Source organism: Symphodus melops (genome assembly GCF_947650265.1).
Source record: "Symphodus melops genome assembly, chromosome: 18".
In the NCBI taxonomy this organism is placed as follows: domain Eukaryota; kingdom Metazoa; phylum Chordata; class Actinopteri; order Labriformes; family Labridae; genus Symphodus; species Symphodus melops.
Window position 1 is genome coordinate 6,456,470 of NC_136708.1, and position 144,179 is coordinate 6,600,648.

The window sequence follows — 144,179 nt, forward strand, 5'->3', positions numbered from 1 at the left end:
GTTTCATGCTGGGGACCAAGGGCGACATCTACTGGATCAAAAAAGTTGCACACGTTTACTTTAAGCATAAATGTACCTACATTTTATTCTGGCTGCTGTTAGTGTAGTGGGTAGTGTGAAACCTCCATGTACAAAGGCTCTAGTTCTGCAAGTGTGTTGCAAGGGTTCAAATCTGTTTGAATGTCGTCACCCACACTCTCTCTCCCCAAATTTCTGACTCTATCCACGTTGATAAGTCTTAAAGGGATACTTCACCCATTTGCATGAAGCTGTGTATCATTAGAAACATGGTAGTGATGTTGAATGGTTGTGAGTCCAGCCCTCATTTTGCCCTGAGACGAGAAAAAGTGTTTTTCTTTGCTTGAAAGTTTTCTTCATGTGATGCAATATGACGCTTTTTGCATCTTTTTGCAAAAATACTATACTATATCAACATGACGGAGCCCCACCTTTGACATGTGAATTAATTATACACCATTAATTAATTATACACCATGAATTCACTCCCTTTGCTCTGGTAATTATAGCAGTTACAGTATCAGTTTCCTCATAATTTAACTGTAACAAACAAACTTCCCTCTCACAAACAAGTGTGAGTGACTCAGGATCATTGTGCATTAGTTCAATTTGCAGTTTACATAATTTTGAATATATAGAAGTTTGTTTCAAAAAGATTTATGTTGGTGAATGTTGGTTAGACACATCATGCCTCTGTTTAATTTTGAGAACCTGCCCTTCTTAAGGTCTCTGCACAGCAGTTGCTGAAGTTACATTTTCAAAACTGGAAAAGGTTCAAGGTAAACTTTCCTTAATAAACAAACAAGGTTTGGACCAAAGGGCTTCACAGAAACTAAGAGCATGTACCAGTTGAAAGATCATCACATGGCAAGAATATTAAGCATCAGTACAGGTACACAGACCCATAGAAGCCGTAGAAGAGTAGTCAAGAAGATTTTGTGACCAACAGAAATTTTTGTTGGTAAAAAAGCCTCATATTAAATGAAATATTGTTGCATCCAATTGCTTTTAATACAGACAATTATTTATTCTTTAATCTTTTGAGATGAGGCATCTGAAATACTTGAGGCAGACGGCATTCACTGCAGAGAAAAGATAAGAAAAGCTGTAAAATACATCTCTTATTCTGTGTCAACGTTGAAAATGAATGAAGATCTTAGGCTTTACAAACACAACACTTTACACACAACACTTGTCCAATATCTTGCCGCTTAACATTAATTTAAATTTTGCAAAGAAAGTGTGAATTGAAATTAGCATTTAATCCATTTCGATAACCATTTTACTAAATTAAAGGCATAATACATAAATATTTATTATATTTTGTTAACAGTGGAAAAAAAACAAAAAACATACCATCATCTCATAATGCAAGTTTCATTTTGCTGTTCTGCCATACTTTTAGACTGTTGCTCTCTATTTTCAGTCAATAATTCAATCAACCCTAAATTCACAGGATGAAGCGTATGACATCTTTATGATATAATATGGCAACTCTCAGGGTCTTTACGATTACATGTAGTTATCCATGCAAATATAACAGAAAATAGACTTTCTGTGGATAAGGAAAAGGGTCTACAGGGAACACCAGTATTTCTTTATTCAACTGAAGAAAACAAAATTGCTTCAAGCTGAAGTTGCCCCATGCACTGTAAAGGGGAAGAAGCTACACTTGTTGCTTATTTTAGCAGTGCAGTTTTGTTATTTAAACTCTGTATCGAAATCTCGTAATTTTAATGTCAGAAGGTAGTGCAGAAAAGCCCCTGTGCTCAGGGATGATTCTCCTTTAGAGAAGTGAGTGGGATACATGAGATGGAGTCAATCAACACCTCCCTCAACTGTGAAAAAAAATATATGTACCATCTGGTGTTATCTGCTGAAGTGTCTCCATGTAACTTAGACTAATTGGGCTTAAGTGCATTTTACTCTCCGCTGTGGGTTTGAGAGAGCAATAAATTTCTGTTCTTAATAGGAATCGTTTCAATAAAAGTACATCATAGTCTCTAATGGTACATGGCTGAGTTGCTTGCCCTCAAACGATGTAAAGCACTCTGATTGTCGAAAGTTCCCCAATGGTCCTCTGTTATATAACTGCTATAATCACTAATCTACAAGATAATGTTTCCTCTAATGGCCTTAATGTGCACATGACATATTACTGTAATCTATATTTGTGTGTGTAGTAAGAAATAATCCATCTTTGTGAGGACCTAGTATAACTATAGGTGATGAATCACAGAAGGCCAGGTGAGTGCGGGAAGATTAATCTGGATTACTTAACATGGTGGAGTCTCAGAAATTCTCAAAGAATTCTCTAACGATGTTGAAAGTCTACTGCAATAGAGTTTATTGAGTTCTTCAGCATGTTTATACATACGTATATATTATATTCTGGCACGCCAAGGTGAAACTGTGTGTGTTCCCTAAGCTGTTTTCATGAAAGCTATTAAAGGATCTGGTTTAAATAGATATTTGTACACTTCCCTACTCTCTAAATTCCTGATGTCTTTCCTCTTTGTAGGGTCTTAAAGTTGCAGCAGATCATGAACATATTGGATTGACAGACCCTCATAGTGGGCTCAGGTGCAGCTCCATTGTGGAAGCCAGAGTGTTCAATGGAAGCATCCATGTGAGCAGAGACTGTCAGGAAAAGGAATAGAAGTGGTTGGCAGATATCAAGCTAACCTGAGGTGTATTACATAGTGAAACCTACTTGCATGCCCAGGTGAAGTTCTGTTGTAAAAACCAGAATATTTTATGGAAGAAACAGAGCTACTGAGACTCTGTTCCTTACATTGTTTTCGGTCACAAATCCATCTGTAAGGCTGTGTTTCTTTAGTCTACTCACCCCCATGGCTGGTAGGTTAAACAATCTCACGTGACACTGCACAGAACACCTGTATTTGGGGGTTGGCTAATGTTTTTTTTTATTTCAACCCTTGTCAGCATCAATCATGTCCTGTCTATGCATCTATGCATCAATCAACACATATGCATTGATTAAAATATTAATTTTGACAGCAATATTACTGTAGATAGAGTCTTAGGTAGGTAGGCTTTATTGTCAAATATACTCCATGTTAAACATACAGCACAGATAAAATTGCAATCCCCTGAACCCACAGTGCAAACCGGCAGTGCATTAAAAAAAGCACTAAAGAGTAACAATAAACATGACAATTAAATAAAAAATAGCAATAAAAAATAGCAATACTATAAAAAAACAAATTCTGAGCATGAAAACTTAACTGAAGACATTTGAGACAAACAAATAACGAACGACATACAATCAACAGACAAGGGCACTTGTGATTATTGCACCAGGATAAATTAAAGATGAACAGTATAAACAGAATACCGATTACGTTCAGTCTTGCACCTATGCATACAATATCTGCTGACAGAGTCTAGGTGAACTGCCAGCTCAAAGGGTTTGTAAATGTTATACATTTGCATGCAGTTTGTTTGGGATGGAGCACTTGTGGGTTTTGCATTGCTCGACAGCGATACTTTTTCCTCAAATGTAATACAGAGTCCTTTTTCAAAGAGAATATAGTTAAATATATAACTCAGAAATACTGTAAGATGTTATTTTTAAAAAAGGAGAGGTTTGAACATAACTTTACACAAAAAAATGGAAATTATGGATTATTATAGAGGCCTTATGATGGTCATGTGATGTCGAGCACTGTGCTGCATTTTTCAAACATTAAGCTGTCAACTGTCACATCAACAGTCATCAGACCGACCACTAGTTTGCCATGTTTATTCATTTACATACATACACACACAACTTGGAGTAGAACACACTCCATCACTGCCATACTGCGTTTTTTTCTCCCTGAGAGCCACCTGCCAAAAACCACTATCTCATTTGCTGTATCACAGTTAAATCCAATCATGACTGAATGACTGTCACACGCATATCAACAGACACTACAGGCAGAAGCTTGGTTTAGCTGTGCACACCAAACACACAGTTGATCCCTACCTTATTGAGCTCAATATGGTTTGTTGAAATTTATATTGGGATAGGCCCCTTGAGGTGTATCACCTCGTTTTCAAGGGGGCCCATAGAGCACATTTACAAAGAAATAAGTACAACATAGTAATATAAGGACAAAACATAACACACTACAGACAGAACAAGCAAAATAAGACATGCAACAGAGGACAAACACAACATTAAAACTATAACAACAACAGTCACAGCTCTAGACTTAACACCTTAGTTGAGAGAGGATCAGTCAATACACACACAAATTAACAGTGTTGATATTACTTAAAACATATAAAACCATTTTGAAGATGAGAAAACAAAGTTACAAAGTTTTTAAATGAGTGCATTGATGACAAAGAACGAAGATTTAAAGGTAACTTATTCCAATCAGAAGGAGCACAAAACATTTTTTTTTTTTACCAACTTCATTTGAAACAGAGGGAACTGTGAAGAGAGACTGATCAGAGCTTCTGAGAGAATGACTTGGTGTGTAAATGACAAAACATTGTTTAAGACAGTAAGGATAATTAAAATGAATACATTTCAAAATAAATTAAAATTGGTTGAGGGAGAATGTCTTTGTAGAGCTGTAAATGATCTGCTGGTGTGAACTGGTGTTTAGATTACCACGGACACTGCATTGTTTTACACTGAATTTCCATACTTTTCCATTCTTTTGAACTGTATGGTTGTAAAAACTAGAAAATGAAAAGTTAGTCATGATAATGAATTAGCGTTCATTATGTACTTTTCAAGCTGGCTTTATATTTGTCTGTTGTTAACTCTGTTCTTTTTTGTTTTTACAACAGATAATGCAGCACCTTTTGTAGAAATTCTAAAATGTGTAATAATTAAGAAACCTGGTTTCCCATCTTGGGGTTGTGTGTTTAGTTTAGGGTTGTACACAAGCTGAATCCCTGATTTTTTTATCCACTTGCAAGGACCAGATATATTTTAGATATTTAATGCTGGCTCATATGAATGACGAGACAGATGAATGTATAAGATAATGATCATGATGGAAGAGAAAGTTGTTTGTTAGCTGGTCTGGAAGGATAAACTGACTGCAGGGTAAAGGGAGCCTCAGGATGGGGGTTCCACCTCAACGTTGTTCTGCCCAAGCTGATCTCAGTGTATACTGTGCCTAGAATTAGAAACAACAAGATGATGGTCTGAGGAAGGAGGGTTAGTGGATGAGCAGAAGGGAAGGAGGATGGGTTGTCAAAGAGCTGAGATGAACAGGGTAGAATGGGATGACTCAGTGTGATTAGACTAGTCAGGTGATTGAAGGTAAGACTCCATGAATTGCCATGGTAGAGTCAGCCTGTCCTCCAACCTATACGACTCCACTGGTCGTTTGTGCAATTGTTAAATTACGACCCATATTTACGTTTTAGAGTCAAGCGACCTCTAGCGGACGAATAAATAACCTTGATCCGGTGAATGTGTGCTCATCATCGAATGACGTTTGACCCCTAAGCCAAGTCCAAGCTAGCTAACTTTTTTCCCAAAAGAATAGTTAATTACCACTTACCTTGGTCAGCGCATCAAGCAGTGTGACAGTGCAGGGTGACGATTTACTGGCATTTCTCCATTTGCCGGTAGGGGCGCTAATTTAGGAAACACTCCTATGGGTTGAATTACGTGACAGACAGCTGTATAGGTTGGAGGACTTGTTGGATAGAGTCATGATAGAATTTGGTCAAAAAGGATGGTCTGGACCAGGAACCAGTCAAAGACCCCTTTGAAGTGACATGAAGCTACCTCAGCAAAAGAAAGCACCTATTGGCTTAGGCAGGAAGTGTAGCACTGTTGACCAAAAATAACCCTTTGATTAACTCCTTAACTTTACTACTTAAGCATTCTCTGATAAGGAGTAGAAGTGTGAAGATCCAGGAAAAGTTATACCTTGGAGGAGTGTCGAGGCAACAAGTATAAATAGGATTTGCCCTGAGATCATGGAGGCTTTTGACCTTAGTGGGCTGTCTGAGCTGACAATGGACGTGCGAGTTCTCCTAGAATCGCAGACGAGTGTGGCTCCATATTCTTAAAAGGAGTACGGGAAGGGTATCATAGGAGTATTACCTCACTAAGCCTTGTAGCTGAGTTCACATAATAGTGCATACTGTCGGTAGAACTTGAAACCTCTCCTGCACTACCTTCTTGGGTCACACATCACCTAAATTGGATGATACATAGACTTTGCAGGAGGGGGGAGTGCGAGGCGGTGAAGTTTTCTTGGTTCCAGAAAAAAATAGTTGTTAAATTGTTAAGAAACCATAGGTGACATCTGGGTGATTACGCCCATTATTTGAGCAGTAAATGGTTAAACACAGAGAAGGGGGATTTGTGGCCTTTGAGACACCGTGCCTTTAATTGTTACTGATCGTAAGTCACGATAATCATGAAAAAACTATTCAGCTTTCTTCACTTGAAGTTCAAGTTACGAACTTTTGGTTTGTGCTAATTATGGTGACCCCTTTGGATAGAGCCATATCTATTAGTACTTTGCTGATTTTTCCTGTACGTGTTAGTGGTCAAACAGTTCACTTATTGAGAATATTTGCCATGAGAGTTAAAAAAGAACTTTGTTTCTGCAACATGTTGTTAATCACTTTCACACCAAGGCCACAGCTGCAGTTTCAGGTGTTAAACATATCAATACAAATAATAAAATCAATCTTGTCGCAGCCAATAATGGTTGACTGTTTTTGTGTTGGCCACACAAAAGTCTTGATATTAACTTTACAGTATAGCTTTAAATGTGCCTGAGCAGTAAATGCAAGGGGGAAAAAGAGACACTGTGAGTCAAATAGAATTCAGCATTAGTTCAAGTCATATTTATCTGCATGAGCTTTGAGTGTTGAATACATTCAGGAGGGGGAAGAGTGTATATGTCGTATTGTGTCCTGCCTCTCTGTGTTTCCCTGAGTCTTGATTACCCTGATTGTCCTCACCTGTCTCATAAGTCTCACCTGTTTCTGATTACCCCATGTCTATTTAGTCTCTGTACTCCTTCCCTCGTGCTATTTTTTGGGTTCCTGTCTGATGTTGGATGTCTACGGTTCACATTGACTTCTTTTTGTGCCTCCCTGTGTTTTTTGATGTTCTGGATTTAGTTTTTGAATAGTATGTTTTTGTTTGGGTTTTTTGCCTTTTTAGTGAAAATAAATAATTTTTGTTTCTGCACTTGGGTCCTCCTCCCTGTTTTTCTGCCTGCAACCGTAACAGTATGTTTGTGTTTGGCCTGGATCTATAATCTAGCCTATCCTGCTGTCCAGTCTACCTTGGTGGTTGAACACATATCAAAGTCTACCTTGATAATCACTAGAATGCACTTTCGGTCCATGTGCACATCGATCAGTGCAGTGTTCAATATGTGGTCAAGTGCCCTGTTCCATCAAGAGCCTGCAATTGAGGAGGTGAGCTGCTGAACAATGTCTCACGTAAGAAAATATATGAAATGGAGAGGAAGACAGCGACAGGTCATGTTTAAAATAAAAATGTTTGACTTTCTTTTTTTATCAGTTTACTAAAAAAGTGCCATTAAAAAAAGTTTGTCCATAATAATTTGAAGTTTAAAAACAAAAACAAATTAATGCTGTGCTTACAAGTGTTCTCTAGCACTCACAAACTCAACACTTTTTTCTACAACTTTTTTTTCTTTCTGTGAAGAAAATGACCAGAAATTGGGCTGCATTTCAAGATCCAGTATTATAGTGCATAAACATGTTTAAGATTTGTCTTGATGTGCATTTTTATTTTATCTGCATGATTTAATTCTTCATGTTTTTACTTTGTCACTTGTGCAGGGTTTTGTATGTCCAAATCAAGTCGCTTTATAGATGTTTCTGATTAATTGGGACATGCATAAAAGAAATCTGTCAGAACACTTTATTGATAAGACATCACTTTATGTTTTTGTTTTTCCTTGCTTTTGCTTTGCTGTTTACGGTTTATCAACATTATCAATGTGCATCATTAACTTTAAAAACAATAAATGGTAATATTATACTTCAAAATACTACTATACTTCTAAAATATTTTATATAATATTTCATATTGATACTTTTCAATTTATTAACTTTTACATCAGAATACAACAACAAAGTGAACTGAAATGCATGTTTACTTTAAACGTCTATCAAATGTAAAATTATCTTCGAGACTTCTGCAGGGCAGGACATTTTCAGAAGAACCGAATGTTCTTCAGTGTAAGCGTTACTCATCATTTTTCTTTATTTATTCCATCCACATTTGTGCTGAAGTAATGTTTAAATTTAGGGCGCTATACGGCTTATTTCCAAGTCAGTCTAGCTGCCATGTGTCACAGGAAAAACAATACAGCTCATTGTTTAATTGCACGTACGGAAATATTAGTGGTCTTCAGACATTCCATTCAAGGTGCATCTGTCACAAGATGAGAAACTTCACCAGTCCCCCTGAACTCCCTCGAGGTAAATTCTCTGGAAAAAATATGACGTAATTTGGAAGAAAATATATTAGGGGGCTGCTAGGAAAAACTCTGGGAAAAGTCTGACAAAAACATGTCAACTGTTTGCACTCATACAAACAGCTCTTATTGAACATATCAGGACTTTTTTAATAGTTTCCTGCAAGTAGGAAAGCCCTTAAAGATGCATGTTTGCTGTTGTATTGCATGTGTTTGGGGTTTAAATACATGTCATTCTGTGTGAATTAAAAGCAGTGTTGTCTGCATTTATGCAAAAAAGCTATCATGCACCTGCTGCTAAGCCAATGATGCCAGCATGGCCGTCATCATCCATTCTCCAGGCAGTCTGGCCCTTCCCCAGTGCAACAGCATTTCTATATTTAGAAAAAGGACTCAGAATACAGTAGCCAAGTAATCACCCCCATCGTGAGTGAGTGATGAACCCTCCCAGCCTCCCTTGCAGGCACTACAGGGGGCAGAGGAGATTCATCCAAGCAACACCACTGTCTGCATCGGCTGGCATGTTAAGAGTAAGACAGAGCATCCTTTTTTGTTTAAAATCAAATGCTTACATATAAACCAAGATGCTCATATGCTACAAAGACTAACCAACTATATTTAAAAAAAAGGCTTTTGGATATTGTGTGATCAATTCAAAAGTCAGCATGAATCTGAATATGATGGTGAGTAAATCAAAAGATGTTTGTTTCAAACTAAAGTGAATGTGGACCGTGGCTGCTGTATAATCCTCTTTCCCTTTAAGATGACTCAATATCTTAATCTAACCAAACTTGGTTCCCTTGGTAACAGTCTCCTCCTCTTTCTCTTTCTTTCACTCCATCTCCAATCTATTTTAATTAAAGTGTGAGATGCCAAAGGCCAGTCAGCCAGTTGTTGGCTGCCTGACTCCATCTTCTCATGTTTGCTGTGACTCACATACTTACTTTTCATTATCCCCTCCGATAACTATACAGTTGTGTGCAAGTCAGGGCACCCCTTTCAAAACAACATATTTTGTATATGAAAATAATAATATTCATATTTATAGTAATTTTATTTTAAAAATTTAACAAAATTACTAAAATAAAAAACTTCATTTTGTGCAAAAGTCAGGGCACCCTACAGTGTCAGTAGCTTCAGTACTTAGTAACACCCTCTCTGGCTTGTAAATACTTTTCATAGCCAACTACAAGTCTCTGGATTCCATCATTTAGGATTAGCTTTTTGAGGTATACACACACACACACTCTATCTATCTATCTATCTATCTATCTATCTATCTATCCTTAGATATTTTGGTGAAAAAACAAACTAGGACATTTTTGAAGAAAAAACACTCTTTTGATGTTGAAGCGTTATGCAGAGATAGTAACCACTATGTTTTCCTTCTAAGTTTTGATTCCGCTCCCCAATCTGTATTTATTTTTTTTGAGTAGAAGAGTAGAACCCCCAAATGACTGTTTTGGCCCTCTGTTTGCCAGGCAAACGTTAAACTAACAGTTGAAGCGGGGATGGAAGCTGGCAACTGGTTCACAACTGAGTCTACCCAACCTAAAAAGTCTTTGCATGTTTCTAATAAGCTCTATGACCAGAACTGGGTAAAACTGGGATAAATATTGGAGGTCTTTTTGAAAACAACTCAAATGAGGTTATATAGACAATGAGGTTAGATCACATAAAGGTTTCTAGACCGATGTAGAGCTAAACACTGAAGCTTCAGTGTCTGCACATCAACTCTTGGGATTAGGGCGTGGGAAGAGTCCGCTCTCTTAAATGTTTTTGTATTTGGACTGCAGTACCTATTTTAAACACTGTGGTGTCAGTGTTACATCATGCTCCTTTAAGTGAGCACTTAGCAACATTTAGAAAAGCAGCCTTTTAACAGGCAGAGACCTCGAGCAGCTCCACACTTGTGTTGAACAGCCAACTATGAGCAGTAAACACATCATTTTACCTTAATAATGTATTATGAAAAAAATATTTTCAAAATAGTTTTTGACTAGTTCTCTGTCTCTTCAGCTATCCCATTATTAACTTATGAGAGTTAGCACTAGGTTATTTGTGTAGTTGTGTGACTATAGCCATCTTCTAAAGACGTTGCTACTCATTGACTCTTTTTCATCTGTCCCACTTCCCCCATCAACATACACACTCTCCAACCACAAAACATTTTTTCATTGATGAAAATAGAGTACATCTCAAGTGAGATCAAATTTAAATGTCATTTTAAACAATTGAAAAAAAGTTGAATGTGATCATAATGATCTCGTGTTTAAAACAAACAGTATTTTGCTTTCTAACAACATCCCCTCCCCCACCTCCCTGGAGGAAAGATCAGAGAAATTAGATATCAGACCGCTCATGTGTCACATCACATTCTTCATGCAAACCAACTCCAGCTAATTAAATGTGCAGAGAGAACAAATCGGAAACATTTGACCTCCTCCAGCTTAAAAATAAGTCCCAACAATCCTTTGGGTTGTCAGAACTGCGTTATGGGATGTCCTGATTTCCAGCACATAAATGTGTGTGAGCATATGATAATTACTACAGTTCAGAGGCTAATTGGGCCAATGCATATTAATTCATTAAATGTCTCCCTGCTGGTATCCACATTAAAAACTGGGCCTCATCTGTTGAAATGGTATGTGTCCTCACAGGTTCCTGAGAGAAATACAAAGGAATTATTTTCAGGTAATATCCAGAGATATCAAGATGTAGCTAAGCATAGATATTCACAACTACTCCTTCTGTACAACTTCCTTTTTTTCCTTTTTTCAAGTGTGCTTGAAATAGAATTTCTCTGAGCACGTCCTGTTATCAAAAAGAACATCACATCTTGATGACAGGAGCTATTCTAGTCTTTTCTGCTTGCAATTAAGTCTTCTTTGAAAAATGGATCTACTCTGGGTTGCCATTATTAGAGTATGTATTGATATGTGTGTACATGTGTGTGTGAGAGTAACACAACTAAATGTTACAAAGGTCCAAAGGGACAGTTTCTGGGGCTAAGATTGAGAGCAGTTGCCATAGCAAACTACTTATTATTGACTTCTTGCAAAGACTGAGATCCTTAGTTTTTTGTCTGATCACTATCTTTTGTTGTTTTGTGTCTGTATGTGTGTGTGTGTGTGTGTAGGTGTGTGTGTGCGTGTGTGTGTAAATTGTTCATTTGAGAAAGCCATAACATGTAAAATTAACCAAATGTGAAGATAACAATCAGCTAAAGGGCAAAAGGAGCTTCAACACAGGCTGTGACCTTAAGCCATGCATATTGTTGTGTGTGTGTGTGTGTGTGTGTGTGTGTGTGTGTGTGTGTGTGTGTGTGTGTGTGTGTGTGTGTGTGTGTGTGTGTGTGTGTGTGTGTGTGTGTGTGTGTGTGTGTGTGTGTGTGTGTGTGTGTGTGTGTGTGTTCAGCTTACCTGAGACCATATTGTGTATAGACTATTCACTGTATAGTTACAAAATATAGACATAAATGAACCCTTCATAGATTTTCCAGACTGTCAAATCTGTACTGCTTGAGTCACAAGCCTGGTCAATTATTTCTTTATACATTTTTTTGTTATTTTAAGTATACAGAATTGAAGCCGAGGGTCGAAAAGACTATTTACCAGAATGCTGAGTAAGTGAGTAAAACATCTATTTATTTCTTTATTTTTATTTCATTTTATTTATTTTTAATAAATAAATTTCATTTTTTAATTAAATTTAATAATTATGGGGGGAGAGAAATCAATGGCCTCATATGAAAATGGACTTAAAAAAACAGGGGGAACTGTAGATAAATGGTTATGAGCAAACATTGGCATTCATGACATTAGGTGAAGAGTATTGAGACAAACTAAATTAAAAAGAGGGATGGAAGGGGGGCTGGAGGTTTTGGCAGGGCAATAGAAGGAGCACAAGATGATAAGCTAAACAGACAAAACACTGCCTCTTCCCTGATGACATTATCCACAAAATGGGAACAGCGGAGGAAAAGGACCAATAATAAAACAACATTGTGATGGCACAGAACATAAAGGTTTGCTAAAATAGTTCTGGGTAAGGTTGTCAAAATTGTAGATACTTAGATGCTTTTTAACACCACATTTTAAAATCATTGTTGTTTGATGATTAATTGTATTGATTGATTGTAAAGAACTAAAGCAAAGTAAATTAAGATATTCTGTAATATTTTCCCTTTTTTGCAAGTCAAAGAGAGAGAGAGAGCGCTAGAAATTGCACAGATAAGTTGGCAATGTTTCAGCACCTTAATGCGCAATTGAGACATTGTGCAGGAGTGTGGCTGTCATTTTTTGATTGTAATGATCAAAGACAATACCCAAGAAAATTGGGTGCCTAATGATTCTATCTTTGTTGCCATAGTTTCAAAACAAGTATCCATATTGTTTGATTTTACTAGTACTATATGGAAGTTGAAACACTGGACCTCTTTTTACATTGGCCTCATTTTTCAACAGGAAGCTGTTCCCACAAAATCCCACATTAGGACACCAATGCTACAAAATTGCAGATTCAATGTGCAAGTTAATGGGTGGTGTGGTTGCAGACTTGCATTGCATCTAAGGCAATGCAATAGACACAAGGTTGGGGTCCGTAGGACAATTTTTTTTCCTATTCACATAAGTATACAAAAGTTCTTGACAAGGGTGTCCTGATGTTTTTGTCACACCCCATGTATGAATGTAATTGCCCTCCAAGCAAACAGCACTGCTGGTCCATCCATTCATTTTCTTCCACTCCTCGAGGGCCGGGTCGTAGTAAAAGCAAGATAAGCAAGTTTCCCTAGACGTCTCTCTCCCCAGCAACATTTTATAGCTCCTCCTGGGGTATCCCAGGGCGTTCCCAGGCCAGAAGGGATATATGATCTCTCCAGTGTATGCGAGGAAATTTCCTCCTAGAGGTTTTAATCATTACATAACTTTCACTTAAGATAACTTGCTCTGACATTTTCTCCAACTATCTGTAATCAGTGCAGTATTTCTATATACTCTATGATTTGGATTTGTTCACTTGTCAACAATAAATTATCTGATTCCTGGCTCTGCCAGAGGTTTCTTTATGTGCACATCGACATTTTTCTGCTGAGTTATTTCGAGGTACAGCCATGATAAAAAACTGGAGCCATCATACTCACAATAAAGCTCCTTAAATATGATTGTTTAAAGACTGAAACACTTATGAAAGGTCTGAAGATTTTCAGGAAATGCAACAGCATTTAATTTATGTTTCAGTAAGCATAGCATATGTGCATCTTTAATGGTCCCACTTGGGAATGCACTCAGGCAAAGTGTGCATCACAGCCTATCTATAATTGATGTGTCAGGTCTACCACACAGAGCTGTGGCATGGAAGGACATGTAAAGGGATACGCCATACTTTCCAGACACATCAAACAAAGGCATGCATGTGATCACTTGTCACTTTTAATTCCTGAGCCCACCTGTAACTCTTTCTGAACCCCAAAACACTAAAAACCATAAACTGATTGTGCTGATAATGTCGCATTTATATACAATTTACTTCACATTTAGTTTTGATTATTTCTATCAAAATGTATAATTAAATATCCAGTCAGACAGTGTGACCAGCATTGTCAAATATGTCAAATGAGCTAAGAGAAGATGGGATGACATTAAAGTGTACAAACAAGAAAACAATAAGGACAGCAATCCAGAATTTAATTTTTTGGAGCAAACGCTCTTCTTCAGTCCTTAGCAAGTACTTGGCAACAATTAGAAAAGGAGACGTCGCAAATGTACTTTCAAATGGAATGGATGGTTTTTGCTCCCGAGTGAAATATGAGAAATTATTAGTAGTAGTTATCGTCCAAGTGTACGGTCAAGAATAAAATAGCGTAAGATGTTAATTTATCAATGATACAGTGGGTACGGAAAGTATTCAGACCCCGTTATGTTTTTCCCTTTTTGTTTCATTGCAGCCATTTGCTAAAATCAAAAACGTTTATTTAATTTCCCATTAATGTACACTCAGCACCCCATCTTGACAGAAAAAAAAAAAAAACAGGGTTAGACGTAGACATTTTTGCAAATTTATTTAAAAAAAGAACAACAACGCCATAGCATTATGCGGTCACCACCATATTTCACTGTTGGGAATGTGTTGGGCAGGTGATGAGCAGTGCCTGGTTTTCTCCAAACATACCGCTCAGAATTAACGCCAAAAAGTTCAATCTTGATCTCATCAGACCAGAGAATCTTTGTCAGAAGTACTCTGTGCAGGTTTTCATATGTCTTGCACTGTGGAAAGGCTTCCGTCAGGTCACTCTGTGATAAAGCCCTGACTGGTGGAGGGCTGCAGTGATAGTTGAACTTTCTCCCCACTGCATCTCTGGAGCTCAGCGACAGTGATCTTTGGGTTATTCTTTACCTCTCTCACCAAGGCTCTTCTCCCACGATGGCTCAATTTGGCTGGAAGGCCAGGTCTAGGAAGAGGAAAACTTCTTCCATTTAAGGATTATGGAGGCCACTGTGCTCTTAGGAACATTGAGTGCTGCAGAAACTCTTTCGTAACCTTGGCCAGATCTGCGACTTGCCACAGTTCTGTCTCTGAGCTCCTTGAGCAGTTCCTTCAACCTCATGATTCTCGTTTGCTCTGACATGCACTGTGAGCTGTAAGGTCTTATATAGACAGGTGTGTGCCTTTCCTAATCAAGTCCAATCAGTTTAATTAAACACAGCTGGACTCCAATGCAGGTACACAACCATCTCAAGGAGGATCAGAAGAAATGTGAGTTAAATACGAGTGTCACAGCAAAGGGCCTGAATACTTATGACCATTGTGATATTTCAATTTGGTTTTTGCTTTTTCAATAAATTTCCAAAAAATGTATACATTTCTGTTTTTTTTTTCTTTCAAGATGGGGTGCTGAGTGTACATTAATGAGAAATAAAATGAACTTTTTTTGATTTTAGCAAATGGCAGCTATGAAACAAAGAGTGAAAAATTTAAAGTGTTCTGAATACTTTCCGTACCCACTGTATGTAGAGATTTTCACCAAATCTCTGAACTCAGTAGAAACACTTTACATCTGTAATTATTTAATGTACAATACTGTTCTGGCTGTTATGGATAGTCTTGATCTGGACCCAGGTGCGAACAGGAGGGGTAGTGCGAAGTCCCAGGATCCAATGTCGCCGGTAAGTAGCGATAGTGCAGCATCCGTGAATCCCATTAAAGTCTAACGCGGTGCACAAGACTGTGAGCAGCAGGTAATCTGAGGCAGACAGAGAACACAGGAATTAGCTTCACAAGCTTACATAAACAGGGCAATAATGAGGAGCCAACGTTGAAACAATACACACAAGTAGAAGGAACAATCAGAGGGCAGAGAGGAGTCTTTATTGAGAGAGTTGAGATACACCTGGTGAGAAGCCACGCCCACCACACTCGCAGACAGGGTAGAGAAACATGAGGATTGGAAAAACAGGGAAAGACAAGCAACACAATTGGAGAAGGAAGGGCTGCCATGATGAGAAGCATGACACTGGCAGTGATGGAGAAACACTTGTCTTTAAGGTTCTTTGATTTCTTAAAGTTTTTCCAAAGATTTTGTCTCAGTTTTGAAGCATTTGTTAGCACCAATTCATAACAAGAGACGCTTTACAAAAGAGCATACTGTGTGGGATAATATCCAGGCATGATGTCTCCTTCGTAGTCCTAACGTTCCTGTTGTCCACTCTTCCTCACCCAAATAATGAGGAACACGGCCACCAGTGGTGGTAGCTGAGCACCGGGTATTGGTTGGGACAGCAGTCGATATTACAGGCTAGGCGTTGGGCTGTGGTTTAGGGAGGATACGATTGGCTGGTGGTGGGTGGGTGTCAGGTACCTCGCTTGGTAGAAGGATCAGATTACCTTGCCGAAGGTTTGGGGAGCTTCATCCACAGCCTGGATTCACAGGCCAGAGGACTGATACTTACTCTGATGCACACCTGTAACTCACCCAATCAACTCATCTGCCTTTTTGATTGATTAGTTCAGGTTCAACCTAAGATGGTTTATATTAAAATACATGTTTAAGACCAAACACAAATTACATTTGTTTTAAAAAAATGCATCCGCCCAACAACTCACATTGTAGATGAAGAAAAACTCATCAGGGGAAGAATGATTGACTTGCACACAAACAAGCAAACATAGGCACAATAACATGAAGTTATCCTTCAGTCCAAACACATTAATCCACACCTGAGATTACACTGGAGTTATATGTGTGATGAACAGTACACAACAGTGTTGATTGCTTGTTATTGTAGGAAGTGGAACAAACCCATTTCTGGCTCTGCGTGACACCGCTACAGGAAGATTGTGCTCTTGGAAGCACTCTAAACAATAGAGGAGTGAAATATAGCTTCCATTAAAGGAAGCACTTGTTACAAATAGAAATGTCTTACTGTTATGTATTGCCTACGACTTTATTTTTTTTATTATTTTATTTCTTATACTATGATACAATTGTGGTTGATGCATTTGTTAATATGTGTTGTTGAAAGGGAAAACAGTTACAGAGAGATAATGTGTCAAAAACAACTTTTCTAAGAGACCTACCTGATTATGTCAAAGAGAGTTACTAATGTTCTCTTAGACGTAAAGAGAGGTGAAAATGTATTTATATGTTTGCAGGCAAAAGCTTAAACTAATCTACCCCTGCAATCATTGTAGGCTAGAAAGGTGAGAAGTAATAATTTCTTTCTCTATTCTGCTTCTTAAACACCCTAAAATCCTGTATCTTTGTACTTAATCAAGGTACCATAACAAATGTCGCCTTCTATTTATTGAAGACAAGCTGCCTTGGCCTGGGGACCTGATGAGGACCGCTGACAGGTCCACAAGATCAATAAAGATACCAACAGATAACCAACAGCACAACACTAATATACAGTGTCCCTTTCTAAAGGGAAAAAAATGCTGACATGTAACTAGTTTTTTTTCAGGAAAAACTTTGCACTGTATTTGTGCTATAATACATCATCTCTGCAGTAGATTCTATTGGGAAATTTCAAGATGTCCATGAAACATACAGAATATTTGATACAAAAATTACAATCTAGTTTTTGCATCTGCAGTGCGGAAAATTAGTTAACCAGATGTCTTGATAAAAATAGAAAATGGCAGGGCTGCAAAAGAGACAAACTTGTAAATAATAACAGATGATTACTGGAGACTGAAACTGAAGAGATAATACATTAATTACTAGAAGTAGGTAAATAGCAAAAATGAATTGTTTTTCTACTGCAATATTTGGACGTTTTGGTGCATGCGTTTTTTATTTGAATGTGTTTCATTGAGAGATGATTGAGAAAACAAACCATAGGTGTTTGAAAGTATTGAATATGGAGACATACATTCAGATTTAACTATTGTGAGTGCACTGAGGGAGTATGTTTCACTCTGGGACTCCGTGACTGGTGCAAAACTGTGACATTTACAGGACTTAAAGTTACATCTACTGTAATACATTTAAAAGAGCTGCTTAACTTGAACAAAGTAAAAAAAACAAAAAAACAACCACATGCAGGAGGAGATAGAGAAGGAGGAGAGTCAGAGAGAGACAGGGAGGACAAGGAAGAACACACTAAATGTGGCTTGCAACCAGCTGCTTTTAATTTATTAACAAAGCACAGCCATTCGACCTATGTGATTCATAACTAAATTATTTTAAAGACAGTTTAGCTGTGACTTCAAGAAGGAGCTACAGCTTTGCAAGCTACTCCATTTACTGAAAGAAATGTACTGAAAAAAGCAATGTGTGGAGGAGTTGGTGGTGGGTCCTGAGGCTGGAGCAGTTGAGCACCACTGATCTAGAGTATGGTGATGATAAAACTGTATGGAGTATTGACCTGCACACTCTGCAAACCAACGTGAAAATGTTAAATTTTCAATTGTGAAAATAATATAAATTGTGCTCAATTTTGACTCAATCTTAGTTTCTCCTTTACTTACAACCAGTCTGAAAATAAATTAGCAATAAATAGACAGAGAAAGTAATTATGAAGAACTTCTCAGTTGTGGAGTTTTTTTCCTTTGTGCCTTTATACTTAATCAATGAGGAATGAATCACCAGACACGAGAATAAGATCAATCAAAACATGGGGGGGGGGAATTCTGCACATAAACGTTTTGCTCTAAATTGCAAGGTAGAGAGAGGACAGGATGTAGCTCAGTAACAAATTATTCTGAGTATCCATTTAGATAGTTGATGAGGCAGCTATCTACGTCATATCAGAGGATAGGCATCAGCGTGTACCTTCTGGTCAGAGTTGGGACCAAACCATGACACTGTAAATGACAACAAGGCTACAACCCCGCCATTAATCATTTTCAACTGCGTGTGTATGGGCTGTATTTGGAGCCGTGTGTGGTAATGGACTGTTTAGGCTTGGACACTTTAATAAGAGGTCCCAGTAGCAGATTTTCAGCATGACTCACAAGGCAAACTCATTACCATGACACAGTGTACCATTTCAGTAATATAGTAGGTTACTCCATTTTTCGGTTCTCAATGAAAAAGAACACAGAGTGAACTGTGTGAGTAGTCATAATTTATGGAGATAAGACATTGATTCTTTTGTTCTCAAGGCTGTTAGTGTGACTACAAAAAAAAATAAAACAACGTAATGATTAAGCAGCCATCTGTATCCTCATTAAATATCCTAATACCTGCAGAAGATTAACTTTTGCCAAAAGGTTTCACCTTGCATCTGCAAATCTGTCTGTTCTTCTGGGTGGAAGAGAAATCGACACAATTTTGCTCCTTTTGTCTATTATTTACACATCCTGCATGAGGGATATTTGTTATAAACTTGTATAGTAGAACGTTCTTGTGTGTCAAGTGTGAGACTCAAAAAGAATCTAAAATAAAAACTCTCGTAACAGTAGTTCAGTAGGAAGAGAGACACCCACACCAGCAATACCAATACCTTTAGAACGTGGGTAGAACTTCTTGAAAAAAAACCTTCCCTTTTCTAAAGAAACAGATTATGAGTTCTGGGCTGCTCAAATGTATCTTATTTAGTCCATGCCTTAAAACAGGACTTGACCCATAGGCTTGTGGGTAAATCATTATGTAATCTTATGATTAATTGTAATATGGAAAGCCTCCAGTGATTGCTTCTTTTCTGTTAAATCTCAGAACAAAAAACTCAGCGTTGAATTAATATATTTGTATTTATTTATTTAACCTTTCTTTAACCAGGAAGATAGAAACTCATTGAGATTAAAAATCTCCTTTTCAAGAGTGTCCTGGTCAAAACAAGCAACAATACAAGTAACAGAGTTTCAGATAGACAACAAGCCCACTATACAAGCACAAAAATACATCCTTGAGCAATTAAAAGACACAAATAAGATAAAACATAATACACACAACATAAGACACAATATGAACAGGCGAAACAAACCTGACAAAGACAATATGTGTAATATGTGAAAAATTGAAGGTAATGTAACCAATTGACTACAAAATATATAAAACATGAGTTTAGTGAATTTGAAATTTAGGTTAAATATTTGAATGTAAATATTAGCATGCAATGCTACATACTGTACCATTAATTGCTATTTTACTGTTAACAAAATGTTGATAATGCTTGCTCATTATTTGTAATGCTATAACATAACTTACATTATGCAAAGACTTTATTGTTGCACACATTATAAACTTTTATACACTTATAAAGTGTCTGTTTGACAAAAGTGGTTGAAAAACAAAGAGGAGGACCCAATTGCAAGAACAAAAAATATTTATTAAACGGAAAATCAAAAGTCCAAATTACTAATAATCATTCAGACGGGGAAACATGGAAGGCACTGGAAACACTGACTGACAACATGGAACTGGAATATGCAACAACCACTGACAAATTACAATGAACCGACACAGAAGGGAAGAAACAGAGACTAAATACACACAGGAGGAATCAACACAAGTGAGACTAACAATAGACAGGTGAGGACAATTAGGACAGGAGGGAAACACAGAGAGACAGGACCCCAAGACAACGCTGAGGATAACTACAAACTAAATCATGAAACACTGAAGACTTATTGAACTTAAGAATGTAACTAGAACACAGGGACATAAGGAATGTAGAAACACACGAGGATAACTAATTATTGAATAAGACCGGAAACAATGAAGACCTAACAAGGGAACATTAACACACAGGGAAACAACACAAGGGAAAATGAGAACTAAAATAAGATCGAAAACTTGAAATACAAAACTAAACAAGACAAAACCATGACACTGTTAATGATTACTAAATCATTTCTCAACTTTTAAGAGATCGTTTAAAAAACATCTAAACATGACATAAGATAGATGGACCTGATATTATTTAAGACTTTATTAATGGTTAATAAATATTTAGTAAACCGTCTTTTAAAATTATTTGGATAGCTATTATAAAGTTTTATAAAAATCAGTTGCAACTTTACAATAAACCTCCAGATAATGATTGTAGATGGTTTACAAAGCATTGTTTAACCATTTATGAAGTATTAATTATCTGTTTATAGATGCTTTATAAAGTATAAATAGGGTATTATATTCTTTAGTTCTAACTTTATAAAAGCCATCCAAATGTTAGTTGACGCATTACAAACTGATGATTGACATCAACAAATATCTGCTCCATGTATCTCTGTCTCTCGTATAAATGATCTCTTAAAAGTTTACGAATCATTAGCAGTCATTAACAGACACTTTATAAAGTGTAAAAAAAAAAACGTTATAGCATTACAAGCAATTAGCAAACATTATGAACCATCATTTCATTTATCAAACAGTTCTGTTTACAGTAAAATAACTATTAACCATTAACCAAAGGTTAATTTACTACAGATGTTAGTACAGATATTCATGATGGGTATTATAAAGTGATACAAACATTGGTAGACACATTAATTAACAAATCAACAATGTGTTAATTTGCAGGATTATGCACAAAAGTTAAGTTTCATCTGAAGTCCTCAGGCAGGCACTTACAAATACTTGAGACTCATTTTGCAATTACAGAACAGTTCCAAGGTTAGTCAAAAAGACTATGCAGAAAAATTCACAAACAGTTTCATATTTAAAATGGAAATGTTTTTTATATAACAAATAACATACGGACATACATAGACTCCTGCTGACTAGAACAATTTACCTGTTGAGATCAGACCTATCATGTCTTTTCGTTTGATTAACAATGCTTTGTCTTCTTTCTCAGTTGCGGAGTGTTCTTGATATCGTTAACAGTGTCTTCATTGTCATTTGTTTAGTTTGGATCCCACCATATGCTGTCCTCTGCTACTCAAGACCATGTTGGTCACCACTTGGTTGTAGTGTTTTTCATTCACTAATCTGTTAAATGAATTTCTTCTGTTCGTCAATTCTTCATTCTTCATAACTTTTCTGTCATATTGTAATTTGCCTCATATTAGGACCCCCTCGAAAACGAGATGGTACATACAAGGCTTATCCTTTACAAATAATAATAATAATAAAAAATCACAAGAAATGCAGGATGTGCCAGAAGTCCCCAGGTATGGTTGTTGGAACCAATGTTTGGTGTGCTCACACGCTATGTCTCTATTGCTCCTTTCAGCGCAGCCGTAGTTCACTGTTATGGATGCCATTTTTAAGTACAACTCAACATTACGGCTCTGTTGTGGAAACACAGGCTGCAGCTTGTGTTACTCTCAACTAAACCTAGCCCACACAACATCACATTCCTGAAAATACTCTCCAACATCTACTCACTGACTTTGACATCATGTGGGTCTTTATTAATGTTGAATGTTGTGAGGACAGACATCTTATTTAAAGGCTGCCAACACAATGAGTGCCCGTTAAAAGAAGGGTTCAATGTTCAGGACGACAGATGAGCGCTGGTAGCACAGATGTTAGCACGTTTGCTTTTAAGTATAGTATCATGAGAGCTTATGATTCTTGTAATTTATTACTTGCAATTAATTCAAATATTATTTTAACCTTAATTTGTATCGGTGAAGATTATTCCTCCTAAATAGGAATGATACTTTTGTTGTGCCAAAGGCATTCCAAAACTGCTTTTTTTTCTTTGCAAGATTTTGGATTCAGTATTGAAAAATAAAGTCTTGACTTTTACTCTGGGTTATATGCTCTTCTTCATCACCAGCTTCAGATGAGTCATCCCTGCTGCACTCAGCTCATCAATATTACAAAACCCTCCATCTTCATGCCAGTGGGTCCAAGCCACATTACTAATTTAACTTTTATTTTTCTGTTTTCCCTGCTTGCTGAGATAAGAAGAGAAGGTTGGAGAGATAGTGACGGAGTGATGGTCCCTGTGAGCTTGCGGTAGAGCCATCGATTGAGTGTAGGCTGCCTATCAAAGCTTCCAGCTGTTGTAAACAATCCAGGTTTATCATCTATAAGGGATGTTTTAAAACGGGAGCAGAACAAGTCTACAGAAAATCTGCACTTCAATTAAGCGACCTAACACTTACACATCTCTGTGCAGTTGCATGTATGTGCTTTCTGGTCTCTATTGGAAATGTGTGTCACCAAGTGATTGTGGAATTAATTACTCACACAACCACAAAGGTCACAAAGCCTCAACTTATTGGTCTCCTATGGTTTTGACAGTTAGCGTTATTGGTTATCGATCCAGCTTTATGCATCCTTGTCTTGTCAAGAGGTCAAGCATTGGACTGGGCTTGCGTTTCAAGGCTCATCCTTGAGAAGATGAAAATTATCCACAGGTATAGGGTAGAGGTGATCAATTTTGATCACTTCTGGCTCATATGTATTGATCATTTGGACACTGGACATTTTCTCCAAAGAAGTCTTTCAGGAGTTTGTGAGTCATGCTTTTTTTTTTTTTTTTTTCGTGTGTGTGTTTGTTTTTAAAAACATATTTGATAGCACATTAGCCACAGATGTCGCCTTTGCTGCTGCTTTAGTAAGGAGTAATAAGCCCATTACTTTATAAAACAGCAAACAACAAGTGTGCGAGGTTACATTATAACATCAGCACTGTACCATCCAGGGAGAACAAATTTTGCCTCTGCAAACAAACACTGGCAGGCGATTATTCAGCCCTGAGCTTTATGTCTTGGAAATACCAACCATTTTTCCCTGCTTGAGTTAAACAACAATAATATTGCAGTGAGTTGGAACCTATGTGCAGGAAGGAAAACTTCTCTCACAAGAAAAAGCGACAAAATACTTCAACTAACCTGTTAGAGAGCTGGTATTTGTTAGTTACTCCATAAACCTCAGAAAACTTCAAGGCATAGTTCTGTATATTTGAAGTGGGATTGTATAAGGTACTCTTCCCCTTCCAGCTTAGCTTAGTTGGTGAACTTAGCCTCAAATGAGAAAACGGCAATGGCAGCTAAGCTATCAACATATCAGGCGATATCGTGAGGAGGATAATATACATTTAAATCATCATCTGAGCGGTCCAGGACGATTTTCAGGAGTCAATCGAAGCATTCAAAGAAGCAACATTCTTCATCACTGTGACTACAAGTGGAAACCTTGGGAGATTTATCCACAGTGCAACTAACAGGACTGTGTGTGTGTGTGTGTGTGTGTGTGTGTGTGTGTGTGTGTGTGTGTGTAGGTGTGTGTGTGTGTGTGTGTGTGTGTGTGTGTGTGTGTCTTCATTGAAATTCATTTATTTACATGTTATTATTCCACTCCATCTTTTTCCTTTAACTATTTTCTCCAGTTTCTTATGAGTTCCTCTTCTCTCTTTCTCAGCCTGTAGGTAATTCTTTTCATATCTTTAATAGTCAACTTACATGCATTAGTAGATGGAGATTTAAAAATAGCTATTAAATGTGATTAAAAAAAACGTAATTCATAATTTCAGACTTCATAAGGTGATTAACCAGCTAACACTTACTAACACTTATAGTAACACTTACTATTACCTTTCTGCACAGCTTGTTTCCATTATTTGAAAGATGGCACTCTTCCTCTTTGCACCAAAGATTCTGCTTTTCTGCTTCATTAGCTAAGAGGAAAAGCCATAAGTATTTCACCTTGGTATAGAGGACCTTGAATCATCTGCCAATCTCATGATTAGGTTTTGAAGAACAGACTGTTGTGGGGACTCAAAACACCTTTGTGGCGTTTTGACGTAACGTATGGGAATGTAACTCCTTAGGGAAGAAAAAAGGGATTGAAAAATGCTGAAAATAAAAATGTATATTTACTTATTAAAAGTGACAATGCTATTAAATATTTTTTTCAACTGAGGGAATTTTATTCAATTCAAGATTCTCAAAAAGGTTATCAGATGTGCAACTCTCTTAACCATTCTGTTTATGACTACAAATGTGATATCCTTGTTGCCAGGGAGCTTATTAGGGGCGGCCATTTATCATCATCAGTTCAGTCACAGCTCCCTGCCCTCTCTCACCGAGTCATTAAGTCCTCCTGTGTTGATCTCACAGGTGAGAACATCCTCTCCACACAGCCAAAGTAGATTAAATGAATGCATTACAGTGTGCAGGTAAAGCTTTAGTGAGAGATGCTAAGTCTGCCTGGTTGTAAGTGTTTAATTTGTTTAGTCGGTGAAACAAAGAAGGATTACACTGCACTAAAGCAAACGATACTATATCCAAATTAGATATAGACCAATTCAACCTTCACCTTTTAACTGGCTATACAATTTTAACCAGGATCTCCTTGGTGTGTTTTCCCCACAGTCACGACTGCAAGGGCCTGTGTCCACTAACGCACCTGTTTTTTGTCGCTTTGCTCACAGCACCCTTAAGAACTGTTTAAATTTTAGAACAGTGCCATGCTCGTCGATGTAACTTCTCCTTCCTCACAGGCTAAATAAGGGGTGGGACTTCTGATATCTTTGAAGAAGAAATTATCTGACTCGTCTTTTCAAGGGTTCAATTTTTAAGTTATAGAGCTGCTGCTAAGGCCACCACATGATATCTTTACACTGTTTTCATGCTTTCTTTGTTATATGTCAGAGGTTAATTTATATAACCAAGCAACTATATACGCAGTTGTAAAACTGTAACAACTGCAGCAACAACATTAGTGGACACAGGCCTTAAATTTATACAAGTTGTACACACAAAAAACCTTCAAGGAAGGATTTTCTCTTACTCTGAGAATAAACTCTACTATAATCCCTCTCTGTGAGCACAGGTGATACCAGCAGCTGGATTATCTGTTACACATTGGAGAGTTGTTGAGGGTTGTTCCCCCTGACTGATCATATGGTGAATCAAATTTCAAATCAGATTTTCATTTCCAGAATACCCATTAAAATTTTACCATGTCAGCGAAAAATTAAAAATAATTTAGCTGTATAGTGCAAAATATTCCACACGACTTCAAATACATACTTTCATAATTCAAATAATAGTATTGTAGAATATTGTCGTTTGTACCTGTGTGAGAAAAACGTTTAAAAATTGTTTTTTATATATTCCTGTCTTGATACCATCCTTAGGCAAAACTGAAAACAATCATTCTATTTAATCATCCAAAAAGGTGGAGGGAAGTTTAGCGATAATCATGAATTATATTCAGGCCTCAGAGACATCTGTACTGTCAATAAAATGAAAAAAAAATCCTATGTGGTTCTGTTTTGTGTAAAGGGGTTATGTTGTGTTATTTTAGGGTTTTGCGAAAACAAAAGACATACAGTTCCCGATTTCCACTGGGTTTGACATGCAAGCCTTCCACAAAATGTTCAAACAGGGTTGCACCATGAAAGCAAAGCATAGTTCATTTTACACAGTACCAACATGTGCTGTTGCACCAGCTGAGATGCTTCCAACATAAGTAAAAGTTTATATTGTAACATAAATTATTTTTAGCCTTTGGTCTGTTCATACACAAGAGAAACCACTGTAACAAACACTGCAAAAAAACAAAACAAAATAAGCATTTTACTGATTGGTCCCATGATTTGTCCTCTCTATCTTTTGCCTGTTTTACTTTTCAGAAAATGTGTTCTAAAACAGGCTCTTTGGAGATTTTCCCTTTGTGATGTCGCAAAGGGCAGTAACACTTCCCCCAGATGGGTGACACTCCCACAGCGAGGTGCTTTATTATTAATTACTTATAATTATTTGTAAAGGGATTATTTACAACATCAAACATAAATGTTGCCATTTGATGTATAGTACCAGTTACATCTGCAGTCCATCTGAGTCTGCCTTCTCACCATAAACAATCTTGCAAAGGGCAAGAAAGCCCAAGCCAACCAAACCCTTCCAGAGATGGGCTTGGTCAGACACAGCTCACTTGTATTCAAAACTACAGACGTAGCCTGTTTTAAGCAAGGCTGATATAGATGGTTTTACAGGTAAAATATAATGTCATAGTAGATTTTTGACGAGACACTTCACAGAAATGGGAGGTCTGAGACTTATTGAAACTTGTCGAAAAGGAGTGTTATATATGACCTTTATAATGTAATTTCTGTAACAATAATTTTGGGTAGTTCAAACTTTACACTAAATAGACCTTATGTCTTTATAGGGCAACCAAACACTAAGACAACTAACGCTAAAACTAAACTATCAAGTTTCAATGCGTAGTTAAGTGTGGACTTCTCACCCAAACATAAGACAGAACTTAATTATAGCTGATTCAACAGAACCACAAGTCAGTTAAGAGGATTAGCATGCAGTAAGGCTATTTAAGAACACCCATCTAGATCTTGAAATGATATATGTTCTCTATTAAACACTCAATACAGAGCTCCCCTGCAGAGCTGATAGTTGTGCTGGAGATGTAGGCGTATGTAAGTTCAGAGCATCTCTAATGCCATTGTATTTCTTGAAAAGACAAATATCGAGTTACATGTCTATTCATGGATTTTCCACATGTCATTGAGCTTGGGTAAAATAATGCTGTGGAAAATGCTGTGGCAGGTACCATACATGATTTTTTTCAGAGCCAGTTCAGTTAGCTAAGTAATTGCTGTCATAAATAAAAAAAAATCTTGATTCATTTTTCTTTTCTCAGTATTGGAAGCTAGCAGGAATAAACTTGAAAACCCGAGTTGTTTCCAAGCAACACATTACAGCAAAGCCAACGAGATCAACTTCAGCTCGACATGCAGTCGAAAACAGATCTTGAGCACTCTGTAATGAAAGTTTCTCTGAAAGAGATGCATATTAAAACTAAATCCCAGACAGGGATCCACAGGAGACATACTGTATTTTGTTTTAGTGATGTGCAGACCTCCTCCTCACAAACACAAACCTGCTGGTAATTGCTCTGTGGAAATAATATCGAGAGTTTCAGAGAGCAGAATTCGGCATGTTTGTAAAGTTGTCTACTATAGTGAGCATCAATACAACAACTGATTGTTTTATAGATATTTGTATAACTCTCTGTTCTTTCTTTTTTGTTGTATGTTTCTACTTTTGGTGGTGATGTAACATCCTTTCAAGGGACCGAATGGTACTTTACTTCAGAATACACAAACAAAACAACACAATTAACTAAGTCCATTAGCTGAGTTAAACCTGTGGTTTTCAAAAGCTTTGCAGATATCTGCAGGAAGAGAGTTCCAGAGGCTTGTTTCTGCCACACTGAAGGCTCTGCAGGTTGGTTTCAGCATCAGAGGTTCAAGTTGGAGTGTAATGATGAAAGATGTCAGAAATGTACTAGAGGGGAAGGTTGTGCTGAGATTTGGAGTTGAGGAGGTTTTGGTGAGTTGAGATGATTTACAAGACTCCCCAATACCAGAAAATAGAACTGGAGGTTTGGATGGAGTTCCCAGTCAATCCAAAAAGAACATGTGCCAATATATTGTTTATATTTTTTGATAGCTCTTACAGATGACGCGCTTGCCATCCTGTGAGTTCCTGTATTTAAACCTGAATTGCCAATAACGCCTGAAAACAGCAGAAAACAGACTCCCGTTGCATTTATTAATGAAATAGACTCATTGAGGCTTTTAAAAGTCTGTTTCTTTTTCAGCACAGGTTGGACAGGTCTAATGAAGGTCTCCTCAGGGGAGCCAAGCTCCACACATGGTGAGGGAAGTCTTTCCAGAATCTTGAAATGAAGATCAGTTTTCTGGGCCGCTGTTTCCCACAGTGGCCATCCCGCCTGGGGAAAAGGAGATGAAGGATGCAACGCAACACGACCACAGCACTGTTACACAAGACCAGAGAAAGTGCAACAACAGCATTGAACCCTGGCTCAGAGGACGGAAAGTGCCAACAGTACACAAAACACAAAGGAGAGAGGGAGGGGAACGAGAGGAAAGTAGAGGAGGAGGGGGTAATTCAATCACATCAGCGTCCTCATTCACAGGACAGGGAGCCAGAGTTATGAACAACTAATGAAATAAGCAAAAGCTGAGTCAGATATTTTTGCCTGTCTCACCCTTAGTGAAACAACAGACAGAGGAGATGAAACAAGGAGAGAGAAGATGATGCAGGAAAAGATAATAACAGCAGCAAAGCTGGGCAGACAAACAGAGTTAAGTTTTTTTTTTTTTTTTGGCTTAAGAAAATCCTCCATTTTTTCAGGTTCAAGGGTGTGGAAACTAGAGAAGAACTCGACCATGCAACTTCCCATCATCCCCAGTCCCTGCAAGCAGAGTAGATCACGCATGATCGAACACACTGTCAGGCCTTAAACACACAACGCAAAGAGCCTCTACCTCAAGGCTGTGCCGCCTATCTGCCACACTTCCATGATTATTCCTTCAATGTTTCAGTAAGATCTCCAGAGTGAGGCTGTTGATACAGCTACAAAGATTGTCAAGAACAGACCCTGACACTCCAGATAAACCCTTTCTTAAGAAAAGATTGTTAATCGCTCCCCTTTAATAAAATGTCTTTTGCGAGTGGGGCAATGCTTAATGCGATGCAGCTAAACCACAAAAGGGTGCATTTGGGGAAAGCTTGTTATTTAGGTTTAAACAGTACTTTCACTTTCCGACTTCCAAACCTGTAACAATCGATCCAATATGACGACAATAGGACAATATGAATCCTGGCTCGTGGTACAGATTGCTTTCACACACAAGATCCAAATACAATGTGAGCCAAATCAGGCAGACGTGATGAAGCTGTGCTCAGACAGATCATGTCTCTTTCACATCATGTCTTCCCCCTCATTTTTACATTTTTACAACATTCTGATTACATTTCAATAGTGTGTTGTGTACAACACAACATGCTTAAATCATCATGCTAACATGTTAATACTTGTGTTGTGTTTTTCAGGAGGGGGTTTACCACTGGAATAAGCACTTATAAGACTCAGTACAAATGAGGCTCTTAGGATATTCATTGGTTTTGCTGGTATTTCATAATTAACCACAGTATTGGACAAATCAGAATTAGGCTCTGTTGGAGTCACGATGCCTGTCAGGGAGCACACTACTTTCTACATCAACAAGGGACAAATTGTAAAATTTTATTCATAATTCTAGATATAAATGTCACTCCCAGTGTTTCTTTGTTGCTTTATGAATGTGTAAATCAGTAACAGCTGGTGACTCGTAAAATTACACAGTAGAGATGAAAAATCAACCAACAGCTTCATATTATTTTACACAAGTTGGCTACTTATCTCTTCTTTAGCATGTTGAGTCCAAAATGAAGCAATTTATGATTTAAAACAACAACAACAACAACAACACATTTTAATCTTGAAGCAATCAGATTAACTATACATGATAAAAGAAATATCACAATGTGAAACTGTAAGAAAGAGAAGGTAACATATGCTTACACGTACTTATGGGGGTAAACAATCATCAGTTCAATTTATGTTAAACATTTTGAAACACAAGGGTTAGAATCCTTAAACACTATGTGTGGTAAAGTGAGAACAATTAAGAGAGCAATATGTAATCCTTTACAAAAAGAGTGCAATCGAGTTTGCCATATGTTGCTATAGTAATTTAAATCCTGTGGTCTAAAAGTTCTTGAACATTCATTTCACTCTCACTTAAAGCCTCAAGGATTATTATGGATTCAAAAAGATGTTCATAAATAAAGGTTATCCAACAGAAAATGAAAATGTAGGCCTGTGGATTGCAGCAGTGTTTTCAGTTTGGATCACACTCCACTTGATACTTTTTTTTACTCCTGACAATATACTTTCACTGGACACGACTGGAGCCAAAACATCAGCAACCAAACATCTGGTGTGCGACTTTGAATGCAGTCACTACACCTCCCCTTTGTGCATTCAATTAAACTCAAGCTGTGCATAGAAATTGTAATTCTTCTCTTCTCCTTCAGTTGCATCTCACTTTGCATTTGATCCATCCCACCCTGCTAGGAATTCTTATCTTCTCCTTCATTTGTTGGCAGTGTATGATATCGTGGCATAACATTCAGCTATAAATAATTCCTTTTAATCAGACTTTGAACGTTGGTATTTGCAGGAGCCTTAACCTTGTGTTTACAGTCTGACTCTTTCGTTATACAGTCTTTTCCCTGTGAAGCTGGAAAATTGACTCTGATGTTCCGATCAAGAGTAGCCTTGACTGAAATCCATCTTGAGCTTTACTTAAGAACGAGTCATTGTAATCGAAGAAAATAGAGCACACATGGCTACTTCTACACAATATCTAATTGATGAAAACCTAATGAGACTTGATTATCGCATGCTACAGTGGCTGACTAAACTTCACCATGGCAAGGACTGTCTCAGGAAATTGTTGCAGCTTCGAGTGCTTATAAAGTCCCTTTTGGAATTTATCGTTTTTGATTTTCCGGTTGGGGAAGCACCAGTTATGCAGGCCAGCTGTCCCTTCAATGAGCAACCAATTTTCGTCCAGAGAGACCACCAACTGTGAGTCATCTTACAACTTAAGTGCAAATAAATAAATAAAAATATTCCCAGAGCTATCTAATGTTCTGTGAGGTGTGACAAAGTACGGCTGATGTCTGGCTCAGATGGCTAACCTTAAAGTCTGAGTTGGTAGATGTGTGCAAGTGTGTGTGTGCATGTGCATTTGTGTATGGTCCTGCTGGTACTATGTATGTCCCATCAAAGCTAACAAAAACAGACGGTCCAATGTCTGACTAAGAACTGAAGCAGCTCTCTCTGATCTGACACTGTTTTTTTGTGCCTTATGTAAGAGCGAGAGGTTGCCTTACAATGATAACAATCTAAACGTATATTTTCACCCGCTTTGTCGAGTAACATGACAGAACATGTTCTTCTCAGCAATGGGCTCTTCACAGCTACTTAAGTGATAAACATGGGCATGCTTTAGACTAACACTGTTCATCAGCTAGAATAATAGACAATGATAGATTTGCAATTGATTAGAGAAAAGGCCTTTTTTGGGGGGGGGGGGGGGGGGGTGGCTGACAAAACAGTGCCACACAAAAAAAACAGAAAGACAGTGGACATGTCACAACTGTCACAAAGTGAATAGATGCTATGAAATACTTTAATGAAAATAAATACACAAACAAATCTTGTTAAACCTTAAAATAAAAGCTCGTCCACAATATTGGCCCAGTCTCTGTTACTGGCTCAGTGTTGTTGCACATTTTCAATAAAAACAGGTCTCAATGCAGATCAAAAACTGAGCAAGGCCAAAAAATAAAGATGACCTTTAACTGTGCTGCTTGTGTCGGCTTTAGAGATGGAAACAAATGTTTTGTCCAGCTCTCATGCCAAAAATGTAACAAGTTTTATGCATTAAATAATGCATACATAATGGTACGTATACACAGCTTTAAAGGCAAGCACATCTCTCTCCACCACAAGCAGGTTGGCTGCATAGATGTCCTATTTTTACAGGAAGATCAGTCAGGTGATTTGTACTTTATTTTGTTCTATAAATGTCCTCCTGATTTTGTACACTGTTAAATATGTTTGCTGGTGAAACGTTACAGTTTTCACGTCTTTTTATTGGCAGTGCAGTTTTTTCTTTGTTTTTTCTTTTGAATAGGCTTATTATTAGCCTTTTGTGTAGGGGTAATTTCATAAAACAAAGTAAATAAAAGCCTGGTCTATTCAGCTAGCTAGCTCTATGGTAAATAATGAAAACTTTTAGTGTTTAAAAAATAGTTTTTAATGCATGCAACAACATACACATAAGGTATTTTGGTCATAATGTATTTATTCAATATAAAATAAGCCTATGTTAACATGAACCTTGAAACCTCAAAGTGTTATTTATTGACCTATAACCTATTGTAGTAGCCTGTTTGACTCCTGGCTGTGCGATTATTTAATTTTAGAGAACCAAAACGTGGTTTTGTCAGTAAATTATAAACATTAAAAACAGTATATGGTGCGCCATCATTCGGTGTTGTGACACACATAGCCTATCCATCCCTGACTGGGAGAGAGAAGGGGGAAGGGGTGGGAGGAAAGTTGGAGGAGGGCTGTGCGCAAGGTCGGTACCAATAGGCGCTGCGCTGTCTAATTAAACCCCCACAACGTAATCCCAACGAAACCATCCCCCCGTTTAAATCCACTCCAGCGGCGCACTACACTTAAACACACCGTTCTCCTCCACTATCCCGTCCCAGCCTGGCCTCAGAAGAAGAAGAAACGCCAGCATCAGCAGCAGCTCCGCACCGCAGCACCATCACTGCTGCTTCACGTCTGCACGGTAACATGGTATAGGGCTCGGCTGCTGTAGCCAAGGGCCACTTAATCAGTCACTCTGCTAGTTCGGTGTTTCTGTTTGGATGTGTGTGCAGTAAGAAGCAGACGCAGAAGCAGCAGCAGCAGCAGCAGCAGCAGATCAGTTAGCGGACGGAGATTGGTCCTACACCGCTGTTCATCACGAGCACGGGGGGAAGACGTCTGGAGCAAGCCGAGCATCCTGCATCTACCCGGCTGTCCTGACCAACAGCCCCGTTGAACTGGAACTGGGATACTCATCCACACCACGGACAAAGTCGCGGATTATTTGGGTAAGGAAGTGGTTTGAAATTCGTTTGTAGAGCAGATGTTAAAGCTGCCTCATATTTTCATTACATTACCTTTATGCGGTCGCTGGTTATAAAAAAGAAAGCGGCTTCTGGATAGGCTTTTGTTTCCCGCAAGAACGCTGCATATCTCGGCTGTGTGGTGACAATAAACCGCCGAGTAACAGCAACATTATGTGACCTGAAACATTCCCTTACTGCCCCTGCGTGCAAGTTTGTGTTGGCTTATTGACTCAAGACAAATGTGTCTTCGTTTGTAGACTACATTTGACTATGGTGGAAAACGGAGTGCCTACTCCTCAATTAAGACACGGAAGACAACTCTGAGGTTGCTAGCGGTGTCATCCTGCCATTTTTTATGAATGATTTTAACACGGGACAAGGCAGAAGAGAGAGGATGCGCATGGTGGTGCTCTGGATCTTCCTCCTCCTCTGTCTTACAGACATGAGGTGTTACTCTCATCTGTAGGCTACTGTATGACGCTGATTGTAATGACAAAAAGAGGAGATGCAATTTATAATCTTAAGTGCAACCTTATTGAAACTTGTTTTGACTGTAATAACTTATACTGCCAGGACTTTATGCACATACAGTCTCTGAGCAAAAAAAAAAGACACTAATTAATTACTTTCATTCTCTGAGCTGTTGAGCTGTGTAGCTTATTTCTCCTACCTCTCTGTAGTTTTAAACCTTTAATATAGGCTAGCTTTTTTGATTTCTTTGCATTTTCATCTTTTAAATAACTGAACATTTGCATACTACAACACCAACTGATCTGAGGCATGTAAATATTTATCTACATTTTCAGGGAATCTCATCAAAATCTTTGCAAACAGTTAATAGCAGCCTCACTAAAACAGCTGGAATGTTTTTGTGTACTTAATTGTCCAATGGGATCTTTAAGCTGCTGCATCTTTTGTTTCATGACACATTTGATTTATTATTATATCTGCAAATTGACAAAAGTGCTATGTACTCAGTAATTCCAATCAGAACATGCCACTTGTTGTCATCACTTGCCACTTAAAGGTGTAAAGACCTCTTCTCATTAAAATAACAAGCCTGTTACTGCCTTATTCAGACTTCTTTCAAATTTAACTAGTGTATGTCAGACATGCCATTGGATTAGGCAAATAGGCCGTTCTAGAGTCACACAACAGTTATAGGGTTAAAAGCCACCATGTAATTGAGCAGTTTTCATTTATGACAGCTACTAGTGAAAGGAATAATGACATTTTTGTAATGTGGCTGCCACTGAGTCTGTACCCGAGGTTAATGGGAGTGTAAGCAGCCTTGATTGATACATTTGGGGTTGTATCCTGAAGAAACCTGCTCAAATACATTTGTTTGGCCTGAGAAATGGATAGAACTACACAGCTGATGTTTAGTTGAGTAGAGGCAGCATTTAGCCTGCATGTGCTAATGCTAGTCTATAGTTGTTACATAATAAGATAAATGTGTGCTGGAGCAGTACTAGCTCAGTCTCTCAGGCTCATATGCACACTCCCCTGAACACACACTCACAAGTTGTATAAAGGTTGTAACCCTGAGGCATAAAGCACGTGAAATGATCGACGTGGTAATTAAGGTGTGTTTGAAGAGGCAGGTGATTTGTAGTGCTGAGAGAAAAGGAAGTGGTTTCATTATCACCACTTACTCTGTGTGAAAGCTCTTTCATTCATGCACATCTCTGCTATGCAGTCTATACTGCAGCCTTTCACAGGGAAAGTCAAGTGTTGCTTCATATAGTTGACCTTGCTCTTATGTGACACTAGAAATTCCCAACAAGATGCCCCTGGCTTCATGTATGCATGGAACACGTAAGTACAGTATATGGTCTGAGAGTCACTTTGAATCGAGGTTTCTGTTTTCGTCACGTGAGCACAGGTCAGCACTGGATCATGGGATAGATAAGCGAAGCCGCTTGAAGCTCTGTCTTTGTTTAAGAGAGACAAGGGAAGCCTTTCTGAAGTGAGGAGACCTTGGTGGAGCTGGAGAGTGTCTCGGTCCTCAACTTGGGGTTAACTTCTAGCCCTGCAGGACTGGTGTTTGTACATCTTAAGGCAGCATTATGAATGTGGAAGGGCAAGTGAAAATGTCTTGAAGGACAACTCTAAGATTTTGTGGAAAAACAACAATCATAAAGAGAACACCAAAGACAGAGATGCAAAAGCTCAGTGTATTGAGGCTGTGTGGACTGGTTGTATGTGACAGGTTTGGGAAAACAGGTTCTGTTTTAAAAGTTACCACTCATACATTATAACATCTATGTTTTATGGTATAACAGCCATTTTTGTTGAAGTAGCATAAAGGTTGCAATTTCTATTATCTTCACAGTTACCTCAAGGCAGAGCTTGTCTCATATCACTTTACAATAACACCTTTCAAAAGATCCTTTATATAGGTGTTTTGAGCTTTCTGTTGTTGCAAAGTTTGTCCATGCCTTGATTAAAGCTCTGTTTCCGCTTTAGATTGTGGCCTGTTTAGAGAAACTCATAAATTCTTCTGACTGTTGTTCACTCCACTGTGTTAGAACCTCTAGCCTCCAGCTGCAATGTTTAGGACTATGAAGATTTGACTGGTTATATAGCATCGCACAAGACCCTTCTTGGGATCGAAACTTTTGAGAATCTGAGAAGTCTTAAAATAACTTCTTCTGATTACAGGAATCATATTTTTCATTCTATATCCCATATAAGTCATGTGTCAGTGTTTGCAGTTGTAAGGGATGTAGATTTGGAATGGGAGGGGTCGTAACCCTTTCACCATAGACATCCATTTGAAAACAAGAAGGCTAAAAGAGCAACTGCCTAGCTAAGGGTCGACCATTTGGAGAAAAATACAAGGACTGATGTAACTACCATTCCATATGTGATGCGAGATGTAGCAGAAAGCACCAACAGGAATAGGTTTGGTCCTTTTTATGACATGTATGCTTTCACATAGGAGCAATGTCGGAGCCCATTGTCTTTCATCGTCTAAGAAAGTGTTTCTCCACTCCTCTAGCCTCAGGACCCACCACAAACTCCTTTGAGAAAAAATCGCTACACAAATTTCTGATGTTTTTCAACCGCCTCTGGGTTCCCATCCACCTGTTGAGAAGCATTGATCTAAAAGATGGGATATGACTCTCGGAACTGATGCCAATTCTTCAGTGACTCCTATTAAAACTAATCGTTAGCTTGAAACAACTTCTAGCCAGGACTTGAATTTCCATTTCAGATCCACACAGAGGCGCTACTTGTCAACAGGCAAGGCAGGCAACTGTTTGTGGCCCCAGGCCAGTAGGAGGCCCCCCAACGGCTGACAAACTTTAAACCACAGCATTGCCTCAAAATGTGCAGATATTGCAATGACAGTAAGCTCCCTAATGGGACCCTACCTGAAATCAATGACTACCATTGCCCTGCAATGGTACCCCCAATGAATGTTTGCCTAGGGCCCCAATAGACCATAGAAGCGCCCCTGGATCCACAGCATATCAGCATGCACCCTGGGATTTCTTAGTCCAATACATCCCGCGGAGTAGCACCCGTTCATCTGTTTTCATGAGTCAACAGTATGTTACCACTGGGCTTCACTCTGGCTTATTTCAGCAATTTGAGCCTGAAAAAGTAACAGATTTCTGCATTGATAGCAGATTGATAGCTTTGATTACTGCAATTGTATGCAGATATTTGTTTATAGAGACAAATAAATCAAAGTCTGATTAACGCCGATGGCAGCTGATATATGATTAGCCCGGATGGCATTCTGCCGGCTTTAAGTTTTCTTACCGTTTATCCTGCACACACCATAGTCTGCTAATATGTAATATGTTCAATTCAGCTTGGGCTACACAAGACACAAAAAAACAACACAGCTTCCAATGCTGATGATCCAGACCCCTGAGTACAGTATTCTACATAAAAATGTAGAATCTTTAAATAGAGATTAACCAACAAGTGAATAATTTTGATCTGGTCTCAAATAGTTTTTATAACCACATGATATTGTTTTCTTGCTATAACTATTTGATCTATTTGAACAATGATTTTTTTTTACATTTTTCAAGGTATATTCCTAAGCAAAACACATTGAATCGTAAAAGCTGAACTAGTGAGGGATTTTTCTGTTTGTCTTCCAATATAAGAAACTAATTAAGTAGAGGCAGTAGAGAACAGCAGTGTTAAAAAAAATAATAAAAAAAGCTTATAAGAAAGGAGAAAAGAAAAAAACAGAGAGCAAGTAAGACATAAAAACTTTTAAGTGGAGATTTTTTAGAAATGCACAGTAATTCTGCTTGTTCAGCTCCTGTCCTCTCCTCTGCTCTGCTCTCGCCATTAGTAGGCTGAAAGGGCAGCCAATTACTCCTCGAGCTCAGTATGTGGTTTGGCTAATGAAGTCACAGGGGAGAAAAGTGTGTAAAGGGGTGTCCATGTGTGTGTTCTTTAGCATGAAAGAGAAAACAGCTCAGAGACACCACGCTCGCTGCTCATTCTGCTGTTATAACCTCTTCAGAGAGCATATCTCGCAGTGGACTCTTCCTTGCTGCTTTTATCTTTGCTCGTCTTCTGTTATCACTTCTCTCTTCGATTGCAAGAACATTTCCCTCCTCCTTGTGATTCTTGACTGCAACCCTGCCACTTGATCATTAACACTCTTCGTGTCTATTGGTCAATTAGCTGCTTTCATTTTCGCTCTACATGTTGAAGCACCGAGGTTTGAAGGTAGTTCAAAAAATCTGTGTACTAAAAAGATTATCGAGAATGAAAGAAAAATGAAGTATGCAAGATAGTTTTGAGTTCATCCTGCCTCTCTCTTTATACTGGCCCTTCAAAAGTCCCTTTAAGACGTTTCACTTTCATTTGGAACTAAAAGTTGAATTAATCCTTTAGTCTGAAGAGCTTTACAGAAGCCATAACAAGGATTATGCCTGCTTTTATAGCTCTACCCTGAATCTTGAAATCTCAAGGGTTCGTCCTTGATTTAGATGCAACCTGCCGTGGCTCCTTTTGTTTGATCTCTGCTTTGTTTTCCTAAGTCCATTGGTTCAATACTCCTTGTCTGTAGAAGGAGGCCAATGCTCATCCCTCTGTTGCCTAAGTTATAGTCATCCTTTAGTGATGAAGGTCTAGAGATTTTTTTCTGGGGATATAAATCTTTTTAAAGCCATGTTTGGCCGGCATTAGTTCAGCCTTTCGGAATCAAGAGAATAATCAAATCATCATTAGTTCCTTATCATTAACTTTCCACATTTGGAACAAGACACTGTTATATGGATTTAGAAAATCTAAATCAGATAGTTTTATTTTACTTTCTTCCAAGAAAAATACTTGGACTGGATAACTGATACATCACAGTTTAGATGAAAAAAAAACCTAATTTCTTCAATACAGACATGGTGACTTCTCCCCAAAATTGTTTTTGAATAATACAGTATAAAAATAATAAAAACAGGCTGTCAGGTGTATTTGAATGTTTTTCAACAACTTTGAAGCACCCCCTTGCACTCTTTGCACAACATGCCACAAAAACATTAATTCTGAACCCCATCATTTGGCAGTGAAAACGAATGAATGCAGTGCCCCTTTATTCAGTTAAAAAACTGCCAAAAACAGCCAGTGTGTACAGCTTCAACTGGACAAGATCGGTCTTTTCAATTGAAAGTGTCTTCATTGAGCAAAGAATCCGTATAAAAACTGATCTTCAGAAGCATAAGTGCTTCTCCTGTCATCCTTCCTGCAAACTCCTCAACTATTTCTTTGAAATCCAAGCTTTATGGACTAAAGGAGCAAGAGAACTGATTGCAGTTTGCTTTTGACAAAGTAATATCAGCTTCCGCTATACTTCAAATACCTGGCCGACTGCGCAGAAATCCCTTGTTGCCTCAACATTACAATTACTTATTTGACAAAACACAGTTTAATTAGTTTCAATGTAGTGTACTTACCATTGGTATAAACAGGAGGACCACTGTTGTTTTCTGATTATTGAAGGGACTAGCACTCATTTCTGATCATGCACGTCAATTTACATGTTTTGTGTTACAAAAGCAAGCTTTGTCTCTGTAAGTATTTCCGATATTAAATGGTCTAGAATTTAATGGTTTGAGTGGTTTTGCAGTGGTCTATAATTTTCACTATTGGCGAGGTAGCTTGCATCTTATGATTTAACTCATTTTTTTATTTAATCGATTGAGAATGTGCTCCAAGTCTTTCTTTTCTGCCGATATTGGTCACAGTTGTTTGTGTCCTTGTGACGCAGAACATGTCCTCTGATGAACCCAACCTTATTTGAAGGATTGTAATATATCAATAAGTCCCATAAGCCCTGTTCACAGTGGACCAGTAATAACTTGGGACCAGTAATACCTTGAGACCTCTAGTAATTTGTGATAATAGGGGCCTTCTGTGAACCAAACTTCATGCCAATTGGCCATAATTCATAATATGTCAAGTTTAAATTCCACCAAATATTTCTTTCTATATTTTATCCAAAAACGTTATGTCAGCTTAGTTGATGATGTAAGCCCTGTTATGTGGATGCTGTGTGATTTTTTTTACTCAATCTTTGATTTCCTCTTGACTTTTTCAGCACAAGCAAGCTCTAATCATTGGAAGAGAGCATCTCAAAAGATGATGAAATGGATGACGGCAGCATATGATATAAAAAAACGTTTTTCTCTTTTATATTAGTCAATATACAGAACAGAACAGTTACGTTGTGGTTGTATATTAACAGTGATGTTAAGCAACATGTGTTATGCAGACTCTTGACTTCACATCCAGAGGATGTTACTATTACATTTAAGAGAATCACAGATGTTGAGATATCTTCAGCATGAAATTAGTGGTAGAAGTAGAACAAATGATTCTTCACGTCAGTCCTTTGACTGCCTGTCCGTTTATGTTGAGGGGCTGGGCTTTTATTCATGGCCCCGTCTGTGGGTGCTTAGTTCAGACTACATCAGTATTAAGATCACACGCATAAGGAGAATCTAAATAGACGTTTGTCTCTTTAATCTTAAGCATGCATTTGTGATATTAAAATAATGGCCGTTCGCCTAGTGAAGAATTTCATGAAGAATATTGTTCCCCGTCCTCATGTGACCTCACATAAACAATCAAGCTGGCAGTTAAATTTGTGATTATAATGCTTCTTGAAGAGAGGGAAAAAACATTTAAAAAAAAGTTTAGATGAAGAAATGGCCGTGGAGACACAAACAAAATGTATATGCATTCCAGTTGTCCAGCTCACCTGTGCCCGTTGTGCCATGCTGCCGGTCACCACTTTTGTCCACTTCCTACTGTCCTCCCTTGACTCTTGCGGTTATTAAAGACACACGACTTCCACCAGACCCTTACATTACATAACCGTCAAGATTTTTAATCCTTAATATCAAACATGTTTAATATGAATCGGGGCGTCCCCAACAGTCACCCAGAAGATCAGGGTCATTAAGATTGGATCTTTATATGTCTCACACTACAAGATAATCTGGGAAGATAATCGGTTTCAAGCAGCCGAAAGACGGGAATACCCCTGTGATTGTTGGGAACGGGGAATTGGACTTCAATTCAGCCCAGTTTGAGCCAGACTTTACTTTAGCAAACGTCTTTAGCCACTTTTGATCATGCTTCTGTTCACGAAGTTCTGCCCACAAGTTGTCTCTAGGGAAAAAATAATCAAAGATGTCAAGGTGTGTTCTGAGGGGACAATTTCTGAGGAAGAATTTAAAGAAGAGGTTCTAGCACCTGTGACAGCATTACTGAGGTATACTTTGTAAAGAATCCCTTTTGGTTTCAGTGGCCTACGCCTCCCTTGAAATTGGGAGAACAAAATGCCAAAAAACAACCCTGTTAATTCCTTCTTTGATGCTCATGGAAGATCATGCAGGGTACACATCGTAAGAAAATCAATCCGATTTTGTAACCGATTTCCCATTTTGGACTAAGGGAGCAAAAGTGGGAGGTGTATTAAGAGTGATCCAAACTGCTGAAAGAACGTCCTGGAATCTGGAAACACATGCAGAATTTAAAAAAAAGGTTGTTTGAGAGGAACCCAGAAGACAGCAAGTCAAGCAAGCCAAGTGGCTGGCTGACCGAAGAGGAAAATACAAAAGCACAACAAATCAATTTTAAATCACCTCTTGCTAGCATCACATCTTTTCTTTTTACTAAACTTAATGTTACGATTGCACAAAGGTGAGTAATATTTGGACCCAGGCGCAAGACTCAGAGACAGGTTTCCCGAAACAAACAGTGTTCTTTAATGTTCAGTACAGAACAGTGAGTAACAGTGGAGGTGAATATCTTGTGGTCAAAAATAAGAAAAAGACACACGTGAAGGGAGTGTGGGTTTGTAGAAGAGCAGGCAGGCAGGCAGCAGGTGGTTCCAGTTGTCACACTGATGACGCAGGGGGAAGAAAAAACACAAGGGGCTACGAACAGGAACCATCAAAAAATAAGTTTAGTCTGACAACGTATGGGAGCCAAGATACTAGTTACCACTTGAGTAGACAATAATCCGGCAGGGAGTGGTTGACGAGGCCAGGTATATATACACAGGAGGTTGATGAGAAGATGATGTTCAGCTGGCTGCCAAACCCCCGCTGATTGCAAACAGACACACAAGGGGTGAGAAACAGGAGGAGCAAGACAGACAGGGAAAACAGACAACACACAAGTGGGAGGGCACTATACAGAACAGAATCCTAACACTTAAGTTAAAAAAGTCCAAACACTAGGATTACCAATTCTTCCTGCGCTCATCCACCATGCTTCTTTACTTCAAAATTGTATTTGACTGAGAGATTTTTTTGAGATTACCGGTTTTGAGATTCTGGACTCTGGTTGTTTGTTTATGAAATCTGTTATTGTATGGTGTTATAGTTTGGTCATATCGATGCTCTGCACACTATAGGATCAAGACACTTCCATCTCTCATATTTTCAACAAGTTTTAAGACTTTAGCGGAGGCCAGGCTTTAGCAGATGAACTGTTCTCAACCCCACAGCCTTTTACATGTAGAGTTGTCTTGTTTAACATATTTTTGAACAGATTTTACAACTCCATGCATCCTTGTTTGACACAGTGCAAACTTCCTTCTGGTCTCCTTAGGTCTGACACACCTTCAGCTCTTTAAATTTCGATCGATCGATCGATCGATCGATCGATCGATAGATAGATAGATAGATAGATAGATAGATAGATAGATAGATAGATAGATAGATAGATAGATAGATAGATAGATAGATAGATAGATAGATAGATAGATAGATAGATAGATAGATAGATAGATAGATAGATAGATAGATAGATAGATACTTTATTGATCCTGAGGGAAATTCAATGCATTCAGTAGCAGTATACAGACAGGCAGGACACAAGACATTAGTTACAGTCCACACCCACTGTCCCCCCTCCCCTCTGTTTACAATAATCCCAAGATTTAGGAGCCACCTATGTGAATAAGAGTAAACATAATTACAGGTTAATTATTAATTATTTATTGATCCCGAGGGAAATTCAAGAAAATTTACACAGACAACTGTCAGACTTGTAAAGATAGATAAGACCTATACTAAGCTATGACAACTTGAAAAGACTCCTCCCTCAGCACGAGGAGCAGACCTGTAGTTTACGGTCTTTGAATAATAATAAATATTTATTGTAAATGATTTGGTGTCTAACTTTGGCATCAACCAATATGAACTACACATCATTCACCTGTGTAGTTGTGTTAATATGTGTATTTATTGATTATGTGCACCTCTTTGCACTTCGTCATTGTTGGATTTCTTTGTATTTACTATTATTGAGTGCAGTCTGTAAACTAAGTTACACCCCAGGGACATTCGAGATTTACTCTACCTGATGCTCGAGTAAATAGTGAGGAATTTTTCAGGAGAATAACCACCAGCTGTCTCTTGACAGAGTAGTGCACTTGGTCCCTGTTTTAGTTGAGTAGTATTCTGAAAGTGAGAGGAGCAGATGAAATGTTCGAGGTGAGACATTATAACCTGTTTCGTACCTTGACAGCATCAATTAAGCTCAGCACCCCCCACCCCCACATCGCCAGTCTTGCAGGCGAAATAGAAAAATCGATCTGGCGCCAGCTTGCTTGGATGCATTTACAAGCAGCCGTAATGACTGCAGGCTCATTTCTTTAGCTGCTGGTGCAATCACATAGCAACCTTTATTTCTGTGGTGCTGTGAGCAAAAGAGCAGTGTTAGTCAGCTCAATTAAATGTGCTGTCTGCCTCTCAGTGCAACACATGATACTCTTGTGTGTGTGCTGCTGAATGCTTTTTTTATTTGAAACAGACAGGAGGTTGTTTGTGTAGCCACGTTTTACCTTATCTGATCAGGGATTGACTTGCACTCACATATTCTCCAAATAAGCCTTTCTTGTGTTTGGAGATTAGTGTCAGGTTTGCTACTTATTAGCTGCTGAGAAACTAATCATAAATGACCCCAAGTGTAAGGTGAACAACATTCAGTTGGGGACAGACGGGTCATTTGGAACATATCAAATATTAAAGATATTGTTTGCTATCATGGGGAGACCCTGTTTGTATGTGATTGACATGTTGATGTTTTGTTGATGCTAAAGTAGCCATGTAGCCACCTTTCAAGAGAGAATAAATTACTGTGAACAAATAATTAGATTTTGATGTCAAACATGTTGTCACATTTTGACTTTTGTAAGTCCCTAACCCTAACATTAGGATTGGTGTTACACTTATCAAATTCCTTGGGTATTTGTGAAAATTTTACAGTATATTCTTGAATGCTTTTCCTGCTAATCTTCGAAGTTTGTGCTTTTAATACATTATTCTACCTCTTATTTGTTGACTATTGTTTTCCCTTAAGATTGCTGGTACACTTCTATATTTCTTTTAGTATGGCCACCTATGGCCAGAGGATAAGTAGGACTGTCTATCACCAAGAATCTACTGGAACTATGATTTAGCATTTATTTCTTTCATGACACTGCCTGTTACTTCGGAGTCTTGGTCTTTGTTTTATTATGTGTTCTATTCGATCTTGGAAGTCGAACATTTCGAGTTGCTTGTCTGATTCGTCCTGAGGGGCACCTCCTTAAAGTGGGAAGGTCAACTTTGGTTAAAAATCAGTACAATATTTCTTTAAACTGATTAAAGCATCACAAAAATAATATTGTGTTAGCAAAGTGCATCAATAGTTTTAGAGATGCAATGATCCATTCCAGTTTCTGATTCTTTCATAGTCTGACCCTCCAATCTGGATTTTTTTTTTGTTAGTTTTCTTTATTTGCATTTCAACGTGAAGTTAATTACCTTCTGTTAAATGCTGTTTGCTATAGGAAAGACAAATCAAGTCTCTCATTCTCAACTGTTAAGTAAAACCTGCTTCACTCTCCAATGTAGTGAAGCTTCACACCTCCAACGTTTGTAAGAGACAGCTGTGTGATACAAATTCGAAATAAAGAGAAAATGATTCCTGTAGCTGGTTGATGTGTGAAATTCACAACCCCTACTGCAGGAGATAAGTGTGCAGGATGACGAGGAGGAGCACAGAAGGAAGATAACTTTCAATGTAAACATACATGCTGGTAAACCAAAAATCACTGCATTGTGGGATGTCTCCTTCACACAGGCCTCTGCCGGAGCAATGAGATAGCTTGTAAAGGCACAATTCATGCTGAGTGCACTGTTTGTTGAGATCTATTTTTAGACGTTTCGTTTTTCTTTTTTTATGAACAAGGCAGGAAATATGAAAGTGAGACAGTTGTAATGTGGCAAGATGATATGGCATTGGTTTTCTGTGACGTCACCCAATGCTTTCTGAAGCAGAGATTCAAGGGCGGTCACGATATTGGAAATAATGACTCAAACAACATGCAAAGAAGTAGACATACAGCAGACCTTTTGCTCGAACTAGTAAACAGCTACAGTACAATACACCCATCTGTCATTTAGCAAAACTTTTAGTCTTATTCAAAAAATATAAGTTGTAAAAAAAAATCTTGTACAGCGTGTAGCCATAAAGACACAAGCTATTCAGACCAAAACCTTTTTTCAAGACCAGGCTGTAAACAACTGTCAAAATGGACATTTTAACATGGGTGTTAATGGTCTTAACAACCAGCCTATAGTCGACACTGGAAGAACTGCAAGTTTTTTCTTTTGCAATGCTTTATTTTTCACCACTGCAGGTTGCTGGAGCTTGACTAAATGTATTGTATTCATTTTTTCCCCAACCTTACTTCATAGTGTGTTCTGCAGGTGTCTGCTTTATAGTGCAACTGTATTGAAACGCCATCAAAGGATCTATTTTTTTTCTTGTCTCTTTGATCTAAATTTTGGACATCGAGAGAAGTGGCACAGTACAAGCAAAGCTGTGAGAGTTTTGTCGTGAGAAAGCGGAGTGGAGGCTTAATCCTCTTTATATAAGTATATTAAAGAGCAAAGCCTTATATTGCTGTGATAACTTTTTGCCAAAATGTACCAAACTTCCTATACTGCCCCACAGTGATACGCATCAGAGCTCTAGTAAAGCCCTCGTAAACAAACAACAATAACGGGATTTATGGTTTTCCGTGGAACAAATTTGTATAATGTAAATATAATATATAGCCAAAGTAACACAAGCAACATCAGTATTGTTGGGACAGCTGTGGATCAGTTTCTAGAGTTTGTCGTCACTCAACCGGAAGGTCAGTGATCATTCCCCAACTCCTGCCACAACATGGCCGATGTGTCCTTGAGCAAGACATTTAACCCCAAGTTGCTCCCGCTGCTTTGTCAGTGGGGTATAAATATGTTTGAATGGGAATAGTTAATTCTTCTCAGCAGCCTCTGCCGTCACAGTGTGAATGTGTTGGTGTGACCTGTGGTGTAAAAAAAGAAAAAAAAGGAGATAAGAATAGCACTATTTAAGCTCAGGACCTTTTACCATTTAAAAATGTTCTTAACTGGAAAAAGTAAAACGTCTAAAATTTGTGTGTGACGATTAGGAAATACAGTTATAGAACAGGTCTTATACACATGTAAAATCTGTTATCACAAGTTGACACAACTTTTGTAATAATTGTGTGATCATTATATGGGAGATGGAGAGTAACATTTCAGGGTTTAAAGAGGGGATAGGACTGACATTGGACTTGTTCCTGCCTGAAATTTGAAAAAAATAAGGAAAAAATGCAAAAGCTTTCCACAGAATGACATAGGGAGTGATGTTAAGATAATGATGTGGAAAGATGGAGAAGGTAAAGGTACAAAAAAAACTGCAAGCGAGATGGGTCATAACCTTGTTGTCAGTATGTGAGTGCCAGCAAGCAGCTGGAAAAGACTGCTGCTTCTGCCTCTCCCATCTGCTTTTCAAACCCACCGTATTCAAACTCTGACTTCTGTTTTTCAAACTATCACTACCATCTTCCTGTCTACAGCCCCCTTTGTTTGAATTTTATCCATCTTCCTGGCTGCCTCATGGCAGTTGTCCTGATTGTACACATTAACTAGTGGCAGTGTATCTGCATTTAATATCAATAACTGATACATTGAAAAAATCCTTTAAGAAAAGGTGCTAATGAATGAATGAGCTATGTCTGTTAAATGAAATATTTACAGGTTTAGGATTAGGTCATACAAGTCAGTTTTGTATACTGTGCTGAATCACTACAAAGGTTTTCTCCGGACACTTTCCATTTAGCGAAGGTCAACCCTGAAGCAGGATTTGCTGTATATAATAACTTTGCATTATCAGCGGGTTTATCTACACAGGCTATTTATGCTACCCACCTTCACACCTAGGTTGTGGTCAGAATTAAAAATCATCAGATGTTACAGCGCAGCCTGTCACTGCACTGCACTGACTGTGAGAGACGAGCAGGGCATGGTGCAATTTTAAAACGTATCTTCTGTCACCTTTGTATATTTGAATGTTGACTCCTTCACTTAGAAAACAAACCAAGATAGCCATTGTAACAACTGGTCACTTTAAAAGGTCTAGTCTATGTGGTGATTTTCAAACTTACAAGAAAACGAGTTTCAATCTTATGGACAGCAAGTATTGCATCAAATATGCAAATAATCTTCAGCCAAATCAAGTAAGTGGTAAATCTGGCCAACCCCCACGGATCTTATGTAGCTTACTTACCTGTGTTGGTCTGAATAAGACATGAATTGCTCCAAGCATGAAAGAATGGACATTGATGCTGGGTGAATGAATACAAATTTCATTCTGAAATGTTTAGCCCTTGATTTTGTGACAAATGAGTGTGAAATTGATGCCCATGGCTCGGAAGTATGCCTCTGGTGTTCTTGGTCCTGTGCTGGTGTGCTGCTCGAGGACATGTGCAGCAAAGCCCTTCAAACTGATTTCCCCCCTTTTTAGAGCACTTGGAAAGGTTGAAAAACAGCGCAGTAACCCTTTAGGCACTCAGTGCACATGGAACAATTCACCTAGCAGGCAACACGATACTGTTGCCAGGTTGAAAGGAGAGAGGTTTGATTCAGTGTCCTATTTAACTTGTCCTTACACTATAATTTACACTGGAGCCTCACTAAACCTAACCACAAGCTTTTAAAAGCTGCTGAGTGGACATTCAAAGACACACACTTCTTTCCTATAATGCATGTACTGTAAGTTTGTACTTGTTTCCCTTATTTGAATTATTATGTTGTAATTAAAAGCATGCACACGAGAACCTCATTAAACATTAGTGACATGTTAGATGTCAGATGCACAAAGGCTGGACTGCTTCTGTTATCCCACTAAATTCTGTTCAGGCAATTGTCATTGTTTATGACAAATGATCAGCACCCACCACAACACCAGGCCTGTGAACCCACTTTTGGGTAGTTTAATAACAAGTCAAAAGACCACTAGGCCTGGTTGTAACAGTCCTGTTGCCAGTTTGTGTTGGCAGGAGCAGAACTGGGAGATCTAGAGCAGCGATACCAGGGGAGCTCAGACAGCAGCAAGCTAGGCCCAAGGCATTTAGCAAAGATCAACGGCTGTTAAAAAAACAACAAACTGACATTGGAGACAGATTGGAGGGGAAAGGAGAAGGATGGAGCTGGGCGAAAATAAAAGGAGAGGCGAAATAAGAAGGAAAGGGAGACTGGTGTTGTTTGTCAGCAGATCGATTGCAGCTAAGGATAGAATTATATCAGGACTTTCCTTCACCTTAGTGGAAGGAATAACTATAGTTGTGACTCCAGAGGGAAATCATGGATAACAAACATGATTCAAGGAGTCACTTATATCATCAATTATGCCTTCTATTTTGATCTCAGCATGTTTTATAATGATATTAATATGTTATATCTCATAGCATTACATATCCCCACTGAGGCAAAAACAATCTTTTAGTCATCTTATCAGTGGGGCTGAATGCTCATTGTTATTATGCATATATTAATCTATGCCTTTGAATATTCATCTACAGGACATTTGCACAAAAAGTTTTTTTTTTTTTTTCTTCATTTGGAATCTTGAATATGTCTGTTGTTTGTTTAAATAACATTACAATGTTCTGAAAGAAAAGAAGCAGTGTTTAGGGATGAAACATGGTTTGGGTTTTTACATGTCTGTAACTGTAGCGTATTGCTCCTCTCCTGCTGGCCATTTAAAATGTTAAAGTGTTAAGCTTTGATATGCAGCATGGTACTTTATGCCTAAATACCTAGCGAAAATGTTATGCTAAAGGCTAACGGTACTTAGACAGGCCAAGAAAATAGCTACAGACCCCTATCATGTCTTAAATTCCGAGTACGAACTGCTACCTTCAAGCAGCCGTTACAGAGTTCCAGTTAAAAATAAGAAAAGATATTTGAACAGGTAACAAATTTTCATTTATTCCATTATCCGTTACTCTGTTGAACTCAGGCCGTAAGCAGACGTTTCTGTAAAGGAATGCCATGTATGTATGTATGTATGTAGGTATGCACTTTATTGCACTGTCAGCACTTGTGTGCTATGCACTGTCTTACTCTATTTTCTATTCTGTCGTGTTATGTGTTATGCAGCAACCTGTACGTCCAAGACAAATTTCCTTGGGGACTAAATAAAGTAATCTTGAATCTTGAGCTCTGGAGAATAGAAGGGACTGTCTGCAGGCTGCAAGAGGGGAGTGAAACTCATACCAGGCTAGGGGGCAGAAGTCATACCTGTTCAAATCTCACAGGATTACATGAGATGTAAAAAAATAGCATTTATGAGTTTGACATCAAGGCCATTCTGTTCAGTGGTTTTGACAAGCCACTGAAATCTTTGCTTAAAACATTTTTATTGACCTAATATTTGCAAGAGCACTAAAGAACATGACTAGAGGCAGTAAGGAGGATTAGTGAGAGAGTTCCTGGCGTGATGATGTTTAATGTCCCTGACAACCACTGTCGTCTTATTAAGCCATGTGTTAGCAACCGCCGTATAAAGTATGCATAAAAAACTTTAAAATTCACAAGTGGGGTTTTAGCTAACATACAGTAGTTTAACTCGTCGATTGAAACTTCAACATCTCTTAAGCTTGTGTTGACCACAGATCTCATTTCAGGCGTTGAACCACAAACCCTTCAAAATCCCCATTGACATTTAGATAGAGAACATCTGTGTGCGGGCAGATTTCGTACCAACGACGTATATGTAGGCAGATCTAGTACAATAATGTATGACGTCTTGCATACTGCAATAAGATACTTTTGTAACTCTGTGCAATTGTGGTTGCTAAGTTACAAGTCTTATCAAGAAGTTCTCACTTGAGACTAGTATATCACTATACTAACTATCATACAATACAAAACAATTAAAACAGTGGCACAAAGACTGGTAATGGAAACAATAAAGGCGAGTTATTAAGGTTTCATGTCAAACCTATTCAAATCACAGAACTCAAGATTTTCCATTTTAACAATGTGTACAGTATGTTCTGGTGTGTGCCATATCATTGGTGAAAACTGCTCCAATAATCTGTCTATAATCCTTAGTTCATCCACAGGATTACACTTTTAGCTGCCTGACTGCATCACTTTAGCATGTTAGCATGAAACTCAAAGGCTTCATATCTTGATTTGGGATGAAATAAGAGAGCAACTGTTTAACTGCTTATAACTAAAATCAAATAGCCTAATTGTAAAGGTTCCTTTTTTCAAAAAAGCCATGTGAATGATGTTTTATCAGTACAATCATTGCTTTGGAGGCATGGGCAAATTTGGAGTTGGATCTTATATTTTTATGAACAGAAATATATTTTGACCTCAGTAACTTATGTTTGCTTCGACAATAGTGTCAGGACATTATTAGTTTAATTTATTAAAAGTTTGTTTAACCAAGAAAAACTTAATTGATATTTTATAATGTCTTTCCATAGAGTGTCCAGGAAGTTTCAAAGAAACATATGCAGCGGAGGGTCATTTGATTAAACATCTACAACCTGGTGAAAAACACAGGTCAAATTGTTTTTGGATGCATCTGACTACATTTTGCTCGTTAAGCGGTGCACAATCTGGGCGCTAACTGAGGCGCAGAGAGCAAACAGGCTGAGAAGTTGCTTGATTATATTCAATGTGTGTTTTGCGAATGACAGTAATTAAACCAATCTTTTTGTCAGCTAGCATTCCCTTTAAGAGTCTGGTGCGTTGTTATTTACAAAGGAAATTTGCTGAAGGAATCAGTCATAATTTGTCTACAATCTCAATTTGTATAATAAATTGTGAGTGAATCATATCGTGAACCCATTCGTAACATAATCCTTACATAATGGAGAGATAAAGAAAAACACTCAACTATCCTCCCTGTTTTTGTGATGAAGTGATGTGTAACACAATTTTATTCTACCTTGTTACCTAAATTGAAAGCTGCATTAAATCATCAAAGACAAGCTGCATTATGAACAACATTTATCGATATTCATTAAGCCTGTCATGATGCTAATTGTTTTAGCCTGTTAACTACAATTTCTATTAGGCTACATGTTAGCATGAAGCTTACAAAGTAAAATGTAAATCAATCTACGTCCAACTGAGCAAAATTAGAGTTTCAGTTGTATCGCCTTCCATACAGGCCACAGCATTAAAATCCAAGAACCAAACTAACTTGTGACCAACAGGGTCTTCACAACAAGCAAGACTAGGCTACTGCAATATCATTGGAAATATGTGATCAGCTGACTTATTTATACAACAGGGAATACTTTGCTGCTGTGTGAATACATGCACAGCTCTGCACACTCTGTCTTTATGTTCATGAAATATTAATCTGCGGGCTGCTGACTTTTCATTATAATGAATGTGATGTTTATTTAGACTTGCAGCTTGGGTGTGTTCTGGTTCATTATTTTGGTGTTTTATCATTATTTTAATAATAATGATATTATATTTATAATGTTTTTAATGTTCATATGTATATATGAACACTATAACATTACATAGGCATGTGTATTGTTGTTTGTGTTTGTCAAGCATTTAGGTGTACTGTATGGAATACGATTTATTGAGGGTATGATGAAGCTTCTAAACACTTTTACATTTGAAATATTGTGTTTTTATCTGTGTGTTTCAAAAATCTGTATTTGTCTACCTGCCTCAACGTAGTTTTTGTATATTTTTTGGGCAGAAAACTATTCTGATATCTTATCTTTGTGTCTAAAAATATGTGTCTGGGGAACCACATCCTGACTTTTGAACTGTGACCAGCTCAGCTGCTGTGTTCTGAGATCATGACACACACACACACACACACACACACACACACACACACACACACACACACACACACACACACACACACACACACACACTGGGGCAGAGGATGCTGCTGATATAATAAGCTGTCAGGGTGGAGGAGGAATACGATTCAACCTGTCAGCAGTCAAGCCTCCTGTTTTCCATTTCCTCAACGTGCGGCAGACGCTATGGATTTTCATATATTGGTATTGCCTGGAACATTGCTAGAATTACACACTCAGTAAAGGTCATAGCTCTGCACGGAGCAGATACTGAAATTAAAACAGACAGAGGGAGGAAGTAAAGTGAAAGTGGCATTAATTATCCATTAATGTTCCTCTTGTTTTGTGAAAGCTTTTTTTTTATCTGCTCTTTTTCCCCCTTCTCTTCATTTCCCTTTTCTCAGTACTCAAGAATTATAAAGTGCTGTGAAAGTTATTAAACATTTCCCATCAATGTTTCACAGAGTCACATATTGCACAATGTTATAACGCAAACAATATAGCTTGACAAACTTTGCAGCATTTGACTCATTGGCTGCTCAAACCTGGCCCTTCCCACACAAACACATGGTGTGCTACAGTTGGTGGCCATTGATAACCCCCTTCCCTGCTGTGATTTTACAGACAGATGCATTACTGACCTGAGCCATATGCTGGTGAACACAGCTCACCCTGAAAGCAACAGCTTTGAGTGTTAACAACACTAGACCAAATGCTGTTTTTTTTCTGGCTGCATTAAACGTGTTTTTGAGTTGTGAAGCCGCTGTGTCTTAGCCATTAATGGAAAACAAGAAACAATCAGAGAGAAGACTGAAATAGCTTCCCACGCTTTTCTACATGTGAGTTCTCACCTCACTCTTCAACTGTGCACTTTTTTTAATCATATGCATGCTTGAAATCGTCAATTTAAACAGGAAAGTGCATTAAATGATGCTCTTACTGTGTGTCATCCTTTTGGCTCATCACTACTGATTTGCTGTCTTACAGCCGGAGAGTTAGTTATTGTTGTTTCAAAATCATGAATAAAGAGAATGAAATAGACTTTTGGTATTGCTATAATAAGTATTAAAATGCAATTAAGTACATTAGATGTAGAGAGAGGAAGCACTAGAGCAAACAGAACTGATTAATAAAAACATGCTGGTGTTACTTAATGTGAGCCTCAGACCTTAAATATTTTATGCACAATAGCAGCAAGCAGGCTTTCCTCCAGTCCTGTGAATATAATTATTAAATATTAAATCAATGGATAGCTTCCATTGGCTTAGATGTTTTCCTTGTAAGAAAAAATGTGAAAAACATATGCATGCATTCTTGAATACTGCCATGTTTGTGCATGTGCATGTTGGATTTTCTTTTCCTTCTGATTAAAAATTAAACCGCGTGAGAGGATTCTGATGTTGAAGACATCATAAAAGGATGACGTTTAATTCTACACTCTTGATGATAGTTAGTGAGTTATATGGTGCTTATTTCTCTATGTTCACAAGAAACAGGACGGGTAAGACTAAAACATGGCTTATTGAACAGGAAAAGCAATGAGGGAGTCAGTGTTTCTGCAAAATGAAACCAGTGTCATAGCCAAAAGGGATTTTTATTACACATTTCTTTATTTCTCCATGGAGTTTGAGATTATGCAACCTGTGAGGAAGCATTCAAATAGGCCCAGATTTCAGAGCCATTTGATCTGTATGTGCTTAGTACTCTTTAAGTTTTCAGTCACGTAAAAGTGATTGTTAGTTCTAGATGGAGGACATTATTTCTTGTCTTTGTGTGACCCAGATGGAAATAGCTTTGCCCTCCAATGGACGTGTTATAAATGAGGTCAGCCTCATCCCAGATGGAGGTCTGAGTTCCTGAAAAGAAGCCTGAGGAAAGGAAAGAGGAAGTGTTGAAAATGTTGTGTGTGAGAGGAACACTGGCATACACTCAGTGTTTCAAAAGGTTGTTTTATATATTATTGATAATGTTAATAATCACTTGACTCCTATTTAAATGGTACTTGGTTTAAGTGGAATTTTGTGAGCCTGCTGTTAGGTGACGCAGTGGCTTATCCAGTTTCACAGTTTAAAGTGTCATGATTGATCAATCCTAAAGGCAAACGATACACCATGGGTTTCAGTTGTCATTCACAAAAAGGGGGCCGGAACATGGTTTACAGTGCAACCTGAACGGAACAAAAATAGACTAACTCCAGCTATTGTGCACCAGTGCTCGTAACTTTCAAGCTATGCTATTACCTTTCGCAAAGAGACACTCGCAGTAAAGATTTGTGTCAACAAAGCCAAAGAAACAAGTGAATTTTGCTTTGTGGAAGCATTTCAGGTTCACCAAGAATGACCTGGAAGTCATTGAGGATGATGGAGCCCAGTCTTTAAAACCTGCAGGGAAAAAGTGTCTGTTCAAGTGACAGACAAACAAACAAACCTTTATGCAGCATCTGTGAGGTCCACACCCAACACTTCACGCCACAGTAATGTTAATACAAAATAACTGAGTGATAATATATTAGTGGAAGTTAACTTAAAAAAAATATAAACATGTCACTTACAATCAAGGGTGTAGCGGTGATAGTTTGACTTCAGTGCCATGTAAACGACCAGCGGTAATTCCTCAAGGCGTCAATTTGGAACTGCTTGAGCAATGTTTATTCCCCCCATATGTGCAGCGTTGACACACACTGATATTGAAAACCAAAGAGACACAGACTTTGTGTGTTTTCCTTTTTTTTCTTTTATTTCCATGGTTTTATAATATTGTTTATGCTGCATAATACAGCAAATGTTTAAGTAAAAAAGCCCAATATATATATTTTTTTTTTTCAATGATGCTTTCAATGAAAAAGAGACCTTTTATTTACCTCTAGTGTGTTGTACTGGATTATTTAATTACTGTGTTATTTTTGTTTTACATAAAGCAGCAGTAAATAACATACTTAAATATCTAAAGACTGCATATGTCATTTTAAACAGTTAATTTACAGTTTAGTTTTGAGAATGTTGTGAAATGAATGCATATTACATCCCTACACCAGACATAATTGGGCCCTATTTTCTTAAGAGAGAGAGTTGAATAATTTACATGCAGGGGAGACGCTGAGTCTGGGGGTTATGCCAATTAGCTATTCTGTATGGAAGATCAAATTTGGAATATTTGTATCCAGTGTCCTCAGAAAAGTTGGGATCAACCATTCCTCGCTTTGAAGTCAACTCTTCTTTCTACCTGTTTTTCTTTTCACTCTCTTGAAGTCTTTAAAATCTCTGCCCTTTGTTTTTGTACATGAGTGAAAGAGGCATGATCAAAGAACATGATAAAATGAGAGACGTGTAAATACATGTGTATGTGTACATTCCCTCTTTGACAGAGTGATATAATCCGGATTTGGGCATGCTCTGAAAACTGTGAGTGCAGCAGGAGAGGGAGCTCCACACTGAGGACCAGTCCTCATTCTTATTTTTAACCATTCCACTAATGTCTTGTCCTTCTAAAACTCTCTTGTCTTCATCAGTCCTTCCTCTCTTTCCTTTTTTCACTTCCCCTAAAAAGGAAACACGTGTAAGTTGTATCTATCAGCAGCCTCTTGCAAACTGTGTAAATGTGAAAGCTAGTCTTTGTAGTCAAGAGCACACTCACCGAGACCAAGACACGCCCCAGACAAGAGTGCTGCGAGACTGAGGCAAGACAAAGATATCAAAGGGTCGAGAACGGGTCAAGATCAAGGCAGGACGAGAACGGGACCAAGACCAAGACCATAAATATCACTGAAAAATATAGTACCAAAAAATGGAGCAAGTAAAATTAACTGTGGTTATTAAAGTTAGAGGTTGAATTAACAACTCAAAACTCATCGGTGTTATTCTTTTTGACGGACCATTGCAGTCGTCTCTTTTTTTCCTTTGCTGGTAGCCTTTTATTTGTATTTTAAAAATGTTTCCCAATTAATGGTTTTTGAAAAGCACCATCATACATTCATGTTTTCTTCACTATGTTGTTTGCTAGTTCTGACAACTCGTCACGCTAAAATCTATTAATAAACAGCTTGATTCTGAATGGCTGTAAACAATTGCAATTGTCTGATATCCCTGAATAGCAGACCGTTCTTAAAAGAACACACTGTTACCATGAAAGGCAGGCATTTTCTAAGGATGAGGCGCTAATAATGGACTCTGAAGGAGTCCAAACAATTTGTGGAAAGACATTCATTTAATTTGATGTTGTGGGGTAAGCAGAGATGGGGTAAACATAATTTAGAAAGGGGATGATAACAACAGAGAAAGGAGATTAAAAGAAGCTAAAACTGAAGGCTATGACAAATGCATCTTGAAAATTGAAGATTGGTCCATTAAGATAAAAGATAATGGAATGCAGTATTGGGGAACAATTGGTGAACAGGAAGAAAAACATGTAAACTGTTTGTTAGATTGTCAGCATCTTCATGTTGCATTTTTGAACCTGCACAAAACTCCTGACAAACTCTTGATATTTGTAGGAGGGGCTGAATGTGAATGCAAAACAGCAACATTTGCACTCTGTCTTCATCCGGAGTTTCTCCTGCCAGCCCCCTAGTATTTTTTCTGTAGAAAGTTCAAGTGAACTGATGCAAGAATACAGCAAGTTATAATGAGGAGATTTCACCTCAAGGGAGTAGGAGGGGGTGGTGATGTTTATATCGGGTGCATGACCATAGATTATATGCTTACGACTGCTATAATCTTAGTGCATGTATTAGACCATTACATTTTGATTTCTACAGTTTCTACATTTCTTCTCACAGTTGAAACTGTGATTCTGTCAAACTTCAAGTAGGAGATACATGTAAAGACAACTATTGTCATTTTAGTGTCATAAAGGTTGACTCTGACATCGGCCATTGCTACTTTGCGTCAGTCTCAGCATTCAAGCATTTTTCAGGTCACGGTTGTGTTTTATTCAGCGTTGCTTTTAGGATTATGAAGAAAAGCTGTCACAAACCTACTGTGATCTACCAAATACTTGATCTTCATCATGAGCATGGGCATAGCTATTATCATAAATGACCTAAAGGACAAAAAAATCGGACTACAAATCAGCAATGAGAGCAATCTGAGGCAAAGAATATAAAGCTTTTTCTACAGTCAAAAATGAGTCGTGACACTCAATTGCAAGTTCCAGAAAGAAAGAAGCAGATTTATTGGCAATTGGCATGGAGATGAAAACATGAAGAGCTGTATGGAAAGAAACAAAAGAAAAGAAATGTGGATGATCGTTATGAGCTGCCCGGCGTCGCAGGTGGCCACTCAGATTGCTGTGCTTTGAGACGAGGCAACGGGAGCCCGAAAACACTTGAGTGAACAAAGAAAAATCAATAGTGCTTGTCGGATTTTTTTGATCTGACGCTTTTCTCACGCGGTTCCAGCTCTTTCTATTTTATTCTAGTGCTGCATACCACTTCAATAACCCCTGCCCCTCATTTTCAAACCCTTCCTCGCAAATCTTTCTTTTCCTCTCTCCCTCTTTACATCTCTCTTCCTCCCTAACGATTGGGCTGTTGGCAGGCGATATGATGGCACATTTTTATGTCTTTTAAGCCCATTAAAGAGTTTAGAAAAAGACTGGATGTCTGAAATGTTAAATTGGGCTTCTTTCAATCTCTCTGACTTTCTCTTTATAAAGTTTTCATCTCAATCTGATCTTCAGTGCTTTATTTCTCCTTCTATTTGTTCCAACTCAAACTGGACTGAGGTACTGCAGACATTTTATTAAAAAAAAACGGATATCAGCCAGCTTGTTTCACTGGTGTCATCTATCTCTGTGATGATGATGTTACCTCTCTGACCACAGCGAGTCAATATGCTGTTATTTAATACCAAGGGAAATTATTCCAGCCTGGTGTGGGAGGATTTTACGTCACAGTCAGTAAAACCTTGAGTGAATACCGTTCCAATCCTCCTTAAGGAGCAGCTCACCCAAAGAATTAAATTTGCTTGAGTGTCCACTGATGTCCAATAAGGAGCTTCTGAGAGGTTTCTGGACAATAAAATGGCCTTATAAGAAAACACTGTTGTAATCTTGGCACCAAATAAAAACCACTGGTAGCTTAAATTAAAAAAAAAACAGACAATCATTGCGAATCAGCCTTCAGAAGTTTAATTTAAAACTTTTATCCGAGTATATTCTTTTTAGATAATGTGTGTGAGGAAATGTAATGATACTTTCTTGCAATTCAGTCACAAAAAAAGGACTTTTTTTCTGTGTATATATATATATATGTAATATATGGTAATATATATTATTATATATATTACTCTTTTGGGGTAAAATGAGACATCTTCTGCTAAATGATGAAAATGTTTCTGGATTCTGAGTACCTTACAAATGTTGCACAGAGACAACAGAGATCAAAGCCCAGTTTGTGTGTAATAATAGTAGAGGACTGTAACAGTTGTGTAATTGCACAAAAAGGCATAAGGAATGACACAAAGTTAAAGACCCAGAAATATATAATAAACCAATGATGATATTATTCTGACAAAATGGTTGCGGTGTATACACAGTATATTTACATTTATATAGGTCAGGGGTTTGGTCTCCAGCTTCTTCAGACACGTCGAAGACTTGTCGGGTTTTTCAGGACATTTCCAAATGTTTTCTGCAACAGTTTTTAAATGTTTTGCTGTATCTCACAACAGGAGACTGTCTTTGTCAGATGGGATCTTATACATATATTTTATTTGATTCAATTAAAGAGATGCAGGAGGCGGTGTAGGAGCATCAGGAGGAGTCTGCTGTGATGGTGATTGTTTCTGGGTTAACATGGGAAAACGTTTAAAACACTTTTTTAATCTTCATGTACATGTGGCAAGCGTTGTTAAATGACCTGTGTTTTAAAGAGTGTCAGTTATTTTTATGACATACTCTGTTGTAAAACATAGATTCATCTAAGTATCTCCCTCTGTGGTCTGATAACTTGCTTTGTCTCTGGAAGTAATTCTCCTCGGACGTGATCTGCTTCCATCTGAGCTCCTTTTCCTCCCCTGATTCTATCTTTGTGGTGACATCACTTGCCTGCATATCTTTGTCTCTATGCCTCATCTGTCTTTCCCTCCTTTTGCTTTGTGCAATAATTATCAACCCAGAGGTTCGTGACCTGCTTAGTGACACTGGAACAGATGTTCAAGGGTCTGTGTCTCTGTATGTGGAGCAATTTATGAGGGGCTCAACAACAACAACAAATAACAAGCTAGGGCACTTGGACTGGATGGATGGATTAGTGGTTCAGGCTTGAGGATGCAGGGATGAATGAAGGGATTTAAAGTAAGGTCTGGGTGTCTTCAAATTTAGAATAACTTTAGCCCAGGAGGACAGAAACATTTGCTTTCTATTCTGTGCTTCTCAGACCAGCAGTAAGGCCTGCAGTGAGCTTTCACAGGTCACATCTGGGTTAAGAAAAAAAAAGCACGGGGGAGTTAAGGGGACGTGGCAAGCGCAGGGAAAAGGTCAGGGTCTTATAATAGTATTTGTTTATTGAGAATAATGGCGGCATGCCTGACAGTTAACACTAGCCTTCTGTGATTTGGTCTCCCATTGCTTTGTCAAATCTGTAGGGAGCTGTCTGATAATCTCAACAACTCCTTTGACAGCCATGTTGGAGGGCTACATAGCCATCTTTCTTTCCTGATAGGAATTTTTATCCTGTAATGTAAACCAGTGCATCAAAAGACAGAGAAAGAACGAGTAGATGGAAGAAAGTTCCAGTTGGCAGTTCATAAATGGTCATTTGAAACTGCCTAGTTAATTTATAGAAATTCCTCATATTCCCAGAGTTTCCTATTTTATTTGAGTTTTTATATAACTGTCTGGCAATAACTTTTTTTTTTTTTTTTTTTGGGGGGGGGGGGGTGATTTGCCATGTACATAGGCTACAGTTCTTGAGAGCAGGCAGCCCATGTTCAAAACACTTTATTTTCAGTTTGAAATTAAGTGTAAAATGTAATTAATCTCAATGAGCCTCATACACTGACAAATCTGTGCATACTATAGTTTGAAGCACAAATCTGTGACTCATCAATATATTCTTACTTGAATTTGTTCTTCTCTGCGAACACAATTTAGAACCTCCTAAGGCCATACACACGATTGATTGATCGATCAACTTTCTCAGAGATAACATGATAAAATGATAACATACACTCTTAACTCTTTTAAATGCATGTCATATTAAAAATACATTCTGTCAAAAATATGTGATGCAAAAAGCATCATATTGCATCACATGAAGAAAACTTCCAGGCAAAGAAAAACATATTTTTCTCGTCTCAGGGCAAAATGAGGGTTGGATTCACGACCATTCAACACTAATACCATGTTTCTAATGATACAAAGCTTCATGCAAATGGGTGAAGTATCCCTTTAACTAATGCATTGAGTAAATGTATGAAGTAATGATGAAATGTTTGCCTTTTCATCCTTTAATCTGAAGCTTTAAATCTAATTGTCGACCACTCCCACTAATACTTGAAATGAGAATATGAAATATCACATCTGTTACCAAAACCAGCTGATTGATTGGAGCCTATTTAAGAGGATAAAGGGAACATATACTGTACGTGATTGTGATTTACGTCTCAGAAAGTGTAAAGATCCAGCCTTGCTGAAAGATATTGCAACCAGTGCCTCCAAAAGAGAGCGCATCAGATCGTCACAACATGTTTGAAGAGTGTGATGAGCTGATTCCGACTGCCAATGCAATTGCTGCTACTGTGTAATTCCCTGTAACGGCATCTTAGCCCCCGGACACACTGCTCTCCTATTAACTTCTACTGTCTCCACCTCATCTCGTCCTGATACACCAATTAGTTGTCCCTAAATAGAGAGATATGGGTGTGGTATACTGTATGCTGATTGTAGGTTGCGGGCACACGCCTGATCATAGAGAATGGTTCTGATTCACTAAAATACAAAGTGGTGAGAACAAAATTGCCTGCTACGCACGTGTCATGAATCTGACAGGGACTTTGCATTATTTTATGAGTAACATTTTCATGAACATTTGAGTGAATGAGGCCCATTGTGTGCAGCCAGCGACATTTGTTCTTAAAATAGAATCAGTACAGTTTTGCTGCCACCACCAATTAGCAGTTTCATGTCTTATTCAAAATGTTTTCACTTCATTGTTTTTTGGCATGAATGTCTTTTTCTTGTGTCTAGCTGTGTTTTACACCGACAAATTTAATTACGTGGCATGCCCAATTTGCCAATCCCAACACTTCAGCATTTAGCACAGGCCCTTTGTTCAAAATATGCTCCTGTGGCTACAATTATTCAGAATATGTCATTAGTCCAATGTTGTGTACATTGTTTGGGGATTCTTGCTGTTCTTGTTTACTTTTTCTGCAAGCCAATTAAGGTGATGGTTGGCTCTGTTTGTCATCTCGCAGCATTAGTTCCTTTAATTAGAGAATCTTTGTCTCTTCAATTAAATTACATCCTGTCTTTGAAGCTTTTATTCAAACACATCCCCAAACATGCCCACTCACATGTCCACACACACACACACACACACACACACACACACACACACTCACACAAAGAGGTGCAGACTTTGTGCTTTGTTTGTAAGTGTTCCAGCAGACAATTTGCGTGCGTGGGCGCCTTAATAATTTCACTCGTACTATAAAGCGTCTGCGTCACTCCATGTGTGATGGGTGTTTGTTTTCTAAACACTTATCTGAGGTACAACGGTGCACTTAATTCTATCTCCACCTTCTCAACCAACATAAATTACTGGTTTATAGTGAGACCAGCCATATGCAAGTAGGCAGATACACTTTATTTAGTGTCTGCCTATTTGCATATAGCTCTATATTTTCATATAGTTCTTTTTTATTTACTGCACTATGTTCTGTTTACAATTGTTCATGACTGCATGTATGCATATATTTCTGTTTACATCTTTAGTCCGATCACTGTCCACTTATCCTTTCTTTTGCACAATAGTTCTGTTAACATCTGTTTACATATAGGTCATTTGCTGTTCTATGTGCCCTTGAAATTTTTACTCTTAATCCTTTTAGTGATGTGGAAGTTTGCAGACTATGCACAAACTACACAGTATGACGAAATACAAAACATATTTGAAGAGAAAACATGGGAGCACTTTGTCAGGACGACAGAAAATCATATTGTATGAATAGTTACAACAAGTAATGTGAAATAATAATAGATTAGTCGATAAATGAAAAAAATAATTGATAGATTTATCGTTTTAAAAAATAATCGTTCGGGGAAAGCTCTATCCTGCTGCTTTGTCGGCTGGGTATGTATGTGTACACTATGAATGGGATTAGTTACCTCTGCCATCAGTGTGTGAATGTGTAGGTGTGACCTGCAATGTAAAAGCAATTTGAGTCGTCAGAAAAGCTTAAGTCCATTTACCATTTGTATTTGTGCTCAGTGCTTGTGTATGTGTGTGTGTGTGTGTGTGTGTGTGTGTGTGTGTGTGTGTGTGTGTGTGTGTGTGTGCAAGTTTGCTGTGGTGTTTTGAAAAAGAGTAAAACAGACAAAGTTGACCTGCATTCTACATTAATAGTGATATTCAAATTCACATATTGACTCTAAAAGGGAAGTTAGAAAATGTATTTTTAAGTTTAGTGTCTTTGGGATAGGGACTTAATTTGAGTCTAATTATATTAGCGGAGATGATCAGACACGCGGGTTTTGTTTCTGTGTGTTTGAAGAAGTAGTTTGTGTGATTACCCAGCATGACTAAGGAAAGACTGGGGGTCAGTGAGGTGAGCCAAGTTTCATCTGAGATGTTTCAGCCACAGCCTGTTATTTAAATCACCCTTCACACAAACATATACACTAAGAAGTATAAATGCTTTGAAGGTTCAAAGCCAGCTATTAACTCTCCACTTAAAAGGTATCAAAGTTAACATGCACAAGGAATTTGCCTTTTGTATTGAACACTGTAACACTCTATAACAGTGTTGTTGATTTAGATCATAGGTATTTATTAAATGGATTGAAATGTTATGAATCCTCTATCATATATTGTATTAGGGGTAGGTAAGGGTTAGTCCTTAATTCAAGCCTAAAAAAAAACACCAACACCTTATTACCTGATTACATTAAGATGTTAGAGATTTTCATCGGACAAAGCTTGTGTGACATCACCCATTGGTTACTTATGACTTTAGTGGTCCCCATGCTGGAAATGATTTGTCACGTAACTTAAAGTCAACCTAACAACAGGCAGAAGATGAAACAGGTTTTAAGCTTATTGAAAACAATTGAGGTTGCCACTTGGTTTTAATGGAGCTTCTCCGTCTTTTGGAGAACGCCTCAAGTGACACTTGAAGAATTGTAATTTCTCATGGATGGCTCAAGAGCAGAGGTTGTCGCACAATTACGAACAATAGCCTATGGTTGCTAACATTATCTGTTACGAGACCATATGTGTGATAACTTCATATTTCCTAAACACTGCTGATTTCTTGAAGTGTTCCAACTTTTTATCACAGTACCTGCAGCCGTGCTACTGCTAAACACTACTGTATATCTAATCTACTCCAGATTTTTCCAAGGAAGGAATGAAGGAATTGTTTTCAATTATTTACTTTGTGCCTATGGTTTAATTATTCCACAAATCAATTAAAATATGTTAATACCTCATAGTAACACCATGTAATTATATTTAAAACGGCCACATTGTTAATGTCAGTAATGCGTAAATAAATAGTATTTTAAGGGGAAAAATTAGGGATTTGGTTACATAGTGACAGACTGCATTACGTAGTTGCACCACTGAAATCATGTTTTGTAGGGCACATTGAGCTGAGATGAAGATTAGGAGATCTGGACACACAGACACACACACACACACACACACACACACACACACACACACACACCGCACAGCTGATTTGACACACAAACACACAGCTGGCCAGATAAACCCAGAAATGTGATCAGTTGGCTAGTGCTTGACGTCACTGGGGTACGTTTGGGATTATTTAATGTTTTGCGAATGTGATGCAGCAGTTTAAAGACTTGTGTTGTTGTGTAACATTCGTGTCAAGGGGATTGGGTTATAACACGGTAACACTCTGGTTTCATAAAAAAATCCAAATGTCTTTGTGGGAGTGGACAAAGTCATGTCATTTTCAATGTCTTATCGCTAACTTGCTTGTGTTATTTTTAAAAAAATTTGTTTTCATGATTTCATTTGCACTAAGTTGTTTTTTTTGTTTTGAAATTCAGAAAGTAATAGATGACTAATGCTTTCTAGCTTTATTGGTGTTGGTTGCTTTTAACCATAGTTTCCCCACATGTATTCTCATTTAAGGAATCCCACTTTTAAACGTATCATATTTTTTTATCTGTTGCCAAGTGACAACAGTGATTGCTGAACAATTGTTTTTCACTTCTCATTTGTCACTAAAGGTTATCCTCCTGTCTACTTAATTGTTGCTGACCTCTTGTTTCTTTTTCTTTGACTGACAGGTGTGGGGGGAAAAAACGGTCTGGCTAGTGCTATAGTCACTATTGTTGTCAAGGAAACCAAGAGTCCTGTCCTGTTGCCATGGGGAAACAGAACAGCAAACTGCGGCCAGAGATGCTGCAGGACCTCCGAGAGAATACAGAGTTCTCTGACCATGAGCTGCAGGAGTGGTACAAGGTACACAGACACACACTGAAAACAGTCAGCACACTTTAAGGTGGTACCAATAGCAGTTTTAAATGTACTGCAAATTTAAGAGTGGCAAGAAACAAACTGCAAATTAAAGCCAATACCTGTACCTGTAAATTAGCTCCCATTAAATGGCACTTATCCTTTCAAAGCACTAAAGAATAGGAATATTAAAACATGTTGAAAGTGCAATAGTTAATTGTAACCTTAGTTTAAATAATGCTTTAACACAAAACAATATATAATAACTAATCTATAAAACTGAAAACACTGATGTTGTTTTTAACACCAGCAACACTATAACAGTACATTTACTCAATTTTTAGCCCTCAAACACACACAATAACAGGCATCTTCCACATTTCTGGTGACTCTCTTAGCGTAACAACCCATGGGGAGCTGTGGCTCAGTGTAGCTAAGCAGGATACTTGTATAGAAAGCTCTACAATCAGTGAATGTGACATGTTGTGTTAAAGCGCTTTGAGCAGTCAGAAAAAAAAAATGTTTAAATAGATGTGATTCACCATTCTTAGAAAAATCAGTACCTACAAGGACTTTATAAAATTTAGCATGAAAACCCATAAACTACCAATCTCAAGTAACATGTTTTTAATATGTTCTATTTTATATACTTTATTAATCCCTGAGGGGGAAATTCTGGTTTGCACTCTGTTATTTTAGAGACATGCTTCTCACACATAGGCCTGAATCACAAACATGCACAAGCAGGAGCTGGTGGGGGTTTGATGCCTTGCTCAAGGGCACCTCAGCAATGCTTGGGAAGTAAACGTAAATAGGCTTGTAGTTTAGTAACACCATACAAATTCAGAAATAAAAGATGAAAGCTGTCTTTACAATGTGTCCATTGGTCCACTTTCTATGGCAAACTTGAGCCTACTGTAACACTGCTTACTTTTGTTTATTGAGGGTGGCTGTATAAAATCTTACTTCGCTGTTTTTGACTTTATTTGAACCAAGAGCTACCTGTAAGGTCCTTTCAAAGAAACAATAATCATACCACATTTCTCACAGTAAGAAAGGGAGCCTGGGAAGGATCCTTTATTTGTTATTTAAAACCACAAGATAAAGTTTCCCCATCGAAAACCCCATAAGAAGCTATTACATCTAAGTTATTGCTATTGCTCTTTTATTCTGATAAACTCTCTAGCACTTTGATGTTCTCGAATGTAAAGTGTTTCACAATTAAAATGTATTACTATTATTATAGATTGCAGAAGTGCTTAGGTAGTTATACAGTATATAACCATGACAGTAAAAGATAAAGATCAAACAGATCAAAGTTCAGCAGTGATTGGAGACACTGTGATGTTCACGTAACGCATGATTTTGGTGTGAAGTGTGAATAAATTTTTTTAAAGTCTTTGTTTCACTTTAAATACAATTGTGGTTCTACACAAGTCAGAGAGATCAGAAATGTTTAGCAATTGAAACTGTTAGAAAGTACAAAAGAAAATATTTATTCCAAGCAGTATTGTATCACAACGTACATTTAGATTTCAATGAGGAGACAAAGCCACCATGATGTCACTCATTTGGTTTTACAGTATTTTAAAGCTAAAGTTGACGTGAGTGATCTGGCAGTACTTTGAATAAGATTAATACTGCGTTCATTTACAACATGAAACACCTCATGGATTGATAAATACTTGAATTGGGATGAGAGAAGGAAAATGTTAAAACAATTGAAAATAATAATGGAAATTATTATTTTCCTTGGAAAATAGTTGATTCTATTTAATAACCAGAAATTCACATAAAGCAGCTCATAGACTATTTAGTGTTTTTAAAGGGACCAAACACTTATACGATGAGCGAGTTCTTGGCAGTATTGGCTAGGGAAGTCATAGCATGAAATCATGCAAACACAAGAGTTCAGGCTAATAATAAAAGCTATGGCAGCAGGAGAGAAAATGGGGGCAGTAGTTGGCAGATACCATAGAGTTGACGGCTCCCGAGACAGAGACCTACAGAAAATGAGAGGAAAGAGAGTAGAGGGATAGGAACATAGAAGAGCTCAGTGCATCCTGGGAAATAAGAATGTTAAGACACATAGCAGAGGGGAAAACTCCAGGCTCACCTGAACCACCCCATCTATTACTGTAAGGGTGTCGTAAATTGGTACCAGTTTGTACGGTGATGTTTCAACAACAGTATCAGTGGCACTGACAGCAGCCTTCAATGTGACAATGTTTGTCTAAGTCCAAGCAGCAGAGCGTCTCCCATCTGTTAAGTCTGGGAGCGTGTTAAGACCTCAACGCATGACTTATCTAATCTTGTGCACATGGGTGTGTGTTTGTGTAGTGGCTATATGGCTTAATGCTGGGGTTGGTCTTATTGAACAGCTGTTTGACCCACCCTAGGTTAAGAGAACATGTTGCGCTATGACTTCCCTGACCAATAAGACCCCAGATATTTTCACATTTTGACAGTGGTCATGATGGTATCACCTCTCTGCAGATTAAGTGTTTCAGTCATACAGGTTTATTATGGTACCTGTAGTTCATGATAACTTGTACAATTTATTCTTTTTTAAGAATTTATTGGCAATGACTTCAACCCTTACATAAATTGGTGACTCTCTCTCTAAAAATGAAAGTCACTTGCACTGAAAAACTAGTTTTATTAGAGACTGAATCAAGCTGACATTTTACCTTCATGCTAACAGTTGCCAACAACCGATGTGATGCTCTTAAAGTACCACCACCTTTCGATGTTGACTTTGTCAACTTGCTGCCTCTAGCATACCCTACAGTCATCTTTTTTTTTTTAAAAAAAAGCAAAGGCAGAGACTGACTTTTTCAGACACAATACTTCTTTATCGAATTTGACACCTTGAAAAGAAGCTAGATCTGCCGTCAATGATTCAAGATTAAGCTTCTTGTCAAAAAACTCTTTTGTCAATTGAGAATGGGGCATAGCCTGAAAGAACAGTTTCTGGTCAAAAGGTACAGCTGGCTTTAAAAATATTTTTTCTTTTGGCCTACTGGTGTGAAACTTACATAATAAAAGTGTATTTTTATTTCCGGGAGACTGAAAGAAAGACCTTCAAAGAGCTAATATGTAAGATATTAACTGAATTAAAGAGCTTGCTCTATCATCGGACATTAAGGAATCATGTTATGCTGAAGGGTTGGCTTTGTCATCAAAACGAAGCGGCCAGTATGTCTTCCTTTCGAAGTTACGACTCCGGTGTTAAAAGGATCTGTATGTGTTTTGACCAAAGACGTAGGCGGTTTTACAGCATCCTTGTGTGGCTGTTTTGCACCTCATCCCCTGGTCAAACTGCTCTCTTCAAAGTTTGGAATTTGAAATGCAGTACCACGAGATGTCAGAGTTACGTATTGCTCACTTAAAGGATTTTTTTCCCTAATTGTCAACCTTTCTATCTGGTTTTCTTTAGGGATTCTTAAAGGATTGTCCGAGTGGAACCCTAAATGTGGAGGAGTTCAAGAAAATCTATGCCAATTTCTTCCCTTACGGTGACGCCTCAAAATTTGCTGAGCACGTCTTCCGTACATTTGACACCAATGGCGACGGGACAATAGACTTCCGGGAGTTCATCATCGCCTTGAGTGTGACATCACGGGGCAAACTGGAGCAGAAACTGAAATGGGCCTTCAGCATGTACGACTTGGATGGAAATGGGTATATCAGTCGTGACGAGATGCTGGAGATTGTACAGGTAAGGATGCTGGGTAATGAAAATAAATAAATCAAAAAAATATATCTTTATTAAACCCATAGACTTACTGTTATAAATCATTAATTTCTGAGACCTATGGGTTAACATTGATTTGTACTCCTCATTACACATGTATATTGTCTTTGGTGAGTAATATTTACCTTTGTTAGATTTTTATATATAGATAATATTTAAGGCCAGCAATACTTCAATTTAGGATACTGTGGCCAAATGTAAAATATGAAATATTCTGACTCCCCAGGTTCAAAAGTTTAAGGGCCAAACAATCATGTATTTCATTGCTAGGCATAGACTCACTAATAGCTCACTTTCAATATGTTAATGAGTCTTTATAAGAATGTGCAAGGACGTATAAGCTCTGTAATGTAATGATAAGCAGGCATACTAAATGTGCTGATGGTAATAGTGGTACAGTTTTCATGAAGGCTCTAAGTACAGCTCTACATTTAGACTGTAAGTAATTCTGTCACTCCTGAGGAGCAGAAGTAAGAGACGCTCATATGTTGAGATATGAGGATTGGGTTATAAGTTCTTTGTGTGTATGCTACTGGGTTCTCAAGGATTACTGAGTTAAATTTAACCAGGCCATATCCCTGAGTGTGCAGAATACGGAGATTATACTCAAGCTCATTGAGGTTACACACATGAGAGAGGAGGGGCCACGTGTCATTGTAAAGAAAGAGCGAGACAAAGGGAGACTGTCACGAACCACAAGGTCCATTTTTTGTTTGCATCATCATGCAACAAACCAATCTTCAACCTACTTCTTCAAAGCATTAGATAAATCCAAAGGAATACCAACAAATCCCGCCCTGTAATTTTTATAAAATGTTATGACTTTATCTAGCAATGATTGACAGTGGTATGTTATAAAAAGAGGAAAATGTGTTACGTATTGAAATAGTATTTGTTGTTTTTTAACTGGCAACCGGAAAAAAAGGAATATCTCCATTGTACAACTCGTCTTTTAAAAATAAATACTATGTAAAATTAGTCAAAATTGATGTGTTCTGTTTGATTGCCGATTTAAGACAGAAATATGATAACTGTTGTTAATTTTAATGGACTAATAAAACAAGCTCATTTGTATGAAGGTAATGTTATAGACAAATCACAATGACTCAAAAAAGGGCTTCTCCCTTACCTGGAGGATTAAGTTAACTTTAATTTTCTAGAGAAAAAGTTTGACACTGTTTTCTAGCACTAAAAAGTGTGCTCTTTTTATTCTTTTAAAAGCAGCCATGCCTTCAGGCTAAAGACCAACTAAAGACACATTGAGGACACTTTAAGAGCAGACCGCATGCAGAGTTGGTCTGGGCAACAGAAGGACAATAACTTTTAACAGTGTTCAGCATATCTGAGCTAAAAGTAGATCCTAAAGTTGTAGAGAGCCTGCATGGGCCATAATGTAGGGCCATTACCAGGGCAGTGACATAATTGATGGATGTTTTGGATGGACATAATAATATCCCCATATAATTAGAAAGAAAATACTTTGATTTAAAACTGTTCCAACAGCAAGATATGCTATAAACAGGGCCTGGTGCAGGCAATTACCCATGACAGGTTTATAGTAAATCCAAATTCAGCAAAGTATAAAGACAACATTATTGTTCCAAAAGTGTATGTTCGCCAAAAGTGTAGTGACTGGAAAAATCACAGATACATGTCCCTTCTCTCCATCTAATGCTCTCCATATATGAGCAGATCAGTCAACATACATGGATGCTTAAAAAAACAAATATTTGCTTCAAATAATATAGGATTTTATGTAAAAATAAGATGTCAATACTTGAAGCTCCACTCCTGTAGGTGAGTAAGGCTATGAAGAGATGTGCAGCACTAAAGAAGTAAGACATATCAAATAAATACAGTAAAGTCTCTTTGTGAAGCTCCCTGACAACATGTGACCTGTGTTACAGTGGAACAATGGTTTTCCACCATTCATCATACAGGCTGCCCAGTGAGAGGCTTTTAGAATTGGGACAAACAAAAGTGAATCATGTGGAGTGTGTCTACCATCTCGAAGGCCATAGTGAATGTATTGTCAACTCTGTTGTGTTTTAGTCCTTTTATCTGAGTCTCCATGATGGGTTCCTGCTTTATTTCTTAAATTCACTTCTTTTCTCCTCCTTCCCCCGTCGATCCCATTCCCTGTCCCTCTCCTCTTCCTCCTCTCTTTTTATCAGGCCATCTACAAGATGGTTTCATCTGTGATGAAGATGCCAGAGGATGAATCCACGCCGGAGAAGAGGACAGATAAAATCTTCAGACAAATGGACCTCAATAATGATGGTGAGAGGAGGAAATGGCAACATGAAGGAGGGATATGATGTAGAGAAGGAGAGGAGAGGAGAGAGGTCTAAAATGTTACACCTTCCATTAAGACAAGAATTTTTTTTTAATTATCTGTCAGTGATTCTTTCAGCAATCAAACACTTAATATGTAAAGAGTTCACTCAACCTGTTAAACAAGCCTCTGAGATTATTTTTCGAAAACAATTTGTCAGAAATCTCAGGTCTGAAGGAACTCCACCTCCACCCACTTCTGGGAGTTTGTTAGCTATCCTTACAATGACAGCTACTATGTAGACAATCGGTGAAATATGTATGAGCTAGCTAGAGTTTGGTGGTTTGGTCAGTGTGAATGACTGCAGTCTAATGTTCATCTCATCCTCTTCAATATTGCTTTGAAAAATCTGTCTGGCCCGCCAACAAAACAAGAAAAAGAGAGAAAGCTGCATTACAACTCACAGAGGGACTGCGACTTTTTCCCTGGACAGTGCACTTTAAATCTCATTTATATTTAGATTGTAAACAATGTAGCTAATGTAATGTAAATAACCTTTATTTTAGCAAACTATTTAAGATGGCACAAATTGTTAAAAAACAACCCTTTGAGCAATTTACCGCTGGGATGACTTTCAAAACTGGCCAAGAAGAGAATGTTTTGTTGATTTTTTTTTTTTTTTTTTTTTTTTTTTTTTTAAGACTTTGTTTCAACATCAGCTTTTGGACCTGATTATTGATTATTGACCGAAATATTCCTCAATCAAAACTTTTGTCACATTTTAACAGCAATTCTCATGTCTTCTCTCGTGTATATCAGCTAAAATGATTGTAATACAGAGCAGTGCATCACAGTCAGTAACAAACTATTTTTACACTGAGATGGATTAGATCATACAACCTTTCTCACACAAGGCCACCGCTGACACCCATCAGCCACCGATAGATCTCTTAAAGTTATGGCTCTTTGAGCCTGTCAGTAATAAATCAACTGTGTGAGTACTACTAAGAGCTAAATAGCCGAACTACCTGCATGTGTCTCTGAATGTTATTAAAATCACACTGCTCATAAAAGACTATAGTTATTCGATTTGACTCTATTCTATTTCTGACATTTATTTTTAACATGTGTAAGAAGCACAAGAAAGAAAACTGAAAAACAAACAAACAACAAATAAAGAAGAATAGCTAAATCAACAATATTAATAAGATCCACGATGTCTGAAAAGGAGTAGGATGAAGGAAAAAGCTTATTTAAACTTTCTCCCCTCCTTAAGTCCTATACTCATGTATACATATTTACATTTAAAAAAAAAGGAAATAAATAGCGTTTTATTTTAGTTTGATGAATAAAGTGTGTCAGTCTTATCCGCAAAATGACTTTTTTAGATGCCACTACATCATCATTTTTGGTGTTTTTAACTCTAACATGAACTAAATAATCACATTTATAAACACTTATCACTTGTTTAACACAGAGAAAATCTAATCCAAACAAGGTCGTTGAATCTACCTCTTCAAATAGCTGTTGGCTTCTGAACCAGTTTTATGCGTTTTTTTCATGATGACCATAGGCTATAATTGGGATCTTTTTCAGATGGACTGTTTCAATTCTTATGTCCCGAGACCTTCTCGATGACTGCACAAAGCCCAGCATTAAAGATTTTTTAATAAAGATTAAAATGGGTTGAAATTACATCTTTGCGTGAATTTAACACACTGTTACAAAAAGGATGTTTGAAAAATAGTGTTAATAACAAAATTAAAAAAGAAAACTTTGTTTTGGGAAACTTTGTCATATAGAGTAGATATATTTCAACCAGTTGAAAAATAATTAAATAGGACTTTGATATTGAAATCACAGCTAATGCTCATGGGAAATTTCTAGTTGCTGGGAATTGCAATTCCCTTCTCCATGCCGCAAGCGTTCATCGCCAAGAATACTAGCTAAGGACACATCCAAGATTGAAAAACTAAAGCCCCCGGTCCACCTAGCATTTTTTTCCGGGCAGAAAAACGCTGGTTGTGCGCTCGGTAGTGTTTGCATTCAAGTGTTTATTTGCTGAGAAGAAAAGTGCTGCAAGACCGTCCAGTCTCTATGACAACAGTGTGTTGACAACTATTCTCTATCTGCTATACAGGTAAATTGTCCCTGGAGGAATTCATCAAAGGTGCCAAAAGCGACCCCTCCATTGTACGGCTACTTCAGTGCGACCCAAGCTCAGCTTCCCAGTTCTGAACAGCCCTTCACATCCCACCCTGTGACAACCCTCTTTTCCTCACCCTCTCTGTTGCTATTGAAACAGTCACTCAAATCAATGCATGCTGCTTCTCGTCTCTTATATCAACTGTTCTGTTGTTATTTTATGAAATAACGAATGACAACATTTAAGGAGGCTGAGAATAGTCGTCACTATTATTTTACTTTCTATCTTTATGTGTGGGAAGGATTGAAGGAACATAGGTTTAAATATCCGTCTATAGTGGAGTCTTCTAATGTTCATGAATATCTCTCACTTCCTCTAGAACATTGGATTCCCAGGAAATGTTTCTTTCTTTGCAGGGTGGGGATTGCTCTGTTTGCTGTCCAACACATGTATATCATGTATATACTGTACGTCTATGTATATCATAAGATGAAGTACAAATTTCTTCATGTATGGTGCACTCTCTAATGGCATTGAAAGGCAGTATTATGTAGCGTAGCTTCCAGGTCTGATCTAAACAGAAGGGTGGGACAGAGATGGGTGGGGGAGGGATGTTATTGGGATTTTACTGCTATATGATCTTTCGCTGAGAAAAAGAAGGCCTAAGATCCCATTTGGTTTTTATTGATATAGTGGCATTTTTTGTTGATTTTTAAATTAGAAATGTTGCTTCATGTTGTACATATTTTTTTCCTCAGTCATGTCGTTTTATTTATTAATTTATATTCTTATTATTGTCCTCTTACTTTAACATGTTGTAAAAAATGACCATGTTCCAGTTTACAGTAACAGAGAGTACGAAAATGTCATGAGAATATATTCTTGGGGATTTGTGGCTTATTGTGGAATGAAGGGAAACCATAGTGCGTATGATCAATGACACTGGAAGAACATATCGTTTGAGCAGCTATGTGTTCATTAAGTATGGTTGTGCATTTGGTAAGAACGATTGTATGTGCATGTTCATATGCACTGTGTGCTTGAAACTAACTTTTACAGTATTATTACGTTGTGTTGTTTCTTAATTTGTAAGTATTTTAAAATTCTTTAACATTAAGCAGTAAACTTAAGATAGTCGTTAGCCGTCATACTGCATGATCCTCTGAACCAAAATATGACAAAACCCTCAAAAAACAGAAAACATACAGTTGTATCTTTTTTTGTAGTTCTGCAGCCTCCTCAAGACTGTACCAAAAAGAAATCAGTTATTATTTGTCTCACCCTGCCTCCCCTTTACACACACACACACACACACACACACACACACACACACACACACACACATACACACACACAAACACCATAACCGTTTTCCTCTGACTGACAGAGAACTTTCTAAGGGCTCGTTCATCACTCTCTAGCTGAATGCTTTTATAACCTCCTTGATAGGTCTGCCTACAGAGCAGTTAGATGAAGGGACATGTTTCAGGTTATCAGAGCAGGTTCAGATACATGTTCTAAAGAGAGTTTCAGGGTATCCAAACATAAAGTGTGCAGTGACCGAGATCATTGGCTGTAATTTCACAAGCATAAATAAGACATCCTCGATATTTTGGATCCTTTTGGAGCGCAACGAAAGTCAAACTATTTAAGACTCAGCATCAAGGTTTCACAGTTTTTCAGGAAATACAAAACTTGAAATCACTTACTGTACGGGAGTAACAACCCCTTCTGACATACCGTGTATGCACGCATAAACATACACACTATCATAAATAAACAATTTAAGGCCTCAATTGTCAGATGACTCTTGCTGTCGTGCGTTTAGGAGGTTACACAAATTGTTATTGTGAGGACTCAAACATATTTCATACATTACATGTTTGCCTTTGCTGGATAGAACAGCAGAAGAGGGACAGGAGATGTGGGAAAGCGATAGTGGGGATGGTTGTGCACCAAATGAGTGCAGGTCAGGAGTCGAACCAGAGACCAGTGTCTCGAAGGCCTTTGCACCTATGTGGTGTCTCTTACACCGACTGCGCTGAAACAGCAACCAAGATTATATTATATCAAACTCAGATTTTAACCCATAAATAAATAACTAGACAAGTTATAATATCACATTGTATTGATTAAGCTGCCCAATGTTATATTTCAATTAACTTTCTCTGAAACTATATGGATAATAACCCAGTCATATAGAATCATAATAATATATGCATCTAGCAGTCAGGGTTCTTCCATTCATTAAATACATTTGGAGTCTTACTTCCATAAAAAGATAAAAAAAATCTAATATTTTTCAGAATTCTTTTGAAAATGTGTATATTGTCTGAAGAGTTATTCAGCCACTGATATTTGGCAAACCAATCATTTTAATTTGATATCTTCAATGGCCTTATAGTCTACCTCTTCTCTGTGAAAAGGATTCATTATTTACTCTGTTATGTATCGTCATGTCAGACAACATCTTGGAAAAGTTGCACTCAAGTGCTCAATCTAAGTCCAGGCTAAGGCTGTTGTGTTAGCAGCTCCATGCAGCAGGTGTAGACAGGTACGACTTTTGACACTGAGAAAGGTGAGGGATTAAAAACCCCGGCTCATGCACATCACACTTTGCTCATTTGTCATTCTGCCCCACAGGACAAAAATAACTTTTTTCTATCTAGTCAGGGAATGACTTCTGTCTTACCACCTGCCAAACATCTTTTTTTTTTTTCAAACTGAACAATATTAGCCAAATATATGCAGGGCCGAGAACTTCACTCCCACATAACTGTGTGAAATTGTGGCTAAGTGAACTCTCTAATCAGGGCCTGATAGTTTTGATGGTGTGGCTGCAACCATTTGACATTAGGACTGACCTGGGATTAACTTGTACCAAACCTTTGCACAGGAGCTTCCTAACCAGCCACACCTCTGCTTTGGAAATCCTTTAGTGTCACTGCCTTCTGCTGGTAGGATAAGGAACAACAACAGCTCTAACCTTATCTGAAACCGCTTTCTATTTTCACTGCCTCTTATGAACTGGTACCTTGTGTTTGCAGTATTACACCGTCTTTTTTTTTTTTTTCTTCCTTCCTAACCTCCCTTTCCTTCCTTCCTTCCTATATTTCTGTTGCATGAAAACCTCACATGAGGATGTCATGATTGTTCAGTTGGACCTGAAAGCAAAATATACCTATGTGTTTCAAAGCTGCTGGTGTGCACCGTTTCCTTATTTCTGCTTGTTTTAGGAGCTTGTATGGTCAGCAAACTGATCATAAGTCATAGCGATACATTCTGTCAAGGTGCACGTAGGTCCTCAGTGACATCTGGTGTGATATGGGTGGATGTGTTTGAGCTAAACTGTCGGGATGTCAACATGTGTGTCTAAGTGTAACCTGTCAGACCTGTCGCACCACTCCTGACATGACACGCATTAAAATCACATCTGGTTACAAGGGTCAGATGAAACACAAACATTACTTAATCATGAATTAAAAACTTTATTTAACAAATAAATACAAAAACATGCAGTACAGGAGGAAACCTCTTGATCTGGCTGCAGAAAGAACACAAACTCACTAGCAAGGCAACACAAACACAAGATTAGGCCTCTGCAAAAAAGAGAGAAGGAAGAAGTTATGCCCACAAATAGTCCGTTAACTTTCCTTTTATATTCGAGGATCTTTATTTCTTTATTTGTGCCATATATAAATATTGGAAGTAATGATTTAACATAACTAAGTATCTTGCCAATAGTTAAAAGTAACAATTGTGTATTTTCTTTAAACATTGAGCTAGCTTGCCTGGCCTGTTTCAGTCTGCACCTCGATGCAAAGATAACACAAACAAAAAAAACATACAAAACCTGAAATGTCATCATGCTGAAACCGTTCTTAGAGACTCTCTGGAGTGAGATCATACACACAAATCCTTGCTAACTGTAACAGCCATGTGTGTATGAATTAACAGTATGGGAAAGATGCAAAAAGTGAAGGGTGAAAATGGCCTGAAGTCACTGCTCGAACACGTCCCAGCTTTGTAGTTAACACAAAATCCAGAAAGGTCCCATCAAACTGTTGGCAAAGGTAGAAATAAAATGCTAAATTATCAAACAATTAATTTTATTCTGAATTAACTATACCCTTGAGCAAAACAAGGATTTGCATCATGCCACCACAGTCTAACATGATAGGAATAACTTCCCTCTTAAGTAAAAAAAAAAAGGACACAAAACAGTCACAACACAAAACTAGGATTCTGCGCTCTTTGCAAATAGACAAACAATGTATACATCAGGTATTCATAGAGGTTCACTACACCATCTCCAGCTCTGAGTTCATCCTTTGGGTTGATGCATGATGTTTAAATCCAACAGTTACAAATACAACCACAGTAGCACCAGAGTAGTCTTCAAGAAGCTCTACAATATCAGATGCGTCTAAATCCAAAAGCTTGACCTTTCTAGGGAACCCCTGTCGAGCAGCTGGTGTTGTTCTGCTGCTCTGTGCGGCTTGCGGGGAGGCCTTCTCTCTGAGGGGGGGAGACTCTGATGCAGACGGGGAGGAGGCTGTGGAGGCTGGGGAGGTCTCTGCTTCTGCCTTGGAGGTTCAGTATTTCTCCTCTGAGGTTCACGATAGCTTCTTGGAGTACCAGTGTAACGTGCTGGAGGTTCAATGTAGCTTCTTGGAGTTTCTGTATGGGAAGAGAGGGGTGCTTCCTCCATCGGCCTCACAATGTTGATCTACACAAACAAAATATTCGGGGCGGGTTCAACTAGCGGATATAAATTGCACATAATTTTCCTGTTCTCAGCTCTGTCTCAATGTCCAATTCAAAAAGCATATGGTGCAGGCAAAACCACATTCAAAAGGTTGACCTACTACTGTACATGCAGTTTTCTCTTGGTTAGCATCTGAATGTGGACAGACGCCTTTTTTCACCTCTACTCTGTGCAGGGCTGTGTTCTCATGCTTATAGAGCCCAAATCTGCTCACATAAAGATGATGATCAAGTTAACTGTGAGGACCGACTTATAAAATATAAAATGGGATACGAGACCTTTTTTAAAGAAAATGTTCCTCCCTGAATAGATCAAGCAAGGGCAACTCTAAGAAAAACAAAGAGTCTCTCCAAATATGGATGAGGAGCCATACGAGAGACAGCCCAGACCTATTTCACTCTTGATAATAATAATAATGTAATGGTAATACTGAATAAAGAGATATGTAGAATAAAGGTGACATACAGTATATTTAAGCCTGACAGCTGCATTTTCTTCCTGATCACTATGTGACATTCCTTCTAAATACTGCAGCCTATTTACCAACAGTAATTGTTTGTTTTTTTAGCTGTGTAGCTATTAGTGTTGGTTTTAGTGAATGTGGATGCTTTTTGTAATGAGGCCAATTTGCATAAAAAGGGGGCCTTTTCCACCAAAATGACTGCATTATATTGACTGAATCTTTAATAAGTCCCAGTCCCAGTTAGGGGAGCATTTTAACCCTTTGCATGTGTTTGACTCATTTCCACGTTTAGCCTTCCAGAAGTCATGCAATTCTTCTGTAATTCCGGCAGCACAGTACATTTTTCATTTGATATCTTACCGCTTTGCCATAGTCCCTATTTTTCTTTCTCGTATGGCAGCAAGACAGATTAAGAAATGAAAGGCAGGCAGCAAAGGTCCGGGAAGAAAACACCGTCTGGATGACACAAGTCACGATCAGAGGCACCCAAAGGATTAAAGTGGTACTCTGGGGAGGAATGGAAGAGAGGTGTTAGAGGCAGTCACCACATGAACAACCCAATTTAAGGCAAATGCAGCTATACGTAAACAGGGCCACAGTTTGGGTAATGATGAAATACAGAACCTGTGTGAAGTGCTGTGAAACACAGCTGTGGGTTTGGGGATTTCAGTCAGCACAGGAGAGTCAGCATTGTGAATAAAACATGCAGGGCAGACTGTATCAAAAGGAAGAATGCACAGAGGGACTTCAAAGAAAACCAGCTGCTTTTTGTCAGGCCCACTATAAAGAGAATACAAGTCTGTAGTTTGAGATTTGGAGCTTTCTTTAGAATTTGTGATGAAATGACAAAAAATAATAAACCTTGCACAGGTATCATTGCTGCCTTTGGCAAGTATGAATTTCTGAGCAAGAAGTCCACGTCATTCTTCCAAGGGATGCAATTCACCCTACGGCAGCCATATTGGAGGTCCCTTGCTAATAGGCAACTGTCAGTGAACAGCATGTTCTGCAGTCTCCGTAGACCAGAACCTAGTTATATAACTGTACTGATTCTGAGTTAAACTAGGTTTCTGATTAAAGGTCCTGTGAAGAACACATTTGGCGAGTCCTATGGACAAATTTATCTCTTGGCTGAACATGTGTAAGTATAGTGTTTTCTGACAAAAAAATCTCATCCTGCTTTTTATTCAAGTCTGGTAGGTAACTCACAATGAATCCATGGCATGGAAAAACTTTAGAAAGGGCTGTTTCAACTGTGTGCTGCAGAGTTGACAGTTATACCAAATATCTACATAGAAATGAAATCCATTTTGTCTCTGATAGACTCTTTATCTTTATATGACACTGTAGGTCATTAATAAGCAACTAAAAATCCTTTCGGGAGTTTTAAAGGTCAATCTGTTTGGTACGACTTCTATTGATTTTATTTTTTGCAGATTTGAAGATTGAGCTTAAAAGATACAATTATATGGCTATAACCTCATTGTAGGTGCACAATAAAGGATAAGATCAAGGATTAAAACTCAAAAAGTCCTTGTGTCAATTGGATGTCTTTGAGTGGAGATAGTTCAACATGAGCAGCATATGTCATAAAATAAACAAATCTACACAGAGAAACAATCCCATTTGACTTAAAATACATTATTTTGAAACGCTTAAAAAACACACTTCCTGTTATAACGAAAGCGCTCCATTTAAGTGAGCTGCATATCCTTTTTACCATCTTACTATCTTAAATATCAGGTCACATGATATTTAACATAAGTGAGGTGAATTGCAGCACACAACAGGAACTTTAACATTGGCACCCAGACATTAGAGCTGGGACACATTAGGTATAAACAAGCTATTGCACTTAGTCGTAGCGTCCATTATCATTAAGTAACAATCTCAGTGAAAGTTCCATGTTTACTAATGAGTGCATGTATATACAGATGACACACTGATCTTTAACTCTTAATATGTATGCTTCTGCAGCTGGACTAACTCATATGCAAATATAATTTCACAAACGTATAACTTTACTGACAGACTTTAAACCATAGCTTTGCTAAAATGCCAAAGTCATGCTCCTTTGTGCCTGCAGCTTTGAGGCTTAGCAGCTCTGACAGTCCATCTGTAACACACTCAAACAGGAAAGAGCGTGAAGAAGATCGACAGGGTCAGGTCAGCACTTCTGCCACCAACCCACCTTGGCTGAGTGACAGAAAAGACAACCACCTAGCGTCACATTTCCCCCACACCTTGTGTCCAGACATACTCTTACACAAAGTCGAGAGCAATGAGGATGTGTAGACACAACCCCCCTCCCCCTCACAGTGACAATAGTCTACTGTAAAAAGAGCCAGCTGCTGCAGAAATTATCAGAGTTCAAGCCTTGATCTGCGTCTGTCTCTCACACTGAAACACTCACATAGATGCGTGTAGGGTCAAAAGGACACTCGTTGATGCTGGAGTAGCCAATGGCATCAGGGAAGCGGCAGTGAGTCAGGAGGCTCCGCCCACCATGAATAATGGCCAACACCACAGAAATCATGAGTCCAATGGCTGAAGCTGCTGCCATGAGAGCTGCCGTCAGACTGACTGTAAAAAGGGACCACGTCTGTTGAAGGAACAATGGAAAAGAAGAAGCAAAACAATCAGATATTTAAAAAAAAAAAAAGACTGGGACTATTCATGCATCTTTCTATCAGTGTCAACACTGAAGCATCTGCAACAGTAAATAAAGAAGTGACAGCAAAAAATCATTTTAGAAATACAAACAAGCATTTACAGGGGAAGTTATGAACAAAAATAATTAGTTAAACAGAGGATGTGAAAAAAAATTATAGAACGGATCAGTACAATAAAAAGTATTTACCGTAAATTTCGGACTATAAGCCGCTACTTTTTGTTGCGGTTTTTAACACTGCGGCTTTTAAAACGATGCGGCTTATTTATGGATTTTTCTTGCGGGACAATGAGCTTGTGCCGCAAAAACATTTGACTTCGTCACATCGGATCTTAATATCAGTCATTTTGCACTTTATGCACGCACCCTCATCATGGAAAACACACGGAGAAATACATATGATGCAGCTTTCAAGTTAAAGGCGATCGACCTGGCTGTCAAAGAAGGAAATAGAGCTGCTACACGTAAAGTTGACACTGACAGCGACAACGAAAAAGAGACTGAGGAAGTGAGTAATGAAGTCATTCTGAGGCAGTGAATGGATGGACTTTTTCCTGTGAAATATATTACAGTAATCTTTTTCATCAGCCGTGTTACAGACACTGTTTGATAAAGGATTTACAGTAGGCTTCGTATTTGCGGATGTTACCAGTAGTACGTATTTCATTAAAAGTTAAAAAAATGTCTTTGTGTCACGTCTTTCTGTGTAAATAGCTCTTGTTATAACGTGGACACCTGCGGCTTATAATCAAGTGCGGCTTATATATGTACAAATACATTTTTTTACCTATTTTTAGCCGGTGCGGCTTATATCCAGGTGCGCTCAATAGTCCGGAATTTACGGTATTTGAAAAGGTTTAATTTTCATTATCTCACTGCTTTTAAATTCAGATTTGAGCAACCTTGTATCCTCTACAGCAGGGGTGTCAAACTCCAGTCCTGGAGGGCCGGCTTCCTCAGACTGTTAGATGTCTCCCTGCTTGGACGCAGCTGAATCCAATGAGTGACTCGTTATCAGGCTTCTGCAGAGCTTAATGACAACACATTGGTTTAAAGCAGGTGTGTTAGAGCAGGGAGGACTGGAGTTTGACACCTGTGCTCTACAGCATCTTACTTTGCTTCATCACAGTCAAGTAGATACTTAAAGGGGCAGTACACAGGTCATCAATCTGTTAACTTATCAGTAGAAACACTCAGTTGAGTAAAACATTATAATAATATCCTCACATGTTGTGCTAAAGCTCACTACAAGGAAACATAGTTAGCTTTAAAGGATCAGGTTGACCATATTTGAAATGTTTTCCTATTGTCATCCACTCAAATGAGAAAACTATATCCACAAAATAAATTGACCCTGAGAGCTAAAATGGTGATTCTGTTAGGTTAAAGACAAACAAAAAATTAACCCTAACTACTGATAATTCATAGAAATGTCAGAAGTACTATTTCGCCATTTATTTAAGTTCAGAATGTCATCTCTATTTTAAAGGTGTGATAAACATTTCTTTTTTTTTTTGGTTTTGTCATACATTAAATAATTAAAAAAAAAAAAAAACAATTAACAGGCCATAAAAACACTGAATGCAGCCCTATTGATCTATTACTAACTATATTGTAGTAAAATAATTAAAGCGCATCAGTCAGCTACGCTAATGCACTTGCTGACATGTTCTCTCACTAATACACACTGTTGTTTACTTTTCACTCAATCCCACCATGTATTTACTGCTGTAACCATTACAGCATTAAATGTACATAAACCTACAGCTGAAAATAACCCCAGACAAACAGACTTCTGCCTTCTGTAATACTGTCAAGATATTTTTTTTTAAATATAAAATATACAAGGCTCTTTTCACATCTTGCTTAAGGTATACATATACTTCAGTGCTTTGGTTAAAGTTAAAGGTATGCACACAAAAATGGTAGAGAAGGGTATTTGTTATCGACAACAATCATTCCTGGTGCTTTTTCACACTTTTCCGCACATGTATTTGGCTTTAATTCTAATATATATATTAAAAATGTAACTTTACCTTTTCCAATTACACCCAGATCATTAACTGCACTGGAAAAAAAATTTCAACAACTCAAGACGGTTCTTACCTAAATTTTGAGTTCACTTGTTTTTCTAGTCTAAGCAGAAAAAGGGATTCTATCTGTCTATGAGTTTAAAGACGGCTGGATTGGTACAAAATTTGTGTTTGTCGATAAAGTATATATCAGTCCTATTTTCTGCAGGACTGAAGGTAAACAGATGGATGAAAAGAAAAAAAAGCTGCTGTCTCAGCTGCTCTCACTAACAAAGGAGGATGGGAGTGGTAAAGACCAGTGACTTTGCCTGGGCTTACTCATACTGTTCAATCATGTTCTCGTCAGTCTAGTCTGAGCAGCCCGACAACTGAATGAGTAAACAAAGAGTGGAAGTCGTGCTGCACGACTGGAGGGAGAGTTATAAAATACCAACTGAAACTAAGCCTGATCTTCAGGGCTGCATTGAGACAACTGGGGAAACGTGTACAAGATAAAGGGTTAGGGGTTTTTTTGTGTGGGGGAAGACAGAAAGAAATGCTAGTAATGAAGTATGATAGAGCTGTGAAATATAAAAAGAGAAAGAGTTCGAGAGTGACATGCTGATAGACAGATTAAAATAAGCATTAAATGCATTTTTTTTTAGATTGACTTGGTTAAGAATGTGTTTGGATGAGAGCCCGACTGACTAATCGGCCAGCCGATATTAGCATATCCAGAAATCATCAGTATCAGCTAATTTAATTGCAGAAATTAGTCAATATTACTAGATTTATTCAACAGTGAAATAGCATTTAATTTCAGCGTACAGTATGTAAAATCCGCCACTCGGGAGCTGTCAATCAAAACAAGAACAAAGATGACGCTTAGGCTCGCAGGATATCATGGGAGTGATTATTTTTGCTACCAATGAAAACGAACAAACTGTGTTGAATCAATTCAAAAGGGCAAAATCAACCTAAGAAAGACAATGTGTGCTGACAATTTATCCAAGTATAATTTACCGTACATGTTTTTTTTTTTATCACAGCAGCACATACAGCGCCAGTACGGCAGCTATCAGTAGCAGCTAATGCTAACTTATGCTTTGAACTGCGATGCAACATTTGGTGTTTCCAATCAACATTTTTTGTCCGTCATGGTGGCCACCTCCAAGACAAGTCCTGTTACAACTGTAAAATAACAGATTTCTCCGGCTTTGATAACTTTTTAAAATATTTGAGGTGATGCAAGTATTCAACTAAAAATGCATAAAACATGGTTTTACTTTCTTACTTTTACTACACTTTTTTTAATTTAAGCGAGATACTTTCATTAAAAAAAAAACATTAGCATGCAATTCGACATACCACACCTTTAATTTTCATGCATTATACTATCAGTTCTCTTTTACCAGCAGAGGGCACTATACGGATTACAACAAGGATTATCAACCTTGAGAGTTATTTTAATGGGGTGTCTATCTTGTCTTATTTATAAAGTGTATTTTTTGTGTTTGATAACTGAATTTCAGGAGTTGACACAATAAATGTGTCTATATCTCTACAGATTAAAGGCAGGGTAGGTATTTTTTATAAAGCTAGCATGATTTTAAAAGTAGCATCCTTTCTGTTCTCCATACACCCACCCCCTCCCCTCTGTGCTCTCTCAAAAGCCGCGCCACTCACTTACATGCACTTGCGCCATTGGTCCAGAAGCGGATATGAGGCTTGATTGCTTTATAAAACGTTTACCAGGTGCTGACATTGGTTGAACTTTTTATGCGTTTACAACTGCTACAGATGATGGATTTTTACCATTTCTTTTTCAGAGCACATTAATTATTAATTACTGTCAGGACCGAAAACAATTTCAACGAAAATCTTAAAAAGTGTATATGGAGAAAAAATTACCTACCTTGACTTTAAGCACAGATAAGATATTGGTGATAGATTGGTAGCAGATTTAAGATTTCTCTCTACCCAATATCATAGATAATTTCTATATCAGTCCCAAATTCCCCCTATAGGTCAGGTCCTTTTTTGATCCGTCAGCTTGGGTGTTTTCTTCTATTATTTCTTGAGAAAGTAAAAAATAATTTTGTAGATAAATATACATGGTACTAACCAGTCCTCTACTCCTCTTGTTTTTAGACAGGACAATAGCCAAAATGCCAACAAGAATTCCCTGTTGAGACAAAACAAAAAACATTAAAAAGAATATTCATGTTGTTCTTTTACAACCCATATGTCAATGCTTCAATACTAGATGCCACATAAATACCCCATAATAAAAACGACCCCCCTCATCATCACTGTCATGTGTTTAATAAGAACCTCGGATAACACGTCAAGCAGGAAGCTAATTTATAATGTTGCATCGGTATAGACAACAAAGCAGATACAAAAGGTCAAAGCGTCTTCTCTTTACATCACAGCTGCGATGTCACTCCAAGCATTTCAAATATGTCCTTCAGAACATTGTCTGTTTTCCCAAGAAAAAAATGATCACAGAATGGCTCTTAAACTTAACAGTCATAAAAGAACAACTAAATGTCTAAACTTAAGTTTAGAGAAGGTTTCTGCTGTATGAAATTAAACTGCTAACTACTGTTTAGTCTGGCACCTCTGACATGTATGAAGAGCTCACAGGAACTTCTGTAAGACTGTGACATAGTCACCAATTATTAGGCTGAAGCCTATGATGTCATTTTATTTAAGAGAAACAACGAGTGTGCCTAATGGAAAGACCTTCCGGTAATTCCAAATATGCTAATGCAACGAATGCCAAATATGCTATCCATCAGAATTATGTCCAGTCTGTAAAGGTGGATGGGGTTTTGCGGAAATACAATTGGAGAGTTTTTAACACTGAACATTATATACAAAAAGTGATAAAATTGCTACTACTCGACCAAAGTATGGTGGTTCGTCAAAATGGTGAAGCTTGGCAGTTTTTTGAGCCATTTGAAAAAAAAAATTTACTCTAAAGTCACATAATGCATTTGCAGATTATACTTTAAAACCTGACATTGCAGAGAAAAAGCAGAAATTCTGTATAACTCACATATTGTATGCACTCACCACAAGCCCAGAGGTAAGAGCGACGACATTGGAGATAGCGTACTCCATGGCTCGGGCCTGCTTATGGAGGTTGATGTGTCTGAGCACCACACCATGCACCAGCGCTCCCAACAGGAAGTTAACATGACCAATGAGGACCATGCTAAGACCCATCTTCATCAAGGCATTAGAATCCTCCAGGTTGGCACAACACACTCCTAAGAAGGGGAAATATACAAAAACAACTTCACCTCTTACCAAAAGGGCTTGAAGAGGCCAAAATGCTACAGAAACACTTGTAGTATGGAAATCAACTTTATTAACTATATTAGACCTTGAATTTCCCTCGGGATCAATAAAGTATCTATCTATCTATCTATCTATCTAGACCGACGCCCTTTGGCTTGAGGCCTTCATCCCGGTCATGAGCCGAAACATATTGATCAGAGACACAAAACCCAGGTCAAAACCACAGTGAGATGTCACTCATATTAATCATTAACTGCAAAACACATAACTACAGTGTGGGCTCTTTAGGATGGAGCTGGCCCAAACAAGTCAAAGAGTTAACAGTTGAACAAAAAAAAATTGAAACTATTTTACAATTATTATTAAATAACATTAAGACCTGAGCAAAGAGGGCAAGTACACTACAACTGCTGTAAAAAAAAAAAATATATACTAAATGAAAAAAAAAAAATAACAATTTTATTTAAACCCAAAACAGCTCACTGTGAACAGTGAATATAAAAAGTATACTTTGTTATTAAGGGAAACGTCTGAATAAAAAAACAACCCAACATAACCAGCATTTCTAGGTTTATGACTAACACAGGAAACATTACAATTTTAACCTTGCCTCTGCTCCAAGACAATTTCAAAGTTTCGGGAATTACCACTTAGACATTTCTACACCTATTTAGAGGAGACAGCCCACCTTCAGAGGCGACACATTTCATTTCACATTACATTTACAATGTTCATCCTCAGAGACGTTAAGAATGAGGACGTAATGATGTATGCTCAAACATAGTATCACTACAGTTTAAGTTTTTATTTCAAACACGAATCAATGTTGAGTACCTGTCATTATCACTAATGCAGCTGTTTCTGTTAGGAAATCATATCCATTACTCCATCTACAAAGAGTGCCAGACACACCCAGACTGACACTGCAAAAGTTCTGAACAAACAAATGCCTGCACTAAACACACGCTGAAATAAACTTTGTAGACAGGGGCTACCTGTATTGGCCATCGCTGTTAGGTCACCATTCGTTCAGGTTGACGGCGAATCATGAGGCGAAAATTGAGCAACGTGCTACTTCTTTCCCCAAACAAGTAGGCCTACGCTCTGAGTGGCCCAGCACGATGACACCTCTGCTCAAAGTTTCAAAGTAAAGTCCCACTTCTGTATGTTGTCTTGGAGGTTTATCAGTTTTGACAGACATATGACTGATGTAGCCTATATTTGGCTCATGAAAGGTGTGCCAGTTAATCTGAGAAGATTTTTAAAAAATGTAGACTACATTCTCACAAACTATCCAAACAATCAAGTAGTTTAAAGACAATGGCAAACAAAGCAAAAAGTGCAATTGTGTACACCTAAGCAAGTACAGAATATTAGCATTTTCAAGATCTTGCATTAGCAATACTCTTTAAATAAGATAGTTAAAATAATACCATCTCCTAAATGTATCCTATTACTAGTAGTTATCATGCTTTTATTTTGAAACAGCTATAATTGTTTACCCATTGACAATTTAATTTCCGGACACGCGCGCAGGTGCGCCAAAGCAAATCATCTGTTTTTTTTGTTTGTTTGTTTGTTTTTACAGAAGAAAACGTAGAAACCGGCCGTGCGAACCCAGACTAGTAGGCTAAAGTTAATTAAATTTATTTCTAGGATTTTTTGTCACAAAGGTGTTTTTGTTTCTGTATGCTGCGTAAGAGACGTTCATTTGACGGCTTTCATTTTTTCCCCTAAAACAGCCTAATGAAATGAGAAATAACAGAAAGGTAAAGTGTGTGTGCGAGTGTGTTTAAATAACTCTATTGCTGACTAAATTGCACTGAGGCTTTAAGAATAGAGTCTATAAAGCGAAGATGACAAAAAATGACATGACGAGCAATGTTTAGAAAAAAATTGAACTGTGGGACAAAGACATGCAATGTCATGTTTTCTTAAGATTCTATTCCTTCATGACAATGTAAAAGGGCTTTAGCCCCGCCAGGTGGAGAAATTGTGTCATTAAGAGAAACCAGCACCCCAACTCTGCATACCAAGATGTGGCAGATTTACAGTGCTTAACAAATTCGACCAACACTTGCGCCACAGTTGTCCTAAATTTACATCATAGGTAGTTGTTTATGTTTCGATAATGGTTGAAATGCAGAAGGTCTTTAATCAAAATGATATTGGTAATGCTAAAATATCATTATGAATTCCATGAAATTTCAAATGTATTGTTTTACAGAAAAATAGTAAAGCACATTATTCATTGATTATATATTTTTACACATATACATACATACACATACATTTGATATTATGTCAAATTAAAGTTTTTTTTACATTCCTGAACATAATTTTTTTTGTAGTGGTTGAATGTTATACTTGATTAATTTCTGACTTCTCAGAGAAACCCAGAGAACCAACTCACAGTTGAGTATGAAAAGTGAAATTCATTTTGAAATTGGGTTCATACACCAACAAGACAATGAGCTCAAGCATTTACTCCAAAGTTGTGCACAGACTATTAGACCAAGACAAATTTGGGATTTAGTAGATTCAAAGATTGATCACACAAAAGTTTCATTAAAAGTAAGTATGTGGGAAGAGCTAGAAACTATTTGGAACAAGGCCAAAGGAGACCATGCAAAATATTATGTTTTCTGGATAATATTTTTGAAAAATGACTATTTAGTTTCAGTTTGTTATTTGTGAAATACATGACAATAACAAGTTTAGTTATTTAATATGTTTTTGAAAGGTTTTTAAAATATTTGTTTTCTCATTTTATGACAGGTGGTCTAATAAATTTGTTAAGCACTGCATGTCTGTCACAGATTTTGTAAAAGCAATTGTTTAGGAAAACACATCCTCAGTGACATATAATTAGTTAAAGTCATGTTTGAAGTAAAATTAAACAGGGATGAAAAAAATAACATGTTGAAAAGCTAATTACACACATTTCCCTCCCACACTTATAACTCAGGATAGGTAAAACGATGTAATTTTGTTAAAATTTTGAATTCTGTGGCTAATCAGATAAAAACGTATTATTTAGATTAGTCTAAAACATACACTTTAACGTACACATTTCTGTTTGTTCTAGTTTCCCATTGCAAATTGCAACATGTTAATGAAATAAGTCCACCATAGGCTTGTTTGCATATAATATGTTTGCATGTGTTACAGTACAGACAGATTCAGGTTTCTCTCTGCTTCTTGAAAAGACACCTAAAGGGTCACAAGAAGGGTTGGGCAGGTGACAAAGGTTAGCTAAAGAGCAGAAGAAGGAAGAGTGACAGAGTTAAAAGGGACAGTGTGGTAGCGGACTTTTGCTGTGTCCTTCAATGGACCCAGTCAATAAGTATGCAGCCTGTGCGAATGTTCAGACTAAACTGAAATGAGACGTTTTGGTCTACACAGGATTTCCTGTTTGTGTCACAAGCCGTTCCCGCCCTTACCCTATTGTTACTAAGCCACACTCCTGTTGCCTACCCACCTAGATTGCTGCACCACTAGCTAACATAAAATAATGTCACATAACATAAGCTGTCATTTTAAAATTAATTTCAAGATTTTCAAAGCAATTTCCATTTTCAAAACATTTATATTGATAGCTCTTTGACAAAGTTGAAACTAATTACAAAAATGAATAAGTGAAATCTTCGGCCACTTGAATGTCTGGTATTTTGTTTGACTTGTTGAGCATTGAATCTTGGTATGTGTTTGGGCACAAAAAATAGACCAAGATGCATCCTACGGGGCCCGGGAAAAGAAGAATGAATTTATTAGCCAAACTTTAAAAGAGCCTTCGACATAACACTGTGAAGCAATCAATCTTCAAATGTGCCCTTGGAAGGGTACATTCCCTGAATTGAGGCTCAGCTGCCTGGTTTCTTATCAGTGTCCTTTAGCTAAACTCACTAGACTTTCTAAAAAGGCAATGCACCAGCACCCTCAAGATGAGAATGGTGGCAATCTGAGTCAGATGCGACCTTTGTGGAGTGAATGTGACCAAATTCACCCCACTAAGAAGACCCTAACGGAAGGACCAGTTCATGCGGGCATTAGCTGAGGACTGAAATGAGTCTGAACTGAGCCCATAGACCCGAGAGCCTACTTTACAGTATTAACTACTCAGCACGATAAGCACAGGTTGAAGGGGAGGAAGGTACATCATACAGAGTAAACACATATGCTGGTGATGACCCTTAAAGGCAGAGCGATTGCTTTATACTTATTTGCACATAATGGTAAAGGTGTCCAGAACAGCAATGTCCTGTATAATACAACACATTTAAAAAAAAACGTATAACATATATATAATTTGTCTCTTTTGACTATGATTAAAGCTCAACACTACTTTTTCATTAATTTCTCATACAGTTGCAGCCAGTCATCACAAACCTAGCATAAAGGCTGAGGCCACCAGAAACAACTGGCCTTGCTCCATGATGAATTGAACTTATTTGATAGCAATCATGCAACTTAACATGGTTCCAACACAGAGCAAGAAACTGATGTTTTGCAGAGAGATTAACTTATTGCAGTTGCCATGTTTCTTGTTACTCTATAGGAACATGGGGGTTGAAGGGCTCAGTTGTGCATACATTCAACAGTCGTTTGAGAAAAAATAAAAGCATGAAGTCCTCAAAACCATTGTAACTTTTTTTTTTTTTTAATTACATTAGTTGTTTTGATAGGTCATTTATTTCAAGCCTGGTTCTATAACTGTTTTTTTTTTTTTTTTTTTTTTCAGAGACTTGAGAAATCAAAGAAATTGATAGAATGTATGTCGGCTGCCTTAGTTTGTATACAGTATCTAATTAATTTAACGTATAAGATTGTATTTACAGTGTTTGAAAATGTCTTTACATTTATCCTAAATGCAGACAATATGTCTCCATGATGCTGGAAGCTTAGAAACAGACTGAAAAACAAAGGACCAAGAATTGACCCTTGTGGCATACACATTCTGTTTTTTAACATACCTTTCACGCATTCCCCTCTGTTTGGGGATATGAATAAACCAATCAACAGCATTTTCATGTTACATGAGCACCCAATGCAACTTAAGCGGGAACAAAATATGTATTCAATCAGTGTTAGCTTAATAAAGTGAAGAATATCGACTTTAAAGAGGTGATGGTCAAGCTGGGAAGTTTTTATATGGTACAAAACATTTGAGAAAATTTGTTTCATAGTGCAGGTTTTATAAGTTTCTAAGTATCTTTGAGATTTGAGATGTGGCCTCCATCATATGTCAAGAGAACAAACAACCTTATCCGGTCATAAGTATTTGTCAGATTTGGACCTTAAAGTACACTGGACTATCTCTAGCTTTGTACTATTGGAAGTGGTTGAATGTTATGCTTGATTAATTTCTGACTTCTCAGGGAAACCCAGAGAGCCAGCTCACAATTGGGTATGAAAAGGGAAATTCATTTTGAAATTGGCTTCATACACCAACAAGACAATGAGACCAAGCATATACTTCAAAGCTGTGCAGAGACTATTAGACCAAGACAAAGGGATCTGGAGGACTGGAACTGATGGACTGGCCAAGTTGAAGTCAGGATTCAAATCCTGTTGAACAAATGTGGGATTTAGAAGATTCAACGATTGATTTCACACAAGTTTTATTAAAAGTCTGTGGGACCAGCTAGAAACTATTTGGAACTATTTGACTGGTCAGTACTGAAATATTGATACAATGTGTGCTGAAATGGGAGGATATGATTCATTAATTCCTTCAACAACAAAAAAATGGAGAACGGGACCCCCTAAAGAACATTGGGACTCTAAGAAATTAATTAGATTAGTCTAAATGTGTGGACCAAGACAACATCTAAGGTGATACAAACTGAAAAAAATCACTAAATATCACAAAAATTGAACATATAACAAAGTGACCTACTCAGTGCTAGAAAAAAAGGATGATGCACATCACTTATTAAGAGGCTTGAGGGTAGCAGCAAAATCAATGTCAAGGAGAAATAAATAAAGGACTGTAATGATATGTATTTAAATTCAACATGTCAGCAAAACTAGTTTAGTCTGTGTGAAGACAGGCAATTTGTGAAGTCGCTTTCAACTAAATGTACATATTGTGGTTTCTAAACTATGCTATGATATGTAGTCATGTAAAATATAACCGGAAATAATAATTATAACTCTTGTTAACTTGACAGTGTTATCTGGTAAAGGGGTTATAAAATGAGCCGAGATTGAGACAAACTCCCAACATTTGCATACACTAGTATTTCCCCACTGCATAGCGGAAATATATAAGCCTGCACCGTCCACCCTCTGCTAGTTAATTCACTGTCAGCTCCGCACCAAGGAGTAACTTTCACTTCTAGTGGGGCTGGGTGGATCACGACTTTCTCTGCAGTTTTCTCCGTCTTCCTGCTCCGTTCAACCGGCTGCTGCATCTCTGCACGGCATCGGGAGGTAAGGGAGAGGTCTGCGGTGGGACAATCTGCTGCTAGCTCTAAGCTAATCTAGCTAGCACGGGAGCTAAATCGTTAGCCGCTGGCTGTTTATTAGCCTGTCGACATTACCCATCATGTGTTAGCTTGTTTGTCACAATTAGCCGCGAAGGCTTTATGCGTAACAGCCAATTTAACACATTGTCACCTCTTTGAATCGTAGTTCAGATTTTAGATAAGTTGTTAGCCGAGACAAGGTGGACAGTAGTGTCTAGTTCACCACACTCAGTAGTAAGTTTTTCCGCGTCCTTCAAAATAAAAGCACAATGTGCGAACATTTTAATAACATTTTATACAATGGTCACCAGTTTGTTCTTTTATAACATAATCTCAAAACGATGCTGAAATGTGTTTTATAAAAAGCTCATGTGAAACTTTCTTTACACCTGAAACAATAACACAACATTGTTGAGGTTAACGATAAATATGGCGAGATTGTTGAAATGTTTTACTACTATTATAGAAACAATTTTTTAAGGGCATTATTTTTTACAACGCTACAAAAGATTGTTTTGTTTTGTTCCGTCATAGCAGTACTTCCGCTTTCTATCTGACTCGACGCGGCTAACTTTACACAACAAACCAAACAAACAGCTGTCGAAGGGAGTCCGATGCTCCGAGTCGTCCAAAGTTGACGGTGTTAGCTTAGCCGACATAGCGTTGTAGGGGCGCTATCTGTTCTTGTACATTTGGCAGCATGCTTATGAAGGCAGCCTGATCGCAACACACTGCAGCAACTCTCTTGTCTGACTTTAAAAAGGGTCCAGCCAAGCTCCGCTGAGCCATGCGACAGTGGTGTGTCCCCGCTGCGACCCCTCGCACTGAACCAGTCCCGGGGCGCCTGTCCGTATCACCCCCTCCTTCAGGTATGCTAATCCTCAATGACGCCCGAACACCTTTAAACTTTCTTTCTCTACCAAAAGCCATGTCAATGATTTGCTCTTGACCTTAGTTTTTCTCAAGAAAAACCTAGAAAAACACAGTGGTTAGTTTCAATTAGGCGACTTCAATGATTGTAAGCGGGATGGGGGCCAGTATGTCCTGTTAACACCCAATTTACAAACAGCCTATTTTTTTTTAATGAAGGCTCTCAAGTTTATCAACAAAGTTTCATATGTGGCAGGATATGACTTGAGGCATATCAGAGAAATCGTCAAGCCTTTTGTGGCTTACATCCTATTTCCAAAAAAAGAAGGAAAAAAAGTAGCTCTTAAAGGTGCATGGCTCGATTTGTTGCACCTTGTTTTTGTGGGGAAAGAGCTGATCTGTAATAAATAACGTGTGGTTGAGTATAATCAACAGATTTGCAAACCATATGTATTTATCTTTTCTTATCATTTTAAAACCAAGATCATGAGTTTGTTTTAGGTTTTCTTCAATCAATTCAGAGCTCACTGTAGTCTGCACAACTAAAGGAAGGCATGAGATGGATGGATGTGACTAGTCCGAGTGGACCCGATGTTAGGTTATGTATGTCAGGGTGATCTTACTTTAATTCCACCGTGGACAAATGGAGCAAGGTTAGCACCAAGTGTCTGTGCCAAGTGTTTGAAAGGATGCCAAACTTTGAATGACCCAAGGGTTCTTCAGAGGATAATGCAGTCTCTTTTTTTTTGTTTTTTTCCAAGTTCTGTTTTTTCCCAAACAGGTCTTGGTTGTTTTCAGCGATGTGTCTTTGGCAAAACTAAAAAAATTGAGTCCAATTCTCATTTGAAGTGTTTTATTCAAGATAAATGAGCCCTTACAAAGGAAGTTAAGTGTTTGAAGTCAGCTATGTCGGCCTTATTTTTATTTGGCTTCTCATCTATTAATAATTCTTTAATCATTTTTCAGCTTCCCTAAAGTTTTTGACAATAACTTGAGTTAAATATAGCAGTTTTGTTTGTCATGGTAACACTTTGTAAAATCTCTTCGTGTTATTTATCTGGTGAGAAATCAACCGAAGCAGGCAGACTTTTAGTGTATTTATAGGACTACAGTTGGGTCATATTTATTTACAAAATTGGTCTTGTGTTACATTTAAATGTGAGTCTCAGAGGCACATTGATACACTCCCACATTATGTATGCAGATACCAGAATGGACTGTTGTGAGGTGGAGCCACGCTACACAATAGAACAAATAGACCTCCTGCAGCGCCTGCGTTTGTCTGGCATGACCAAACCTCAGATCATCCACGCCTTGGAGTCCCTTGAGAGGCTCGACCCGGACCACCGGCCGTTGCCGCACTGTGATTCTCACCCTGCCCCATCCAACGACACCCCCAGCACAGCAGCTCCAGCACCGTCCTCGTCTTCATCCTCTTCCTCATCACTCTCCCTGGCCTCGGCTACCACGCAGACCTCTGGCCTGGACGGTGCCGCCCTGTCCCCAAGCAACAGCTACGAAGCCTCACCGCCGCCTCTCTACGCTCCCGCTGTGGTGGTTCAGCGGTCATTCAGCTACGACATGATGGGAGAAGAGGAGTGGGACCTGGAGGAGAAGGTTGAGGAGTACATGAGGTGAGAAAGGCAGAGGGAGGGAGGACGATGGAGGATAGAGCGAGAATGCAAGACCAAAAGAATGTTAAAGACAAAGAGAGACTATTATAACATCCGATAATGACAGCTTCTGTCCCTCGAGGTGCAGGCTTATTCTTCAGGATTTTACTGAAGTTAATTCAGGTCAGGTGTTCGGGGATGGCTGAAAAGAAGGAAGCACTAGTGAATACGCTGAGTCGGAGCAAAGGATGATGTTTGAACCAAGGTGTAATAGTTCTAATGCCATTTTTTTTTGTTGCTTTTACAGGAGAGACAGCAACCTGGTGAAAGAAGAGATCAAGACTTTCCTCAACAACCGCAGGATCTCTCAGGCAATTGTAGGCCAAGTTACAGGTACTCTTCTGCTTTGAATGTGCGGTTCATGCAGTAATTATACAGTAATCATCATACAGTTATTACAGCCTATTATTGCCACCGTTTGATTGAATCTGAACATCGAGATGACAGAAACAACACATTTAGGCTGCGTTCCATTTAGCTCGGAACTGGGATGTCGGAATGACGTCACACCCGAGTTGAGCGCGTTCCAGTTGCAAGTCTGAAAAGCAACATGGACGCCTCTAGGAGTACCTTTTTTGTTTAGTTAGCTAACACCAGACGTCAACAACACACTACGTGATCATTTGTGCACAAAAATAACATGGCAATATGTCCACAGAGAGAACTGTCACAATACAGCAGTTACAGCTCTAACGTTAAGGTTGGTGCACGTAGCAGCCATGTTGGATTCTAACTCTGACTCTCCGACTAGTACATACGACTTCAGGCGGCATTCCAGTCGACACCTCTGACTGGGAACATGGAATTTCCCAGTACCAAGTTCAGCTTGGAACACAGCATTACTGAGAGAGAACCCTTGAACCTTGAACACCCAGATTTACACCAAACGTCTGAGATTAAAGGAGTGTTGCCACACCACTCATTCTTTTCCACCATTTGGAATTTTTCTACGACATTGAATTTAGTATTTAACAATTAGTATTTAGAGAGCTCTAAATACTCTGCTGATCATTATCCACATAGTTGTACGAGTTGCTTTCTTCCATGAATCAAAGTTGGCAGAAGTGTTGCGTTATGTTGAGAGGCTTGTATTCTCTTGCTGGAGTTGTTGTTTTCCATCTTGCTAACGGTAGTCTCTGGCAGATTGAATACAATGTGTACCTCTTTTCTGTCTCACGCTAATATTAAGGGTTTAAGAAAAAGTAGATGCGACAAAAAAAAAATGGATTTACAAAATTCCTTCACAATAGTTTAGGTCGTCTTTAAAACAAAAGTTTCTTGCCACTTTTTTTTCTGGTTCCGGGCTTTTCTAAACTCAGCATCTTTGCTTTTCATTTTGTTTGTCAGTTTTAACTTCAGATATTGAGATGAGCTCATTAGTTTTTCAGTTGCTGGTTCACAGCCCATCTCAACATTACAGATGCTCTTGATGCATCAGTAAATTAATCAATGGCTTCAATGTGTGAAGATAACACACCTTGCCTCTGGCACACAGGCATCAGCCAGAGCTACATCTCCCAGTGGTTGCTGCAGCAAGGCCTGGAGATGAGTGACTCCAAGCGCAGAGCTTTCTACCGCTGGTACCTGCTGGAGAAAAATAACCCAGGTAAGATGAAGTCTTTAGAGGTCAGACAGGAATAACACTGCTGATCCTCCCTAAATCTCCACTCATTTACTTACCAGTGCAAGTTGAGCTTTGCAAACTGACTTTGGAAATGGAACATTTGATAATAAAAGTAATTGATGAGCATTTACTTTCTGTTTAGATTAGCATTGTTAGCATGTTAGCAAAGCCAAACATACATACATACATTTTATTACCCGCTGGTTCTGGGTCGCTAATTGCTACTGGCTAGTTTTTAAGTTCTGGTATCAGTAAGAAAAAAAACAAATGGAACATGTGTCAGACAAGCTTGATGTAAGGTAAGTACAGTATAACCTGGTGCCCGGCTCAGCAGCCAACTGCAAGGACTACAGTATGACACATATAAATGACATGAGAGTGAGAGATTATTGAGGGGGGGGGGGACTCCAGGTGTCTAAGGAAGCTTTCAGTTTTGCACAAAACTCCTGAATAATTGTTTTCCCAGTGAGCTGCATGTGTGAACACAAACAGTTGCTGCTTGTCATTTTCTGCGTGCAGGAGAGTGGAGCGACATTTCTATTCTTGTAACCTGTGATTGACCAAGGACTGTAGAGTAACCGGTACAACACCATGCACATGGTGACACTGCTTCATTATGTGTCTTCTTCTCCGTGTCCTTCTTCTTATTGGAAATAGAAAGGCCAACATTGTCATGAATGTGTCGGAGAGTAGAGTTCTGCTGCTTCGTCCTTCATTTACACGTTGTTCAATTTTAAGTCTTGGCTGCTGAGACATATAACCCTCCAACACACACAATATCATTGGAGGATTTAAAGGGTCGTCATTCAGTTTGTTGTTTGTTTTTGTTTTTTGGGGGGGTGCCTGTATTGCAGAGAACGGAAATCAGGGACAGAGAAATCGCATTTCTATGATTATTAATGGTGAAATGAAATCTCAGCCCAGAACCTCCAGCAGGTTTTGAGAGGGTTTACATCTTAACTTATCTGAGACCATAGCTTAAAAATGAACTTCCTTTTCATACTCATCAAACACATCTATGACCCCCCCCCCCCATGTGCCCTATGGATCAGGGGACCCTCTCACTGAGAGACCAGTGAAACATCCTCACCCGGTAAACGTTATCACTTTGTACAAGCTTGTATTGATTTGCAGTGACCCTTCCCTGTAAGGCGAGGCGTTGACTCAATCCACGTCAGGAGCATAGCAGGACCACCACATCAGATCTGCTAAGTGTAAGGGTCAATCATTCAAGGGTTTGATTTGTCACTGGAGTGTTTGTAAAACATGTTCACGTTCATGGAGGGAGATCCACAGAGACAGAGGAGGAAAGGATCCACTTTGATCTGCTTCCTTCACTGCTGATAAAGGTGGCCTGTCCTCCCTCTGGGACTGTAGTCCTTGCTTGTCAGCTGTTTATGACAAACTGCAGCTGTGGTCACCTTGTTGTTTTTGGCTTTGAGAACTTCACCAAACCTTCCACACAGTTGTGGTATGGATGTTTGATTCCAGCATGGAATAGCACAGCGATCCACGTATTGCAGGTGAGGGGGGAGACCAAACTTGGTGTAGACCAAGTTTCTTTCACGTGCTCAACTGTTATTTGAGTACAGAGCGAGAAGGAGCAGAACTAAGAGGGTCGATTTACAGGGCAGATGATCATTACAGATCATAACAGGGGAGGATGGGTCTTAGATACAGGAAGACTGATGAGCGCAGATTAGACGGTGATTCAAGGATGAATGTCAGATTAATAGATTATAAAATCTAGTAAGGAAGCATTTGTATAAAGAAAAAAATACTTCTCACCACTGCTTGCTGTCCCCAACTCCTCCCCTCTCCTCTCCTGCATGGTCAAATCACACACCTCTCATTCCTTCTGCTTGTTCCATCCTGGTCCTTGAAGGGCTGTGAAGTCAAGAAAGGACACAAAAGCTATCCAGAAATCAAAGAGGACTGACGAGTGATAAATGATGACTGCCCTTCATTGTAATCTTTAATTTCTTTTCCCATCTGCCCAAGCTTTGCTTTAGCTTCTTTGCTGTTCTCAGCTCTGATGCTCTGGTGCTGGTTTTCATTCCTATATGCCCCCCCCAAAACAGATAATTAACAGTGAATACTAACAATTACTAATTTACTAACTGGCCACATTGCTTTGCTTCTGACAAAGACTCCTTTTGACCTGCCCATTGTGAATTTTGAGAAGCAGTGCTGTCGGATGAATTGGCTGTTTAACTGATTGATATTGGCATTAAAACTCTTGACATTTGAATGGCTTAAAATTGCAAGGCGGGTCTACAGGAGTGTGTCAGTTCTCAAGTTGATGCACAATTCCATCAGCCGAAACTGGTGTCTGTAGTCTAAACCCTGGTTGTGGCCTGCCTCACCACTGGTTCTGTCCTGACTGAAGGGCTGAGGTGGAGTGAAAGCCAGCACAGCGTGGGTTCCATGCCCAGAGCCAGGGGAGGGGACAGAGACGGGACGGTAGCAGGGGCAAGTGGCAATCTCCCCAACATCCTCCCTAACCCCAACACCAACCTCAACCCCAACCCAGTGTGGAGTAGGCAGAGAGAGTTGCTGATGCACTTGCTGCCCTGGTACGCTGCCGCAGCCGCCCAGGCCCAGCCAGGTAACCACGCCCCGTCTTTCCCGGGGCCTCAGCAGCTTGGCACAGGAGTCGCCTGCACGGCCGCCAAACCACATGCCAAATAGCCGTTAGCATCTTTTATAGTTCAGGGCCCCGATCTCAAATAGATAAACAGAGGAATTCTGAAAACATTGCTTGGAATGAAACCGCTCCATACTATTGATGTCTGTCAACCATCTGTGGCAGCAGCTATGCTTAAATGGTCAAAGGTAACTTAATGTAAAAGTGATAAATAATACATTTAAAAATTGATGACATTCTTGGATGTGGAAGTCAGATAGATAGATAGATAGATAGATAGATAGATACTTTATTAATCCCGAGGGAAATTCAAGCGAAACACATGTGAAAACACATGACATAGTCATAGAAGAGCTAGTTCAACATTAACAATTTAGAAAATAGTTGGAGACTTGGATTTTTTTTTGATTCAGGAAATTCCCCTTGTTTGGACATGTTGTTTGTTCGAATTCGAGCTAAGACTTTTTGTTCTGTTGTTTAATAAAAGCAGTCTCGTGTTAGTGTTCTCCATCAGTGCAGTTACTTCAAATCTTTTCTCCCATTAAGGATGATCATCCCACACTTACTGGGACGTTGTTGCGTGTGTTTCTCTTTTTCAGGGGCCACTCTGTCAATGCGTTCACTGGTGAAGGAGGAGCCTGACTGGAGGACAGGGATCATGGCTGGGGACAGAGCGGGGATGGTGGGTGGCCCTCTGAGGCTGCGTAGAGGAAGTAGGTTCACCTGGAGGAAGGAGTGCCAATCAATCATGGAGAGGTAGGAAGAGTGCCGTATTCCAAATCCTGCTAACAGTTTGAACGAGGCCTCAATATCCAACCATGAAACATTCAAGCGGTTTGGCTTTGTTATTTTAAAAGGTAATATTCAATATTTAGAGCAGCCTGTAATTTACAGCAGGCACAATTGTGCTAAATACACGAACGTTGCTCAAAGTGTTCAGTGCAAAAGAAAAAAGTGAGCAGGAGAGTTACTGTTTCTCTTTTTTGGACCCCCAACCAAAACTGTTCTCGCGTAGCATTTTATCTTCAAACAGTGTTACAGGGAGCAATATACACAGAATCTGTCCACTTCTTCAGTGTTCACATTTCTCTACCAAAACTACAAGGTGCACCTTGAATTGTGATAAATCAAAGTCCCAAATGAAAACCTTTATCTTTTAATTGAATTCATCACATGCTTTATTGTCTCTTGAGATAATGAGTCTAAATTAAAAGTCTACTTAAGACATCTAAAAATTCCACTTACTTACCCTTCTCTTAAGTTGTTTTTTCATTGTGTTCTCAATATGCACTGAGTTCCTTTTTCTATACTTTACTTATTTTCACGTTTTCTTTTTTCCATAAGTTTTCCTTTTTTAAAATCCAAAGAGAAAGTAAAGAACCATCAGTCCTAAGACAGAACAAACATTCCAAATAAAAGCATAACAATAAATGCAAAATATTGGAAAACCAAACAAACAAACAAAAAACATAATTTAATTGAAATAAAAAACATAAGTTCCTTTTGTGTTAGAGTTATTTGTAATCGATGTAATACCATAACTCCCATGTTTTGCCGACCCCAAGTTTTTTAATCGACCTGATCAAACTCGAGAAATCCAAGTGTGGTGTATTATAAAAGTACTGGATCAACTATCAAACCATGGATTGTTAGTCATTTTAGACAGAACGATAGCATTGTTTGAGGTAATAATCAATAGAAATGACTGCTCTAATAATAACAATAAAGTGAAATATTATCATCCTCTGCCTCCACATTCACAGTATGTTAGTTATTTAATGCCTCCTCTGTTATATGTCTGGCCTACATAATCTTAGTAACTCAGAAGGTTCAAGAAAGAGGAGTACATTCTTGTTCCGTCCTACCATCTGTGTGCGATTGATTTCTATATTACAAGCCTGCTGTAAGTATAGTGTGAAGTCTGTCCTCGATCAGTAATATGACCACACGGGCCCTGAACACAGCACTCACCAGCAGTGCTCCCAGATTACGCAGTTCCACTGCAGTGCTGATCCTTATGAGCTAGTTTAAACCCAAGGACGGTACAGTAGAGGTGAAATGGATGGAGTGTGTGTGTGTGTGTGGGTGTGTGTGTGTTTTTGTCAAAGGGACAGGAAAGGGCAGTTCTGAGGGTAAGAAGAAGACAGGGATGGAAGAAATTGATCCGCGTTTGTTTTTTTTAATGTGAAATGATTTTTTTCAGCCCTGCAGGCCATAAAGAAGGTAGACATGAGTGATGTTTGAAAAGAAGAGAGATAAAGGTTACTGGCATATTTACAGGCATAGAACTGTTAGATTTGATCAGCTTGGAAGAAGCAGTGAAAGAAGAAGAAGAAGCATGCGTGAATGAATTGTTGTGATCTGAATGATGCCATCTAATCTTGTGGCTGTTTGTCTCTTAACAGTTTCTTCATTGAGAACCAGTACCCGGATGAAGCGAAGCGGGAGGAGATTGCCAACACCTGTAACTCAGTCATTCAGAAACCAGGTACTCCTGTTTTTTAAGGCCTGTTCTCCTCCATCAGATTGTCTTCATATCGTTGAACTGCATGTAGCATTGATGTAAAAGCAAATATTCTGGGGACGCTGGTGTCACTGCGTGCGTCCCCATGTATCGAGGCTCAGTCCTCACGAGGGCGGCCCAGGTTCGCGTCCGGCCTGTGGCATCCTATCCACTGTCCTCCACTATAATAAAGGCTATAAAAAAGGCCCAAAATAAATCTTTAATAAAAGCAAATGTTCTCATTTAGCATCAAGAAACGACTCTGTTGCTTTGTCCACTTGTCCACTTTTTTTTCTATTCTTTTTATTTATTTATTTATTTTTTTTGTCACGTCATGTCTTACGCTCCTCCCTCCCATCTGACAGGGTGAGCCTCCAGCTGTGGGGCGCATGTGCAAATGGCTAGGTCGGGAGAAGCCCTTCCGTAATTATCTCGATATTATCTTGAGTGCATACTGAGTGTGAAAACAGCTACAGCGTGCAGATTCTTCTATGATTCCTCACTTTAGTTAGATCTTCGATCCAGCACTCAGCGTTAATCTCGTCGAACGAAAGAAACAACGGAAATATTTGTTGACAAAGGTCTTTTTAAACTCGTCAACTACGATGATGACGAGACAAAACTTGATGTTTGACTTCTTCGTGTAATTGACGAAAGCGTCACGAAGGGAAAACTAAATTACAAGTGGCGAGATCATCACATCCATGATAAAGAAGTGTGAAACCCCCTCAGCTGTTCTGGAGTCATTGTAAAAACCACAGCGTGTTTCATCAAAGGTGTGCGTGTGTGTGTGCGTGTGTTGTGTGTGTTACAGAAAGCCTGTAGCCTCTCGTCTCATGCTCTCTGCCTGCAGTTCAAAACAATAACCGAACTGAGGAATCAAACTCTTTATTGTGATCAGTGTTAATCACTCCACCTGACCTAATACAGCAGGGAAATGAAACAGAAAAAAACTAATTTAATGACAATTATGTTGACTAAAATAACTTTCTATTTTTGAGAACTCGAATGACGTGCAATTTTAGTCAGTGAGTCATTGACTAAATTAATTCAATAACAAATGACTAACATCTGACCAAATACAAAGCACATTCTGTTCAGGAGACTAATGTCCATGACTGAATGGTGAAAATGATGTGAACACTGCCAGCACCTGTGTGTTTTTCTCTGGATGTACACACGCAACAGAGTTTTAATTCGACTCGTCATCCTTAATTTACATTGAAGATACTTCTGTTCACTGCTTTCATCAGTCACACCTCCATGCAAGAAAGGGTCGTTCCTCTGCTTGACCTGCTGTTTAACGGGACCTGTGTGTGTTTTGTCAGGTTGTAAGCTGTCTGAGTTTGAGCGCGTGACAGCGTTGAAGGTTTACAACTGGTTTGCCAACCGCCGTAAGGAGATGAAGAGAAGAGCGAATATCGGTGAGTGCCTCACTGATCACTACATGTGGGCTGTTCCAGTGTACATTCATCAAAGGTCGCTGTGCATGACTTCCTTTGTACAGTCACAATATGTAGAATCACAAACAGGCTTTTTTTATGATCGTACTGACTTTGTTTATATGTAAATGTTGTTTTACCTCCCTTTTTATATTTACCATTTGTCTTACACAAACAGAAGCTGCCATCTTGGAAAGCCATGGCATTGAGGTGCCAAGTCCAAGCTGCCACTCTAATGGTGAGGAGGGAGAGATGCAAGAGTTTGCTGACCAGGTGAATCATCCGTTTGCAGAGCAGGTGAGTCCACTCTCCTGCTCCTCCTGATCTTTAAAAGGTGACAGGAGGGGAAGGAGCATGTTTAAAAGGCCTGTTAGCAACTGCGATACAAGTAGTCTTCGGTGTGTCTCTGTTGACAACAGCTGAAGACGAGCTCGACGCACTGATCCAACTTGTTCAGTTCTGATCCGCTTTGGGAAACCTGCACTTTGTCAAGAACAGATCAATACCAGTGTTGAATTATTAACCTGATTCTTTACCGTGAGGATGAGACGGGGAGTGGAAGCATTAGGTTTTTCTAACTGTCAAGAAAAATGACATAAACAAATGCACATGATGAAGAAACTGAAGGGTTTTCATGCTGGATGCTGTGCGTGTCCTTGTTTGGAAACAGCAGACGGTAAATAAGCAGGAAGGTGAAACAACGCTCTTTTTATTACGCTTTTTTTCTCTCGAATTTCCCTCGGGATTAATAAAGTATCTATCCATCCATCCATCTTTTTAAAGTCTACCCCCCCAAAAAAAGTTTACTTTGAAACTACAACGAATTCAAATGTCTACTGGTAAGTCTGATAACAAAAAGAAGAGAGTGTATTAGTCCGGTTATATAAAATAATCCCACAAAGGAGAAACGCACATGACCAATATGTCAAGGGGAAAAAAAAAAAAAGTTAAATGGAGTTTCTTTGGACAGAAACATATTGGGCTCGTCAGAGTGTGCTGTGAGGACATTAATACAGTGAGCATCACGAGCTGCTTCACTAACACGGAAGAGTTTAACGTCCTGATTCAGCTTTTCTCAGTTACACTGGATGACATTGTACCACAGTGAAACTCAGAGTCAAACATAAGAACAAACCGATAGAGCCGAGGTGAATATGCCGGGTAATGAGGTCAGCTCGGATTTACATCCCGGTGCAGATGGACATCATGACGATTCAGGGGTTTACTAAGGGTGGATGGTCTATCAAATACACTCAGTGTATCACAGCATGTTCTACTTGCAAAGCAGTAAATGACTTACGGGAACACTGAGTACAAATAGTCTCAAATTGTCTATTTTTAAGCTCAACCCGTTGGGCTGTTACGACAAGACAGCTCACAATTTGCAGCGATAAATTTGCCTGCTGGCCTCATTTCAAGAGCTGAAATAGCAAGAGCTGCTTTCACTACTGTTGGTAATACATTCAGTGTTTATTTGTGTTTCAGTAGTGTCTTATAAGAGAGAGGCGTCGAGATACAGGACACACGCTCACATCCGAGCCGACTGAGAACGAACTAAGAGACAGAAAACATGAGAGCGAGGTGGTGATGTAACGCTGTTGATTCCACTCCTCTGTTGCTTTGAGTTCTGTTTTTGTAAAGAGTCTCAATTGATCTTGAGATCGAAAAAAAAGTAGGCCACGTTATCTGGGCCATCATTTCATAATTTATTGAATAAATCGTATTGAAGTCAAACACAGGCTTTACATCATTCAGGCATCAACATGCATTTCTCTCTCTCACACACACACACACACACACACACGTGGCACGCTTGTGCACTTCTAACTTATAGTGCATCAGCACACAGTTGATCCGCACAGCCGTGATCTGGTCAGACGGCCAGGTTCGACTTTTCTCCGTTCACTCTCACCGTGTCTGCAGCTGACTTTAACGGTAGAAACGTCCTCTCACAGCCGCTGTCGTCTCAGTCTGTGAACGTCTCCACTCAGACTCTGTGCAACAGCGCTGCGTTGTAAACACACGTCTAACAATGAGCAGGCTGATTATATCAAGTGCCTCATGTTGTTGAAGATAAATCAAGAGAGAACTTGTTTAGTGGAGTAATAATGTCTTATTCTCTGATGGATTTTAGCTTTTAGTCTACTACTGCCTAAACTACCTATTTAAAAAATAAAGACAAGCTTATATACTATTTTAAATTTCTCTACTTCCTGATCTGACAACATTGTTGAATCTGTGATTTATTCAACAGAGCGTAATGCCTTATCAATTAAATATACTGTAACAGATGAGTATGAAACATAAAAACAGTTTGTTATTTCGGCCGGTAAAAAAAAATGTTTGGCCGGTGAATTTTTTTTAACTACCCACCACCTTGACCGGTGAATCAAAAAGTTAATTTCAGACCCTGCGTTCCAAACTTAGGGGCTCCCTTCCATTTTGAGAAATCATGTTCATTTCTGAAGTTTAAGGAGACCCACATGTTGTCGTTTAATCAAAAGCTCAGGCAACGAAGGGCCTCGTTATATTCCAGGAGGTGCATCTAATCGAGCTGACGTCCAACTGTAGATCCAAGTGTTTCTGCTTATACATCTATGGTCTGCCACAGGAGGAAAACTCTTCCCTGAAGATTGTCGACCATCAAGACCCCTCCGCACTGGCTGCTACGGAGGCTGCAGCCCTGCCGAGCCCCACCCCTCAGGTCCTGGATCACAAAGAGGAGGATTCAAAAAGGGAGACTGTGGATGAAGAGTGACAGCGAGCCGGTGGAGTTTGAATCATCATCTTAACTGAATTTAATCCGATGAAATAGGAAAACAATAAGGGTCTCCTCCTCAACCCAAGTAGGGCCTGTGCTGCCTTAAGCACTCAAAAATCAAAGGGAGAAGGGTGCTGTAGCTTGCTGGAGTGCCTCTGATTGGAGGAGGCAACTGTATTTATCGACAGTAATCCTGCTTATATTAACGGCTATATACAGTATATATATATATGTATATCCATATATAGTGCATTCCAAGATGCTATTAAAAGCCTACATTTCTTAGGGGGAGTAATATATAAAGGATACCTCACCCGTTTTAAGCTAAGCCTTTTCTTTCTTCTGTTCTTTTTTGCGACATGCCGTCTTTTAGCCTTTTCACAGAGAGCTTTTTGGATGAACCGTGGTGACATGAATGTGCTGAGCCTGCAGGTCAGGTGTGTATGGCTAGATGACGGTAATCAAGAATCAGTGATGTGGTGAAATGAATTGCCCTCCGCCTACTTTGAATGCTTTGAATCCATTCTCGTGGTAAGACTCTTTAACCTCAATCAGCTGATTGGTCCAATCGGTGGATCATTCAAAAAAGAGCTGTGCCATCACATCGGTAGAGCCCTGAGCGACGACTGGAATCTCAGGTAATCCAAAAAAAAGGAAAAAGATATTGAAGAGTTATCTTAACTTGCTTTGTTTTTTTTTCTTCTGTTCTGTTTCTTTCATTTTTATCCTCTGAACTGTGTTAAACCAAATCAGGATTTGTTATTTATACCTTTTTATATTAGCAAAACAAGCCTAGGACAATATATCATAGTATCTCTTTGTCTTTGGTATACTGATTGTTGCTGTCGGGTCATTTTTGTAGTCCATCCATTTCAAAGTCTGTCTAAATCCTCATCTCAGCCAGTGAAGCTAGAATAGATGCATCATGTTTTCTTTTTGTTTGTTTGTTTGTTTTTTTACGTTTGAAAGAACGCTAAAACCAATGTGATCAAAAATGTGTTGGCAGACGTGCTGCAAGCACCTCTCGTAGTGGAATAAGCTAAAGCTTATGCTCATGTAAGTTTGTATGACTGCAATGCTGCACTTCAAAGTGGACCTCACTTTAATAAAAATGGGAGTTTAAGACTGTACTTGCATTAGACATGTACATCACCCAGTGAATATACACGTCTGTGGGTGCTTTCCTTCAGTCATATTAGCACTATATAGGGTTATTTGGCAAACTGAAACTATAGATAGCTGATTGAAACCCTGCTTTACTTAGTCCCCATGTATTTACTGGCCAAAGGCCGCAGGAGACGCTCCCTAAATGTTCATGAAATGGACAAAGACGTTCTCATATGTTTGTTCTCAAATGGCACCCAGCAGGATGCTACCATGTTACCTCCTAATGCCAAAGCTATGCCAAGGTAGAGATGAACTACAGAGTGAACAGGATACAGTCACAACACTATAGATATCCAGATATACATAGATGTTTATTTGCTCAGTACAACACTAGCCAACTCTAGCTTACCTCAGAATAACTCTTGTGTCATGAATGTGTTACAGGCTAACTGTCACTAAACTGACAGCGGCCATTATCGTGACTGTTTATTATATTGACAATGTTATGTAGCATTAATGACGATGGGGTTTGCCCTGCATTGTTAATGTATACTCACCTCAGACAGTTCTCTTGTCCAGTTTGGGATGGGAACCCCAAAACTGCACGCTGTTTCTGACTATTAAGCTCCTCTCTATCTGCTTTTACCTGACAACAAAAGCAGGAACTATAATAAAACTGTAAACGACTGCTCTGATTTGTCTGGACTTATTTGATTGATCTTTCTTTGCGGCACAGTGAGCTGGCGTCAAACAAACAACGTTAGTCAGATTCTAAGCCACATAATCTTCCAACTGTTTCATGAAACGCTTACACAAAGAACTTTTTCTTAGGAGTATGTCGTTAAAGCTTCAATGTTTTGAAGGAATGCATTGACAATTTTACAAATTGTTCCATGTGAAATACGAGTCTAATGAAAAGAGATTGCTGAAGCAGTCAGTGTGTGCTTCAAAAACTGTTAGTACTGTACTGGATTTTGTCTATATTTTGGCGGTGGAAAAAAGCAGTAGTGTAAACCACAATGAAGACTAGCTTATATCGTAACATAATTCTTTTAGATGTATTAGTTTAAGTATGACAAATTTATGCAATTTTTCCATTATAGATTTTTTTAAATTAATTAAAACATTAAAATTTTTATTCAATGTTATGCTAATTGACCTTTATTTTTTACACATATTGATCATGACATGAGTTGAGATTTGTCATTTGCTGTATCCAATTAAAGATTCATTTGATGTTTGATATACCGTAGGCCTTAAGTATGTTTTCCCCCATAATTCTATATTTTGTGGAAATATCACTAATTTTCACTTCTGGCAAGTTTTAATTGCTAGAATTTCTAAATGACTCTACCAAATTTAGAGCATGAATGTTGCTGAAACATGGCTAAATTGCTATTCCATTAATACACTTTTACAAACAAGTCTCTGACTTTGTGACACCAAATGGCAGCATATCCATTCACCTACCTCAAAGATACATGGATATTAAGGCAAGAATAACATTGATGAAGGCTGATCAGTCCTACATTTACCTCAGCTTTTTTTTTTTTTTGTTGTTAAAATGATCGTCAGGTTTCTATTACATACAGGCTGAGAGTCGGGGCTGAATGACAGATAGATGCTGAGCTAAAGAAAGAGGCAGTATAAATGGAAGGAGAGAAATCCATACAATAAAATATGCAATGATGTGAATTTGTATTAAAAAAAAATACTAAAACATTCAGAAAAAAGATGTACTTTATCTTTTTAATTTGGCTGGGTACTCACAGGTCCTGATAAAACATGACAAGAAGCCATACCACTCACATTCATACCGCACCAATTAGCCTAACAAGCATGTCTTTGGACTGTGGGAGGAAGCTGCAGTGCCCTGAGTGAACCCATACATATATCAGGAGTACATGCAAATTCCACAAAGAACTTGTTGTGAAGTGTCGGCACTAACCATTCTATCACCGTGCTGGACTGAAACTAGAAAGACGACCAACATAATGACTTGTTCTGGTTTGAAAGAAGGCTAACATTCTGGACATTAATAATATGAAGCATGTCAGGGCCAGAACCCTTCATATGTTCAATCTGTTAACCTAGATTGGCAGCATTATTAGGATTAGTGTGATACTTGAGAGGTTCATTACTGCTCATGCTTAAAACAGTCTGATGAGGAGCATATGGTGGTCACAGCTGCTGTCATGTGTTTTCAAACATAGTTTGATGCAGTACACAAACTGCAGCAGAAGCTATCCAAAGGGCATATTACCTTGAAATGCTCATAAAACACATTACACATTCACACTTACGTGTTCCAACTTGTTAATTGATTTTCAGTTACACAGAGTGCACGGAGTAAAGCTCTTGGCTGAATGCAAAAAGGTGAGATTAACTCGTTTCAGGAAATTGGTATTTAGAACAGCAGACATATTGACTGATGTAATGTGATGGCAACATGATCGAATTAAGCCAACATCCCACAGAAAGCTGCCATGATGGGCTTAATGTTTAACCTCCAGGCTCTGCAAAATACAGCAAATGTTTATACCCATTTATTAAATCAACCATACCTGTGTGTGTGTGCGAGTGTGTGTGTGTGTGTGTGTGTGTGTTTGCTTATGTGTTTTAGAGCCGTTTATTTGTGTTTATAAATATACAACCTAATCATCTCCTTCCCAGTTTGTTTGTTGTATTGAATCTGTCAAGTTTCTTTTTCACTTGTCGTTTCTTCCTGAACCACATGAGGGAGCCATTGTATACTCTTCATTTTTTTTATGCCCTAACTTGTGGGCAATGTGGCCAGTGTGTGCTCCTTATTTTTTGAAACCGATTAAAAAAATCTCCCGGCTGGATGAGAATCTGTTGGTATGTTTACTTTGAAAGACCATTTAAACTTGTGGAGTTTAAATGTTTATAGAGGGAACTCCCCTCATTTGTTTCCGCGTTCTCCAACTGGTTAACAGGATGAGACAACATGAGAATCAACAATCACACAGATGTATTTGCAAGTCAAATGAACCCATCTTCCTGTGTTTGTTTGTTTGTTTGGCATTCTGGGAAGAATTGTGTTGCTGTCAAATCCGAACCATCTGCTCCATTCAACAGTCTGAAGCAAAAACTCACGATACAAAAAAAAATGCATGCAAATGTGTCTTTTTGCTCATAGAAAGGGAATTTTATTAGATACTTGGCCAATATGACAATAAATCCCATACCAATAGAGTTCTTCAAAAATATGTTCAAAAACGTGTCTTATAGCACTAATAAATATAATTAAATCCAGATCTTGTTGGAAAATTGTGAGAGCTGCTCAAAGTCGGGATACCGAGAACCTTATTTGTGGAAAAAATGAAAATGTTAACCGTTGCCTTAGGTAGCTTGTGAGGGGTCAAACAATGGGTTATTCATGGTTCTGAATCTATTGCAAACAATTGTTTTGCAAAAAATCCACTCCTTGGTGGAAAATGGCCACGCCCATTTTAACATGTAAATTTACATTAGCTCTATATGTTGATTTTAATATCTTGAATACTAGTTAAAAAAAAACTGCACCAGTAATAAAAGACATAGCAGTTTTTCAGTGTAAGGAGACCACAATGTAATTTTATTTCTACAGAAAGTAGCAGACCTTGCAAACAGTAGCTGCAGCCGATTGTATTACTTTCTTTGGATCTGAATTGAAGTATCACAAAGCAAGGAACATTTTGAACCTTTTTCAAAGCACCAAATAGTTCTTTATGTAGAGCCCATGGAGCATGACTTGAGGCCTGTAATTATATTTAGACTAAGTTGTGATCTGTATATTGAAGACACTAAAAACTTTAAATGATGTTTTCCAATGATGAGAGAATTAGCTGAAGTTTCTTAGAAGGGGCGTGGCATGATGTGGTCTGCTGTGTTCAATGGGTGTAATGTAAAATTCAGTATTACTGTCAAGGACATGTTTTATTCACAGCTCAAGTAAGAAATGCAACAATAATTTAACAAGTAATGTTCATGTTTAGTCTATACTGCATGGACAAAGGTTTCTCACAAATAGCAAAATATCAAAGATGCCTAGACTTTCCTTGACATAGGATAGGATAGGATATAACTTTATTGATCCCCAATGGGGAAATTTGGGCGTTACAGCAGCAGCAGCAGTGCAGAATCAAAAACAAAAGTCAAAATCGAATAAAAAAGTAACAACATAAGCATAAATACAATCCAGGTAGTAAGGGGGGGATATATACAGAGGACTATAGCACGGTGGACTCAGCAGGGCAATGGAAAAGATATTAATAATACTGTGCAGTGAATGGCATGTTAAAGTGACCAGTGAAAGAATTTAAAGTGGCATTGTGATCAGAGGGTTATGTAAACAGTATTGACTGTTATAAGCATAATAAATATAGTGCAGTTTGACTGGAGTATAGATATATAGTTATAATAATATAAGAGTGTATTGTAATAATGTAATATATAATATAGATAGTATAGTATAGATATAATATAATAATAAAGGTAACATAATAACATTCTAATAATATTGTATACTATATATAAAGAGAATATATATAAATAAATACAGGCTAGCTCCTGCTGTTGTACAGCCTGATTGCTGTGGGGACGAATGAGCGTCTGAAGCGTTCTGTTTTGCTCCTGGGGGGGAGGAGGCGTTGGCTGAAGGAGCTGCTCATCTCCCACAGCTCGTCATGGAGAGGGTGAGAGGAGTTATCCAGGATGGATATGATTTTGTCCTTCATCCTCCTCTCAGCCACTGTCTCCAGAGTCTCCAGTTCCAGACCAACGACAGAGCGGGCCTTCTTAACCAGTTTATTAATCCTGTTTGCCTCACCAGCCTTGATGCCCCCCCACCAGCACACCACAGCAAAGAAGAGTGTGCTGGCCACCACAGACTGGTAGAAGGCCTTGAGGAGTCTGTCGCAGACACTGAAAGACCTGAGTCTCCTCAGGAAGAACAGCCTGCTCTGTCCTTTCCTGAAGATGGCTTCAGTGTTATGGGACCAGTCCAGCTTGTTGTTAATGTGAACCCCAAGGTACTTGTAGGAGTCCACCCTCTCCACTTCCTCCCCCTGAATGATGACTGGGGCAGGGGGGCACCTCTTCCTCCTGTAGTCCACTACCACCTCCTTTGTTTTGGCGATGTTGAGCTTCAGATGGTTGTTGTTGCACCATGTGACGAAGCTCTCGATCAGACCTCTGTACTCGTCCTCGTTGCCATCAGTGATGCGGCCCACAATGGAGGAGTCGTCAGAAAACTTTTGGAGGTGGCAGGAACCAGAGTTAAACCTGAAGTCTGAGGTGAAGAGAGTGAACAGAAAGGGTGCCAGAACAGTTCCTTGGGGTACTCCAGTGTTGCTCATCACCACATCAGAGACACAGCCGTCCACTCGGACGTACTGTGGTCGGCCAGTGAGGTAGTTGTAGATCCAGGCTGTGGTGTCAGGGTGCAGATTAATATCCAGCAGTTTTTCCCTCAGGAGGCCGGGCTGGATGGTATTAAAAGCACTGGAGAAGTCAAAGAACATGACTCTCACAGTGCTTCCCTGCTTCTCCAGGTGTGACAGGGCTTTATGGGTCAGGAAGATGATGGCCTCCTCCACGCCGATGTGCCGCTGGTAAGCAAACTGCAGTGGATCTATGAAAGCAGTGAGCAGGGTCTTTAGCTGCTGGAGAACCAGCCTCTCAAATGTCTTCATGACATGTGACGTGAGTGCCACAGGCCTGTAGTCATTAAGAGAGCTGGGACGACCAGTCTTAGGAACTGGTACAATGCAGGAGGTCTTCCACAGGTCCGGCACCAACATCAGCCTGAGGGAGAGGTTGAAGAGGTGCCGAAAGATTCCTGCGAGCTGCCTAGCACACACCTTGAGGATCCTGGGGCTGATGTTGTCTGGTCCACTGGCTTTTGTTATGCAGACATTACTGTTGGGTGACGTGTTGAAATGTAAGTCAAAACTGCATTGCATCTTTTTGCATTGATATCAGAAATTTCCAGCACATGGGAGCAAATGGTACATGAGGTTGTACAGCACTTTCCTAGTCTTCGGACTACTGACAGCGCTTTCACACCGTCATGTCACACCTATCCATAGGCTAGGACACTGTGGAAATGGGATAGACAACATTCTGCTTGTTGAAAGTTATTGTACCATAAGGTAGAGTTTGAAAAAAAATATTTGAAGATGGAAGCTTACATATTATTGTCTTAATTGACATACCAACATGCAGTTTTTGACTGTGCTTTAAAATCACATTTTATTTATTAAGTTTAGAGCCCTAAAATCACTAGTTTTCACATTAGAAATAATCCGAATTAATTGATTGATTGATCGATTGACGCTTCATTTCTTTTATGTAATCATCCCTTTCTTCCACTTAGAGTGAAACTCATGCCAGCCGAGGTGTTAACACCAGCACTCTGGATGAATAAAGGCCTCAATGTCAAACACTCCTGTCACTCATTCAGATCACTCAATCCGTCTACACTGCTGTCCCTGCGTTGCTCTGTTTCTCCTTTGTCCTCTCCAATAACCCTTTTTATTTACTGTATAAACTTCGCTTTGGTGTTAAAACAAAAGGTGTCTTTAAATCAAATATATGTCATAAAGTGATGTTATTTTTGTCATGGTTTGGTTTTGTTCTGTATTTAATCCTGTTTTAGTTTTCATTGTTTCCCTCTTGTTCTGTGTATGTATGTTCTTAGTGTGGTTTACTTTAGTCCCTAGTGTGTTTTCCTGTATCCTTGTGTTCTTCTATGTTGCCTGTTAGTTTATTTCCTGTCTTGTGTTTTAAATCTAGTCTTTAGTGTTTCCTGTTTTATTTTGTATATCTGGTTTTGGTGGTGTCGGTGTTAGGTTTTACTTTGTACTTGTCTTCAGTGTTCTGGTCTTGTGTTCTTTGTTCCTTGTGTTTCCCGCCTTAGTGATTACCCTGATGTTCCTCACCTGTCTCGTTAGTCTCACCTGTGTCTGATTACCCCTCGTCTATTTAGTCTCTGTGTCTGCCTCAGTTTCTTGTTGGTTCATTGTATTGTCATGGTCATTGTCTCGTGTTCCTGGAATGTGTTGCTTCTCCCTGCTCCCTGTGTTTTCTCCTCGTGGACTTTTTGGATTTCCTTTGTTTTTGCCTTTTGGAACGTTTTGGATTTTTCCTTGTAAGTTTTTGTTTTTGCCTTTTTGTTAAAATACATAATTAGTTATTCTGCAATTGGGTCCTCCTTCCTGTTTCCTACCCAAAACGTGACAATTTTAGTCCACATTAATTAGGTATGAAGACAAGATTAACAAAAAAAAAAAAGAAAAACTACTAAAAACAAAACAAAGATTTCGGATCTGCAGAGCCAAGACTTTGTTTTCAGTGTGTTGCCTATATCGTTTCAAAAAATATAAATATAATAAGATGGGGAAACATTCAGGCGGTTTTAAGTCATATCTTACTTTCCGAGTTAGTTGAATTGTTCATAATTTTAAACACAATTCTTGATATTTTCTTTGTGATCAAAAAATGAAGCTGTTGTACTTTGTTTGGGACAGTTTCAGAAAAATGGGTTATTTATTAATCTCCAAAAACATCTTCCAAATTGGAAATAATCTTGTTTTTGATTGCCTAGTTTGTCAGGCTGGCTTGAATTCGACCAGCATGAGCTCATCATCTGTCAGCGCATTTTGCTTCACAGCTGTTGAACATCAGCATGCCTCTTTGTTACATCTCACATCATTAATTAAATCCATGTTCTGGGGCATCCATGGTTCATGTGGAACCAACAGGATTTGGAAAGAAAAAAAAAACATAATTCAATGAGTCATTGTTTTGTTTGGATACTGTGGGTTCATGCCCCTTCACCTGTTTTTGGAGTCATCAGGTACTAGAAAAAAAATACCTGACTCCAACACCCAAACAGACATCAGACAAGTACAAATTGAGCTCTGCTTGCACATACACACAAGCCCATAGGTGTGTTTCAGCGGCATCAGGCTTTGAGACCGACCCTTCTATCATTCATTCCCTCAAAAGGGTTTTTTCATCCTCTTTTTTTCCCTTTGGGAAACAGAATTCATGACCTGTCACCTTTTTTGCTGACTGCACAGACTATCTGCTGCCTTGGTAAACAATTTCCCAGCTATTTTAGTTGCCTCACAAAACACTTGATGACACAAGGGGCATGAAGAGTATGTAGTTCAATTTGTCAGTGGTTATTACTTTGAAGAATGGGCATTTACAGGTATGTTTTTATTACAGGTATTTTCTGTTGAGTCGGCTGTCCCTTGGATAGTTTTAAAAAAGCCGACTCTGTGTTGATTTCTGCCACTTGGAGTTGTATGAAATGTCACACTCTGTCTGATTAGATATCATCTCATTGCAAGCTCATCTTTGAGTAAATTTTCTTTTTTGTGCAGAGAAAGAAGGTAAGATAAGGACAGAAGGTGGTACACAGACAAAGATAAGGGGAGGAAGAGACGTGTAACCTTCCGTCAGCCAGCAGTCTGGAGAATTGCTCTGAATGCCAGGGAAAATTCTGTCTACTGTAGTGCTATGAATAGAACCCGAGCATGAAAGTGCAAGAAATGATCTTTGAGGCCTTTGCACAGAATGAAAACGTTATTTTCATGCAAGACAGTTGTATTTTTGTGGCACTGTCTTTAGTCGGAAGTTGTAGGACATATTCAAATGAACTGGTGAAAACGCACTGATTTTCATCAGCCAAGACTGGAAACTCCACAGACTCCTTGATTCATATTTTGATCTTCAAATTCAGGATTGTAACACCGAACCCTACATTTTGGATTTAGTTATCAACCTTACAACAAAATGTTTTAAAGGCACCATGGGTCTCGTTCATAAATATAGCATATGCACAAAACAAGGATTGTAAGCTGGTTGAAATGTGCAAAGGTTGGGGAATGACTGAAACGACTTACATAAAGTATACGACTGCACCTTTAGAAACAATGCAAATTACAAAAAACATACAAAAGTCCCAAAGAAATGCAACAACTGTAACATGTTGCAAATGAAACCTAATGCTGCAAAAAGCCGGAACAACTGCATTCACATCAAACACGCTGCAAATACAAAGCACACATATTCAGAAAAGAACTTTAAATAGTCAAACGCTTTAATCTAATTGTTTTTCTCTTAAATAAGACAATCACAGTATCCACATAGGTATTTGCTCTGGAAAGAATGACAGAGTAGATGAGTAAGGACCTTTTTACAATGTCCTGTTCCACAAGGCAAAGAAAAGGAATGAAACACACACATACCTACACACAATCACACAAAGTGCCCTGAATCTGTCAGGGCCTTAGTCCCCCTTTCTCTAGTCAAGTAAGAATTTCCACAAAGGACCCACCATACTTTTTTTTGTCCTCTTCTCCTCCTAATTTAGAGCATCTCAGCAGCACCTAACAACTTCTCATCTGAACATGAGCCTGTTCAACTAAAATGAGCAAAACTCCTCCGAGGCTTCTCTTGTGAACCAGATATGTTTTCTTTGCCATTTCTCCGTCTCCCTTTTCCCCTCTAGTTCTCTCTAGACCTGTACCTTTTTCTCTTTGCTTTGCTCTCTCCAACATCATACCCCTCAGAGGAGTGGCAGACTTCAAAAACAAAAAGGGGGGCTTTCATGTTGAAAGGAAACCAACTTCTGGTTACTGAAATACCAAACCATATAAGCCATGAAATGATCAGATAAGATACAAATGACAGCTACATGTTTATTTTTATCTTTTTCTATTTCATGCAGGGAAGAGTTTTTTTCTCTGAATGTGAGTTTACTTTACAAATTGTTCCCTGCGTTGTTTTCACACTGTTATTTAGGTCGCTTCCTTTCATACAAATGCAAATACACGGATGTGAAAGAGGAGAAATTGAAAGATAGGAAAAAAAACTTTTTTAGCTTTAGGTGCCATAGAGTTAGGAAATCCTAAACTACATATACACACACATATATACACATTACTGTTTTAGTGAAGTGTAGGTGAATTAAACATATCAATAATCTTACAAGAAGAAAAACTCTAGATTCCTGTAATTGACACATTTTATATTTCGTAAGCACCCACAAATACTGACTTAACAAACAAGTAGTTTCTTATAGGATTTTATGTTCTAGCTGTCCGAGTCTCATAACGTTTTAGGCTTGGGGTTAGAGGACACATGAGATGAAGTGCCTGAGTGTGCTGAGCTTCCAAAAGTGCTCCTCTGCCCTGCTATAGATAAGACTCAGTCTCCTCCAGCCGCCTCAGCCTCGCACTCATCCCTCAGTGAAAAAGATTGAAATGGAAGATTTCCTGGAAAATTTCAAAGCAGCAAACAGGATCAACAGCTTAGACGGCTTTTTCCATTCTCAGCAACTTCCTCATTCCTGGTATTTATGCCTTCATAAGACGGAGGTGTGTGTGTGAGTGTGTGTGTGCGTGTGTGTGTGTGTGTGTGTGTGATGGGGGGTGGGGGAGATGGTTGGTGGTCCCTTGGGTAAATTTATCCTCCTGTGTACTGAAGTGTAAAAGATGCCAGAATGCTGTCTTTCACTTCACTGATGATGTGCAGCAGCCACATGAAGCAGGAAAGTAAACCTGCCATCTCACATACCAACCAACCACACACACGCGCCCGTATGCATACACAAACGCACACCCACCCACCCACACACCTACACACACACACAGCCCACAAGGTCACATTGTTACTGTTGTCCCTTTACAGTACCTCTCATCTTGTGACATTTATAGATGCACATATACCAGCTCAGCACATTATTACTTTAAAGTAGCCCAAGAGGTTATGTTCCTGCAAATGTCACATCCATTGCCTCTATTGAATCACACCAATGCAAATAAGAGTGAGAGTATGCAGAGGAGAAACAGAGGTAGAGACACAACCAAACTGAAACATAAAGCTAGACCTGGAACCGCCAAAGCCACGGCACAAGGAGGTCGTCCCCCTTGCCAAGAATTTCTCAGCCACATATTATTGTTGCTTGATGATGCTGGAATTAAACCGTAGTTCCATGTTGTTTTAAGAGATTGGATTGGCTTCCTGTAACTTTTATATTTGCACAGAAATGTTTTCTACAAGCAGCAAATTTACCCCCAAATGGATCGATTTGGGGGTAAAAAAGAAAATGAGAACTGAAATGCATCCAGCTTCATTCTGGCTGTTGACAGAGACTGCAGCACTCACAGCACTCAGCACAACAGATTAACAGGTGCCACTCCGGGGGATGTAGTGGACCAATGACTGATAGCATTTTCAGCAGGACGGAAATGCTACACAGAAAAAGAAGTCTTGCTGGAATTTTTTTTTTACCCTAACTGATTTAAGACAATAACCTGAAGATAGTAGTTTCAAAGATCAATTTAATAGCTGAATTACTTCAAACGGCTAATGATGACATGTCATGTACATAGCTCTGCCCAATCGCCTCGTTTACTGCATTTAGTAACTTTGACAGTGGGCACAGCTTTATGGCAGTAGTTTACTCACAAGCTTCGTCTCTAAAATGAAACTAGTTAGCCCATTGCGCTACTGTGTGATACGATGACTGAGTTTAAGAGACCAAAAATGGCGATGATTGATGAAGCTGGATAGAGAAATTCAGAAAATGACCGAGCAAGAAGCCAGATAAAAAGCAAGAATCTTAAAGATGCATGTTAATCCCTGCAGATATTTATACTGGATTTTGACATAAGGTTAGGCTGCATCATTATCAGTGTCATTGTTATTCCAACCTCACATCAATAATGTTGCCCGGTCTGCTTATTTCCATCTATATAACATTAATCATTTACGCCGGTCCCTCACTCCCAACAGTACTGCCATACCCATCAACACCCTGGTTACATCCTGCATTGACTCTCTTTGGTCTCCTTTAAAAGTCCATCCATAAACTTCAACTGAAAGTCTGCAGCTCTCCAGAACCCCCTCTGTTAATCACATTTCTCCTGTCCTTCAGAAGCTTCATTGGTTCCCAGTTAAATTTCACATCAACTTCAAAATTCTGCTCCTCACGTTTAAGGCCATCCTCACCCCGCTGTACCTCTCTGAACTCCTGCACATCAACACACCAATCCGCACTCTCAGGTCTTATTCTTCCCTTCAACTCGCCGCAGCACCTTCACGCCTGTCCACCATGGGGTCCAGAGCCTTCAGTCAATCTGCCCCCCACCTCTGGAAATCCCTCCAATCTCACATCCGTAACATCAACTCTCTCTCCATTTTTAAATCCCATTTTTAAACTGGCATATTCAGTCTGATCATTCCGGTCTTATAAATTTGTATTTTTAATGTTAGTTGTATCGATGTAGTTGTTATCTTGTTGTTTTTATCTCTGCTTGGCAAGGTGACCATGAGAGCTTTCAAAGGCGCTTTTAAATCAAATGCATTTATTTATTGTTGTCTTTTGTTAAGCAATTTTACTGAGTTGTGTCTCAGGCTTGCACGAATCGATAAAGATCTTAAACCCAAATGTTGTCTCTTTCCTCTTCAATATTCACAAAGATTGTTTATGCTTTTGGAACCTTTCAAACCTAACTCAACTAGCCTAATAAGTTACCTACTTCCAAGGTAGCCATTTAGCCAAAACTGCATCGATATCATGGTAACAGTTGAATACACATACACAACATGCAAACTGTTTCACAAACAATGGTCTGAAGATGCTTGCAGAGTCATATTTGCACTAAATCAGATAATATTACCTTGTCCGCAGAAATGGTTGTTGAGCTTCACATTTCCTTGCAGAAGTGTTGTCAAGATGTCCTGCCTTGTTAAAAAATGCTACCATGGCGCTAGCAGATGCTATCAATATCCCTTCAATGGAAGCCAGAGTGCACCAACCAAATTCCTACTTATTGTTGCTTTAAATGATTAGTCCAAGTTGAATGTCTAATGTCAGCTACACTAAATTATTATTATTTTTTGTCCCATAATTATTTTAATCCATGTTGCATGGATAAAGGGATTAATTAATTTTCCCCATTGGCTCAGACTTCCCTGTGGTCCCTGAAAATGAGTGGTCAGGAGAGGGTGTCAAAATTAAGTAAACTTAAATTCTTCAGTTTTGATAATGATTAAAAGTGCGATAGTATAAATAATGGAGATGGTAGGTCAGATGAAGAGTATTTGATGGCTTCTTTTTAATCTCATTTTATCAGAAGCTGAAGAAGAAATGTTAAAGGTCAACTGAAATCAGAAAATTGTCATTGCTGATGTTCAACATTACTATATGATGGGCAATCTGTTATGATACAACCTCGTGTTTAATATTTGGACCCAGATGGACAACTCAGAGACAAGATAGACCAATATGTGTTGGATAAAAGTCGCCTATTTTATCCTTTTCCTCAATGTTGTAAAAAATAAATCTGACTCCTTTCAATAATTATCTCGGATTTCTCCGCGCATTCTTTTGATGGGATTAGAGGAATGACTGGAGGCGTCTCTTTCAGGTTAATAGAGTTTATTAACCAGATGAATCAAGAATGCAAATTACAGAGTCTCTGGGCTGGAGCACTATGTGTCCCTAACGACAGACAGATGCTGGATCAGTTTGCAAAGTCTGAACCCTGGCTATCTTTCCCTGAACCCTTTTATACTGTAGACAGAGATTATCTTGCTAAAGTATGCATTTTCAGATGTGTTGTTTCCTTTCTCCTATTGGTGCAGCTTTGTTAGGTTTAGGTTTGGCGGACCCCAAAATGCAGAGACATGAAGAACCAAAAATAGTTTTAACCAAAAGATATTTAATGTTCAAAAAAAACAAAAGAGCAGGCAGTGAGGGCAGGAGGCTGGCTGGCTTGAAGATCCAGGAGGCACACCAGCAAAAACTAGAAAAGAGAAAAACAAGATCAGTCCAACAAGTCACAAAGCGAAGGCACGAAATCCAACTAGAGACTACAACCATTTGCGGTAAGCAAACTGCCACTACCGAACGAGACGGAATTATCTGGCACAGGAGTAGGGTGACAGCCAGGCTTATATGGAGGGGTTGATTTGATAGAAGTCAGGTGTGCCTCGTCTGCTGCCTGGAGGAGCCAGCCACACCCCCTGCCACTCACATACCTGCAGAGGAAGAAAAACCAGAAGAGGGAGGGGGAGAAAAGACAACACAACTCACACAGAAACAACAAAACAGCACTGAAACCTCACAAGCTTCCTTCCGTCCACTCCTTCGATTGGTGCGTCCTTCTCTCGTCAAGAACCTGACATCTAGTCTGGTTAAACAATTCCTTTTAGGAGATGATCATTAAAGTGGTCAACTGTCAAGGCTACCACTAAACCGTTGTTCGAATGGGTGAGTCATTAACTGTCAAGGCTCACGTTAAACCCATGATGGAATGTGAGTCATTCCTTTGTACTGGGTGATCAAACCTTATCTGATTTATTCAGCAATATATTACTGCAATGCGCACACACTTGAGTATAAGTAAAAAGGCCAATTATTCTAACAACTGTGAGAATTAAACAGAGAGCAACAAGGGAGGTGAAGTGATACAGTGTCCATGCTCTCGTGTGAGCGGTGAGGTGATTGGTGATTCCAGTGAGGATTCTGAAGTCAAAAACAAGCGTGAAGAGAGAGCCGGGTTGCAGAGCAGCAGGCAGGCAGGGAACAGGTTAGTATCCTTGTAACTGATGAGCAGGGGGAAAACTCGAGGAAGTTAGTAACGAGGCAAACCATGAGAACAATACTTTCACTAAGAATGTCACGAGAGCCAAGATTTCGAGGGTACGATACCACGGAAGTAGATACTATAATCCGGCAAGGAGTGACGGTCGAGTCCAGAGCTATTAGATTAAAAAATACAAATGATTATATTGGTTTTTTAGAGCTGCAAAAAGAAGAACTTTTTTAGCACATTTGTTTCAAAGAGATTTGAATAATTAAATAAAAAAATAATTTGGAATTGCACTCCAAAATAAACACTAATAAAACTAAAGATGGACAATGTTACTTCTGTTGTGTTCATTTCAATCAGAAGAGATAAGTAAATAAAGAAGAAAATACATGTCACAAAAGATATCACAGAAGTGTGTCTTGACAGAAGGTCTTTTCCGCTTGGACTCTACAAGCAAATTTTTGTGGTTGGAGAATGTCTGGACTAGCAGCAGAAGAATAAATCCCCCCATGGAGTCTAGACACTGGTGCTGGTAGTGGTTGATGACTTGCTGAGACCAGATGGACCCCCGCCCTCCCTTTTGTCATTTCTGACCTGAATGTGAACCAGTACTAAGACTTAGAAGTTGGGAATTTAGGTCTATGAGCTCTGCCTAAACTGTTAAAAAAAACGAGTTAATTATGCAACTTAAATATTCATCTGAAAAAGGAAGAAGACATTTGGAGTGTGAAACAGTAAATGGACGTGAACCTGTATAACGTTTTTCTAGTTTTAAACTCTTAATAGCTTTGACGCCAGGTCATACCCATTCTTGTGTGTGGCAAAGGCTGCTATCTAAAGTTTCTATCAGTATTAAGTAATCCCATGCTGGCAGCGGGAGTACCTTGGGGTTAAGTGTATTACCCAAGGACATAGCGGACATGTGTCTGCATAAGCTGGGGATTGAACACCCAACCTTAAGGATGAGAGACGATCAACTCCACCACTGAGGCACAGTGGCCCCACATCCTGAGAAAGTTAAAAATGTTATTGTAACCTCACTGGTATATGCCAAGCCCTGTTAGCATTCAAAGTCTTCATCTGAGAAATGAAATCCTGCTGTTTGTTCTGACTGTTATTTGGGCTGCGGGGTACTCCAGTGTGCCGACCTGTTCTGACCTCTAGATGTATGCACTGTGCAAACTGAGCTGATGCTGTTCTTTTCTGAATATGATTTTGGCTTTGCTGTGATAAGTCACCTCTGTCCCAGCATGCCCAGAGCACCAGATAGATCCATGTTAAAATTTTGAGACACAACCCTGTAGTTGCACAGTGTGTGCCTTTGTGTGAGGCTGAGAGTGGCAGACATCTCGTCACATCAAGTGAATCAATGAGGTTTGGCACATCAGAGATGTCCAGACAAGTTGAAGATGTGTCCTACTGTTAGAGTTTATGTGTCTGTGTGTATTTGTGCAGGACTGTGCATACTCTCTTACAGTGAAACCTGTAATTACAAATTCATTACTAAGATGTGATCATCCCAGTCTCCAGGAGGATTACAACTGTTTTCTCATTTCCTATACTCTCCTGCCTTCAGTCCCTCTTTAGTTCCATCTCTTAGGGCATCTCTCTCCCTGCGCTGTCCTGCTTGACCTTGTATTATTGTAATTATTCTCATCACAGTGCTACTCGAGTGACTTCCTGTAGGAAGTAATGTGCTTAAAGCAGAGCTTCAGTTGACCTCGGAGGCTGTTGGACAATGATGGCTCATTTAAACACAACCTTACTTGAAGTGCAGGAGGATAGGAAAGGAGTGTGAGTGTGTGTGTGTGTGTGTGTGTGTGGGGGGGGGGGGGGGGGGGGGGGTATCGCCCTGGGAGCTGGTTTGTCTCCTCCACTGGTAATTAATACGGTTATTAACTCCTCAGCTCATATCATTATTAAAACTATCAGGAAGAGTGAGGGGGGTGGAATATCTTAATGGAATTCATGCAGCTTTTACTTGCAGCGCTGAGCCTAATGGTAAGGTAAGAGTGCTTTAAGTTTAGAGGTGACTGCATCATTGAATCGTTGGATTGAGTGTGCTGTGTTTCTAGAATAAAGAACCATGGAGGTCAATTAGGTATGACGAAGTGTGAGCAGTTGTAATAGCTTAGTCTATAAATGTGGACAAACGTAATCTTGTAGTGTAAATGGGATTGTGATTTAAGCAATAATTAATGAGCAATAAAAGGACTTGATTTGACTTGACTGATTTATGTCCGGTAGTCAGGGTTGAAAGGCTTTTCCCATTTAGTTTAGAGATTATTTTTGAGGTATATATATTATATTAATGATTGTCATAATTTCTACACTTATTTGAAAGGGCTTTAGCATCTTGTTGGTTATATACATTTTGAATTTGACTACTGATTGTAATTGTTGATATTGTAGGAACGGGTCCCTCCCAGCCCCATACTTCTGGATTAACATATTGATGAAATAAACTGATTGTTTTGAAATAGGTGATCTAGCTAAGTGATTTCTTTTTGTTGTCATAATAGAAAGTAGATGGGGGTGTTGTGTTGCTGGAACTCTGGATTCTTTCCATTTGAAAAAATATTGTAATTGATAGATTATAGTGGTTGCAGTTTGTTGCTTCTAGGCCACCATGGGATTTATGGTTTTGTAGTGTTTTTAATGAGATTCTAGCTTCTTTGTTTTTCCAGTAAAATTGAGAGGATAATGAGTCTAGTGTTAGAAACCATTTGTCAGTGGAAGTGATGGGGAGCATTGAGAATAAATAGTTAATCTGTGGTAGGTTTTTATTTTAACTGTGGCAGTTCGTCCAATGAGAGTAATTGGTAGTTTGGTTTGGTTTGGTATTTTAGCGGTTGGGTGTGATTAAGTTGGAATAACTCTGACAGCCTGGTGGAAATGTTAATTCCTAGGTATTTTATAGTGCCTTTGTTAAGTGGGAGGGTGAAAGGAAATTTTGGGCTGCAGAATCTCAGGCTCCTTCTGATATAGGCACGGCATTTGTAATTATTGTGGCCCTATAGATGAGGTGCACAGTGTTCCCTCCCAGTAGATGAACCACTCTCTGGAATCAAACTTTCAGAAGGCGCTGAATAAGAATGTCCATTTAACCTTATCAAAAGGTTGAGACGATCATGGTTTTGACCTGCTTTAGTTGATAAGTGATGTGTTGATAAGATTGGAAAGCCTACAGATGTTGTCTGAAGCATGTCGGTTTTTTGATTATCATTTGAATTATTATTGGATTGAATGTCTCTATTCTTGCTGTGAGTGTTTTTGTAATAATTTGTAGATCAGTATTAAAAGTGAGAGGGGCGGTAGCTGGAGCGTGTGTTGGGTCCTTTTTGGGTATCAAAAGTAGTGTCATTACAGCATGGTTCATGTGTTCATGTGTGTGGGTCTGTTGGAGGATGCTTTAATTTCTGTAGTTAATAGAATAGTGATAAAATGTCCCAAACATCTTTGTAAAATTCTGCAGGAAGTTCACCTGGTCAGGAGATGTATTGTTTGGCATTTTGTGCAGGGCTTTGTGCAGTTCTTCAGCGCTGGGGGGTGCATCTAAAAAGTTGGCTTGTTCTGTTGGCAGGGTTGTTCCAGGTTATTTAGAGTGGTGTTTATTTCTGATTTCGGTTGGATACATGATTTACAGGTTGCTGTAAAATTCATGAAATACTTTATTTATATCTGTTGGGTTATGGGTGGTGGTGCCTTCAGTGTTAAGTGCAGATGGGATTATTGCTATTTCGCAATATTTTGAATTGTAGAAGATTAGCCAGGTACTGTATGTGCGTGATTTGTTACTGTATTGAACGTTTTCATATTTGTGCCGTTGAATAATAAACTGTGTTCCTTTATGATGCTTACCAGTTGGCATTTAAGTTGGCTCAATTAAATTTGAATCAGGAGAGACATGTGAATTTAAGAACATTATTTATTATTACTCTATGGGGTTGTTGATGTGTTGTCAGAGGTGGAGTGGCGCAAACATCAGCATTAAGGAAATAGGTCAGAGAAAGAATTATATTTAAAAGGGAAGTAGAATGATGATAGGGTTAGATCATGAGCTGAACTATTTCATTTCATGATCATCTGTCAGGGAGCAGGTAATTTAAGTAATTTCAAACAACTTAATAGTCCCTCGACACCACACACACCATACACACAGCTGCACAGAACACTGAAAGTGCAATGCAAAAAAAAAAATGTTTTAAAATTCATCCAAGGTATGGCCTTGGCAGCTGAGGGTGGACAGTCTGCCTGACCCCAGTACTATTGGAAGCACTGCTGGTAGCAGAGAGAGTCCATTGTGAATGCAGAGTTTCAGACGCCTGAGGCCACATCAAACCTCATCATGCCTGCTGTCTGGATCCAGGTGTTGTCTGAGTCGAGAGGCCTCACCTTGTGCTTCACCCACGGCTTGTGTATGAATGTCTTTTTGTTCGGGCATGTGACACATGGTTTATTTTGTGCATGTGTATGTGTGTGCATGTTTTTTTTTTACTAAAGGCCAAACAAGATAAATCTGACTAGACACGAAAGAAAGACCTCGTAACCTTCATATGAAGATGAGGTTGTGCCTGCCAAACAATCACATTATCCAAAACGACAGTAAAGAGGTACTGTAAATATAAAAAGAGAAAAACACCCTCTGGGCTTTGATTGAAGACCTCTTTGTTGTCTTTGTCAGTGAGCCAAATCCAAAAATGTGAGAGCAATGTAAGAAACAAAATGTAATGTTTAAAAAAGCAGGTGTGACATAATTTTCTACTTTGAGATGGGTGAGTTGGAATGAATGCAAGAAAGCATTTATTGAAAAACAATTTTTTAGTCACATCTAATTATCAACAATACATGCATGTACTAGAAGCTAAAGGGTAAAATGTACAGTAAAATACTACCATATTTAAGGTTTCTTATAAATAATGTTTCTGAAAAATCAATCTCAATAACTCTCATGTTATTTTCAGCACAAAGTAAATACATGAAAAATAAGCGTGTCTGCACTGGACAGGTTTACCTATATGACTGAGCAGGGGCTTCACTCACAGGCACATTAAAGCTCTACCTCTCCCCTAGTCATGAGGTGAAGCACCATAGAAACCTACTAATCATAGTTTGTTCTTCATTACTAACTAGATTACTAACAATTCAATCAATATTTTATTAAATTGAGTGTATTCAGGCAGACAAATGAAGGGCTACCACCCATATGTCATTAATAAAGAGCAACGGAAGTTTAAATATTTATCTATTGATTTAAGAAACACATTCCAACTGTTTGTTCTGAGTTGTTGTGTTCAACCAGTGACAACTATACCTTTGGTTAATATAATGGTTGCCTTTTGCCACCTGTATGCATGAAATGTACCATTTTCATATCACATGTTTAGTTCAGTAAATAAGCCAAGCAGAAGAAGTTTCCTACAGAATAAAACAAATATTTTAACATACTTTTCTTACATATTAAAAAAATTTCAAACAGGTACGTTTGAACCAAAGACCTCCTCCTGACAAACGGCTCTAACACACCCACCAGTAATGTGTGGGTGTGTGACTATGATATGGGACTTCATGGGAATTCCTTTGCCTTTCCATCGTGCCTAAATACTGGAGGCTGCATGGTAGAGACATAAAGCTTCACTTAATGAGATTATCCTTAGCAGTTCTCCTGAAATTATTGACATATTTTCAGAAGTGCATATGTGAAAACATCATTAGTGTATGTTCTTTTAAATTTTTTCCGTGCAGATTTCACATCATTACATGCATTTCTTTTTTATTAACCTAAGACAGACAGAGTATCGTCTTTTAAGTTGTAACACAATCAGCTACCATGCTACCAACTACCCATGCTTCCATGCAGCTTCCCATAGCTTTTAATTTTACAATGTAATGAGAGAAAGTATTGAGAGTGAGCTAAAGAGCAAATGTGCATCCTTACTGTCTTGGCTCAAAAAGTCAGAAAAAGAATATTGTTTTCAGGAACTGAACAGGAAAGTACCTCTTTTACATGAGCATGAATTCCAATTAATAATTTTTAGGAATACGTGGAGCAAAGAGTTGATAAATTGCATTTCTCAGCATTTGTTGAGTGCATGACACATTAAAAGGGAAGCGCTAATGATGACGGGAAAGTTGGTTGACTGTTGCAGAACTTTTTTGTCCTTGTTTTTGTTCAAAGTTTTGTCTGAAGTATCTGTCATTAGTTGGGATGTGCAAAAAGCTCTCATTTCAACACACGTGCCTCACACACGTGCCACAGATTCACACTTTGTCACATTTTTAACTTGATCACGCATCTTTTGTTATTTGGAGCAAGATGTGTTTTTTTATTTGCTGTTTATAGGCACTCATAAATGCAAGCACATATCTGCATGTACACAGCCGCACACAACAGATCTTGATCAAAGGGAAGCATGAAAAGAAGCTCAAAAGATTTCTCCCATTTTTTTCAATATTAACATTGAAAGAATAAGAGCTTTGAAGAAGACAGGTTAATCATTTACAATCATTAGAAATCTGAGTGTGGGATGTGTTTTGGCCATATTTTTATAAATGCCCTAAAGGTAGAACGCAGGTGAAGAGAGGGAAAAAATCCTGACATTTCTTTACAGCGCTTATGGCCAACAAAGGCAGCTGATCTTCATCTGAAGCCATCCTTTGAGGGTCTAAATGCATTTCTAATTACCAGAGCCTAAAACCAAGTGCTAAATCCTCTACTGGTTTCAGGGATTAAGTGTAGTATTTGTGCTTCCTAGACAGTATTCAGCAGAGGAGAGACCATGCTTTGACAGATCAAATGGGCTGTGAGCCCTGTTTGATGTTGCTGTGTCACCGACCCAGCAGTCAGCCGCTCAAGGTCTGAGTGCTGTGACAGTCCACCTTTTGAGGTAAGAAGAGGCTGAATTGAAAGCCAGAGGACAATTTTTGTTACAAATTTCACAGAAATACAAAGGAGCTTCAACAAAACTAATTAAACACTTTTTCCATTAAATTGGAGATGTAAAAAGAGAAAGAAAAAGAATACGATTTTTCGATTAATATTTTGGAGAAGCTGAATTGTGAACTTCCTTTTTTGTTTTTATATTGTCCCAAATTTTAAATGCAAATTGTGTCTTTTAAACTTTGAAATCCAATTATTGAAAACATTAAGTCAAAGCCCCTGTGTTGAGTTTTTAACTGGTAATAAAAATGACAGAAATTAATAGGAACTTCTCTTTATGGCCAACAGACGCTCCCAAGATCACGTATCTATATTTCTACACTATAAAATACTTATCACATTGTCATTTGTATTGCTTGTATCGTCTTTCTATTCACTTAACAGATATTTAAAACAAGTGACACATTTTACTTTTTTTAGATTTGACCAAAAAAAAACCCAATAAAACAACCCAAACTGAATGTCCTTGACACCAGTGTTAACAAACACAAAATAAGAATATATCTTACCACATTTAATCAGCAATAACACTTTTACATTTTTGGAACAGAGAAAGGCAGTGGATCCTTGTGGAAAAAAAACAACATGATGCAAGGAATCCCCATTTAAAAGTCCAAAATGTTACCAATGAAATACAATTGCAGCGCAGTGTCATCGTCTTGACTTCAACATGTACATCCACCAGAGCAAAACATGGTTGAGTTCATGTTTATCAGTTTCTTTTCCTAAGACTGTTCATCATACTTTGGAGAAAATGTTTGCACAAAAACAGTCCCAAAAAAACCTACATTGAGAATCCCTCTAACTCCTCTCAGATTAATTTATAGAAGCATAATCTGTCCTTTGCTGTCTGTGTTGAACTTGAAATGTTTCACAATTTACAGCCACAAGAAGCCGGGAAACTTTCTATGGATTTTCTCCAACATTTCATTGAAATAATCCATTCTAAAGGTTCACAATAAATTGTGCCAAATCAATTCTTCTTGGGCTGATTATTTTCAGCCCCATATGCAGGTATTATGTTTTTCTAATAAAGTATGATATTTTGGGAGTAACAACTGAAAAGTTTACACATCAACATGCACATCACAAATTGAAATGCATGAGGGGCATCATCGAAGAGATAAGAAATGTTTATAAATGGTCTTACCTTCTAAACAAAAGCATTTTGTCAAGTGATTGTGCAGGACTCTGGAGCACATGACTAAATGTGTTGATACTGCCTCTGGATAAATCATCACCATAGAATTACAGAGGAAGACTAGAAAGACCTTTTGAGATCGAATCGCTTCACCTGGGTATCAAGGCTGCGAAAGCATCTATAAAAACATACACCATCTCCAAATAGTGCTTGGATTAGATTTAAAAACATTGAACAATTATGTTGTTTGTGATGTTGAATCATTGTAAAATGCAAACTGGATATTTAATAAATGAGGATTTTGGGCGGCTACTCTGAACAAGACCTACATTTGTCCTAGTAACGTTATCAGGTGCATCCAAAGCACAATAAGGCTGTTAAAAAGTTGTGTGACCATCGAAAGAAAAATATATCAAGTCATTAATACATAAATACCAAAAGCAACAATTCAGTACTCTCATAATCAAATGTACTTTACAATTACTTTAATGCTCTTAGTGGCCTTGGATAGCAGTTTCTTTAAAACATTTCAGAAATTGTAACAAGGAGGTCAAAGATCCACTACATACTGTAACAGGAGAAAAAAAGAATGAACGTTTTGATATCATGGAATTTATAATTCTGAATGTGTTGAGACTGATATAAAGCTGGGAACCTGTACTGTATGACATCCTGAACAACAAGGAGTACCACTTCACTCCAAGAGCACAGAGAGTAAACCTGCCACTTTGCCACTGAGAAGTTTGCTCAATAATGACACAACACCATGCTGAATGCAAACTTGAACTTGAGACATCTTCCAGAGGTAACACAAGCTCTAAAAACTTAACACGTCACAGGTCAGTATGTGAAGATATGAAGACCTCATTGACTTTTGATTTAGGTCCAATGTATAAAGCCAGACACTATAAATCCATACTATATCTTTAGCAAGAGAATAAACAACGCCTAACTCCAATCCAATTCAAAAAACGTTATTTGTCCTCGGGTAGGGAAACATAAAACAAACAAAAGTGCCCAAATGAGCAAACAAACACACGTTACACATGCAGCAGGCAAAACAACGTTTAGAATCCTATAAAATACACAAACTAAAAATTCCTTGTGTTTTAGTTAACAGCCTTCCTCGACCCCTGTGGGCTCAGGGGTGAAACAGTCCAACCATAAATGCTTTCCTTTTTTTTTTAGATAAACCAAACTTTACGTTCTCTGGCAAATCATTCAGTATGCTGTTAAGCAAGTATGTGTAATGTTGTTTAATAAAAGGTTTGTAGGTGGTGATAAAGAACTTACGCTGAAAATATATGTGCAGCTGAGGAATATTTAAAACTATTGCATATTTAGCCAAAAGGCTGGAGGCTGAGCTTCTGTAACTCTACAGTACATCACTGCACCCATTGTTCCATCTGTGGATCCATTTATTAAGGGCAACCTGATGTCGGGTTTGACTTGGGCAGGGAAGGCCATGTTTAGATATTTATAATCAAAGAATGTAGTTAATCCCCAGATCAATCACAGGAAAACGCCTAGCAGCTATTTGTCTCACTCAGCATTCGCATCATCTGTATTGTGTCAATGGACTGGAGATAGTCTCATGACTACACAAAGCGCTTCTGGGTTTCCATGGTTGCCTATTATTGATCTACAGTATATTTTAGATAGTGGGGGTTAGGGTAATTGATTTCTGTAAAAATGTCACTATTCAGAGCCATTTTTATTAATTGACAAAACTAGGCCTTTTGAGCTATTTGCACGATAAGTGCATAAAATAATTTAAGTTATGTGTATGCTGGAGTATAGGCCTACATACTACCTACTATTACTCAGTAATTTTGTGAACACATTTAAAAGGAATAATGAAGTTTTACAGGCCGTTGTCTTGAATAAATCTTTCTTTTTGCAGTAGACTGGGGAAACAAGGTTGGGCACTGCAGCTTCAGGTGTAACTGGTACATACATGTGTCTCATTGTTCCAATCCATGTTTAATATCAACAATGTATACCTGCTATTTATGTAATAAGATAGGGCCAAGAAGGTCACCTTTCGATCATTAATAGAAAGTAGATTTTTTTTTTTAAATCTATAAAAGTGATGGAGAGGCAAACAGAATGAGCTTAAGAGTGTTTAAGCTTAAATCCTATAGTCTACAAAAAGGAGGTTTTTCCTGTTCTTTGGCAGTTTAGGCAAGAAAGCAAGAGGGATGACTGGGTTCAGTGTGAGGGTCACGCTCACTTTAGCATCGCTACAAGGCCAGAGAAACCTTTTTTCCCCATGAAAGCTTTCAGAGCTGTCACACCTGCTTAGGTCTGTAACACCACCCCTCCCCCTCCCCACCACCCCCTCCTCCTTTTCCCACCCTCCTATGTTCCCAATTCCCACTTCACCATCCACCAATCATGAAAGAAAAGGCACCACCTTCATCCAATTCCCCACACTTTCTTTGTCCCGGTCATGCTTATGATTTTGTATGATCAATGTCTCCAGGACTGCATCTAAAAAAAGGGGTTGCAAGATTAAAGAATGATATTGAATCCTCCCATTTTATATAATTTTTCATCGATGTTTTGAGGGATATCTCGCAGAGCATGTGGAGCTTTATGCTTCACTTACTGTAAAGTAGTTTTAAATGTATTGTGGGAGTCTTTTTCCACCACTTGCAGGGCTAGGAAAATCCATTAGTGAGGATACTTACTTGATCTGCTTGTGCTGCAAAAAGAGGCGAGAGAAAAAAATAGCACATATCTAGTGGCCAAAGACAATAATTTACCCTCTTAACAAAGAGAAGGACAAAAACATATCAGGTAAAAATCCAAATGCTTGTTGCAACAATAATTTAGTAAGATATTTAAGATTAATTGTATTAGTTCTGACAAGACTATTTGAATCCGATTGGCAGTGAGAAAATGACTGAGGTTCCTAAAACAGCTTGTTTTAGAGTGAAAATGTCAGGGTGCTTTATGCTCCTGTTACAGTTACTGTTATTAAAGCTTTTTTATGTGGATGCATTTAATCCAAGCTTAAGTGCACATTCTTCTTGTATTAAAGACAACGTACAGGAAGTCTAATATGAATATGCACCTGGAACAGACAGACAAACTCCCCTGACCTTGAGAGTGACAAAACATGTCTTCGCTTAGACAACCCAGTGTCTCTTCTCAAAGGCATTTGCTTGTTGATCCAAGGTACCACTGTCACAAACATTTATGTTGCTCTAAAATTTCACTATCCTTAAATGTTTTTAAAATCTTCCTCTATTGAAAAATGAAATAAAATTGACCTAAAGTTAATTAATTTTATAATTGTAAAATGTAGCTGTCCCAAAAGGCCAGAAATTGTTTTACTGGCATTTATTTTGTGGCCATAAAAGGACTCCAATTTGTCTTTTTGCTAATTGCTAACAGGTTCTTGTCTTTACTTTGTGTGTTAATTGTCTTTTTTTTTTTTAAAAAAAACAACAATATTCTATCTCATTATATTTTGTAAAAAAAATAAAAAATGAGAAAAGGGAAGATGAAATATTCATAGCAAACTGTTTGGATAAGGAACATTGTTTCTGGAAGAGTGAATAGCTGTGTTTTTTTTGTTTTTTTTATTCCATTATTATTCCAGTAAAAAGAGGTTTCTATTTTAAAAGATTCCTATAAGGACAGCATGGAGTATTTCTGTAAGAAAAGATTTAAAGATGTCTTATCAGCATATAAAAGAGGGCATTCCAAACTTTATGATAAATAGATTCAAGAAATGTTCTGATCTATAGCGTAAGTCTTTTAACCACCAGGAGATGTGCTAGGCTTATACTGAGATAACAGCAGGGAGCTGCAGACTGTCAAAATAAGATATCCAGTTATGTTTTGATCTTATTTTCTATTTTAAGCAATGATAGCACTTATTTTGAAATAAGACATCCTTGTGATGCATGATAATTTTGTGACATATACATCAGCTTACAAGCCTCTAAAACTTGGCATGGTGATTACATGGAATTAGGCTAATGGGGAAATGGACAGGGGGAAAACAAATTCTTCTAAATAGAAATAAATAGCATGGTATTTGTCAAACTTTCCTATTAAAGCTTCTAGAAATATTGCTTAAATATAACGGTCACATGCAAAGATCTAAAGTTCAGGCAGTTTGTACTGGGCTTTTGTACCCGCTTTCCATCTGCCCCTGTATGTTAAGGGCCCAGAGAAGTCCACACAAGCAGAGGGAAGGAGCGCAAGCTAACAGATTGGAACTCCTCCACCTGCCAAGAGAAGTAAGTCTTCCTTTTATGAGCCAATTGAAATTCAGCTCACACACTATCCATTCTGTCAATGACTAGAGGAGCCAGGACAACCTTGCAACCCCCAACACTAATAACACTGTTACGGTCAGAGATAGATCAAACCAAACACTGATAGTTAGAGTGGGTCTTCGGCCTCCCATAAGTGTTTATCGCTGACAATTTTTGCTCTCATTTGTTTTGAGCAAACACATTCATGGGTACAGCTGGGGCCGATCATTACAGCTTTCACTCCGGAGCAGACTGACAAATTACCTGCACTTTTTTGCTGTTTGGTCAAAGAGCATCCATCTGCAAATAATGCATGCAAGTGTATATGCTTAAAGATCCATTACACAGAGAATGGTTGGCTCTTGCTTTGTATTCATTAGACCTGCTCTGACCTTTGCCCCTTCTGCTCCACTCAATGGCGTGACAGGTTCATTACCACAAACTGAATTGGAGGAATCAATCCTTGAGGGTCTTTTTCAAACATTCTTCTCACTGTGCTGTTCACTTGCATATAAGTGTTTTTGAATCAATACAAGGAGAGGGGAAAACGGGGGATTTGTCTCAGAACAGGCTCAGCTAATGGATCCAGTTTCCGCAGCATTAGACTCTTTGTTATGACTTGCTCTGCCACTAAGAGGCAGTAGAGCCTGAGATGAAAGTACCATAGCCTCGGTCACCCTGATAGTGAGATAATAAAAATATTTATCTATCTATAATTATAGTTTGATGACACTTTCTGTGAGTAAGAATATTCTTGAAAAGTATCCCTATGTAAGTTGTAATGATTGGCCTCGTAGTCAGAAACCACTCACACTTCTACACCTGTTCACATTTTCAATGTGAATCCTTTGAAAACACAAGCAAAAAAAAGAAGAAGAAAATACACTATTATTGAGTTACCCATAAAAATGATCATGGTCCAGCAAGTCCCTGCCTTTAGGCCTATTCTTTATTTAACACATAGGCTACATTACACTAAACATTATTTACTTTGAATCACATGTGACACTGGTAGTCGATACCTGTATTTAGGGTTCTTCTGTTTAAATTACATACTTTGTGATCAAACTCGTATTATCGTAACTCAATAGAATCTAATAGTCATAAAATAGACATTTTCAACAGCCTGATGGTGAACCATACAAAGGAGAATCACGGGAGGGGCACACCCATCCCACGACAGATGTGTGATAGTTGGATAATCTCGACTGGAGGCGGCGCATGTAAACACACAGTAGGCGGCGTCAGTCCTTCTGAGCTCACTTCCGCCGGCTTGAATCGGACCACTCTTCTTCGCACCGCTTTTGTTCTCCCATTTCCATCCAGCCAACGCTGTTGAAAAGAGGGACCCATCCGGTTGGGAAAGCACGCAGAGTAGCGGACCCACTTCGTCGCAGAAACGTCTGGTAGCCACGTGCAAAGCGAAGCCTGCACGAAGGATACGCGCCTCTCCTTTCTTACATAAGTGGACTACTTCTAATTTCTATTTGTGTTTTTTTTTCACGCTTTTTGTTGAACCGAACTGACTCCCTCTTAAACTCAAAATGGAGAACGACGAGAAATACCTCCCCGAACTGCTGGCGGAAAAGGATAGCCTGGATATGTCGTTCACACACGCCACGAAACTTTTGAACACAGGTAAAGTAATGTTGTTTGTTGCCGTGTTCGGCGTGTTTTTAATGCTTCAGGTTGAAACAGTTTACCTCCACGTGAAGTTTTACGGATGGGACTGCCTCGGCATACTGACCTGCAGCGCGTTCACCTGACTATGAACGAGTGTGATACAGGAGAGATTAAAGGGATAATGGCTAATGACATGTCTGAGAGTTTGAATGCCTGAAGCTTTTAAAACCTTAAAAAAGAAGCACTCTTAGCAATCTCATTGGAGATAACTTCCGCTTCCTCTCGCAGCTGCGTTGCTTTGACTTGTTTTACCTGTGTGGTAGAGGCTCGCACTCAGCTGAACGTGCCAATTCGTCTTTTTGAACAAAGTCTCGCGGGTTATTTCTTTCTAGCCCCTGTTGATGTTGTTTACTTGCTGACACGTTTCTACGCCAGTGTCCGGGACTGTGGGGTCACCTCTCACATTAGTGAGCCGAGAGGCGGCCTCTTCAGGTCCCACCGTGTGTCTGACTCTGCACCAAATAAACATATACTGTTGGGTTTTTATCTCTGTGGCCATCATTTAGCGCTAAAAAAAAGTACATTATTTTCTAATTTTCAGTGACAACAACGTGTAGGTCTAATTTATAATATGCGTTTATTTTTAAGATTGACTATTTTGAAATGCATGTATTAAAAACGAGAATAATTCAAAGAAAGAATAGCTTGTTTGATAGTGACTGAACGATTAAATATATTATTTTTTTACCAAGCTAGTCTGAAAACGTTTTTTAATTTTTGGAAAAAGAAATGGCCTTTTTAATTTTTTGAAAAACCCATAATTTTCTCTCACCCTTAGTTGAAGGCTTTGAATGAACCGTGCCTGTCTGAGAAGTCATTTAAAACTCAAGCCCTTTTTATTTCCATTGATTTGACAAAAAAAGTAGATCTTGACAGAACTAAAAACAGACCTTGTTTTTTAAGTATCTGGGGAAAGCTCAGTTGGCTGCTCTTGAACAAAAAAGTGTAAATAAACCGTTTACACTTTTCCTGAGTGTTTACTGATCTTAACATTTGCTTTATGGAACTGTTGTGCCCTTAAAAAAGTTAATCTATCATGGAATTCTATTTTAACAGGAGATATTGAAATTTAAAGCAAGACGTCTTTCTAGACGTTAATGATTGATAGAAGTGCATATGAAGTATCTGTTAGATTGAATGAATGTGACATTATCCTTGCAAAGAAGCTTGACTTTTACATGCGGTTGCTCTCTCGTTAAATAAGTTAGAAAAATGTATGAAACCTTACGTGTGATTACTTTGCCTAAAACCGCCTCTCTCCCTCCTTTAGAAATTGATAGAATCCAGAAAGGCGAGACTAAAAAGGAGACAGAAACATACCTGGATCTTTTCACAACTAAGAACATCAAACTTAAGGAACGAGTGCTCATACCTGTCAAACAGTACCCAAAGGTGAGCTCACGCTGCCCTTGTTTTTTTTCCCTTCTTCATCTTCCCCGTTGAATTAATTTATCCTGAAGCTGAGTCTTAATAACATGAAGTCACAGGGTTACTTGCAGTCTCAAATTACTCTTCTCAACCTTGATCTTTAAGCTACGCAGTATAATTAAAGTGGAGAGCCGATACTGGCCAGGCTTTAAATAGTGACTATATTGGATTCTTAGTGTGCAGAGCTTGGATCCAGTCTTATGTGTTCAAATGAATCTCTTGATTATATCATGTGAGGTGGGTTCCTTTTTAATGGTTAGTGACTGTTAGCGTTTGAGTTCATATTGAGTGTATAACCTGCACTGTAACCATCATGGGCAACTTTATTGTTGCGTAATGTTTCACTTGCATCATTTTGAGTCCTCAAGCTTCACACTAGCCCTCCCTGAAGCACTCACTAAATATTTAGAATTCTGTTCACATTTTTGTCATTGGGAAAGTTGCCATGCGACATTTTGAAACCCTGAGATGGGCGAGGTCCATCAAGCACCTCAAGCATCCGATTTAATCTGGTCTGGTCTGTGGGGTAAGAAAGTCCTCTGATCTCTACCAGGCTGTCTCGGTCTGCCAGCCAGACTTTTTTTTTTTGAGGTCGCTTCACCGGTCCGCTCTGACAGAGATAAAAGAAAGTTGTGAGTGCTTTCATATTGTAAAATTTTGAAAACTCCAGGAGACGTTGTTTCCATAGGGGCCACTCAGCTAAATGTGTTCTTACAATGACAGCTAATTGTACGACATGTGGTATCTATTCATGGTTATTGCCTCGTTCTGCAGCTCTATGAGGTGGAGATTAGAGTGTTTAATCACTACTTGTTTCTGCTTCCGTACTTGGATACTTAAAGTATTTAGTGAGCTCATATCGACCGTCTCTGGTGGATCTGCTTCTGAAGGCTGCAGGATGTGAAACAAGGCCCCTGACAGTGATTGCTCCTTCAATCTTGTGGTAATAAGCTCGCCCCTGCTTTGATTGTCAGGCTAATTTTCTTCTGCTTTGTTTTGCTATTAGTTCAATTTTGTGGGGAAGATTTTGGGACCTCAGGGCAACACAATCAAACGTCTGCAGGAGGAGACCGGAGCGAAGATCTCTGTGCTCGGCAAAGGATCCATGAGAGACAAATCCAAGGTAATGCACACAAAGCACACACAGTTGGGTTTCTCACACACCTGTGAAAAGTGTAGACGCTGTACAATATCTGGCCTGCACTTTCAGACAGGCAGACAGTTTGTGTTAACGTGAAAGCCAAGGGCATTAAAAGCACTGCATCTGTTCAAGGTCTCTCCAGGCTATCCCACTTAACCCTTTATCTACCACTTTGTACCATTTGTTAAATACAGAGGTTTTGTGATGGTACCTTTCCTACCACTCACAGCTCTATAGCCATTTGTACGAGCTCCTGAATAGATCTAGATCATTTCAGCAGCACTGCTCCGGATATTCTCCTGACCTGACTGTTCACGTATGCACCATCCCTCACTATCCCTATCAGACAGGAGGGCGGGCGGGGGGGTCTCCTGAGGTGTGACGAAAAAACCAAGGCGTGGGCAGACGAAGCAACAGAGCCGGCTATACGATGCTTGGACTTGCTGTTTATAAAATATTCGGGGTCTGGAAGGAGGAACTCCGAGCTAATAATTTATCCGTTTGCGTTCGCACATAAAGTTTTCTGCGAGTATGAAAGCCCGGTAAATGTTTCATACTTGCTTAACACTTTTTGGATACTAATAATGAACGTTTAAATGACAGGAGGACAGATCGCACTTTAAAACCTGCCGTTTATCACAAACCTGAGTGCGCTCTGTTTAAAATACAATAATTCAAACGTAAAATCTGATATATGAATATTAAGTTAAAGCCTGGGGGTTCTCGGGGTCCTCTCCCTGGAAATTTTCAGCATCAAACTCTTTAATTCCTCTGATCTGGTGTTTTTGTGCACCAATTTGGCAAATGTTTTCCCTCCCTTTTTTTTTGTCAAGATAAAATCATTTCATTCAAATGATGTCAAATTTTACATTATCAGATTCAAAAGTGTTATTATTCACATGGTGATTAACATGAAATATGTGCAGAGTTTAATTCTTCATTTATAATTCTTTGAGGATTAGGTGAATAAGATTTAAACATAATTCACTTCCTATATTTTTACCTGAATCATACAGATTTGCCAGATTCTCTTATCGTTGACATCTTTTTTTTTTTTTTTTTTTTTTTTTTTTCAATTCCCTGGGACTGCAAAACACTTTTCAAAATGTCAGGCTGATTCCTTGAGTTTGTGATCCTGACTGTGTCGTTACGAGCTCAGCTTCTTATCACGCGCCGCGATGCTGTAACCAAAACTTGACGGTGCTGAATATTCCAACATTTCAATGTGTTTTACTCTCACAGTAAAAGAAAAGGAAAAGGGGGAACATCAATGTGCATAATGGAGAGAAGTGCAGAAACGCAGAACACAACGGGCGCATTTAAACATGAAGCCTTGTTGAGACTCTCAGATCTGAATGTGCAGTGTCAGTCTGTGGCCACGTATACAGGCCGTTGATGTACTACGAATGCTTTACGTGTCATGGATGTACCTGCAACGCACACTTATCTTGGAACATCTTTTGACATGGACGATAATGTATGAGTAAAAGTTGACTCAGTCTGTGATGAAAGTAGCACGTTAAACTCCTGAAGTAGCTTAAAGAACCACTGGTTTATTCTCCATTTATTTTAATTTCAGAAAGTGAAATAATTACAATCTCAGAATTTTTTTCCTCCAATTTCTAATCCTTCTATAACAATATATACATGGTATTTGCCCATTGCCCTCTGCGATGGATAAATGGCAATTAATTGCACAATATTGTTTGTAGTCATGGAAGCTGCTTGCTGTTTTCAACGTTCTTACCCTCTCTTGTTTCTGCTCTGTTCTCAGGAGGAGGGGCTGAGGAAAGGTGGGGAGCCCAAGTATGCCCACCTGTCAATGGAGCTGCATGTTTTCATCGAGGTGTTTGCCCCGGTGCCAGACGCCTACCTGCGCATGGCCCACGCCATGGAGGAGGTCAAGAAGTTCCTGTTCCCAGTGAGTCTGGCTTTTTTTTTTTTGCTCGTTGTGTTTGGGGGGGGGGGGGCTATTGGACTGACTTTGTGATGACATTTTTCTGTAAAATATTGACCGTACTCTAAGTATAGAGTTAAGCTAATGCTTCTATTTGTGTAATTGTGAAGATGTGTCATTGATGAGTGTTTGATCTGAGTTTGACTCGGTAGTTATTAAGTTTAAAACCCTTGAAATCAAACAAGTGCTCATCCAACAAAAACATTAATTTTCAAATGGATCTGCAGAAAAGTGAAACAAACACCTTGATTTTTTGCTTTTGTAAAGAAACGGCCTGTAAGTCTTTTCTAAAGATAGAGTTCACATTTAAAGAAGCTTGATCAAGTCATCAATTTCACTCATCGCTCTGTGGGAGAGTTACATCTGTTTCTTTTCTCTTTTTTTTTATAGCAAACTGCAGTCTCTAATTCCTGTAAAAATATCGGAGATCTATAGTGAGATCCTTTAGAAAACAGTCGAGACAATCTTGCAGCTTGTGTTCCTGGTGGGAGAATCCTTCAAATCCTTGGCGCTCCTCGCTGAGAGCCGACGGGTTACTTTGACTGTGTCTAGAGGAGATTACTTCTTTACTCGACTCATCACACATCTGTCCATTACTTTGTTCCATTATTCAGGATATGAGGAGAGCCTGTCAGGATATGCTTTGCTCTCAGACAGATGTGTGGCGCAGAATTTACCGGCTGTGTGCTGAGATGTCCACGCGCTCGAGCTGAGCTGCTGTCGAGCCCCGTGAAGCCCGTAGTGCTCGAACACTGGCGTGTTCTAAAGCAGGCCAACAGGCCAACATTTTATTTATTTTTCATACTAATGCGCGGGGTACGATGGAAGACAGAGTCCTCTGGATCAAAGACAATCTAAGGGACTGATGGAGAAGCTGCAATGCTTGAATTTTGCAATGTCGGGTAAAAAGCCCTTTGCAGGAACCTGCCTTCACAATTTAAAGCCCTAATCTGTCAGGCTTGACAGCCCTCATTGGAAACAGGGTCATATTTTAATATATTACTCAGGTTTCACATAAAATGGATGGAGGTGATTTGTTGGCGGAATGTTTTATGCATCACCTGGACTCTAAAAGTAATTCACAAGGATTTGATTCTACTCTTCTTCTTTTATCCCTTTTTACATAATAATATCTGTTTACTGATGTGAATGCACCAGCAGCTTCTGCTGCATGTTTAGTATTGACACTGATCCTTAGCACAGTTTTTTTGGAATGTTACGTCCACACAAAAGGTGATTAATCTAAGCACCTTGATATGTAAGCGGGCGTTGATCTGTCGGCTCGTTGTATGTGACACCAGTTCTTTTCTCTGAGATGAATCTGTCATCAGTCAGACGGCTCCTGTTTGCTCGTTTGGCGGCACATAAATAAAAGGAGCTGTCACTTGAGATGCATGCTGTTGTGTCAGTCTTTTTTTTTTTTCCCCCTATTTTCACCATCATTAAATCTCCGTCAACATTCCAGAGGTGGATTTATGGAAAAGAATCGATTGGGTCACAGTGCGGCTCTCCCTGCAGACTGGCAGTGGGTTGTGTTGCAGGATTTGAGCGGCTCAGACTGACGGTGTCACTAATCCTCTCCATGTATTGTTTTTATGGACAGAATAAGGAAAGAGCGAATGCCGTCGCACCAGACGTGTCAAGAAGTGCAGAAAAGGAGTGATTTACATTTTGTGCATGATGGAAAGGAACAGGAAAGCAGGGAGTGTGGATGGATGATTTCCAACCTCCCCCCTCCCCCCGTCCCCATCTCTTTAACACTCTGAGTCACTCAAACAGAGACTTTTTTTTCTTTCTCTCGCCCTGTCAGCCAATAGAGGGGTGCTGTGTTGTGAGCAGCTCAGTAATTGTTTTTCACTCTTTTATTCATTACTCGTTCTCTCACACTGTCTCGTTTTCTTCTACTCCCTCTTCTTATTCGGTGTGCCTTCACTTGTCATGTCCCCTTGTCACGTGCTCTCCTTTCTCACCCTCGCTCCCCCCCTGTGTGTGTGTGTGTGTGTGTGTGTGTGTGTGTGTGTGTGTGTGTGTGTGTGTGTGTGTGTGTGTGTGTGTGTGTGTGTGTGTGTGTGTAGGATATGATGGATGATATCTGCCAAGAGCAGTTCATGGAAATGAGCTACCTGAATGGAGGCCAGGAGCACGGAACCCGAGGCCGAGGGGGCATGCCAGTCAGGGGCCGCGGGGTCCCCCCTTCTGGAACACACAGGTTTTTGAAATGCACATACACATACAGGGTTCATTCTTTGACAGCTCTTTGGTCACTGCTTAAGTCAAAAGAAACGAGCAGTAAAGGAAAAGCTTTTTTTTTTTTTTTTTATTGGTGCACAAAAAAAATGTTTTAACATTAACAACAGTTTAAATATCTCTTGTGGAGTAGATTGTTTGATTTGCAATTGTTTCTTATGTAAAACCCCAATTTGAAGACGAAGAGGCTGATAGTGTGAGAAATGTTACAAATTGTAAAACATTATTCATTTTTTTCTAACAGTGAGCATCAACCTCACATTCACGTGTACATCTTCAAAATCTAAATGGAAGCATAAGTAATGACTTGAGTTTACCGCACAGCTGCAGAATTCAAATTCTAACTGATCTGTCGCGTCGCTTTCTGATGTGGATAAAACCACCAACTGTTGTTTTGAAACCTTGAATGTCAAGAATAGCATACTGTGCTTTCTGTCCTTCATGACTTAGATGACAAACCTTCATCTTTGTACAATAATGAACGTAGCTAATGGGCAGTTGAAGAGAGGAGATTATGGAGCACCTGACTCAGAGGGAAAATCTGCATACCAATGTATTTGATTCTCACTAATTAAAAATAGCATTGCTTCAGTAAGTGTCTTTAGATTAAGCAGTGAGAAAAGGTAAACATCAGTATCAGTTGTGATGCTCATTCCATGAACACAGAGTTAACTCCATCTTCCTGCTCTCTAGGGGAAGGGGAATGCCTCCTCGGGGAGGTGTCACCCGTGGAGGCCCAGGCAGAGGCGGGGTGCTGAGGGGTGCTCCGGCAGGCCGAGGCGGACCTCCTGCTGCACCCGCAAGGGGGGCGGTGGCAGCCCGTGCTCGGCCCCCGACTGGCGGACCCCCCCAGAGAATGGCAGCCCCCCACCAGCACGCCCCCGCCGCAGCTGCAGAGAACTACGAGGAATACGTAAGTGCACAGCGAGTTTGAATTCATCGGTTTAGTTTGTCTTTGGATGTTCTCAACAACATGAAAGTACAGGTCATGTTTAAGCTACGATGGCGTTTAACATGTTACGCTAGATTTAAGGAATGATGGAATCTAATAAGGATTTAAAAGAGTTAAAGTGCGTGTCCCTGCACGACATGAGGGGTCTCAGTACAAGTGTGCTACTTTGGTTGACACCTTGACATTCATGATTTATGAACAAGCCTCTTGTTTAAATCTCACTCGCACTCTCTGTTTCCTTTCCTCTTCAGGGCTACGATGAGAGCTACACAGACACAGCCTACGAGTCATACGACAGCTATTACAGTCAGCCGCAGGCGTGAGTGAATCAGACGTCTCTTTGCTTTTCACCTGCTCCTCCAGGAGCGCACGCACATCTCGCCTCGATGTGAGGAAAAGGATTTGAGAGAAGCGTAAAAAATGCTTTTTCAACACTGCAAACATTCAGCGCTGACGCTACTTCCATGTTTCATGACTTGGATGCTGGTGTTGTTGAGGAGAAACAGCCGGGACTAAGATGTTCCATTCTGGAGAGTTAGCTTTGATCTTATTCATGAAAGCC

At 38.7% G+C, this 144,179-nt stretch overlaps 4 protein-coding genes and 1 long non-coding RNA gene across 8 annotated transcripts in view; 3 read left to right on the forward strand and 2 right to left on the reverse strand.

Annotated features, from left to right (window-relative positions):
* The first annotated feature begins 32,848 nt into the window (after positions 1-32,848).
* LOC306839808 (hippocalcin-like protein 1) lies at positions 32,849-76,114 on the forward strand. The gene is made up of 6 exons (XM_079368711.1): positions 32,849-33,070; positions 33,162-33,377; positions 64,570-64,744; positions 68,178-68,459; positions 70,670-70,775; positions 72,911-76,114. The coding sequence occupies exons 3-6, from the start codon at positions 64,649-64,651 to the stop codon at positions 73,006-73,008; spliced, it is 582 nt and encodes a 193-aa protein (XP_079224837.1). The 5' UTR covers positions 32,849-33,070; positions 33,162-33,377; positions 64,570-64,648; the 3' UTR covers positions 73,009-76,114.
* Positions 76,115-77,122: 1,008 nt separating this feature from the next.
* Positions 77,123-87,291, reverse strand: LOC306839424 (transmembrane protein 54-like). 2 transcript variants are annotated; one of them, XM_079368140.1, is made up of 6 exons: positions 87,135-87,291; positions 85,912-86,108; positions 84,956-85,015; positions 80,561-80,749; positions 78,508-78,654; positions 77,123-77,645 (listed from the first exon to the last, which is right to left on the reverse strand). In XM_079368140.1, exons 1-6 carry the CDS (start codon positions 87,145-87,147, stop codon positions 77,343-77,345), a joined length of 909 nt encoding a protein of 302 aa, XP_079224266.1. In that variant the 5' UTR covers positions 87,148-87,291; the 3' UTR covers positions 77,123-77,342. The 2 variants fall into 2 exon arrangements, with proteins under 2 accessions (XP_079224266.1, XP_079224267.1); XM_079368141.1 differs by lacking the exon at positions 87,135-87,291 and adding an exon at positions 86,974-87,079.
* Positions 87,292-92,287: 4,996 nt separating this feature from the next.
* LOC306838926 (homeobox-containing protein 1) lies at positions 92,288-107,252 on the forward strand. Of its 2 annotated transcripts, XM_079367343.1 has the most exons (11): positions 92,288-92,574; positions 93,373-93,478; positions 94,684-95,113; positions 95,400-95,485; positions 96,648-96,758; positions 99,166-99,384; positions 100,023-100,179; positions 101,829-101,911; positions 103,255-103,350; positions 103,547-103,665; positions 105,980-107,252. In XM_079367343.1, exons 2-11 carry the CDS (start codon positions 93,397-93,399, stop codon positions 106,124-106,126), a joined length of 1,530 nt encoding a protein of 509 aa, XP_079223469.1. In that variant the 5' UTR covers positions 92,288-92,574; positions 93,373-93,396; the 3' UTR covers positions 106,127-107,252. The 2 variants fall into 2 exon arrangements, with proteins under 2 accessions (XP_079223469.1, XP_079223470.1); XM_079367344.1 differs by lacking the exon at positions 99,166-99,384 and having other exon boundaries at positions 92,289-92,574.
* Positions 107,253-120,961: 13,709 nt separating this feature from the next.
* On the reverse strand, positions 120,962-121,377 carry LOC306839864. Its single transcript, XR_013781268.1, has 2 exons — positions 121,167-121,377; positions 120,962-121,065 (listed from the first exon to the last, which is right to left on the reverse strand). It is a non-coding gene; the product is annotated as an uncharacterized lncRNA (long non-coding RNA).
* A 14,020-nt stretch (positions 121,378-135,397) lies between these two features.
* The window catches only part of khdrbs1b (KH domain containing, RNA binding, signal transduction associated 1b), a 17,840-nt gene continuing 9,058 nt past the window's right edge, over positions 135,398-144,179 (forward strand). For both annotated transcript variants that reach the window (XR_013781258.1, XM_079368703.1), the window contains exons 1-7: positions 135,398-135,847; positions 137,163-137,284; positions 138,327-138,443; positions 140,236-140,382; positions 142,494-142,627; positions 143,359-143,578; positions 143,869-143,936. Coding sequence is in view for 1 of the 2 variants with exons in the window: in XM_079368703.1 (XP_079224829.1) it covers positions 135,754-135,847; positions 137,163-137,284; positions 138,327-138,443; positions 140,236-140,382; positions 142,494-142,627; positions 143,359-143,578; positions 143,869-143,936 (902 nt within the window). In the remaining variant the exon portion in view is untranslated. The remainder of the gene's footprint in view (positions 135,848-137,162; positions 137,285-138,326; positions 138,444-140,235; positions 140,383-142,493; positions 142,628-143,358; positions 143,579-143,868; positions 143,937-144,179) is intronic.

Coding starts and splice junctions, on each gene's coding strand:
- LOC306839808 (XM_079368711.1), top strand. CDS start 64,649: ATGGGGAAACAGAACAGCAAACTGCGGCCAGAGATGCTGCAGGACCTC. Junction 64,745..68,177: donor AGCTGCAGGAGTGGTACAAG/GTACACAGACAC, acceptor GGTTTTCTTTAG/GGATTCTTAAAGGATTGTCC. Junction 68,460..70,669: donor AGATGCTGGAGATTGTACAG/GTAAGGATGCTG, acceptor TCTTTTTATCAG/GCCATCTACAAGATGGTTTC.
- LOC306839424 (XM_079368140.1), bottom strand. Junction 85,016..85,911: donor CTCTTACCTCTGGGCTTGTG/GTGAGTGCATAC, acceptor TTGTCTCAACAG/GGAATTCTTGTTGGCATTTT. Junction 80,750..84,955: donor ACAAGAGGAGTAGAGGACTG/GTTAGTACCATG, acceptor TTCCTTCAACAG/ACGTGGTCCCTTTTTACAGT.
- LOC306838926 (XM_079367343.1), top strand. CDS start 93,397: ATGCGACAGTGGTGTGTCCCCGCTGCGACCCCTCGCACTGAACCAGTC. Junction 99,385..100,022: donor AGCCGCCCAGGCCCAGCCAG/GTAACCACGCCC, acceptor TCTCTTTTTCAG/GGGCCACTCTGTCAATGCGT. Junction 103,666..105,979: donor ATCATCCGTTTGCAGAGCAG/GTGAGTCCACTC, acceptor GGTCTGCCACAG/GAGGAAAACTCTTCCCTGAA.